The following is a 144,179-nucleotide window of genomic DNA, read 5'->3' on the forward strand; positions in this document are numbered from 1 at the left end:
TTTTTATGTGGATAATTTGTGTTTTTAGATATTTCAGTATAAGTGTCCATGGAATTTAAACACTTTGGTGCACTACTCCTTGTGGATCGGGGGAGGGCTGTCATAAGCCCGACACACACCGGCTGCGTCCCCCGCGCGGCGCACACAGCCGCCTCCATTCTTTTCAATGAACCTAACGCACACCGGCTCCGTCCGCCGCGCGGAGCCCGGCGCGCCGATAGAACACAGTTCTATTTTCCAGGCGGCGCCGCAGACGGTCGCAGCCGGTGTGTGGTGGGCTTTACTGAGACATGTAGTCCAGGAAGTAAGTGAGCCCAGTGTCCACTGTCCATGATATCATGGAGCGCATGGACACTAATGCTATCTAAAAACACACATTACCCACATAACACCAGGAAAGTGTTTCTTGTCTCCAAAACATAATTAAAATAAGATCTGGTTGCAAAAGGGGTGAAGTGGCCCTTTAAGAACTAGGTCTCCAAAAAGATTTGGACTGTTTTAGGTCAAAATGTATATATATTTTGAATTAGATTGAATGCAGCACAGAGTTAAATGACAGCGCAATCAGCAACTTCTAGCTAATGAATACAATTGTTTTGGTCCTGTTGCTGATAATATTGCCATTTCTATTTTTGATTTGAAGCCAGCTAAGTACTCTTTTAATTAAGTAAAAGGCCAAAGCCCTCAATTCATCAATAACCTTTCCGCTGCTAAGCAATGAGATTAATTTGATCTGGTTACTGTCTTGAATATAGCACCAAAGTAAGGTAACAAATTTAGTTTAGTAGATAACTTTGCTGGTAGATCTTACACTTCAATCTTAATTCAAACTAACCTCTTTACTCTTAGATTTATATTGGAATTATATTTAAAATTAGATTTTAGGATAAAATGTCAAATAGTCTGTAAAAAACAACACTGGAATGATGGTGGATGCCCCAAATAAATACTATTCCCATCAATCCCCCAGCGTGAGCGCCAGTGTGGATGTGATTATCCACAATTTCTCCTCAGTGGCTGGAGCAATTGATCTGAATTTGCACACGGGCATATATGCACAAAATAACGACAGCCGTTTATCACTTTCCCAAAATGTAAGCTGTTTTGGAGTTTCCGATTTGGAGTTCGGGCTATGGGTTCTATCGTCGCCATGGGGATGACTGCTGTCCATTGCCACACAGAACGCTAGCCTACAAATCTTATAAAGGACTTTAATTTACACTGCGTTTTATGAGCAGGAGGGCGCTTTTTGGATATCGTCTTCATAACACTAGCATGCCGATACAACTACTTGCAATTTAAGCATAATTCTCAATGGCAGTTGCATTGGTGTGGTTTGGGCCTTGGGAGAACATCAACTTCTCACGTGTGGGTCCGATGGTCACGCACGCACATCATACCCTGTATGACCCAAAGTGTGCATATCCCCGAGTATGGACTTAGACTATAGTTCATTATTGCTTTAGCCTTTTAGTGGAAACCCAGACACATGGCCATGGGACAGAGATTCTGTGAATTAATGGCCACCCCAGTTCAGTGTTTGTGCCAAACTGGATGTTGGCAGACCACTACAGTGAAACGGAGTGGAAGGAAGGCCACAGGTATGGGCTCAGATCCATGCCAATATTATCTGTGTGTTCGTAAAAGAAAATGCGTAAAAAAACAATCCGTAAAAGAAAAATGCGTAAAAAAACAATCCGTAAAAGAAAAATGCGTAAAAAAACAATCTGTAAAAGAAAAATGCGTAAAAAAACAATCTGTAAAAGAAAAATGCGTAAAAGTTACAGATGCTTTTTTTGGTTCCCCAGTGATATCACTGCCAAAATTCACATGACGGCTGAGAGCCAATCACTTACGAACAGAAAAAAAGACAACCTAAATTACGAATGCTTTTTTTGGTTCCCCAGTGATATCACTGCCAAAAATCACATGACGGCTGAGAGCCAATCACGTGAGGCCTTTTCCTCTACCCAATCAAAAAGCTCCATAAGTCTGCCTGGCAACTGAGGTTGCCATGTTTGTCTGGGGCTACGTTATAAGTATAAGTATAAGTTTATGAGTTACAAGTTTAGCTATATTATATCCATATCTTGTCTTAAAACAACCACTCAATGGCATTATTGACAAATTCATTATTTTATAATGATATATATATATATATATATATATATATATATATATATATATATATATATATATATATATATATATATGATAGCAGCCTCATCATACTATCATCATCATCACATCATCATATCATATCATATCATATCATATCATATCATATCATATACTATATATATATATATATACTATAATTAGTGAATCACTGCCTGCACCAATCGCTCCCACTTTTCACACGGGGGGGCAATATCGCACAACGGGCAAGGGCTAGTATAAAATAGTAATACATAACTTAAAAATATATATTTAATCTGGGACTGGGCTTTCCTGTCTATAGGTTTAGCTATATATCCATAATATATTGAATTAAAACAACCAGTCAATTACACAAATTCGTTATTTTAGTAGCCTAAAATAAATAAAATAAATTCAGCTATATATCCAATATCCATATGATATTAAAACAATCGGCAAATAGGCTATATCCTAATTTCTGCACACAGGCATCATTATTTTCGTTCTGACGATTAAGTAAGGCATTGTATAATTTCACCACAGGGAGACGCTGTACGTCTTGCTCACTGTCTCATGCACACACCACCCGCACCCCCCCCCCCTGCCTGAAACAGGATGTGACGTTTATGGGCGTTCCAATCTAGTATGATAAAAATCGCCAAAGAAGAAGAAGAAGTCTTCACCTATCTAGTCAGGAACCATGCTCGCTCGCGGCTAAAGGCCCCCCATAGAGTGGAAAGGCCTCCCATAGAGTGGCTTGGAACAAACAAATTAGGCTACACAAACCGACAGCAGCTGAGGGAGAACGTCACATCCTGTTTCAGGCAGGGGGGGGGGGTGCGGGTGGTGTGTGCATGAGACAGTGAGCAAGACGTACAGCGTCTCCCTGTGGTGAAATTATACAATGCCTTACTTAATCGTCAGAACGAAAATAATGATGCCTGTGTGCAGAAATTAGGATATAGCCTATTTGCCGATTGTTTTAATATCATATGGATATTGGATATATAGCTGAAATTATTTTATTTATTTTAGGCTACTAAAATAACGAATTTGTGTAATTGACTGGTTGTTTTAATTCAAGATATTATGGATATATAGCTAAACCTATAGACAGGAAAGCCCAGTCCCAGATTAAATATATATTTTTAAGTTATGTATTACTATTTTATACTAGCCCTTGCCCGTTGTGCGATATTGCCCCCCCGTGTGAAAAGTGGGAGCGATTGGTGCAGGCAGTGATTCACTAATTATAGTATATATATATATATATATAGTATATGATATGATGATATGCTATGATATGATATGATATGATATGATAGTATGATGAGGCTGCTATCATATATCATATATATATATATATATATATATATCATATATATATCATTATAAAATAATGAATTAGTCAATAATGCCATTGAGTGGTTGTTTTAAGACAAGATATGGATATAATATAGCTAAACTTGTAACTCATAAACTTATACTTATACTTATAACGTAGCCCCAGACAAACATGGCAACCTCAGTTGCCAGGCAGACTTATGGAGCTTTTTGATTGGGTAGAGGAAAAGGCCTCACGTGATTGGCTCTCAGCCGTCATGTGATTTTTGGCAGTGATATCACTGGGGAACCAAAAAAAGCATTCGTAATTTAGGTTGTCTTTTTTTCTGTTCGTAAGTGATTGGCTCTCAGCCGTCATGTGAATTTTGGCAGTGATATCACTGGGGAACCAAAAAAAGCATCTGTAACTTTTACGCATTTTTCTTTTACAGATTGTTTTTTTACGCATTTTTCTTTTACAGATTGTTTTTTTACGCATTTTTCTTTTACGGATTGTTTTTTTACGCATTTTTCTTTTACGGATTTTTTTTTACGCATTTTCTTTTACGAACACACAGATAATATTGGCATGGATCTGAGCCCATACACAGGCAACATAAGACTGACAATTGTTTTGTAATACACTGATAAGCCAGCACTTGTAGTGTAGCTGGGATGAGGCATTTGACTACACTCGTTTTTAAGTTACGTTAAGGGTTGGGAGAGGTTTAGGTGTGCTGTGGGAGGTGAGATAGGTTGTAGGACTAATGACTAGTCTAAACTAAGTGCTGCAGCTATAAACTTAACATTGATTCAAACTTTTTTTTTTTTAGACAGAATCCCGTCTCAGGGTATTTGATACAGAAACCATCCAAACCCTTCCAACACCAATGCCAAGCTTATCTAGTACAAATGAACAAGAATAAGGCTCATGATAAATCCCAGCCTTCGTCTACATGAGTTGTGATGTAAGACTGTACATGGGCTGTCTGTCCATGTGACATAAAAGGACTTGCACCGTAGCCATTGCCACCTCTGTCATCACCCATGAACAATTGCAATTGGAACCTCACACAAGAGCATGATAGTTGCTTTTTGATTATTTACTTTGAATTAGGTCCAATGCATGAACCACTGAATAGTATCAGACAGGCAAAGCCACTGATTTTGCCTGTCTGAAAGCCACTATTTTCATGCACTATACACTATACTGAACCTACTATGAATTCAATTAATGTCTTCCCCCACCCCTTCATGTGTATTCATCATTGTGTACGACTGTACGTGTTCTTGAATTGTTTCCATGGGAAGTTATATAATGTTCTTGTATATTAAGTATTTTTCTATATTTCCATTTCACCGGAAGAAGAATGGACATGTTTTTACAAGCGGTGGGGTGGGTTTGACGGCAATAAACTGGTCCGCATGCTACCCACGTCTGTCTATTTATTTGTCCGTCTGAGTGACGCATAACATAGTTTCTAATGAGGGGAAGCTGGAGGATGCTTTCATGTGCTGAAGATGTTTCTAGGCAATAGATGGCACAACTTTTATTTTCACTTACACTGTAATGATCATGTATCACTTGTCTGGGAGCTCATTCTCCGTGTAGAAGGGAAGGAAGTATCTTAAAAGGAGCTTCTTGTTGAGTTGCTTCCTGCCACTGGAAAATACACCATTAATACACGGGAGGCCTGTGAAATGTCCAATACCATGAGCTGCCTGTACAGCAAGCATTATCACTGTCGGACGTTGCCTCTCGATTACTTTTAATAGATCATTGGTAACACTTGTCCTTCTGTCGGCTGTACAAATTATGAAACACATAAACCATATCTTTCAATATTCTTTATAAAATAGCAAAATTATCCAATTATTCTCACAATATGTGGTTGTGAGCTTGTGGATGATGATCTGCAAAATCTTTGCCTACTCCTTTAAATGTTTAGACTTCTTCTGTCAGCCTATAATACGATGTAACAGTAAGGATGTTTTCACTGTTTGGCACTATAGTCCGGCAGCCAACAGGCTCCCTTTGTTTAAAGTGCAAAATTTGATAGTCTCTTTTTATTGGCCTAAGTTGTCTATATACATACATTCATGAATCTACTTGCTGACCGGCTGTCGGAATTGAGCATTCTTTTGTATAGGGGTTTATATGTGACCCTACCATTACAAACTTTCCTTATGCTTTAAGTAGCATGTGACATGTCAAACTCACCCTGGGCAAGACCTATGCTGTAGAGGGCGGCTATCATTTGTTTGGGTATCAAGTGTTGTGATTGGTCGGGAAAATATTGTATCCGGGGGAAATACATTTGACGAATGTTCCGGAGGATACACCCGCTGATAGCTTCTCTCCCTTAGGTTGTGTCCAGGCTTTTCTTTTCGCAGATAAGTAAGCCTGGGACCGAGCCTAGGGGTTTTTGATGATTCCGAATCCATTCCAAGCATCCGTTTTGCACAAAAAACACTCCTTGGGCTAAAAACGGCCATAGCCGTCATCACAAATGTGATGAGGTCAGCAGCACATGTCATGTCACATGCTACATGAAGCATAATGAAAATTAGAAAATCTTGCCTTATATAGGATGTTAATGGCATGGTAACATATAAACCCCTATTAAAAAATTAAAAGATAGCGACAGCCGGTCAGCAAGTGGATTCATGAATGTATACAGTGTATATAGACAATATTTTAGGTCAATAAGAAAACCAAAAAGGTTGCTCACCCCTGCATCAGGTTCTCAAAGTCAGGTGCTCAGCAAAACGATCGATAGTAAGGAACTGTAACTCTGAGGAATGATAAATAGAACTAAATAGACGAACCAGGGTAATTTGGTTCCATGGGGGTCCATGGCCTAATGCATAGCAAAAAGGGTCTTTGAAAGTAAAAGGTCTGAGAAGAACTGGTTTAGAACATGACTTGGGCTCTGAAGTCTGAAATGGTACTGTTTGGTTTTTTTGTGGTTCATTCCCATCCTCATTTTATTCTTCAATAAATGGATGATGTCAGGTTGAAAGTGGGTAACCAATAAAAGGTATTAGGGCTTGCGGCAAAATCTCATGAGATCCATTGGTACAGGGGGGGGGGGGGGGGGGGGGGGACGGACACAGCAACAACGTTTCTTTGCACATGTCAAGAAGTTCTCACTTAAGATGAATGACTGAACAGTCATGTGAAGGCAGTGTATGCAGTCGTGTGGCTGCATGCGCCTGCTTGCTGGACATGTATCAGAGCTTATTTAATAGGCTTCATGGTGTGCGGCGCTGTGCGTAGTTCCTGTGGCATTAGGCTCCACCTAAGCTGACCACCAGAGGGTAATGCTTGTTTATGCTTTGTTGTACAGCGGTGTCACGCGCCACATATAACAGATCTACAAGCTCACAACGTTTCCTATCGGTGCATGACACTGTCATATGACACTATAAATCAGGCTTAAAGGACCAGATTTACAGAGCAGATGTTTTACATTTTACAACATCAGTATCAACATATTTAATGGAGATTAGAAAGGTGTTGTCAGTGTACAAGAGAAATTATTTTAATTTCTGTCCTGTCAAAAGATGTGCAGAAGTGGATAGTAAAGTATTTATAGATTGTTTTATATGAAATTGTGTGCAGGTACTTAAGTTCTGCTTAGTTATGCGATCTGTTACCCCAATCTGGGACTGTGTGTAACTGTGTACATTTGGTGCACAACAAATTGATGTTAATTTATGTGGTCAGATTTCTTTTGGGAAAACATGTTGAAGGAAGGCCATGTAATTTGGCTAAGTTGGAAATGTCAAGGTAATGTCATGCTATGGGTCATCATGTAGCTGGCCTTCAGACCACAAAGCCTGTGCCGTTGCAAAATTGGGGAATTGACTTTAAGACAAAACAGTTGAGTAGAAGTTCACTTATTGTGGTCCAAGAAAAGCTTTAAATACATCCACAAAATCATTGATTTTAAATTAGACAAATGCGTGGCCTCGCGACAGGCTAGCTACACATTCCAACAGGTGCCTTTGAGATCGAGATCACATATATCACAAATATTAGCAAGCAAACGCAAACGTGGCAAAGGAGAGGTACTTTCATGGGACTGAAGAACCCTATAATGACTGTTTTGATAGAGAAGTAGTGGATGAGTGCTGAGAACAAGCTGCATAATGTATGAAGGTTAGATGAGTAGTCTACTATTCCCCGCTTCTTCCACAGGAGAGACAAGGCAGTTGATTTGACTTTCAGACATGCTGAATTGATTAAATATTTCTGCCAGGATATCAAAATGTTTCAAGTGTTTGTGTCTTTTGCTACTCCAGCCAGCCAGAATAACCTTTAGTGATTGTTTTTAGTTTTTGCATTTTTTTTTATTACAATTCCATGTGTGTTCCAAGTCATAAAGGCAGATTTAGTCTAAAACTATAAATTAGCAAATTAAAGCTTAAGTTTTTAAGGTGACATTTTAAACATCATATCTGTCCTGCAGATGGAATGATGCATTTCCTTCACTGTAGACATAATGTCACACAGTGTCGTTGCTGTCTGGAGGAAACCTCATAACTAAATTTGAGGTTTTTTATTTTATTCCATAAATCAGTGCAATTGAACACCATTTTGAAAATATTTAACTACTAAAGTAGTAAAAAACGCATTGGACAAAACCTCTCAACTCCATTGGACCCTCAAACTGTCTGCTAGAACAGCTAACTCCACCACCTCTCTCCTTCTCATGCAAGTAATTGACAATATCTAAAGTCACAACACCAACTTTGATGAAGCAGTATAAAAAATATAAGGTTTATTATTAATTTCCTTAAAACGTATATTTTTAATTTCCTGAAAAACATTTTGGAGTTATGAGGTTTCCTCCGGACAGCAGAGATATAATACAGTCACCCTGACCCAGTACAGTACAGAACACATACTAGGAAGTTACTGGTACTTTACTTTTACATAATATACCATATTAGTATTAACACTTTTTGATGTGTGCAAATTAAGGTAAAAGTTTGTGGATCGTGTGACAGCGTACGTATGTCACTTTGATACAGGTGTAACAAATGAGCAGGACTTGCAACTTAGGTTCTAATGACCTCTTCGTCTTTTGCACTAGTGTACTTGATCTTCCATCCCTTGTTTTTCCCAGAAGCATCAGACCTGAATTTGACGTGCACCTGGTAACTTCCGGTGTCAATTGTGCCTGGTGGTGATGATCCACAGAAGGGCCCATACTCTTGTCCTGCTGTCGAAATCTATAAAAAGAGAGGAAAATGGAAATCAAGTTGTTATACGCTTGATGTATTTGTGTATTGGCCGACTGAAGTATGCAGCAGACCGCAAGGAAATATATCTCCGAGGAGGACAACACATAGTGACAGGCTGCCCCCGCAAGCATGAGGAGGAATACATTGTTTATTCATCAGCCTCTGTCTGTGTGTCTCAAATTGGTTTGCGGTTCCGAAGCCATATCATGACTGACCTTCAAACTATCGTATGGACAGGGGACTTCAGGGTGACCCTCCACGTCAAATGGTGCCAGGAATTCTAGGAGCATTCTGTATCCCTCCGGCAGACGGATGGTGTGGTCACACTGCGTCATGGGTGGGTAAGGATTTGGGTGGCCTGGACTGGTAAGCACCCCTGACAGCGTGGTCAACACCTGGTTCTGGCATGGAACTATATCAATTACAGCCAAGGCATGGTTCAGTCAGACACGTTATAGGCACTAGATACAAATACATTGTTATGTAAATGATGATTTTCATGCCATTATCCTGTTCCCGCCTTTTTAGTTTTGCAAGGCTTTTGCAATCAGTTGAATGAGATATTCTCATAACATCCGTTGAAGTTAGTAGGTGACATGAAGGAAGTTTTGTGAAAAAGATTAGTTTTATTTGCCAAGTCCAATCACCAAAGTCCAAATATCTCAATTTGAGATCGTCTGGCATCATCAAGGATGTGAATCATTTAGGTAGGCTTATTGCACCGGTAAGTACGCAGATGTTGTTAAAGACAACAATAAATGAATATGGCAAAGAGGCTGAGTTGCTGTAATTCATATAATTATGGAAATATGAAGGCAGATAATCGTTTTTTTTTGCCTATTCTTCATATGATTTGTTGTCTTTTTCCTTTTTGCAAAGAATAACTGTTTAAAGCACAGCCATGCTTGTAATTGTGATTAATTACCATGCATCAGTACACTATTAGTGCTGCCAACAGGTATCAATTTTCACTGGCTTGTTTGGGCGGGGGGGGGGGGGGGGGGTCGCTTTTCCCATAGGAATCATCAGTAATTAACTGAGCCTTATACTGGTCAAATAACTTTATGCAGTATTCCTCTTCAGCCTGAAATTACTTAGCACAACCCGACAATGCTACAGTATAATGAAATCCAATCTCAAACACTGCCACAACTATGTGCCCTATATGCAGAAATGTCAACAAATTGCTTCCAATGGGTATGTTCTGCTGTACAGAAATTGTGTAAAAAAAAAAAAAAGACCCAGTAGGGGTTCATAAATGTTTTAGTAGCAAACAAAGCTCTAATCAGTACAGCCATATCTCCCGCATACTCTCTGCTTCTATACCACTACTTTGTATTTGTACGTGTTTACCTTACTGTAAATCGTTCTGAATAAATCTGCTAAATCCCTATATTGTACCTCCCATGTGTTCATTTTGTTTAATACCACAGTGAGGATGTGCCAAAATGTCCCCACTACATGGAGGAACTGAACTGAAATATCTCACTAGTGCATGCATTGAAACAAGACTTGGTTCGGAGCAGCATTCTATCCAAGTAGAGGAATGATGGAAATCGACTTACAATTAGTATCTGAAGCACATCATTCTGCCACTCACTAAAGTGTTTGGACTGATGCGTATAGGCTGGTGTGCTTGGACGGATAACTGCAGTACTGATAGCTGAATTTCCCTTGGAGAATCAATTTAGAGGTCTATCTATTCCCACTCTTGGACTGATCTTAAGATGAAAATGCCTCTTGAGATTCTTTTTGTATGTGGCCCTTACCGGTGCACGATCTGTTGTTGTCATGGAGAAGATAGCCTAATTTGCACGTACAATAGTATCCACCGATGTAATTGTGGCACATATGGTCACACATACTCTCCCCATCTGCTGTGGTCAGACACTCATTGATGTCTGTGAAAAGGGAGATGAAATGTTAACGTTATACAGAAAATAATGACCCCCCCCCCCAATAGATTAGTATACTGTATAAAATGGTTAAAGTGGAGGATGCCTTATACATTTTTTTTAAAGCTCACAGATAATTAATATATTTTTCTTCTTCTTCCATGAGGCTATCAGAGACCTGAACATTATTAAACATTATTAACATTATTAAAACAACGGTGAGGTCAAACGTCTTCAATATGTAAACATCATCTTTTTGTCTTTCCTTTTTGGGGGAAGAAAACCCCTGCACATTTTGTACTTTTCAAAATTAATTAAGTATATATACTATTTCGACTACTTATTTTTCTATAACAAAGTTGCTAATGTATTCTCACTTAATATTCTGTAAACTCTCACTCTACACCTTTGTTATCCCACCGGGATTGTATTGGGTAGGCCCTAAAATGATGATCGCGGGGAATAAGGTATTATTCTTCCAGTTTGAGGGAAAGGAAGTTCTAGTTTGAAGATTCTGTCCTGATGACTACAAATCAATGACTACATGTTGTAGTCATTGATTTGTAGTAACATATCATCCGTTGCCGAATGGATCATAAACCCTAAAAATAAATGCTGCCCAGGCTATGCAAATATAGAGCAAGCTTACCAGGCTATATTCGCTATAACCAACCAGGGCCCAGTATGACTGCATCCACACAGTCAAGAAATGAAGCTCCACCCACGCGGCAACTTGCAGCGTCGGCCAGAAAACCGGAAATGCTTTGCCGACGCTGCAAGTTGCCGGGTGAGTGTAGCTTAATTTCCATCCACTAGCTGTTTAAAAACCAGGAAGACTCCTGCCACTCGCAGCAACTTGCATCTTCGTGACTCCACTGTGTGGAAGCACCCTACTGTATGTGTGTGACATAGCTGTAGGTCTAACCAATAGATTCCGTTTGAATTTCTTTTGTAACCGGCCCTTGAAAAAAATCTAAACACTGAGGGGAACCAGACTAATATCCATGCAGTGATATTAGTATGGCTATTGGCTACTATACACATAGCATAATCCAGCTGGTACAGTATGTAGGGCAGGCTACATGAGGTTAGACACAACACAAGGCATGGTATATTGCCATTATTAGCACAGCCTGCGAAGCATATACTGTTTGCACTTGTATGAGCAATGAATAAACCCCTTTGAATCTTTTAATATAAACCTCTTATGCTATATTATTTTGATTGAGATTCTATGAAGCTCTGATCAATAGATTTAACACCACCATGGCCTTGAGGCAACAATGACACCATCCTGTGTCACCTTCGGACGTGTAAAACGCTTGAAAGCCGGTGAATCGACCCTCGTTAGAGTAGTCACTCCTAAAGATCACTGACATGAGGTTCCCTGCTGACAGGATGACTGTATTTCTGGGAGCGTTTTCGTGGTCCTTCTCTCCTTCTCCACAGAAGCGCAAGGTCTCGTTGCCCTCTGCTAGCACCTGGTCAAAAATGTCAGAGCTTTTAGCATGATAAGTGGTTAGTGCATATATATTCATATTTATTGTTGCCCTTACATATGCAAACACTATGAAAACATGTTTAAAACAGAAATACCGGTATACTTCACTCTTCTCTACAAGAAGTGACAGACAAGATAAACTGTAAGACAAGAGCAGTGTAGCGCTACCTGAATGTAGTCATATTCACAACGGTGGGAGGACTCCAGGCTGAAATGTGTGAAATAGAGTTTGACCCGATGGCCCTCGGAGACAGTGATGTTCCACACCATGCGCTGGTTGTTGGGGTACTGATTGGGGAAGTTGGGAGAGGTGAAGCTACCGTACAGTCCTGTCATTTCCACACTCCACGAGACATGCAGGAAGGAAAACAGAACCACACAAAGCACACTGGCAAAAATGAGGCTCACAGTAGATGACAACCATAGACTGTAAAAAAAAAATGATGACAACAAACACACTCCCACATTTATATATAACGCAGATATGTTACTATAACGGCAGACACTTACCAGTTCATCTTGGTTTCAAATGGTTCCACAGATTTATGTGGGGCCTGTGTGTTTGACTGAGCACCTTTGACACACAGTGATCTTAAGGTGAATGAACCCGTCTTTGCTGACCAATATTTGAGTAAACAAACAGAAATTGGCGCAGCTTAATCATTCACTTTTCACTCGTTTACTGCCCATTCAATTTAGGGAGGGCAATAAGAGGTACGAAACTAGCTCCTCACCCAAAATTCAAGGGGATTCAAGAACACAAATTATCCACTATCAAGGGAACTACTGTACCACATCTAAACTCTGAAACTCTCTCTGAAATTGCAAAGGGATCCCTTGAATTTCAAAACACTGAATGTAATTTTAACATAATGTTTTGCTGGATAGTCCTAGTCTGATATAACTGATATTAATTTGAGAACCATGTCCCGATTTTGTACAGAGGAATTACTTGCAAATTACTCCCTAAACACCCATCACCAATATCACACGTCAGAACCCTGCGAAAGTTTGTCCTGTTTGTTTAGACAGTGATATTAATCAAAGAAGACTCATGCAGCTAATTATATCTGACCTCGCTTTCATAATTACTGGGCAGTGTTGGCATTTTAATAAAACCTTGAGGAAAAACAAATGCACCGTCCGACAACATTTATCACAACAGTTTTGTCTACACCTAATTACTGCATCCAGAGGGAAAGAATGAATAGTGCTGTTGATCAGTATGATCAAAACTGAATTTCCGGAAGTTAAACCTTATATAAAATTAATTGCCTACACCTGCTGTGTGTTAATTACTTTAAAGGCGGGCTGTATTGTAAGGGCTGTAATGACAGTGCTGCAGTTCATGTTCGGTGCTTTGACAGAATGACGCAATATCTGTTATTCAGAATCAGAACCAATGATGCCTTTCAACCAGAAACAAATGCCCGATAAGTAAGCTCATAATAACCCCACCGCCTTCCTTTCCCTAACACTTGTAATTGGCTGAAATTATAATAATTATCTACATAAAAAGCAATGGTAATTTTCCTTTGCAAATGACCTGTGAATATGCTTTTCTCAAATAGTGCCATAACCTCCACTTAGTGTCATTGTGAATATGTTAACATTCACTGCCTATATGGTGTCTTTGACATCCTATTTCCTAAACTTATGTTGTCAGATTATATAATTTTCTATGGGCCTTGAAAGATTGGTGAAAATCGGCAAATAGCGTGGCAATCAAGGAACTTGACCAAGGCAACCGCAGCAGTGAATTTTAAGAAGGATAGCCAGTGGTAATGAGAATTCCTGAAATGTTCATCCACAATATCCTGTACTGGTGCTACATGCTAGTAATATTTGTTGTGAAAGTGTAATAGAATATCATGACACGGTTAAGCTATGTTTGTTTAAAAACTACCCACATAGTACTGTAGATGTAACCCTCATTTATTTTGAGCATTAACTGAGACTTGACATGTGCATTGTGAAATTATCCACAAGAAGGAGAGAAAAGACTGCTGGGCGAGCGCTGGCGCTTTGGAATGGGGGGTAAGATCTTAATTTTCGGGCCTGTTAAGAACTCGCCGGCTGCCGGGCGCAGCTGCACTAATAACTTTGGGGCAGGCCCGTCTAGAGTTTAAATGGACAGGTATCAAAAGGGAGACATCGAAGAGGAAGGATGGATGGGGAAGGATCAACATATGGAATGTCAGAACAGGTTAGCTCCATATATGGAGCTCTAAGGGTTTGAGGTTTGAGGTCAGCTGTAGAGTTGCTGGCCAATATTGACACATGGATCTCCATCCCTGATGATGTCACGTGATGTCACATGCTCCATCCCGCTAAAAATATCAAATATTGGGTCAGTCACATGGTGCTATCTTAGCTATATTAATGGTAACCGGAACGCTCAACCCCATTTATTTTGCGGATGCTCGCCCCCAGCCGTTCTTGTATTCTTTTTACTGAGGATAAAGTTAGGAATACGTTTAGGGTTCAGCATATACTGAGGTTACGTTTAGGAAAAAGGCTAGGTTTATAGGCATAGTTTTACTAACTAAGTGCGTTTTAACAGCGGGAGAACAACGTTGAGCGACACATGAATTTCATTGGCTATCGCCTAATCACCCACTATCGCCGGACGATGTGGCCCAAAGGATAAATTATTTAAAATCACTTAAGAATGCAGACAAAAATCACTGCATTTCACAATAACTATAGAAAAATAAAAATAAATCCATTGTGAACGACACAGACGTAACTATAAATTAGTCATTAGAACATAAGGATAGGCCATTGTCATTACATCTTCTTTGTGTAATTGACCTTGATGGTTTCCCATGTAAGCTACACCACACAACCACATCCCATGTGACATATTGATGCTGAGTTCCACTTATGGAGATTTATTATTTACAATTCATTTTTAAGAAAATCCAATACAAGTTCTATTTTAATGTATATTATGTATTGGTTAACAATCTATTATGACTCTTGTTCTTGACAGTCATGCAGTGATATAAGACATCCACTGTATCAGTCCCCTTAGTAGACTATTAATAATTAATGATCTGAAGAGCAAAAAGAATGCAAATTAATTAATTAAAACTCAAACTTGTCTTTGAAATTGGAAGATATCATGTTAAACCTATATTATGTCATGAACTGTTAAACTGCTTCCTCATGTGTTAAATTGGATTACTCAGTCCTAACCTATAATTTTTTGTGTCAATGTCAAATGTTTATTAATTTTAGTAGCGTTGTTTTGATTTCTCAGACTGAAAACAGATCAGTTAGTTAGCTGCCGGCCTTTGCCTTGATTGTCGCCCCACACTGACTTTGGCGTGCAGTGATAAGTGATTACATTGATTTCATTATATACCGCCACATGATTGACCCAATTGTCCAGTCGATTTGAACGATGTGGCAAGACGCTGCATTCACACGAGCAGATGTAAAAGATACAAAGATACACAGCCTATTTGTCACTTTGTATCTTTGTTGCTCACACGGTTGTTGGCGTCATCAAGCATGTCGGAGGAAGCCGAGTTCCACAAGGGTCACTGAAGTGCCAATAATCACGATAAAGCACACCCTTGAGTGTAATATTGCGATTACACAACAGTTATACTTAAAGATGGAGTGCCATGATTTTTTTCCACCCTAAAACATGATCATCAGGTATTATTATATAGGGTGTACAGTAAAAAAGTGTACAGCATGTTAAAATGTCGTTTTTATGTGGTCACGCCCAACAGTTCATTAAGTTTGCCTGGAAGCCGCACTCACAGCTGTTGTATGTTAAAGGAGGAGAGGTTAGGGAAGGGATGCTATTGTGGTATCACTGTTTTTTTCATTGGCACGTTTGACTGTCACGGTTTCAGCCTCCAGGAAGAAACCCTAAATACAAAGGGAAGACATCATTGCACATAACAACCACACCACGGGGTTACTGTCACCTCATAAACACAGGAAAAACTGGAGAAAAAAAATACAAAAATCACGGCACTCCACCTCCACCAAAAGAAACACTAAATGTAATTTTATGGCCTATTCGATAGAAATTCATAATTTTGTAATGCCAGATTTAGCCACTATGGCCACAAATGTCCCATGCAAACTGCTAGCCTAGCCTCTCAGATTTTTATGCTTGTTTGAAGCACCGGTTGAAGCACAAAAAAAACAAATCAAATTGTTGGTTCGCGCTTCGCTGCATCATTGCAGCTACAGTTGTAGAGTTGTAGCTTTGCATCTGAACCCAGCTCAACCCTTCAATTTATAGCTTTGTATCTTTTGCAGCAGCTTTGTATAGCTTCACGTTGCTGGCTTCCATTGAAGATGAAAGGTAGACTCTTTGCATAGTCGTTTACAGGAGTGCTCCATTTTGACCAACATGCCTCAAATAATGAACACAGAATGCGATTTCCATGAAATTTTACACACACATTCCCACTAGGCCAAGGAAGAAATGCCACGCTACATTCTTTAAATTGGTGGCGCTATAACATGCCAATTCACATTTGTACCTATAACTGGGCTAATTGGCATGAAACTTTGCACACACACTCCCTAGAGGCCAAGGAAAAACCTCTGCCCTGCATTTTTCAAATCAGCCTTTTTTAGCGCCACCAGGAGGTTGATTTTTGCAAAACACATTGTTTTATATTACTCCTACAGATTTTGTCCAAACATTACGCAAATCTGTACACATGATCTATATAGTCATCTGATCAACATGGATCTGTCCGATTTTTAATAATCCATCCTGATTGGCTAAGATTGGCATGTAAAGTTTGCAGGAGTGGCTTGTTTAATATAAAATTGCTCAAATAAGCAGCAGCATCCGATTGCCGTGAAACATTGCACGCACATTCTCACTAGGCCAAGGAAAACATGCCCTGTTATAGCACCACCAGGAGGCCATGTTTTGATAACCCAAGTTACTAATTACTCCTACAGAATTTATCCAAACATCACACAAATGTGTACACATTATCTCTATATAATGTGTCATGTGATGAAGACAGATCTGTCCAATTTCGAACATTGCTGGCCTACAATAACCTACCTAACCTGGCGGAGACCTGTGCTCCAAGGAGCACTTTTTCTAGTTAACTAGAATTAATTAGGTTTAAACTTTAAAACAGCAAACTCAGGCTTAAAAGCATCATCGTCCATTATAATGGTATGGTCTCTGAAGGAAGATAATACTAATACAATACAAGCACAATATCACTATTTGCCATACTGTATGAGGCCTAAACCCAATGATTTATTTGTGCACACACAATAGGAACCCGGGTACGTGAAACCAGCAACAGATAAACACTCACTTAAACTAAGGAGACACTTGAAACATGATGCATGGACAGGGCCTGAGCCTTTTGTCCATCTACGTGGGCATTTGGGCAAGCTAGATCATTCCTCGTTGTTTGCCGTGCTCACTGTATCATGCACTAATGGGCTTCCCAAGGGGTTCCTTCTAAGAAGTCAGCCAGTCATTAAATACACAATAGGCCACATGAGATCAATGGAAGACAATGTCAATGTTCTCATTCAGGGAGTAGAGCAAATACAAGGAAGGAAAGCGATACAAATCAATACAAATTAATAAGGTAGAGACAGAGGAATATGTTTTGGGAAAATTCACGTTTCTTTCAGAAGCCCTGGAGACTTAACATGAACTTTGAATATTCAGTGGATTATCTGTGGTACCTTTTTTAGCCTACAGAAAATCCACTGAATGTTCAAAGTTCCGATTTTTTTGGGTGCAATTGAGGCCAGAAAACCAAAATAATCTGTACTCTACTGTACTGTACTGTACAATCCCTCCTCCCTGGCCTCTGTGTGTGTTAGGCTGCACAACAGTATTAATACAAATAATAATAATAAGCTTTATGTATCGAGCGCCTTTCATGACAAATAAAGTACAAAGTATATAAAACTAAAAACACCAAACATCACAAAAAATGCTAAAGACCAAACAACATCACAATCAAGGTCACAATCAGAGCAAGGTCAGTGAAAAGCATAGGACAGTGACACTTAGTGGTCAACACTACGGACAGACCCAGCTAGGGACACACATTGCTGTCTTTAGGAGTGGCTAGCACCACTCAAAAACAAACTAAAAACTAAAAAGAATCGGATGTCAACAGACATTTAATATATTATTACATTTTTTGGGGGCTTGTCTGTCAGGCTCGGGAATCGAACCTGCTGTCAGGCTCAAATGGAGCTCTGGCATGGCATCGCCTTGACATCTCTGTGAAAATGTCAGGCTAGAAACAAATCAGAAAGACTAATATCTCAACAGTTGTCAAGGGATAAGGTTTGTCATCGCAGCAGTTACCCTCACTATGACACTCTGTGTCTTTTATTTCACTTCGCCTCCTCTCCGTGGTTCTCATTGGAAGCAATCACGAACGTCTCAACCACCCACATGCTGTAGTGTAAACTGTAATTAAAGACTTGAATAAGTGGGGATGTGTCACTTGATTTGAATGCCCATGAACAATGTGGTGTTAATCCACTGCAATTTGCTCGTCCACCACAGCCATGTAAAATAAATAGAGTCCCAGGAGGCAGTGGCGTGCACAGACATTTAGAGGGGCAGGTGCTCAAGTGAAAAAAGGGCACGTGAAACCGGTTGCCTTAATAGTGTGAGATTTATAGATTTTGGGGCATAAATCAAATATATTAGAAGCTTTTTATCAAGAATTGATCAATGTCACCATGGTCCACCTGTACAGTGTACTTTTTTTCAAAAGGGCACATTGCTGTCCAGAGGACAAAGGGCAGGTGCTCTAGCAACACCTTGTGTCTATCTGTGCACGCCACTGCCAGGAGGACGGGTCTACAAAGCATGTGCCACGCAACTAGCAAAGCTGGTGTCTTCACGGATATCTTCAATCTATCTCTCTGTGAGTGCAAAGTAAGTCCCAGCATGCTTCAAAACAGCAACCATTGTTCTGGTCCCCAAAAAGGGCAAAGTAACCGGATTAAATGACTGGAAGCCTGTCGCACTCACACCCACTTACACCAGTCCCATTGTGAGCTAAAAAGCTTACAGGTACATGAACGAACTGTCAAGAATGAGAAGGGCAAAGGAAAACACTAGCCCCCTTTGAACCTTGAGGAAATAAAGCACAGTTAAAGGCATAAATAGAGAGTTAAATCTTACGATTCAGAACACTGAATGTGGTATTTGTTGAAATAGTCAAACGCTGCACATTGCATAGCAGTTATCGTGCTCACTCTCTTCAAGTAGGCTAATTACTGATTTCCAGCTAACTATAAAATCTCTTAAAGGTATATTCAGTGATTTCACTCAAAAAACCTTAGGTTTCGTTTTTGGCTGGGACCTAAGCCTTTCATCCAATCAGGATAGAGAGCCAAAAACGAAACCTAAGGTTTTTTTTACCCCCAGGGGTTAACTGGGGACAGGGAGGAACTCCTTATATGGTCAGCACACTCTATAGTAGAGAGGATTATCACAACAAAACAAAAAAATAAGTGATATTTGAATTAAGTGAAATCACTGAATATACCTTTAAATCTGAACAGCAATTCAAAAGGTAGCGGCAGGCGACAACCACCTTTAAATCACAGCACACAGACAAAACAGAGTAAACAAGTTCCTGGTGACTTGCCTCTGGGTATAAAAATGGTCTCTTCCTTGTTTTCACACTCAAAGAATTGCCTTGATTTGCACCCTGAGGACAGATGTTCCTGGAGAGGGCAAAGAAACGGAATTGATTGAATGGCGGAAATGAACTGAGGACATTAATGTTTCTTTGTTCCTGCGGGAACCAGCCATGTTTATTTTAATGTTTCCATTAGCGGTGCCAAGGATGGCAGCTTGTGTGGGCGGAAAGAGAGAAAGGTAAATGGAAAACAGTAAATACCTAGAAATGTCTCAAAGTGATTCATTGCTATGCTCTCACTCCAGGTGCCAACAATGAAGAGCAAGAGCATCTGCTGAGATGTATTCTATACATGTGAACAACTCTGCATGGGTTATACCACCCATCTACAGGATAGATTGGTAGATGGATTTTTTTGAGTGGTACAACCACTCCTATACAGAGTTTTATCACACACACACACACACACACACACACACACACACACACACACACACACACACACACACACACAGTAATAACTGTACATTTTTAAAAGGCCCCAGGAATTAATTTGATCATTACCATGTCAAATAGGTTTGTATAAATATAAAACACCAGTGAAAATGGTGGAGGATGCTGTCAGATTGTAAATCTCCAGCTCCATCCCTGCACCCTTCTTTAAGCCCTGCCCTGTTGCTAATGATGAAGAAATGGCTGCTGATGTATCGATGTTGAACCCTGTTACGTTGGAAGTTCATTCCTGACGTCACACATCCATTACGCTTTCAATTTGGCCACATGCGCCTCTTTTTCACAGATAACAAATTCGTCCATTCCCTTGCTGTTTCAGCCAGACCACGGCTTTACCAATTCAGTGGACTGCCATAAGGCAGTAAAGCAGTCAATGACATTGGGGCTAGAAACCAATGATGAGAAATGGCACACAGGTGCTGCTCCCACCATAGCGCCCCTCTCCTTCATTATGGTGCTGCACTCACTGTTGCACTCATTCCTTCATTATCATTCAAACAGCACCCCGTGACAAAACAAATAAATTATTGTATGAAGCCAAGAGGGAGTTTCTTTTTATTTACAAAAAAAAAAGGACTTTATGCAACATCACTTTCATTAAAATAGTGAGTTGTTAAAGGAAGGTTGTCAGAAAAATGCATGCAACTAATGCATTGAAAGAATTAGGGAAATTAGTCATCTGGATAGTCTGAACATTATGTACATTAAAGTTTAAAATCTTAATATTATGAAATATTAGTTCTTGATGTGAGTGTATAGTATTCTATCCTCCCCATCAGTACACGCCCATTAATGATATGAAATTGCATAATAGTGCTGACAGATGATTCAATAGTTATATTAATTGGTTCATTTCTAACATAATTGATGTAACATTTTCAGGTCTGTTACCCTCGAGAGAAATGACAGTCACCCCAAACACTGCACATGGATTTCCAATATGAGTAATGGTTTAGTTCTCGTCCTCACTACCATTATTAAACAAAGGCCATTACTGTCAGCTATAATGCTACACTGACATTTAGTTTTCAGTGTTCACACACAGGGTTCACATTTATTCACAGTTATTTCTCCTCCAAAGACGAGCCATGCCATTCGGAACAAGGGTATTCCACATAGTTAAAGACTGCAATCAAGGTGTACTACCAACCCACAAGGGCCCAATTGTCCCAACATTAACTTTGACTAGTATAGTTTCTGTGAGGGGGAAATAACATGCCAATGCCGTGGCAACAAATCTATTACAGTTCCAAAAGTGCTAAAGCTGCAGGCTAATCACAGAAGAGCTGCCCTTGAGTTCAGAGCCTCATATCAGGCAAGTCATACGAGAGTTGTCGCAGTGTATGAACAAGATATTACTGTCATGTGGGTGGCACTTTCCTCCCTCCGCCTCAAACCTTTTCCTCTCACTATCAACATAAAAGGGCCTTAGGATGCTTTCACAGCAGGGACTGGAACCAGTTCCAAGTACAATTTAAAATTCAGTTTGTTTTATTTGTGTTAACACTGTGTACTGGACAAGGCACGGATCATCAAACTGCCCGTGCCACAAGGTGGTACGGTTCTTGTTCTTGGTTACGGACAGTGTGCATCAGGTATGAAAACTATGCACTTGTACTTAGATATGGAACAACACTGAGGGTTGTTCTACTTGATGTTTTCCGGTGAGCTTGTTTCCCCAATCTCCTGACATAATTATATCACATTATTAATACTACTCCCATGGTTGTGCACTTTACAGTACACACTGTGCAATTCTGTTTCCTCAGCAGAAAAATGTTTGCCGCTCTCCAACCTGCCGAATCTGTTATTTAAATAACAAGGCACCAGGTGCAGATGCACCTGGCTCTTAAACAGAACGAGAGACTAAACTCTGATTGGTCTAATTTATGTTATACCCAAAACACACCACGACTAATTCAGAGACTAGATACAACCCTGCGCCTTGCACATTACTTTGCACCCACATTAGCAAAATTTAAGAACATGGCCCCAAGTAACACATTTGCACGGCATGCATTTTAGACCATGCACCACCTTGGCACCTTCGTACAATGTAGACTCTACATCATGCATGGGCAACTGGCGGCCCGTGGGCCACATGCAGGCCTCACCTTCACTTCACTCATTCTAGGCCAAGTACTTATTTTACTTCTTTAACAAATAGCCATCCAGGCTAAAGACGTTAAAGTTTTTTTAACACTGGGGAAAAAAAGGGAAAAAGAATAATCTTACAACTCTCTTTCTAAAAGAATAGAACAAATCTATGTAAGCCTGTGCTGAACTATTGCTACTGCCATTTAGCTATGTATGAGTTAATATTGAGACAGCAGAGACCCTTATAATGATCTGCTTTTAGACCACTCACTGGGCAGTATTTGACTTCAGTCCACAAACAGCATCAGGCATCATTAGTCCCTACTTGTGGGATCCAATCTCTGCTAACAATCCTATGCTGCTCCTAAAAAGAAGATTCATCATCTCTCTCTCTCTCTCTCTCTCTCTCTCTCTCTCTCTCTCTCTCTCTCTCTCTCTCTCTGTTATTTATTTATTTTTAACACAGGCACATATTGCGTCATGTTTAAATTTGAATTATACGCTTAGGACCGGCACACTGCTCCCCTCTTCCAGATCAAAAGGAAAAGCAATAAAAACAAGCTTTGGTTGCAGGCATCAGCTTTGATGCGTCTCCTCTGCATGCTCTTTGAGTTCAAGGAGCATATCATAAGGAGTAGCCACGCACCATATCCACTGACATCCGCTTTTTTCTTTTTGGGTATTCCTAATTTCAGTAGCAGAGACACTGATTAGTATTGATCACTGCTTTTCTGACCGGAAGAGACTATGTTTATTTTTCCTTAATAAGTTTGATTTGCTGCTTGGTTTCTGTCTGATATGGCAAAAAAGAGGAAATGAGAACTATAATCAAATCAGTGCACAGCTCTCTCCTCAGTACCAGTATCACTAAGGTGAGAGAAAGCACATTTTCCAGCTATTGTATAGAAGGCATAATTACATGGCTCAAAAATACGATTTTTGTTTTTTTAGGTGATTGTCATGGTCTTGCCCATGTTCAATGCAACAATGGGAGGATGGATTTATTTAACCTTTAAGTAACCTACGTATATGTTGTTATCCCCTCCAATCGCTTGGTGTGTGTGCACCATGAAATAATCATGAAGTTTAACGTGCTGCAATCAGACTCAATTCCCACAAACGTACTTCTATTTATATCGCAGCACATGAGAAACAAACACACTCATGAGCAATCATCTGCTATTCATCTTGTACTTGAAACCCCTAATGATGATGTCCCCATCATCCCCTCCATGATGAGCTGGTGAGGATGACGAGCATGTTCAGCTACAGTCTCATCCCTCGTCGGCACACTGCGGACCACATTTCACAACCAAGCTTGACCCCATATGACAACATTAAGACCTGCACTGTTTGGACTGCTATGGACATTTGACTACTGACAATATACACCTGTATATTCTTAGATTATTTATTTGGTGTACTAGATAGATCGATCGATCGAGAGATCTACGATAGATAGATAGATAGATAGATAGATAGATAGATAGATAGATAGATAGATAGATAGATAGATAGATAGATAGAAACGGAACAAGCTGGTTAAGAAGTCTAGCTCTGTAATTGGAGGTGTTTGCAGAGGAGAGAATAAAACGGAGCCTGGACATTAGACTGATGAACCCCTCTCATCCCCTTATGTGCCAAAACAAAGCGACTTGATCAGTCCTCTATGGTAGCCATCAGGCTCCACGATCAAGCTGCACTAAATGTGGTGTTACGCTTTGCTACCTGATGTACTGTATACTGTATATATTGAGGACGTCCATGCTTTTATGTACCTCGGCACGCTCATTTCAGACACACTGAGAGCTGAATAGCTTGATTGGAAAAGCCTCTACCACTCTTGCAAGGCCACTGACCAAAAGGGTATGGAAGAACACCAAATCCACAGAGCACACTGAAGTGCAGGTATACAGGGCCTGTGTGTGGTGAGCACACTCCTGTATACCTGTTTAGACATGGACACTCAAGGCTCATCGGGAAAGGAGACTTCAAGCCTTCCAATATATATTTCCTGAATACTCTGTATCTCTTGGGAAGACAAGGCGCTCAACAGGGATCAGCAACAACTGATTTCAGTAGAAATCTGAAAATAAGTTCAAGGTGAATGTTATTTTTGAATGGGTTTTAAAAGCTTCTAAAAGTTCTGTGTGCTTTAGTGTGGGCTGAAAAAAAAAAGATTATTAATGGCTTAGTCAGCACCACATCATTCCTGTTATGTCAAATCCTGATGTCATCTAGTTTGGCTATAGTTCACTTAAAATGTCTGCAAATCGGAGAAAAGCATTTCTAAGGCACTGCTCCAACAACAAACAGTGTAGAAGAAGTGTATATTTCATGTATGTCATCTATCAGCATTTAAAGGCTCTTATGAAACGCTATATTCTACAACTCAAATAGCCTCTCGTGCCACGTACTGTCTGACACAGCAAATTATGATCAGCCACACAGTAACATGATGAATCAATGACAGCACTATAATTATTATAACATGAAATTTACCACATGAAATCCATCATCCGACTACAGCACTGTGCTCAAGGTTCACAGTCAATATTTGATTGCATCTAGGCTCTATAGTCTATACCTCTCTATGTGGTTATGAAACGGCGTAACAGCCCTTACATGCCCAAAGGACTTCTATGTGTGGCGATTGATAGGCATAGCACCAAGCCTCCACTATAGCAAATAAACAGAGGCCGGTGTGTGCAGTCAGTGATAATTAAGAACAACAGGTTGTGGGGTCATTTGAGGAGTATTCCAGTGCAGATATTACATCAGCATTATGTGTCACTGTGTGTGTGTGTGTGTGTGTGTGTGTGTGTGTGTGTGTGTGCCACCTATAATGCTAACATCCATTACTAGTGCAAACACGTTATAGCATTAAGTGAATACGTGGGAAGTATCGTATTTACTTACTTCTCTGTCTACACTGTCATGTTTTATGGCCTTTGACAATTCACTAAAGTGTCTGTCTCAACCTGTGACCATGAATTAATAAGGATGGCCGTTTGGGAGCTGATCAAACTGTTGGACGACACAACAGAGCCTAAATCTGTTTTACAAATTGAGATAGTCATGGCAAATGTTATCCTTACATATGGCATCTAAAATGGAACTTATTGTTAATAGCATAAAACTGTATTTATGAATGCATTGTGCATTTGTTTTTAAATAACCAAATAACCAAATAATCACTTTTGGTTTTTGGGACATTTCTTTCCCTACATATACCAGTTTTTGTTCAGCAAGTTCAAGCGAACAGCAACAGTAGATCTCTAAATCCATGAATCCTTATTATACAGAACTAACTAGTACAATGTTATCAACTGCAGACAGAAACTATTTAACAAGCAGCATTGGCGTGCAATGGTGTATACCGTAAATTAAGCTAAAAAGGCAAAAATAAAACAATTCCACTTTGAAAAGGATGAGAATATTTGTGATGTTTGTGAATGAGTTATGGCAGCCAGAATTTGCCTGGATTCTATATTTAAAGTGGATAAATACTTCACAAAATTCTGCAAATTATATCAATGAAAAAAGTACACGCAGCATTTTTTTTAGTTCATTTCGGTTTTATTTTCTATCACAATTGTTTTTACAGCGATGGCATATGCAACAAAAAGCAAATATAACACTAATCACAATCTCAAATAAAACCATGCTTTATTGACCCTGAAATAAATAATTACATAAATACATACATTGTATACACAAAATAGATAAATAAATCAGCAATATTCAAACAGACAGACTGCGTCAATAAAGTTCACCGAAAACTGCAACTGCATGTCCGGCAAGTGTGGATGATATACAGTATATACACACCTGAAGTCTACTACAGTTCATGAGGAGCTGGGTGGTGTCTGGTTCAGAATAAGGTGTAGCATGGAAGGATACGGATGGACTGTCCGTTTTGGAACTGCTAACAGGAGGTGAAGGTCTTCCAGAAGAAGTTTTTACAGGGGGCTTTGCGGTCACGTTGGGGGAACGCTAGCCGGTTGTACGCAGCCCTCTCCTCCAGCCGCGACTCCAGGGGCTCCTCTAGATCCACAGGTGATGCCTCCTCCTCCTCGGGCAGCACATTGTTGTCTTCCAGCGCTCCGTCCAACAAGCCATGCACCAGCTTCAGAATCAGCTCCTTGCGCTCTTTGCTCAGTTCCTGAGAAGGACAATGGAAAGAGCTATAATTATGCCGGCATGACAATATAAGGTGTAATACTATGCCCAGTCCATCAAAAAGCTTTTGTTGCATTTAGGAAATTTAAAAAGGGCCATACTCAATTAAATCAGCATTATTTGAATTCTTAAAATAAATGCAGAATTATTACATTTTCAATTTAATAATTCAGCAATTGAAGACAGTTCTTTTTCCCTGATTGAATTAGACATCTTGATTTTAGGTTTAAACATCTTAATTATAAAATTCTGAATATTCGAGCATAAAACATCCAAATCCATAACTAACTTATTTGTCTTTGGTACATTAAGACTGGCTTTGTTATGAAATGTTATTACTACATTGATTTTAGTTAACACATGTTTTATGAGTGACATACCATACATGCTGCAATTATTTTTTTGGATGGCAATGAAAGTCCTCTGACTTTCATTCAATCAAACCCTAAATGATCAACTAAATATTAATAAGAATAATAAGAATATTAATATTAATCATATTATAATTAATAATAGTAACAAACAACATTAGACAAGACTATAGAAGAGAAAATCTTGTTTTTGTACTCACCCTGTTGGCATGAATGGGTGTCCTCTCTTCCGCAGGAAGCACGGAGGCTGCTCTTGCACTGAACAGAACCCCCGTGAGAGCTGCCAAGACCACCAGGAACTGCATGCTGTGACAGGAGTGTCGGGGGTGGACCAGAGCTACGGTGGTAATCAGTGGAACAAGACACTCAGACGCACCGCGGTTGGAGTGGAGTGTGAAATAGACGGAGAAAACCTCAGCCGTCAAGACTTCTCAGACTTCTGGAGCCAGGAGGGCAGTGGTGAAGAAAGTGCAGCGTATAGCGGTCAGTGACGAGCTCGATCAGACCAGAACTGCTTTTCACTGTCACAAGATTTGGAAATGACCACTGTGTCTTCTGCTACAACCCCAAAGTCACCCACTCTTTTATAGCCCTCCGCTCTTGACGGCTGCTTCTGACGTAGAGGATGGTGGGTGTATGTCAGGGGGTGGGGGTCTGTTAAGATGTAGGGGTCAGGGCATAACAAATGGATTCTTTTGAGCAGTTAACCCTTTTGGCAAACAGTGAGGCGTTGCATCGGTCTGGTTTTATGAGAGGGAACATTTGCAACAGGCCAAATAGTACAGATATCAATATCTAACTAATACATTGACAGTAATATGATGGAACATGTCTGGGGAGACTGAACACTGAATGAATAACTTCCAGTCTGTGATGGCCAATGGCAGAGGTGATCAATTGAGGCAGAACTTCCAAGTGACTTCAAGAAAACCAATCTGAAGTTCCGCAACACTCAAAATCAAAAGGGTCACATTTCCCTGCAGTAGCCATCAACGGTAAAAGGAAAGATGAAATGAAGGCTGGTCCTGGGCTGAACAACGACGTCTATTACCTTCACATCCTGGTGTTCTGTTCCATGGTTGTCTCTGGATCTGATTCCTGTCACTTTGGATCTGATTCCTGTCTCTTAATTCCTCCGACACCTGCAGATTACAATCGAGCATTATGACACCTTGCATGGATTTTTTAAGTGAAGCATATCACAGACATACCTTAGTAATCGATTCATCATGGTACATTTTCTTTAAAGGTTTCATGACATTAATTTTCATTAATAAAAAATGTCCATGACCTCAATTACACCAAAATAACCTGAACTTTGGACATTCAGTGGATTTTCTGTGGTCTGGAGTTAGCACCTATGCACCTATATTTATTATCATTTAATTATGTGTAAGCCAACGTATACTGCAGTCGAGTAAACTATAGAAATTGCATCACTGAAAATAATTCACAACTGAAAAATGTAGGCTTGAAATATAAAATGCAAAACAATAAAATAAGTTATCACTGGACCTGAAAACATTTGGTCATATTTGAGAAATAAATTGCTTCTGGGTTGAGTTTGTTATTTAATCACTTAATCCAATTTCCAACCATCAAACTGTCTGCACATCACAACTAGTCAGACTATTATGGAGGTTTACTGTTGTGACGTCTGTAGATGGTGCTAACTGCACGGAACTGACATGTTACTGTATGCTCATGATGATCGATTGGCCTCACTTTCACATCATCTTTTAAGAGCATTTTCCTCCATACACATGCTGCTCACAAGGAGGTCTAACTGGAAACTACAATAGCTAGCTGACAGTGTGGCGTGTTTGAAGAATTGACCTCCACAGGGGTCCATGCAGCAACAGACATCAGCATGACAACAGGTCTTACACTTACCAAATTGAAATTAATGTGCATGTTCACCGCGGCAGGCCTCCAGCACGACTCAGATAGCTCTCCTGAGAGAAAAACAAAAACAAAACATTCACTCCCAAGTTCACACCAACCTCTGTGCCACCCGCCGTGTTTCCAGAAAGGGGAAAACATTGCATGTGGGGTAGGCTATAGACTTTTAATTTCTCTGCATTGTTTAGCTTCAAGTTAGGATATTCCCAGTGACTATACATTACTTATGTTACAGCAGTATTATTCTTCCTGCACATAAAGACCAACTGAAATATATTATACGTACCCATTTACAGGACAGTTTTCATTGCTTTTTATGTCCAATCTTTAAAAGCAGAGGGAGACTGAAGTACACCCAAGAGTACAGCCTCGACAACCATATATGGGTAAAGTAACGTGAGCGTAATGGGCTGCATTTTTTAAGGTTTTCATACAACCTCAGAAATACTGAAATCAATTTAGTTGACAGTAAGACAATTATTTTCCTTTCATGTAAAACCAGGTTACAGTTATACTTTAGTGTGACCAACTATGATATTTCGTTTATGGAAAAGCAATTCTTTGCAATTCCACAATGAATGAGGCCTTTTACATTAGAAAACAAAGTATGCCATCTAGTGCCTAAATAATGTAAACATACTTTTGCATCATGACCTAATACCCATCACCTCAAATAGATATTTACCATTATTTCATCAGAAACACACCACAGTAAAATCATCAGTGTTGATAAATCAATTTGTAACTGAATGTAAAAATTTAACAAAGCGTCCTTTTTTACTCTACCGTATGTGAAATACCAACAGCTACGTATAACTTCTCTTCATGCCAGATACGACTGTTTCCATGTGCCCTACATAATATAAGACCTACATAAATTAAGTGGTTAGCTATACTTTAGAAAACCTGAAGTTATCCACTGTATACTGGTAGGCGGCAGACCTGACAGGCATTTAATGTGGCATGGTCCAAGTATAATTATTCCATGTTTGGGATTTCAATAATTGGGTCTTATCAGTAGACAGTGCTTCCATCTATCATTACAGGAGGCCACTGTGAAGGTGAATAATGTGTATTATATTTAATATTGTTACTAAAGTATTGAGGACAGGACGACAAGAGGTTCTACCAGAAAAACATACATCTTTTTGTTTTTCTACAATGTATAGCTTTGATAGTTGTGGTTCCATTAAGGTGAACAATACTGTAGTCATATGTTAATGCAAAAGTATGCTGAACAATAGGAAGACTTTAGTCACTAATAAAGATAATTATTGCAGTGATTAAAGAAGGGCATGGCATGATTTAAAAGAATGCAGTGTCACAAGTTTTATGCAAATGTGTACTGTCCAACTTTTGATTAGAGGTGGTGAGGTCTGATGGTGAGGTTGTGGATCAAGGGTTTCCATGGATTATGCTTGTTGAGTGTTATTAGAATTTAGTTATTACTATTGGACACTTTAAAACGCTTTCTCTCAACTGACAAAAAATTGCTTTACTTGCCCAGTTCTGCTGTCCTTTGCCTTGGTGCTCCTTCTCAAAAGACATGCCATGTTTTTCTCTTTTCCACTGTGGATATACCGTTGACTTGACTCACATGCCGCAAGACGTCACGTACGTGGTACAGGAATCACATGAATAACACAAATCTCATCAACATATTAATGAGCATGTCATCTCAACTTTTGAGTCTTCAAAATTATTCAAACACATTCAAGATTCATGTGTGTGTGTGTGTACTGTATATTATAGAAAATATTTTTCGTTTTCACAGACATGTACGGACATGTTGATGACCCCTGCTGAATGATTTTAAAACAACCGACTACCTTCAAGTCTTTATAAAAAAACATATTTTGAATTGGTCTACCATACCGCAATTTACATAATTGATTTATTTATTACAGTTAATTCATATAAAAAAACATGATCTCTTTGCTCAGGTATGACAATTTCTTTACATAAATTCAATGTGGATTTACAACCATTGTACTCCATGAAGATCATTTGTGACTTAACTATTCTCTTATCACATAAATCTCAAACAGGACCCATCCTCTACAAACACCAAAACCAGGCATAGTTTTGAAAATGTTTAGCTCAATGTCAATGTCTAGCTCAAGAATGTATCATTATTTAGCCTTCAGTTTAAGGCTTAATATGATACTACAACAGATACTTGAGAAGTTGTAGTAAGAAAAATAAAACTCCCTGGGGCCAAAATATGCCAATGTTCCTGTGGTCAGTAGTGGGTAAATTAATTTATATAGTAAAGTATCACTCTCCATACAAAATTAATATACTATGTAGTATAAGTAATTAATATGTGGTGCTTACGGCATTGATATTTTAGAAGCAAAACATCCTCAACAATGAGACCTTTAGCTTTCTTCTATTTGCCTGGAGGCACACAATAGCAATGTTTACCTTTCAGCAATTGGAACAACCAAATATCAGGCACTATACATTTCAGACAGATTTTTGCTTTTCATATTGGTAGAAGTTCAAAATTAACTGGAGGAAAAACTTCTCTCTCTCTTCACAATAACCAATATGAAATGTAGTCTATGAAGTATTGTCTAATGGCTGATTTAAAGAGCACGTTGCTTTAAATGTCTGGCAATGACAGCCGTTTTGTGTCCACTCAACCCAAACCACTACATTGTTCTTTACAGGAGTGAGGGAAATAAACGATGCAATCTACTGAAACAAATAAATACATACATGTAAGACTGGAAGGAGGGAAGCATTGGAAGGAATTAACACTCTCTGTAAGGCCCAGCATCCCCCCAGGACTGTATCATAAAATAGTCACCAGGTCCTCCCTCCTACTCCCCCCCCAGTACCACTGGACAGTGTTGAGTGTTTGGAGAGGAGGTGCAGCAATTGTAGTACAAGGTGGAGCTTCTGTTGTCAGAGAGCGAGGTTGAGGATCTTTGTTGCCACTCAAGCTTCACTGAGTACCTGTCAAGATACAAGAGAAGATACAAAGAAGATACAAAGTTCAGCATGTGCTGCAGATATGAGTAGCCACGCTACAGTGTTTCCCCTATATGCATTCAAAAGTGGTGCTGCTGTTGAATGCTGAACGCTGTTGAATATTGTTGAAACACTGCTAAATGTTTATGTAATTTTTTTTTAGATTGGAATGTGCAAGGGAACGTTTACGAATTAAACATTTGGAAGATCCATAATCATGTATACAAAAAGAGATCTTTCTTTGTCGTTTTTGTTTCCCCTGGAGAGAGGGCCATTGTGCCTCCGCGATACCCGTCGATCTCAAAGAAACACGTGCGTGAGATAAATATTCACCACCGCTGTTACAACTTCATTCTAGGGAAACACTGAGCTAGCAACCACTGTAAGCATGAAGTTCATTTACAACCTACTACATTGATTCATTTACTTCTAATAGTGCCACCAGCATATACCTTTCTTGCAAACTCTGGGAGTATAAATGATGCTCTGTGGATTCCAGGATTGTAATATTTAAGGTTCATACTTTCCACCTCATCTTTCGATAGCTCTCTCACTGGCTCCCGGAAATTTGTCTCCTAATTAAAAAGTAAAAGAGAGTAAAGTTCAGTTATTCCATTGGTCAACACAAAAAGTGTAGTTAACTGCATTACAAACTGTTTAACTTTAAAGGCCATTCCACACCATGAATAATAACTTTAACATGATGGGTTGAACAAAAAGCCCTTTAAATACTGATGTTTTCATGGGCATATAGCCATCAACTTGAGTTTAGTTTATTAAAATTACATCCATAGTAATCTTTATTTTTCTTGGTATGGACAGTCCTTAAACGTTTGCTGTTTATAGATAAGCCAGTGAAGTGTACAATGGTTGACAAATGGTGAAAAACAAAAAAACACTCACAGCATTTTTACTGCACAGCATGAAGCCAATTTGGCCACTGGGATATGTGGGGATGGTGCAGTACGCGTAGTCCACCACAGGGAAGAGACTCTTGCAGAAGGTCCGCATCTCCTTTATCAGCTCCAAATGGAGCCATTGACACTCTCCTGCAGAAATACACAGAACGTGCCATTTTCTGTCAGTAACTGTCTTCTAGGCCTGGGCCGTGGCTCAGCGGTCCAAGCACCTTGGCCTTTAATCAAGTCTGGCAGTGTGCCGCAGGTTCGACTCCCGATCCCGACGGCCTTTACTGCATGTCACCCCCCCCCCCTCTCCCTCCCCATTTCCTGTCAGCCTACTTTCTGTCCCTCTATAAAAAATATAAAATAAAGTCTAGTAGGTAGGAGAGACCATAGACATAAAAAGGCTCTGGGGCTTGTGTATCTCGAGAGTAGGCATAGCAGAAGCTTGCCAAGCTTCCATGTCGGCCAAGGAACATAATGGTGTGTAGTTTGTTTTTTCATGCCAATAAAGCTCCTTTGGATTGAATTGATAAGTCCCGAAAAAGACGTGCTATGATTGGCCAGTATTCACTTGAGTGGCAGCGACGCAGCGCGTCTTCGGCACTTCCGCTTGACACACGTCTCCAAGGAACTGCAGCGGCCAATGAGGCATCTATTTTTTATATCCATGGGAGAGACAGCCACATTCACCATTGAATAGAAAAAGACAAGTTTAGGCAATAATTTAAGCCATGACTTAGTTAATGCCACTGCTGTTGACAAAAGGGGAAGACTAGGATTATTTGTCAGGAGAGGCAAACCCAGGGAAGCTCTCTTTCTCCATTAGAAGTTGGATTGTAAGTACAGGAATTACTCAATGGGACATGTATTTGGGTTTTCTTCTGCCTAAAGCGCTACTTTGTCTGTTATATAACTGACATGTGCATGCACGCATGTGGGCATCTATCCATTTGTTGCATTAGATACAGAAGGGTGTGTGCCCACGCACAAAGGCCCTAATTTATCAATGCTGCCTTAAATTCAAGCGTGGGTTTTGGCATACGCTCACCTCAGCACAGAATTTATCAAGTGATTGTAAACAACTGATCCTTGCGTAATTTCGGTCTCAGCATTGATAAATGTGACAGCTGAAATCAATCTGGCACGCCCTATAAAATCAAGCCTTGCCCTCGTTTTTGCGACATGAACAACTGGAATACGACAAAACAATGTATGGAAAGCATAGTTATGATGGAAAGCCAATAAAAGTTTCCCCCGCTTGCCCCGCCTCACCCTCCCCACCCCACGCACATACACAACTTGCAAGCCCAACTGTCACTGTGTGTTGTTGTATATTAAAGTATTAAAGTCTTTATTCATTTAATATACAACAAGATATATTAGTGAACGAAAACCTGAACCTGTGAACCATGAATTAAATAATATATAGCCATAGGCTACGCGTTGTCTGCGTCCCGTCGACATACGTTGTTGAATAACCAACCGCACTCTTGACACTCGCATGTCATTGGAATGAGTTTGGACGTGTGCAACCCGTGACGGCCGCAGAGTAGACGCACGCTGCTGTTTTCAAGTCCTAGCTGCATCCCTGTCCCGTCCATCACTGTGGTCCGTGACACCATGAGTACGTTTATGACAGATAGCCTGGCTGCAGTGGCTGGGGCTGTCAATTATATTCATGCGTAGCCTAAACATTAACGTGTGTGGTACTGGTGGTGGTGGGCTGGTTGGGTTAGGGTTCTCCCATCTCCCGAGTCGTGATGGCCGATGCGGTCCCCTTATCTTTAAACGAGGACGTGACAAGGAGATTGCACATAACTTGCAACTTTGTTTTTAATTTGCGCGAATTTAATTGCTTGTACACTTGGAAATATCATTTTTTAGGAGTGATGTTTAGATGCTGGTGACAGCCTGTCAGCTGGTCAGTCAATGCTGCTCCGCTTGTCGACAGAAAAACAGGTGTAGGACAAAGCCTACGACAGCTCCCAAAATTTCAAAGTCACGCTGGAATGATAAATGCCAAAATTTGTGGTGATTTCGTGTTTTGCGTTACTGAGGGTCATAGTATCGATCAATTGTTGTGGGTTAAGTTGTATCAAGGAATTGGAAATATGACGACACTAATAAGTCAAGATAGCCCCAGGCGAAGGTGTCTATTCTTCACTCCAACAACAAAGGTGTTAGGTGTTTTGCCATGCTCAGGTTAGGCATTTTGCCATGCCCATGGGTGTGGAGGCTTCAGCCTAGCAAGCAAGGCTGTTAGGCCCTGCTGTAAGGATATTCTTATAATAAACTGTCTTGTTCCTTCACACTGCATGATTAGCATTATTTCTCAATTACAAAAAAAAAAAAAATCCCTGTGGTATAAATTCACCTTGGCAACAAAGAATTCCACCCTCTCTCAAGGCCGTCTTCATCAGCTGATAGTAAGACTCCTTGAACAAACTCTCAGCAGGGCCTATGACACAAAAAACAGATCAAACCATAGCAGATATACACACCAACTACAACAACATTGCAAAGAAAGCACACACATGGGAAACACTGGTTCTGGTTGATAACTTACCCACAGGGTCTGATGAATCTGTGATAATTACATCAAAGGCATCCTGGTTCTGTTTCATGAACTCAAACCCATCTCCAACATTAAGGGTGAGCTTTGGACTGAAGAACCCCTTGGCCATCCCTGGGAGGTATTTCTTTGATACGTTGATGACGTCCTTTGGCAAATGACATGAAGACAGATACTGACTAAAATAACATTGAAGGCTAAACTCAAGATGAAGCGTAGGGGGAATTATGCAGCTTTACACATTGTCGATGGTAATTTGGTAACACACACCTCGTCAATCTCACATTGAATCACTGTCTCAACCAGTGGATGTTTCACCACTTCCCTCAGCACACCACCATCTCCACCGCCTATGATCAACACCTGCAAAGAGGACAGCAGCCACCAGTGCATCATAACAAATTACTTTAACAGGTTAAGGAGATCAATTGTTAGATCAGATTCACACAATTACCCTGTTGGTAACAAAATAAAATACCTTCTTGGGACAGGGATGGCTGCATATGGGAAGGTTGGCAATCATCTCTTGATAGGAAAACTCGTCCCTCTCTGTGCACTGGATGACGCCATCCAGCACCAGAACGTTTCCATAGGTTTTACTGCAACATGTACAGAGCACAACGTGATCGAGAGTCGAGAGACCACATGCATAGATCATAGGCAGCTTATCTAAGCCAGTATGCTTATGTAATATACATATACTGTTTTTGCTGACTCGCTAGCACATGCTTTCATAGCCACTGCAGGCAGCAGCTGTCACTATACTGACTGACTCATTTAGTGAGTTGCCTGGAGCTTTAAGCTAACATAAATACACTATCGATGTGTATCGGCCACTAGATAGAGTGATTTTGCATACAAACGACTGTCAAAAATAAAGTTAAGTAACTTCATCAAAGGTATAGAAGTACCGGCTGCTAAATTGCTAACTGACGTTAATAGTTAGCGTAGTGGCTAGTTGACTAGCCAAAGTACTGACCTCTTAAAGACCATTACATCTTGGAATTTGGACTTCTTGTGATAAAGGACCTCCTCCACTTGAAGGCTCATTGCTTGTCCCGGCCACAACGTGCACGTCTCCGTAAACCACCCATCTTTTATGTTGTCCATTATTACTAAAAGACGACCGCAGTCTTTTTTTCGAAGGGGGTTTGCTTGTGTGGCAACAATGTGATGCGAGTAAAGCAAGTAACTGTGCTGTGTGACACTTCACTTGGGCGTTTCACTCAACCATACATGCTTCGTATTCTAGCGAATAGGGCGACGCTGACGTCAGATCAAGTTGTATTAGCCAATGGCAATGCAGTAAGCGTGAGCGCATAGTTTGTTTGCCTTCACACAACTATCCTGCTGTTGTCACCACGTGAAAGTGCCACTCTGTGTCAGTGTGTATCAATAGTACAACTGCATCATGATCTGACTATTGTTGACTATGAATAAACATCCTTCTGAAATGTAATAAAAATCTTCTTATATCATGTAATTTACAAAATGATCAGAGTATGCTCAAAGCTCATTTATATAATAAGGTTGCAAAATTGCAATTTTGATCTTTTAGGATTAATTCAAATGAACAACTTCTTACCCGTTTTGTTAAACCCGTAGATGCACGTTAAACGCTGTCCATCACCAAACAAGCTGCAACCACGATGACTGTTAGAAGAGAACAGTGCTCTCTGACTGAGGCACTGAGCCACCTGCAGCGCTCTCAAGAGTGAATTTCGGAACACACCCTGTCATCCATCTGTTATATGAGTTGTCCATGTACATCTAAGTCTGTCAGAACCAGACGAGGGTTCAGTTTAGAAAATGCAACACAATCTATCGATAATAAAAGCACGGAATCTCAATAAGTGTCTGCTTTTGTAGTTTTTACAGTTCGGGAACTTCAGAGGCAGCCCTGTGTGGACTGGGACCAAGGGAAAATCAATGGTGGTAGACTATCATAGACTTGCGCTAAGTGTACTAAGCATAGTCCTTTAATTCATAGTTTTCATACAAATGGTTGTCCTTGTTTGGCCTCCTGCCCCTGAGGCCTCAGTGAACTTGGATACCCAGCCCACACTGCTACTTCCTCCGAGGTGGTGGAAAGCCTGTTGGGCGAGGTTACACTGCTATACAGACTAGTGCAGATGATTGACAGTGTATAATCCTTGGTATTTTGTTGAGATTATGAATTCTAAACATGTAGAATAAAATTGTTAAACTGACATTAACTGCTATTGTATGTGCATTGCAAAAGATTGATGCCAAGAAATAATCAACTTAATGTCAAAATAGAATAAAAAGCCTTTCCAAACTTCTGCAACCAGTATTTTGATTGGAACTTCCACACTGAAGGGAATTCAGGTGTACTATGATTAAAATATAAGGAAAGACTTCATTCTCAGCTCTACAGGTTAGAAATCATGCACCACATTTTAAAAGTGTTAACTTGAACAGCAGACATTCTTGTTGTCTAAAATTGTGTTTAATAAGGAGGATAGCTCCCAAGTTATGAACATTAGTTTAAGCATCAACCTAGGCTTACATGGTTAAGTATTCCATAAAATAGAAAATGCTTGTTGAACTTCAATATGACCAACAATAAAATAATAAATAGACAAAATTGAAGCTGATAAATTGGTTCTCTCTGTCTGGATGAAATTGGTGTCTCAACTGAAAGTGTATTTTCTGTTTAGTAAAGAGCTGGAGAGATGGGTAGACGGTGACCCCTGCAAACACTATATAGCAGGGGTGCCAGGGAAAACAAAGGGTGTGAACTCTGAGGTAAATCACATGACATGCCCTAAAGAATATTCAATTTAAGTATTTTTATTTTTTATTTTTGGCAGATCTGCCACTCGAATTATGGGGACTATTGATTGACATCAAAAAGGGCCTGTCAGCTCAAACGCTAAGCTTGAAGTAGCCCCTTTCGGAACCCTCGGTTACCTTTTCAGAATTTAGTACGGCAGTACCCTAGGGTCTCTGATCGGTTATTCCACTCTCCATAGGACGCAGATTTACATACTCTCTGTTCACAGAGATCCATGCCGCTTGAGTGTTGGTGAGATGTTTCAAGGATGCATAACAGCTGCATATACAGCAGAAAAGAGCGGAAATCGAAGTTGGCGTTTTTTAAAGTTTTGGCTTCTCTGAAATTCTCTCTTCCTCACTTCCCATGTCCCGCCTCCCACGACACAACAGCATTATAAACATCCTGCATGTACGGTACGCGGTCGGCCAATCAGAGGCAGTAACTAGGACGTGCAGCTAGCCAGTCGCCGGGAGGCGGTACAATGGGAAGTCAGTAAGGAAGTCAAGGAAGAGAGAAGTTCAGCGAAGCAAAATTTCAAAAAAAGATAAAAAATACTTACAACTCTGATTACCGCTCTTTCACATACGTTTCTGCCGTCTCTTATAGCTGTTACGCATCTTTGAAACATCTCACCAACACTCAAGCAGCGGCGCGGCTCTCCGTGAACAGAGTATGTAAATCTGCGTCCTACGGAGAGTGGAATAACCGATCAAGGACCCTAGGGTACCGCCGTACAAAATTCAGAAAAGGTAACCGAGGCTACCGAAAGGGGCTAAGCTTGAAGGTGCTGTGCACAAACCTCAGTATATATTACAATTAAAAAAGGGAAAAAAAACTACCTATTCCATTTCTCCCACTCTATTGCATTTGTCTTATATCCGCCAGTGTTGCTATTCCATATTTGAACTATTTTCAGCAATATATTTGGGATGGGTATATCTTGTTGAGCTGGTCATTTTTAAAGTAGCTTTCAACTCAAAAAAGTGTAGGCACCCCGCTATAAAGCAATGATCACAAATCAGACTAGAGCTTTCACATCTTAACAAAATGTTTGTGTTATCAAAATATCACCCCACCCCACCAGACTTTTATGTATCAACCAGTCTATTTACATGGAACATTATTCCATAAAATCAAAAATACATGCCGAACTTCAATAAACACTGACAATCATCTCGAAAGGAAACAAAAAACAATACAAAGCATCAAAAGGGCTTTGAGGTTGGAAAGAAAAATATGTATATTAACTGTATTGAAGAGTTAATCTATCTTTTGGGCCAGCTGTGTCGGAAACCCCTGTGAAAAGAAAACGGCAGTTACATTGGAATCCATCTCCAAGAAAGTATCCTAAAGTAAAATATATAGATTTTCATGTAAAATAACTTTAAACCTGAAGCGTAATTAACAATTGTAAACATAATTGGAATGTAGTCGCACATTTACTAACACTCATTTGACATTTAAATTATTGGCATTACACATAATATTTTACCTGTCAGATTTTCCAGCCATGTAGGACATACTTCGGTTTCCAGCGGATGAATCAGATTTATGTCCTTTAGGGGTTTTCTGAATGGCCAAAAATGCATGATGATCATTTCAAATGATATGGTTGTTAACAAAACAAGTGATCTATCCCTTTCACCTTTTAAAATAGATGCTAAACTATAAATTGAGTTGGAGATATTAAATTAAAAAAAATATGTGTGTGAGAAATGTGTGCAATTACAGTATTGTGATTACCTTTTTCCTGGGCTCATGGCCTTCCCTGTTTGGGTCAAATTGTGACCCATTGTCCTTTGATTTGGCACCTTGAAAACAAAATGGGGAACAATACAATTATTTTACAGCTTAATAATAATAATAATGTCTGAAGAAGGTCAGTAGACCGAAAGCTTGCCGTGTGCGGAGCTTCCCTTTATTTTTTCTCATGTTCCCTTTGTGGCTCCAGCACCTCTCTTAAATTTTTTCAGCGGATGAGCGGTGGTTCTTTTTCTATTTTTACAGCTTATATTATAAAAAGACAGATGTTATATGGCCAGCTTTCAACCACAACTTTGAGTGTGACCCCCTTGTCACAAACAGAGCCCTATCTCCCTATAGTGCCGACGTCAAAACCACACTCTGGTAATTAATATAAGTAATATTTAACCCTTTACTAACTTATAAAGAGAGCCAGGGAGATATTCTGCATAGTTTACATTAATTTATGCAGGTGGATATTTTTATTCCCTTTTGATAAAATAGCATCTGGTGTCAGTTTAGGCTTTGTAATGACTAAAATCATTCATACGACAGAAGGACAAGATGTTCTGTGGCATGTCACTTCACACAATGTCCCCAGAACAGTGTTTCCTCACTTCAATTTCAGACCATTGAAAAAGTGGAATAACACCAAGAGGAGAGTTGCCAAGAAATGTTTGATGTGTGATTATTATACACAGTCCCTATATTCCATTGGAATAAATGAAGACTTGCATATGAGAGCTATGCTCTTCTAGAGATCTCTGACTTTCCACTGTGTTTCCACTTAGCTGATTTGGGTATCTTGTAGCCTAGCCTAGTCTCTTGACGGCCTGACAGCCCAATACCCCTTTAGATATCCATTTTGCTATATGGCAGTTTTCTCCTGGTTTACATGAATATGAATATAATTGTCTTATTTGTACATTTTGTATAGTTATGCGTGTTAGAATAATAATAATAATTCTGACCCCTCAGCAAATTACGAGCCATTGAATTTGCAGTAAATGGTTTATAGAAATGTAAATGTTTCCACCTTGTGGCACTTATAGGTGTTGCACTTGTTCACAGGTATTTTAAGTCCTGAGTGTAGAGTAGAGTGAATATATTTTGAGCCTTCCAAACCGGGACGCTTAAATGAATGCGCACGTTCGTGCACAGCCATTCATATACGCAGTCAGACTTAGTCTTTAGTCTTAATGTTGTGGGCAATGTTAATTTTGCCAGAAAAGATTTAGTCTTAGTCTTTTGAATAACACACCATTTAGTCTTAGTCCAATTTAGTCTTCTGAAAAACCTTAGTCGACTTAGTCTTTAGTCTTAGTCAACAAAATGAACACTGCACCATAGTCATTGCATACAGGCAATGACCGATTGACACACATCACCTAAACCAATCAGAAAGTCAATGTACAACCGATGATGAGCAGATGTTTACATTAACAGAACATGATAAATGTCTATGCAACTGCTGAAAACAATGTTAGTTGCTGAAAAACAGGACAATTTGATAGTGAATGTGGAAAATTGGGACAGAGTTTTAGAAATATTTGATGGGACTCTGGAAACACAGCTTGAAATCGGGACAATCCCGGCCAAACCGTAATGTCTGGTCACCCTAGTGTGAAAAGAAAAACATTTTGACAGCTTTAATATTCTTACCAGCAAAGACTTTGAGGTCTGATTGGCTATAGTTGAAGGGTTTGAAGTCATCTTGGGGAGTCAAGTCAGAACTTCCAGGTATCTTTGCGGCAGATTTCATCAGTTTCTTAGTGGGTTTTGGAGTCGACTCCCCAGGTTCACTGGCGACCCTCTCTCTTTTCTTTCCTCCTGATTTTGCAGACTGAAAAATAATGATGAAGATGAGACGAAAAAAGTTGATTGAATAGTGGTTGGTGAAACAAGAAAAGGACGGACATGCACATCCCAAACGTCAAATCGGGCAGGTGCTCGGATCGGAGATCAGTGCACAATAAGAGAAAATAAACGGTAAACGCTTGTACATTGTAGGGCTCCAGTATGACTGAGGAAGATCGAAATGTCAGTAATTTATTTTTGTACTAGAACCTGCATAAAGAAATGTGACTGTCCAAGCTGCTCCAGGGTCAATCGCTTCTGATGGCTATATTTCACCAACTAGACACGTCATAGCGTCACAGCGTCATATTGAGCTGTACACGTGCAAACGTGTTTTTCTTTCTTATATCTTGGTTGGTGAAACAGCACATGCAGTGCTAGCAAGAGAAAATAGAGCTAGCAAACAATTTGGCAATATTATTTGACACTGGAAAATTCGAATAGTAAAAGTTTGCAAGGGTTCAGTTTCAAGGAGTGACAGTACGGTTTGTTGTCAAGAGACAAGTACCCATGGGTAAGGTAAGTAAAACGTGTGGAACATATGTGAGGAACATGACTCCATTGCTTTAATAATCCCATGCTGTGCACAATACTTCTCCAGGCAATTAATGGACATTAGAAGGGCTTTACCATGCTGGTGTTATGATATGATCTGCGATAGCAACAGAATTTATTAGCCCTCTAACGACTTTGGTATAAGTCAATCGATATCGGGCTAATGCAACTTTCACATGTTGACACTTTCTTATTTTTGTACAGTAAGTTGACAGGAAATGGGGGAGAGATGGGGAGTGATATGCAGCAAAGGTCGTCATGATTGGGAGTCGAACCCGCGACACACTGTCAGGCTTAGCAGGCTAGGGGCCGATTCATACTCCTGTTTCGGCGCTGTAGTGCCGAAATGATTTCGGCTCGTCAGAAAATTTCAGTAGCACCGAAGAGCCGACTTTAGGACGGTACCCGGCCCCCCGAACCTCAAATGACGTCAAATTGTAGGCTCTACAGCGCCGAACCGACTTTTATTCGGCTCTAAAATAGGAGTATGAATCGACCCTAGGTGCCCGAACAGCTAGGCCGGCCCGGGCCACATATTGACACTTTCAACAAAGTGTGGCATATTATGTGAATAACTTCTTGCATTCTTAGCTAAAAGTTGTACATTTGTAAAGATTAGCCCATTTTGGATTTGCCAATACCACATTTATTGGAGGACAAAGAGTATGTCACACAGAAGATGATTTACTTACAGAAGCCTGTTGTCGGACAGTAACAACGTCCTGTAGAGAATCTTGGTAGGTCTCTTTGGTTTTTTTCCTTTCCGCTGTAGAAGAACAGAACAGTATGATGAAGGCTGTTAACATGCATGCTTATGCTTACCAGACTTTGACGCAGCTTAATGCTCCATACCTGCCACCTTCTTTGCAAGCTCCCTTGCTTTTTGTTTTGTCGCCTTCTTGGCTTCCATCTCCCGCTGTTGCTGCTCAATGCTTTGCAGTTTCCACCTTTTACTGATCTATTAATATCAGATGGTAGAGCAATCAACATTCAAGTATATGAAGGGGTCCATAAATAAATGTCCATCATTTTAAAAGAATAAACCCACTCTGATAAAATGCCTGCTTGCAAGCAAATACAAGGTTTTCTATAGGATATAATGGTTAATTGTGTACAAGAGAACACAACTTTCACCCATGATAATTTTGATTTCTTTGATGGTGATTATGTATCCTGAATAGAGTTCTTGGATTACCTCGTATACTTTTGTAGAAGGATCCAACTTGGCAGTTTTGTTCACGTGCACATCACTGGAGGGTAAATACTAAAAATAAGCAGGACAAAAAAATCCAACAGCATTAATCATCTAGTCCAACCAGCAACAACATCTTTTCAAACATCAACAGTAATCTCTGGCAAAGTTATACCATTCTAAAAGGGTTTTGGAAAGACTCAATAATTCGGTTGGTTTTCTGTTGTGCCACAGTGAGGGAAGCTTGGTCATTATTTGACTCCTGCAAGGGATGACAAATACACAAGAATCAACATTTATTTTGTAATAAGTCGCAGAAAAATGGAGCATCGTCACTTTGTAGCCATTTTCTACCTCAAAAAGTGAGATTGTGGCTGTTGCAATGAGACCAGCAGTTATGTTTGTGTCAATCTCCATTTCTTGTTCCTCATAGGCAAACAGCATTCCTTCCTTGGTAGGTAGTTCTGAAAACGGCATGAATTTGTCAGTTATCGAAATGTAGAAATATTAATTCAGAACAAATTGTGTAATCTATAGAGTATACAACAGTTTTCCTGGATTTCTAACACCAACATAAACTGCATATACAGTACAGTCCTGCGTTTCGTACCATGTGGTGAAGAAAAGACGGGGAATTCACTTTCCGTCTCCCTTGATGTATCATGAGGACCAAACAAGGTATTCTCTGGCTGTAAAATTATTATAAAATATTAAATGTGCATGTAATTGCATTACAAATGTTCAGGGAAGAATTGTTTCATCAAAATCAATGATATACATTTCTCAACAAACCTTCTTTATTGGCGTGAGTCCTTTGCTCTTCTGAGCAACAATTTCAGCCTGAAGAAGAAACAAAAGCATGTTTTATTTTATCTAGCTGCCTTTATTGTCAAGTGAATTAAAGTAAACCAGTAAAAGAACATTACGGATGTAAAAACAATGCTTTTCACAGATCATTGCTCACCTTAAGAAGAGGCATATCCCTGCCCTGCATTACCAATAAATGGAGCTCAGTAATCTGCTGCCTCACCATCGGTGGGACAGGGTGACAGCAGGCAATGATTCCCTGGGGCTCTCTGGGTGAAGGAACACAAACAGTAAGTTTATGATCACAAGAGTGATGAACACTCAAAAAAATAAAATAAAAAGATACACCACATACAGTACTATGCTTGGGATCCAGAACCGGATCCAACAGGGAGGAAACACATTTGGAACCGGTTTATCACTTGGATTATTTTAGGACCATCGTAACTGAGAGTCCATTTGGAACCCCCTAGGAACCGTTAAGGAATCGGACAATTAAGAGGGAGTCCCTTAAACCCTACCACATACAAGAAGTAATGAAACAGAGCTGGGTGACCAAACCAAACACAAACTAAAGTAGCTACGTATAGACATTCAGTGGAAAGATTAGACATTGCATGAACTTACTTAGGCAATTCTTCAGATATCTTGGTCATCATATGATTAGGCAGGAGATATCTAAAGAGGAGAGATGCATATAAATGAACATAAGTACCGTAGTAGTGCTCCGGAAAGCTTTGATGCTGAAACATCCTAGCAGCATAGTTTCATGTCAGGTTCTTGTCAGGCAGCATTATTTATCATAGCTGTTGGGCAGAAACCTTGCATCTCCATATTTCATCTTTTTTGTAATTTCCCATAAATTAATGCAAAAGTAGCTGATTTACAAGCTCACATGTTGCTTTGTGAGATCTATTTTTTTTTCTTTTTAAGTTTGAATTTATTTTAAAGATGTTCGCCTACAATGTCATGCCCAAAATAAGGGATGCTAAGTGGTTAAGTCTGTGGGTTTTTATAAATATTTAACCAATGAAATGTGTTTACACAATTATGTTGTTGACACTACAGTATCCATTGGCACACATTTCCTGAAAAGTCAAAGTTATGGACAAACAAGGTTTCTGTATGTTCAGCGACGGTATATACAATTCTGCTAGAAATGAAATTTGAATTAGAAAGTAGCTCTAACAGGGCTGATGTAACAGCTGCTCCGTCAATTTCCGCAGCCTACCCAGTGCTCTCATCTTCCTGCCTGGCTAGCTTGTCCCTCCAGGCAAACAGCAATCTGAAGGCTGTCAACTGCTGTGTGTTGAATGCCTTCTTCTGCCTCTTCTGCAGGTCCAAGTATGACTCCTCTGTAAATATTGGCTTCATATATTTCTGCAGGGTGTTTGGGGGAGAACGTTAGTTAGAATGTTATATGGTTATGAGGATAGATTTAGCAAATATAAAAGTAAATCTGTAAATCACTAAATTAAGCCCTAGTCTCACGTAGCCAGAACATCAGAGATCTCCTCCTACCGATATGCATGGGGAAATCTAAATTCAATGTAAGGACTTCAACGGTATAGAAAACCAGTGCTTACAAACCTATGCCTTCTGCTTTTTTGTTTCCTTTTCTGCCTCGTTTCCACATAGCTTTAGCCCATTCATTGAATTTAACCAGAGTACCAGACTATCTGTATGTAGAGATCTGTGATCATCCTGTTGCACGAGACTACTTAATCTGTAAACCAACTGTAAACCAACCCATAGTTCTCAAACTATGGGTCGCACGAAGGAGCCTTGGGAACCGCATTCGCGTTTTTAGAAACGGGAAAAAATGGGATTGTAGCTTTTTTACGAGACATTCTTTATTTCCACATTGAAATTGCACTATAAAGTGTGGGGTCGCTAAAATGGAGAGTTTGAGAACCACTGCCCAAAATACAAGCTCACAATAGATCATAATGCAACACGTTGTGAGCTTGTAGATCTGCTATGTTGTTTTTTGTGGGTGAGGGTTTTTCTTTCTCCTTACATTTGCATGTTTTCATTTTAAAAAAGTGTCTAAAAATGTCTGTTTATGGGTGCATGGTGAAAGCCTGCTAGAGATATTGGACCTTTAGGGAGAGGTCTCTGCTCTTATTCCAGACACTCTGCAGGAGGCCAGGCTGGCCGTGGTTGAATTCAAACAGATCCACCCTCAGACGGTCGTACACATAAAGGAGGTAGTGAGTGTCAGCCCTAGCATACTGGAACATCACATCTGGCAATGGTCTGCAGGAACAAATGACAACACAATCCTTAATAATTCACAATCATGCCTTCAAATCAGAAATCATGCCGTTTCCTCATAATTTTTGTTGTCGCTTCACTAATACAGGTCTTTATCCAGAACAACATACAATGATTGAGTTCAGTGTGTTCCTCAAGGACACTTTGACTAGACAGACACATGCCACTGAGGGTGGCACGTAGTCGTATGAGATGAGTGAAAACAATTGTGTTTTACATTTCTATCAAAGCATTAAATCTTCAAACCTTGTTTGAAACCTGCAATATAATTTTCTTTTTTTTGTTAATGTGCGAGTCTTTTGAAGACTACACCGTGACTCTGCAGGAGGCTAATCGTCAATAATGTTTTGGTGTGTGTGTGTGTGTGTGTGTGTGTGTGTGTGTGTGTGTGTGTAGCTAAGCTCTCAAACTGCTGGACAGATGACCAGTACCAAATGCCTTGTGCACACTGCCAGTGGATCCACTGGGAGATTTTGTTGTCGTTTGGTATGTTGTATAAGAGTTGGTCACAAATCCTATTTCCATGAAAATGGAGAATTAAGTAAAATCTTAAGCTTAAATCACACAGCCAGACATGAACAAGGACCAATCTACCTACCGAACCCTCCAGTCAGCAAGCTGATACCGCTTATCCGAGTCCACGTTGCAGTAGTGTGTGAGCAGGTGATCGAGAGAGTTCCTGGCCAGGTTAACAGCACGGCTCGCCTGGTGTGTGTCAAACATATTGACTACATACACACCAAAGTCCTTCTGGAGCCAATCAATGTCAGAGTCGGCACCATGAAATACCTGGTCAAAATAAGGCAATCATTAAGACTTGGTACTATGCTGTATATAACCCCACAGGGGGGGGGGGGGGTGGGACTAGTAATTTGGATGTTATGTAAAGGGGCTGACATTTAATGGTGATGCATCATCTTATGTAAAACGTATTTGATTAGGAAAGGCTCAACATTTCCACCATACCAAACTTTAGGTTTACATGCTAGCAGGAAATTGTTATTCTATACAGAAAAACACATGGAGACACAAGTTTCCAGGTGTAGTATTAGGTAGAGTATTAATTGCACTATGGGGAGAAGGGATGGGACGGAAGGGGATGCCGTTACCTTGACAATGTGCGGGTCTGTGAAAGACTCGTTCAAGACGTACATCTCACTGCGGAGCTCCAGGGTGTCTACAATGAAGTCCTCCTCTCTGGTTGAGATCTGCATCAGACAGGTGATGCCCAGGTAACTCCTGTAAGAGTGGTGCTGGGAGGGGACACAATCAATGTGTTGAAACGCAGTGATGTTACGCCTCATGTTGTGAAAGTAAATTCCACAGCTATGCACGCCGGTATGCGACTGGTTTAGTTTGCAACAGTTTACAATGATAGAAAACTGACATATTAACAATATACTGAACATTTAATGCATCGCCAAATGTTATTTAATATAGCCAGCATTACCATCTATAAATAAGTAATACAATACAACTAGCAAATGATCCATCATCACTTTAGCCAAAATCATTAAATTCTTGTATTATCTCACGCAAGTCAATTTGATTGCCAAGCAAATGCAATACATGTCCACGTTCTTGTACCTCCAAGTCCACTGCAAACTCTGACACCTTGCACAACTTCTCATTTAGAGCCACCAGCTCCTCCAGTGTGTCCACGAAGGAGCACTTGGTCTCATCTAATGGTTTGTACATCTGGAAATAATGAATGTATCAGGGGTTCATACTGGGAAATTAAGGATTACTACTGTTGACTGTAATGCCTTTATCACTATTCTATATCTAATTATTTACCTGTGGTTCGGGCTTTGACAGAAGGCTTTCTTGTATTGTCAGATGGTTTATTTCATATTGGTACGGGTGTGCAAACCTACATGGATGGGGATGTTCATTGTTCAGTGGGGCGGGAAATCAAAAGATTAAGCTAGACAGTAAAGTTGACATTATACAGAGAAATAAGTGAAACATGTGTACAGTAATACTGTATATGTGAGACCCACTATTCCGGATTCCATATACGTATGTACATACCGGTAGTATCGTTTGCGAGGTGAATGGAGATCTCCAGCTATGGATATGTCTAGAGACTAATAGCTATTTTCATAGTTGAACTGCCGTTAACTAACATATGCTACAGCTTTAGAAACCAATCTGGCCACTGCAATCTCTGGCTCTGCAATGCAGAACTCTCTAAATCAGTGGTTCTTAACCAGTGGTCCTTGAGGGGGTTCCAGGTGGTCCCCAGAAACTGGGAGAGTTGATAACCAAATGGACCCTTATTAGAGCACTCTTGAGTGTAGTGTACAATGAAACAAAATTAACTAGTTTAATTTCATGCACTCAAGAGTTAAATTATTGTTAAACACCTGCATTACTACATTTACAAGAAGTGTACACAGTTAGAGAATGTAGAATAATTGTTATTTTGATCAACGTTGCCTGGCACCACATCAATACAGCATGGAATTGTGGACAAAATCGTATCCTTAACGGCAACAACATATTCTAATACGTTTTGGTTCTGAGAGGCTAAAAACGTGTTGGTGTTGGTCCGTGGCTCAAATGCCGAATGGACCTGGACATGAAAATGGTTGGAAACCACGGCTCTAAACTCTAATTGTTTCCACAAAAAGCTGATATATTGTCCTCAGTCTATAGTTGCACTAAGCTTTTGGAGACTGCTGGCTAACTAAGTATATATCTCATGACAGTTAGAATCCTGCCACTATATTATATATTATACAATATACATGTGTAGTTGTGTACTATAAGGTGCTATGACTACATAAAATGCCATTATGCACCCCACCCCCATCTAAGAGACAGTATGTCCATGATCCAATAAGTTGAAGGTGAAACACGTGTCTTACATGTCCTCCACATGTTCCTGGGTTCTCTGCTGATGAATCATGTCAGCCAGCGCAGCCGGCACGTCCAAGTCCTCAGGTCTCGCTTTGCGTATTTGTTTGTTGGTGAAATCTACAATTGAAGAGGGAACCACAAAGATATTAATCAGTTGAACGGATTTTGGCGCAATCTCTCAAAACAGAAAGCATATGGGTGTTATTATATCTTTGTTGCAATGAAGGTCGACATCAGGTGCAAAAATAAATAAACAACAGTTTGGCTTACATGAGGGAAGGGGCTTGATTGCATTTGGCTTCACAAAGATCTTGGGAATAAATGGGGTGTTGCTGTTGTCAACTTTTTCTTTGAATTTGAACTGAGGCCTGATAATATTCTTGGCATGGAGCAATCTGTACGTCTCAGAACCACGTCCAGGCTCTGAACTCTGATCAAATAAAAGCAAAAAATTATATATCATTAAGGCATTGGATGGCAGAACATTGCTGACAACTGTTAACTAACCCAAACCTAACTCTAAATGAAATAAAAACTGTGAATAGCAAGCATATTTATTGCCCCAAAATTGCAACTGTTTTAGTTCCAGAGCTGGCTTGCCTAAACAGTTCAGTGCCTGCTCTCTCTGAAATTATGAGATGCATTTAGTTTTTATTTTAATTAGCCAACCTTGCGATTCCAGCTGGACACAACAACCTTCGGAGTCTGAAACCCTGCAGGCATGACAGGCTGCTGGCCCCTGTTCACCCCATCAGCTTCATCAAGCAGGATCCCCTGGAAATCATTCACAGGAAATAAGACTTTATAATCCAAGTAGCTATCACAGACCAAAAGTAACAGGAACCATAGATCACACGTAGGGCATTTGCAAGGAATGATGGGCCCCTTGATAAAATATTGCACCTCTAACAGCCATGTTATCTAAAAAACATATATAGTCTATACTATAGTCTAAAGCAGTGGTTTTCAAAGTAGTAGTTTTCAGTGGTCAATGAAGGCCCGGTCCATGACATGAAAATGTTCAGAAGCACAAAGCTCTATCCGGCAAAGGGTGCCATGACAATTTTTCATAATTCCACCATTTCAAATACATCTGGTCTGGTGTTCCTGCTCATACCGCTCGTTCAAGGATGGCATCGTTGGAGTCCACCACCAGGTCAAGCCGTTCTTCCAACCCGGTCAGTTTGTCCCGGTCTCTCATGCGAGATCTGCAGCCATGGTAGCGCATAATCTGACTCATGCTAAGATACAGAAAGAGTTAAAGAAAATGTCTTGAATCTTCTGTTTAACATCCAATTTAGTCAGCAAACTATGAGTTATTAACCCATAACTATTTTGGTCTTAACATAACAAGTCATGAATCGTACAGGCCTACTCACCAATGCAGGAGTCTATCTCCTTGAGTTTCACAGAACTCCTGGAATGCAGGGAAGCTGCGATAAAAATCAACATCATCTGCTGTTTGAGGAAGACCGGCGGATGCTTTGGTGGCTGATAACACGGTCCCCAATCCATACTGCGGGCGAGTGAAGATGAGATTACAACACATTGGTGGTTCACCATACAATCAACATGTAACCAACTAGCCGCAAGCAACTCAGATACCATCATCATCATCAGATGCCATCTGTCATCTAGGAGTTGCAATACCAAACACGATCGAAACAGAAAAGTCCTAGTGTATAGAGACTTAGAGAGTATGCACATGCATGGTTTTCCCATCAGGACACGCCCCCCTCATCTAGACTGAGTGGCATGGAGTGTTGGAGTTTGGAAGCGCTCGTTGAAAATCACTCAACCGTCCTGCGTACCACCTGTTTCTAAATGTCACAATGCAGGAGGCAGCAAAATGTTGTGTTATTGAAAACAAGCACTTCCAAACTCTGTCACTTAGAAAAAATAATCAAATGCAGGGCATTTCTTGATAGAAAGTAGCTCATAACGTTTCTATGGTGGATTCTCATGAAACAAAAACTTTGCAGATAGAAAGAGGAAAATTCAAGCTTTTCGTACAGCTGCAATGTTGGTGAGTTTAACATTGTTTAATGTAATCAGACAGGACTTTTCTGTTTGGATGTATGGGCTGTCAAGGCCAGAAAGTAGTTTTTTGCCACTCATTGGGCGTTCCCGCATAACTTCCAGGTTCGATGATGTCACACGCATACCCTCTATTAAATTATGTTAAACTCATCAAGGTTGCAGCTGCAAGGAAAGCTTGGGTCAGGGTTATGCTCTTTGTATCTGTCCATTTTTTGTTTCATAAAAATCAGACCTGTCTGAATGGAGTGGTGCTGTTGGGGTGTCGAACTCAGACTATTGGTTGTCTGACTATTGGCTGTGGGACTATTGGCTGTCGGACTATTGGTTGTCGCCTTGTCGGACTATTGGTTGTCCGAGTATTGGCTGACGGACTATGTAACCTGTACTGTGTACTGTACTGTACTGCCTCTCATCATGCACCTTTGCATGTGCTACACCATAGTATCTGTACTGCACTGTGCTGGTGTTACACTAACACTAAAAACTCAGCTTCCCATCATGCACCTGTGCAGTGTGAAACTCTTAGGTGAAACTCAACAGTGCCACTTTGTCATCTGTTGATACTCTAGTCTAAACAGACAGACATTGCTGTTCCTTGGAGTGGTTGCACCATTCAAAAATCCACCTTAGAGTAGAAATGTTATGAGGTACTTAGTTACTTTGCCGATAAAAATTCCATGCAGGTGATTATTTAGCCTCCTGCATTATGTGCAATATATACACAGAGGTGGTGATTTCTAACAAGCGCTTCCGAACTCCAGTCCCAACAGTTACGAAAAAATCATCAACTGCACGGAATTTATCGACAGAAAGTATAGCTAATCCTAGCCCCTCTCGGAACCCTACATAAAGCTTTTATGAAATTTGGACTTTAAGCTTTAGGGTAGGGTCCCTGGTCATGCTAAGATTTTCCAATGCGATTGTTGGAACGCGGATATAAAAAACTCAACCTATCTTCGATCGGCGCGCTATCACCGCGCTTTTTATTGTGTTCGTTTACGAATGTGCGAACTATAAGTACGTTACATACCTCTGATAAAATCTCCTGTGTCGCGGAAGCCGTTAAGTATTTTTAATCCATGTTTGATTAAAAATGTCGCTTTGATTTCTTCTTGTTTATTTACCGTTTATTGTACCGCCTCCCGATGTGCGGTTGGCTTTGCGGGCTATGTCCCTGCCTCTGATCTGCTCCGTCATAGCTGTAGCACCACTAGCTAGCCAGATAGGCGGTACAATGAGGTGTCAATAAACAAGGTAGGAAGAAGCGACATTTTTAATCAATCATGGATTAGAAATACTTAACGGCTTCCGCGACACAGGAGATGTGTCGGTATGGTATGTAAGGTACTTATAGTTCGCACATTCGTATGTCAATACATGAATAAACATGGTAAAAGCGCGCAGAAGTCCGTCTCATGGCGTGTTTACATTGTATTTGTGTGTGTAACTGGCGACAGCCCAGCGTGAAGCAGGACCCAATGGGTAAAGTAAACAAAGTATCAGAAACTTTACTACATTCGGGTTCTGCTTGCGGGGCTAAGCTAATCCCATTCCCAGCCTGCCATGTTGGTGAGTTTAACCTAGTTGAATACAATCAGATAGGACTTTTCTGTTTGGATGAAGGAGCTGTCAAGGTTTATTGCAACTCCGATTGATTGATTGAAATAACAGTTTGCAGAATTACAGCACATTTCAAGCACAAACTCAATACAAAGACTGTTAACTGTGAGTGGACGACCCAATTTAGCACTTGTTTACAAGAGGGTCCACCATGTTCAATTCATCAAAACATTTACGTACAAATAGACACTTCAATATAGTCAAAGAACAGAACAGGAATTCATCATAATGGAGGTAAAAAGGGGAAATAAACATATACAGACAGTGAGGGAAAAGGGGGATTAAGCATGTATTTACAATTAACTCGTGTTGATCAAATAGATCAGCTCTACGTTACATTCATTTTAATAACATTATTACTGTATGTTTCACCAGATGGCTTATTACATGATGGCAATAAAAGGCAAGTCCACTGTGTGACCTTTCAGGACCCTAGTTTACCTTTTCTGTATTTGGGACGTCGGTACCGACGTCCCAAATACAGAAAAGGTAAACTTATGGTCCCGAAAGGGGCTATTGACTGTGTGACCCAGTGCAGCAAAGCCTGTCCCTCTGCTCTCCACGTTGCCTCCAGCACTCAATGCAGAGACCGTTGGTTTTAGTACTTACTTTAACGAACGCATCCACGTCCTTAAAACCAGGGCAGAACTCGTTTACTTCATCGGCCGATTCCGAGTCAATTGTGATCGAATTGTTGTTGTCTTGTTGGCCGTTGTTTGCTGAAACATTGAACCCCGAAGTATTCATGATGTCGAGTTTGGGTTTGTGTACATGTGTCTGAGAGGAAACAACCCCACTTCCGCAGTATTCCTTCTACGTTTGTAAATCAGCGGTGCGGGGAAAACAGCGTCACCAATTGGCCAAGGGCAGCTGGCTGGCCATAATGGACAAAGCGCATGGATTTGTTGGATAATGTCGGTTCTTGAATCTTGCTCAATGGGTTGATAGAATATGATCTTATGTAGCATTATTTGTATTTCATAGGAATATAGCATTTGTTATCTCGCAGGACTCAGGAGGATATATGCTCAGAACTTCAGATCCTCTCGGACCTCTCCACTGACTGACATCCAACACATCAGAAATCTTCTTGCTGCATGCAAAAAACCTTTCTGACTTGCCCTTTATCTGCCTTTAATCACCTCACCATGGCAATAAATGCCGGGAAGGGAATCTCTTCTTGTCCATGTAGCTACCCCTCGGCCCTATCAGCTCCATTCACGTCTTTTTCCCTTGGTCCCTGTTGAGCCATCCTTTCATTGCTCCCCTGGCTCCAAGGATGCAACTCTCATGTACCAATAGATTTTCTTTTTACTTTGGGGATGCTCACTATAGTACCACCACGAGAGGGCAGTGTTCACTATCAAAATGTATGGTGATGTATGCTCTCTTCCAAGTTCAGATCTGCATCAGTCTGCATCAGTTAATGTACAAGAAGTCTACACATGGAAATGTAGGCTAGAAGAATTTTTATAGTGGATATAAAAATCACACCTGTGAGAACTGAGCGGTGCAACTATACTTTACTGTACTGTACTGTACTGTACTGTATTACTGGTACTACATTTTTTAGGGTACAAACAACAAGTACAAACAAGTTGACAGGTGAATTTAGGTATGATAATGATGTAACGGTAACCTGCATGATGAAATGATGACTTTACATTGTTTCTGATTTAATTAAATTGATTTATTTTGTATTTTATTTGGGGGGGGACGGGGACTGCCAAGTTAACGTTGAGGGGGGCACTAGGTTTGACCTGTATCCCAACAGTTTACAATACTAAGCATGGTGTAAAGTTAGCACAGGTCCTGATTCAGAGATCAATACCACGTGAAGAGCCATCGCCCAAGTATTGACACACCAACTCATTATGGATGATCTGTGGTGTGTGGCGAGAAACCTCTCTTTTCCTCACTTCCCCTTCGTATTGATCCCTTCACAGGGTACTCTCCCTCTTATTATCTTAAAAGCATCTCTGCAACACTGCCCCGATCGATATTTCACTGTAGATTCCTATGTTGTTGGTGTATTTTCCAGGGAAAGTATAGCTGAACTTCAGCAAATAGATGTATTAATTTTAAGTTGTAAACGCTCTTCTTAGGGTTCAGTAATGTAAAACAGTAGTCTAGTTCAGTACAAATATGGTGCATGTTCATTTCTTTACAGTAAATGGAGTACTGGTATCTCAATACCATCATATCCAGAAAGCAAGTATTTCAATACAACCAATATACTATGAACCAATTAAATAATTGATGCAAGTGATACTTCCATCAATTTTTGAATCTATACTTAATCCACAGGAGGATGCTTTACTGCAGCAGTTTACTATCCGTTATATCATTTCTTCACTACATCATCTTTACAGCTTTTGATGGTACCCCCCAGACACTGCTTTTATGTTTCCTGCAGTCAAAGACACTAAAAACGGATGATGCTGATAAAATGAAACTGCATTTAAAAAAAGAAGAAACAGACAAAAATAAATCCCCAGTGAATTATTTTTATTAACTCCCTGATTTAGAAAACACAAATGCACCAAACAATATCATACATGCACAGCTCCAGTATACCAAGATCAGCTGACGACTTTTCAATGTGAAAACATTCCCTGACACGATCTCACAGAGATCACCTGGACATCAAAATACAGAGGAATCATCACAGAAAGGCCAAGCGTTGCCGCTCAGAGCTTTTAATGTATTTGTTCTTTGACCAGTACGGAAACAGAGCTGTGGGCAACTCGTGCTGATCTAGTACTTATGTGTGTATCTTTTGATGGGCCTTCAAGTAGCAATAGAATTGTATTGTAAGTCATAACGTTAAAAAACAATAAAAGTATCTAGTATGCATTCACCAACTACCTTGTAACAGGTAGGGTTCGTGTCACTCCACCGGACGTGATAGCAGCTGCTAGAAATGTGTTGCTCATGTGTTTTTCATTGACTGAGAATTGCCTTTACAATTGGGGCATTGTGGTATGGTCCTCCACTCGAGGACGTTGCTCCGACTCATAATACTGTACATAATATGATATATAATAGTGGGAGAGACATTTTATCCAACTCACTTTTGAATGAGTCATGGCTGACTAATTCGGTACTGTTGTTTTAAAAAGTAACACTTGACCTTTGTGCAGAATTGTCAAAAACAATCAAGAACAGATATAAAATAATAATACATTAATAATAATACAAACCAAAACCAAAAACATCTCTGTCTTATCCACTGTACTAATATTACAAAACACGATGGTTGGTAGTGCTTTTGTGCACTCAAAAACAAACAAATAATTAACTGTGTAATGTTTGTTGCTGTATTTTCTTCTGTTTGGTGGAATATTAAATCAGCCAGAAAGATGCATTTTCTTTGTAAACATTTCTTTTCTTAACATTAAAGGACATTCTGTGATGAGAGAATGTATGCAGGTTGACCACACGTACAATAAAGCCACATTAATAAAACAGGATTCAAAGACTGCTTTTCTAAAGTGGATAACACTCATTTGGGGAGGTAAACATTCAAAAGCAATGTATAGCCTACACAGCCATCCGTTTCATAATGCAAAGCCTTGGCTTGGCGTCACTGCAATCTGAGCTTCCAATGTTTGCCTTTCACTGGCATTTATATTTAGATAATATTTCAACAGGTTAAAAATGAGGTTTCTCCACCCCCAGGCTGACCTTGTAGTATTGTTCAATTTGAAAATGAGTACAAAAACTTCCTCAATGCTTAAGCTGTCCAAGGCCCTGAACCATTAAGTACAAGAAATGGGTTTAAAGTTCTTTCCAAATGCTGAATGGCCTTCCTAAGAACAGTCATCCATGACACACACCGGGCAATGGAATATGTTCCCCTTTTTAAAATGAAGACACTCACAGAATAGCATGCACATGCACTCCTTTTCCACACACACACACACACACACACACACACACACGCACGCACGCACGCACGCACACACACGCACGCACACACACACGCACGCGCACGCACACGCACAGAATCTTTGTAGTGCCATCCGGGAAAGATTGTCTTGATTTAGACATCCTTAAATCCTGATATATTAGTCTTGTGTGGATGCCATTAGACCCATTTCTCCTACAGTATATGTCCTTTCCCATAGAGTCCCCTCAGGCCCGCTCTAATTTATTAAGATGTTTTAATGGCTGCTAAATCATGGCACATATCAGACCTTCCATTTGTCAGGTCAATCCATTAAGTAGACCATTGTGTCATGTGCAGATATATTTCTGATACCCCCTTGCAGACTGTTAAAAGTTGGAGATAAACAGGTACGGAATACCTGAGCAGTGAAATTATGCTGAAATAATGTACATAACAAGCAGCAATACAAACAAAGTAAATTCAACCAAACAACGGGTAGACTGACAAACATTCCAAACACAAGTAGCCATAAATGAGTCACATTTTGCCAAATAATGTCTCAGCTGGTGGCTAGATTTCAATAATTAGACTGGCACAATTGGCAGCACTTAAACCTCTCTCCACTGCAATGGCTGATGACGTGTGGCAACTGGCATGCAACCCTGGAACAGAATGTCCACAGAGATGGGCGCAGGCTGCAATGCATAGGCAGTGGGTGAAGGGAAGTTGCACCTTTTCCACTTCAACTGTATGCATGCAGATGTAGAATGAGTGGATGCAGCATAATTATGGTTAAATTAAGTGGCTCATAATAACTTCAAAAAGCCTATTATGTTACATTCTATGAACAAATGAAGTGAAAATGGCAGACAGTACTATTATGGTCTGTTTAGTGTGTTCCGTCTAGGATACAGGAAAAAAGAAATCACACCTGTGTGAAGTGAGGGGCGCTCTTATAATACATCATATTCCGTGCTCAACCAATCAAATCATCACAAATGTCATTCCGGCCAATCACCTTTGGTGTCTTTACTTTTCTGCGCTCACTTTTATCTTCAATATGTACTTTGCTCAGCCAATCAAATCATCGCTATGGGGTGATCAGCCAATTACAAGCCAATGTTTGTGTTCACACAAACCCGGACAGCTGGGCATAGGAGGGGCTAGCCTCTGAAAAATAGAGTCCACAACACTGGTTAATAATAATAATCATTCTGATCATTATTATTCCTGAAGAAGATCCAACCAGATTGAAACGTTGAAGCAAAAAAAACAGTAGAGCTGAGTATTATTAACCAGTATTGTGGACACCATTTCTTTCCTTCCTGTATTAGCGTTTGTCCAGCACCTGGGCTAGAGTGGATGTGCATGCACTATCACCTCTGTCCGTGTAGGATACAACCACGTTTTTTAATTAAACACATACGTACTTCTAAGATGAAGATGGCAGCCATAAGTACTTAAACACTGTTGTCACTAGAGTCTAAATGAAGCCATTACAAGTCTCCAAAGGCACGGGCACAGGCGAATGAGTATGCTCCGCCTTGCCGAGTAATGTGTAAGAGAGGGTAACTTAAAATATTAAAAAATACAACTTTATATTACAGAAATTTGCAGTTAGACACTCAGTTTTAACGATAAAGAATTGATAAATTAGGTTTAAAGGAAAGCATGTAGCTATCTCAGCAACAACAACAAGAAGGCTCCTTCTACTTTGGCACATGAATGGAAGTAAGGCATCTGTATCATTCTGGAGTCAAAAAGAGAGAAACACTCGTTCCTGTTGACAAAACAATGTCAAATAGACCTGTCTAAAAAGTCAAACGTATACTGTACATCGACTCAAACAGCACTCTCCAGTTTTGTGCTGCTTCATACACCCAAACGGAACACTTTCAAAATAGTTTCATATCACCTCCAAAATAGGTAAACCAAACATTAAACCTCACAAATAGAAAAAAATAACAAATACTGATACCGAAAAAGTGTCAAGTTTGTCATTGTGTCATGATGTTGATCTGAGTGTCGACATTGCGATGATGAGGAGCAGAGAGAGAGGAGAGACATCTAGACTCCACGCCTTTGAGCCTCGGGCACTCATACCTGCAAGAGAATGTAATGAAATTAAAAATATCTTTTCAATCATTTAACGCCTTAAATAGTGGTGTGACTATTATCACCCAAAAATATGTATTCTGTCCGAGATAGTCTCTTGTCCCACCGTTCTAGTTTGACAGTGATCCTCCTAGGGGTCACGCTACAAATTACAATTAGTTATTTGTTAGACAGTACGGTGAGTGAAGAGAGCTGAAGTTACTACAAGGAGTGCATCTTACCAAATACAGATAATACATGCATATTGGTGGTGAAAGGGGCAGCAGAATTGTGATGGAAGTTGATTTATTTGCAATTACTGTATGTTCAAGCATGATACAGCCCACAGGCCAATTTCCATGAATAATGTTAGCTAATGTTGTATGTCATTGAAGTTGTTTTTGTGTGTGTGTGTTAACCTGAATTAACCTATAATTCATGTAAAACATGATTCACCTGGTGTAAGTACCGACCTTCCATGAACAATGCACTCTGCTTTGATTATTATATCATCCTTTTGTATGAATTATCAAGCAGAATATCAATAGGCTAATAAAAAAAGTTTTTCATGAATTGGAACATTTCAGAATGTAAACCAAAATGTCAGACAAACATAGCCTTCCTCATCAAAATGAATTTGAAAGAAAAGGCCAATGTGGTATTCAATCTCACTAAATTGCTTTTTTTCATGGGCTCAACGCAGAATATCAACATTGCAAATTAGCATTTAGAGGAGAGGAAGAGTTAGCCCCCCTGGAGTCCCACAGGACAGTAATAGCATCTAGTAAAAGAGGAAGTCAACCTCTCTGACAAAGATGGATTGCACTGCATATTTCAGCAAAATACAAGGCTGCACAGCACAACGGGGGTGGCTGGGGGACAAGAGTTATAGAGTCACAGGAGGACAAAATGTCCCTGTCAGGGATTTAAACTGTTAAGTGACTTAATTTACTAGGGAGCAGGTATGGAAATACGAGTCCTTCAAATCCCAGTTGAATCTGTCTGTAGCACAAGTTGTTCTGTAATCTTACCCTGTGCTCACACCAAATGTGACCCTGTCTGTCTGTCTGTCTGTCTGTCTCAACCAACTTTTGGGGACGTGACTAACGCAGTTTTAAAGAAATAAAGTGCTAAAGACCTTATTTGGAAGCAATCTAGGGTCCTATTTTCTGTGACCAGCGCAAACTAATTTGAGAGCGTCTTCCACCAGGTGCACCTGTGTACCTGTACCACAGTACTGTGCACTGACTTTGCGAGTGAAGGTGTGGTTGATGTGAAAATGAGGCGCTAAAATGAGTTGTAGCACTATCACTAAAGCCATATTCCCCACAGACTTTGCACTTGCACTTAAGATGACCCTTGGAGCTCATCTTACACAAAAGCATGCCTACACAATTAGGGCTTGAACTTGAAACAAATTCAAGGATGCACTCATCTTTCTAGTAGTTTGAACATCCTTGGCAGATAACATGCAAAATATTGATTGGAGCTTAATTTTTTTAAATTCTTCTTCTTGTATGAGTTACTGAATAGGCATGAACCACAAGCAAACCACTTAATGTTTCAAACTGTGAGCGGCCAGCTTACTTAGTTGGTGGATTTGGATGGGGTCCGAAGCTGGACCAAGCCCTCCTTCACTCAGCGACCGGACGTAGATAATATAGTTGTCATCTTCAGGCAGGGTCAGCTCTGCTGTTGAATTGGCTGTTGTAAATGTGTTCACCTCTCTGTGTTTCTGTCTCCTGTATGACAGCTGAAGGGGAGAGAGAAATAAGGTGGTGAGTAAATATGTATTGGAGCGTGACGGATTAAAACAGTTTTATACCTGTAAGACAAGTGTTTTTACTAGTGTTGACAGTTTCGACCCACAGAAATAATGGATTCTCAAACGGAAGAAGTGTTGGTGAATCCTTGAGCCACATGTCACATCAACAATATTAGAAAGGTGCTTTCAGCATACCACAAATCTCCACCAGACATGTACTAATAATATTATTAGCGATGTATGTAGTTACATTTCTACCTACAGTAGAAATTGAACTACATAGTACTGATTATTAGCAGTTGTAAAACATTTCTACTGTATTCCTCCCTCTCTCTCACACACGTTCAGTGTCAATTATATTTTTATCACCAGTTAATCAACTTTTTTTAGTGTAGGTTATCACTGCCACACTGCAAAAGTATGTACTGTAGGTGGTGTAATACAACTACACAAGTTGACAGTCAATGGTACACAAAACTGAAAAGGATGCAGATGTACACTTTAGAATGAGACACAGCTATATTTGAAAGGTGGCAGACCATGCCAGCATAGTCTCTGGAATGAGACCTCAGACCTGACATAGAGTGACAATCTACAGATGAGAAAGAGAAAAGTGAGATAGGTCTCTCAACCTATACAGATACATGATATATTTAACGTTTAAATTAAGTAGGGCGGCGCTATATTAGGTCATATTAGTGTTATGACCCTGGGTCATGTGTAGTTTTCTTGTGTGTGTGTGTGTGTGTGTGTGTGTGTGTGTGTGTGTGTGTGTGTGTGTGCGCGCGCGCGTGCGTGTGTGTGGCCGGGTCGTAACAATTAGTTTTGTATAAATTCGCCACTAAAAAAATGCTGTTGGTTTTGGTGTATGTTGTCATGTTTATAGATGCATATTTTGGTGTTAATCTAATGTATAATGCAAAGTTGCATGCCTGTTGCATTAGCTAGTTCCAGTACATCTCATAAGTCAGAGGGACAGGTGCATTATAATTGGCTAACACATAGTCTGGATCCCATAAGTCAGACAACAGGGGCCAGATTGGCAAGTTACGGTCCATAGCCTCTTGAGACGCATATCCCATATCATGGAGGATTGCTCTGTGATTATCAATACAAACAATGGCATATTTCAGAATGTAGGTCTTTAACTTGCTGTCAGCATGCGTAATAAATATGATGCTGATCGGCCAAGTAGATTAGCTGCGGACAGTCACACAGACAGACTCAGGCACTGACACAGAGGCAAAGCTAAAACATTACACCCATAAACTAAACTGTATGCTCCCCTTCAATAATTAGTGGTAATATGAGTTAAATGTATATTAAACAAAATGCATATCAAATATAATTAAATTGTTGCTTACTTGGTAACCAGTAACTTCTGACTCTGATTCCATAGCCACCACAGGCTCCCAATAAAGGAACAGTTGAGAGCCAGTTAGGGTCCATTCAATATTCAGTGGTGGTAGGGCTGGTGCTGCATGGGACAAAGGCATATCAGGTGTGAACTGTGAAAACAGTCCCTCAGCCCCTGTACTGTTTCAATTTAACAAGACCTTCCATGTTTAGGTCTTGTGATCTCCCTCTCAGTTACAAAAAACGCTTGTCATTCCTATATGACAACTATAAGGACAACTTTAGTTTTTTTTAACCAAGGTTCATGTTTTAGGTTGTTATTAGAGCAAGTAAAAGATGAGGATTAAACTTTTTTCATTTGCTGCTTTCTTTCGTTTTAGAGATTTTAGATATTTTTTACAGTGGGGCGGGGGCATTCGAACATGGGGCTAAATGTGAAAAAAGTTTAATCCTCATCTTTTACTTTCTCTAATAACAACCTAAAACATGAACCTTGAAAAAAAGTTTTCATTTTTTCATTTTTTTTAATATAATTTTTATCCCACGATTTTGTAACCCATTTTTCACCCCTGTGTCAATTATCTAATGTGATCCTGGGCTCTACACACCCTCCGCCAACCTGGGGAGAGCAACGGACTTGAACTCATGCAAAAGTTGTCCTTTAAGCTTTTAGCTCATTAATGTTATTGATCATAGTTACTCATATTCATTCAGATATATAACCCTCTATGTTTTTAACCTTTTAATACTCTTCAATGTGGATACAAAAACAAAGCCTTTCATTTTGATGATCAGACATGAGACATCCAGGGGCACACCAGTATAGTTGCCCAGTTTGTGCCTCGATTCACATAACAGCAACATGGCCTTTAACATTCTGGGTCTTAGTTCCATGTCACCACCTTTCTGTGTGTCCTTGTTCTCATCTCTTAACTTATTTCTAGATATACATACGTGGCTTTTTTGTAGTGGCGTTGATTGCAGGGAGGAAGGGGCCTGTACCAGCTGTGTTGAAAGCGCTGACAGTGAGGAAGTACTGAGTGGTTCCTGCCAGGGCGCTCACAGTGACCGAAGTTTGGTTCCCTGGTACCCTCAGTTTCCCCATGGTCTCCGGTTTAGTGTCATCTTCCCAGTATACCACCTATCGTGAATAGACAGCATGTATTGTTTCATTTTAGCCATGATCTACAGCTTGGGAATGAAGAAGAGGGCTGTACATTGTATATTATCTAATGGGGGTTCAAAGGGAGGTTATCTAGTTAGTTTTGAACTCTGCAGAGGAGAGAGAGAGAGAGAGAGAGAGAGAGAGAGAGAGAGGAAGCTGGATAATGAAGCAGTAGATAATAGGACTATCTTGGGAGAGATTATTGTTATCTTTCTTTCATGGATTTGGGGCAGCCTTTTTGATCTTAAAATTAACATTCATTATTTAGCTGACACTTTTTCCTATCCATGGATCTAACATCACAAAGCCCATAGCAGAGTACTTTTACTTTGATATTACACACAACAACTGATTCAAGCTGAACAATTCCTCAGTACTAATTTAAGTATCAAAGTATAACATCCTTACATTATCTGTGAAGCCACTGACAGAGTCTGATTTACTGTAAGTACATCAGTGTTGAAAGTAACTTATCAATTCAATATGCAAAAATCAATCCCACTACTCCAACTTTATAATCTTGATGACAGCTCACCCAGCTAGTTCGAATCTGACTGCCGTCTTGTCTCGTAAGACGCCTGTCTCTCCTCTCTCTCTGCTCTTAACTTAAGATATTTTGTCTGGTATAGGGTCAAATGAAAGTCTATCACCTATCAATCATCACCTGACAAAAGCAGTACAAGGCATGTGGAGAGGCAATTCTTTTGTACTCTTGTCTGCCCAATGTATCTGTTGAGCCAGTGCTGTGAAGACCTGTTTAATATAAAAAATAACAAATCACCTGCTGAAAGCCATTTCTATGTCTACGCCAAGTTTGGATGCAATGCCTCTGAGGTACACCGCAGGTGACAACAAGCAGCGGCGGAGCTACCGGGGGGGTGAGGGGGGTGGTCACACCCCGGCCCGGACCTCCGGGGGGCCCGGGCTGTCAGATGATCGATTGACGATTTTTTTTACACAGTCACTCACGACTGATAAAACCAGCGGGCCCCCACGAATCCCGCAATTAACCAGCTTATATAGCCTATTGTACTACGCTGGACTGTACAAGCACCGTGGAGTCTGTCTCACACTCTCTCCAACAGACATCCCAGCCACGCTCCAAAAGTGCAAGTCTCTCTCTGACGCCCTGTGGAAGTCCCTTCCGCAGCCCTCTGGTGATATTCTCACTCCCGTGCGCGGGTTTTCAAATCCCAGCAAATAAACAAAACCACGTAACTACTCACCAACACAAAGCCTGCTAGACCTTGTTAAAAGTCTATTTTCGTATCTGGGAAGCGTCTCAGGTCCCCAGCTTCTCTAAAATACACTTTGTGGCATCTTAATAACGCAATGTACCCTGCATTTTTACCGGGCAGTCATTTCTTCTACTATGGCATTTTCGGGTTTTGCCTGCGCCGATCTGGTTGGATTAATTTTATTTAATGATTAAAATAGTGCATTTTATAGAGAAGCTGGGGACCTGAGACGCTTCCCAGCTACGATAATATACTTTTTACCAAGGTAAAAGGCTTTGTTTCGGTCGTCACAGGGCGTCAGAGAGAGACTCGCTGTATAAGCGGTCCAGGGCTACAAAAGTGGCAGCACCTGTCACTCATTAGTAGGCTAATCACGCTGTGAGAATTTAGGAGTGCATATGTAATGTGTGGACTTCCTTTTCTCCACAACGGACTGTTTCGATTCTAAACCCCTTCTTGTTGCTTTTCCCTGTGTGCGATCACTCAGCAATAAGGTGAAACAGAACACAAAGATGAGTAGTAGCCTATTTATTTTTTAACACGCAGCACCTCTCTCGTCTCTCTCTCTACGTCTCTCTCTCTCTCTCTCTCTCTACGTCTCTCTCTCTCTCTCTCTCTCTCTCTCTACGTCTCTCTCTCTCTCTCTCTCTCTCTCTCTCTCTCGTGTGCATTGCTGCGCAATGTCACAGACACAGACGCGATCAACCAAATATAACACTTTCCCTCTATCTGTGACTGTGATCAGCTCAGCAGCAACTGTTAACGTAATTATTTTTTCTTCCGTTCGGGGGGGGGGGTGCAGTTGGGAGTCTGGTTCGGTGAGGCCCGGTCGTGCTGTCTCACCCCCCGGCCCGGCCCAATGTTGTTCCGCCACTGACAACAAGCATGTGAATTGTGTTGCAGAAACTCTTGACTTTCATTTGCATTTAAAATAAGTAATGTACCTCATAACCCAAAACTCTTTCAAGGGTGAAGGAGAGAGCCTGCCAGTTCACTTCGATCTCAAAGGCTGAGACACTTCGGGCCCAGACTCCTGTTGGCATCCCGCTTGGCTCTGGAAACAACAAAAATGCCCGATGTATACTTAGAATTTGGGCATTGTGTTTTGTGTCGTGCACCTTAAACATCTGATCGACAAGCTCAGAATGTGTCACACTGCGACACATTACGACAGTGGTATTCAACTGGCCCTGGAAGAATTCCTTTTTTTTTTAGTCTGGGAATAATAAGCTGGGCTGATGGAAGTTACAGGTATGGTGTTTGCGATATGAATGGTGAGTTTACCATAATGACAGTAATCGTTAATCATATTCCAACATATTCAAGGGCTTTTGGAGAGTCACTGAGCACTGCAGAGGGTGTGTGTGTGTGTGTGTGTGTGTGTGTGTGTGTGTCCAGCTGGTGCTCGTTGACGGCCGTTAATGTCAAATATGTTTATGCACTGTCAAATAGGTCTACATCTATTCTAGGTAGCATATATACCTGCATGTATTGTATAGACATATTATCCTGCTCATTACTGTGCAGAAATATTCATACTGTAAATCTTCTGGTTTGAGCACAAAATGCATTTTGAGAACCCACAAAACTTCACGTCCACGCTGTGCGGCCCCCCACACGCAATCATTCTACAGTTGTGGCCCCCGGCCTAATCTAGTTGAATATCCCATTCCCAAGTGTCCAACTATATAAGTATAAATCACACTTAATACAATCAGCGCCGGGATTTCTTGAGACCAGGAAGTTGTACATGACCAAATTTGTGCATGTACAAATTCCTGGTCTCAACTGCGCATGTTTCTTTCCTTCCATGGAGCACCATGGAGCAACATGGCGTCGCCCGTACGGTCTTCACGTCTCGTCCTCTTTAGACAGTTCTTGGAATACATGTTGTCTCAGTAAGACAACCCTCCCCCTATCCACAAGGAGGATCAGTGCACCAAAGCATTATGGGAATTGTGGTCCAGAAAGGAAGTGAGCCCAGTGTCCATGACATCATGGAGTCCATGGACACTTATAAAATACTGAAATATCTAAAAACACAAATTACCCACAAACCCAAAAAAGTGTCCCTTTAACATCCCAAGATAACCTGAATGAATCCTCCAGTCCTGAAATATGATATATCTTACATCCTTAGATGAATCATTTCTACCAATATCTGCTGAATAATAGATGTTCAATACAGTATGAATTGTTTTTAAAGTGGTTTTAGTTTTTTTCTAGATGCTTTTATATGTGCCTGGATTCAATTATTTATCATGCCACTTCAATGTAAAAAAGAAAAGAAAAACCCAAACAAACAAAACAAAAACAGTATTTGGCCAGTATCTGTAAACATGCTGAGATGTGGCTTTTAGTCTGACCTTTTCTTGGATAAGACTTCAAAGACACTGGCAAAGTTAGGAAGCAATCTTGTGTAAAACCATTGTTCTTTCTATGTTTACACACATTTGTATTTACAGTATGTATATCCTTCTCGTGGCTTCTCATCTTTATTTAAATTCTCACTGGAAGACTTTTTGTTCACCATAATTTATTTATCAAGCTCTTTCTACTCAAAATACTGACAGCAAAGCAACTTAAAGTTCAACAATGTTCTTCTGGTCATGAAGTGCTATTATGTTTGCTGAGAAACAACATACAGTAAATGCGTGTTGTCTTAGTTAAACTACACTCATACCTGTGCTGAAATTAGCACATTTACTGTATGTGTATATTGAATTTAAATAGTACTGAATGTAATACCTTATTGATCCTTTAACCCATTTAGGCCTAGTTTTCTAAATCATGACAATTTTCTGAAAGATTTCAAGCACATTTTAACGATTTTTCAAAAATAGCAGACCTACAAGCTCGGTGGCGTGCTATGAGCTTGTAGATCCTATGTAACCAAACATAGCTTGTAGGCCTATGTAACCAAACCTGAGCGAAAACTCAATGACCGAATTACTGAAATATCTAACTACAGGAGGTCAAATGATTTGTATTTTGACAGTCTTTTGTTTTTTGTTTTTTGTTTTTGGATTTCCTTAATCTCATATGCATTTTTTTTTAAATATTAGTGTAATACATAATCTTGCATCTATGCAAATAATATTGTGAAATGATCTAAATGTACCTTCCTCTGCAGAGTAGATGGTGACCACTGGACTGAAGGGGCCCTGTCCTTTGCTGTTATAAGCTCCGACCTTGACGTGAAATGGGGAGAAAGGCGCGATGCTATCGTTGCGGTACACATAGCGGGACGCCCCCGGGGCGGATGTGGCCACGTGGGTCCAGGTGACCTCTCCGAAAGCACGGAAGGCGATGATGTAACCAAAGCTCTCACCATTCTGCAGTTCTTCGGGGACAGGCTGAGAGTGAAACACAAAACTATAGTGATATTAAAACACATACAAACCACTCACGTTCAGCCCACCATTGGGCTGACACAATCACCGCCACCCAATATTGGAGCACCCAGAGACCCACAAATTGCTTTTTACCCCACCTGACTAAATGAAATGAGGGCTAACTGGCATTTAAAAGAATTGAGCTCATTTGTCCCTGCAGCCTCTGAAATGAAGTTATTTCTGCATTTGTTGAAAATTAGACCACTAAAATAAATAGGCCACAATAGTTTTAACCAGCTAATGGTTTTTTTAACCGGTAACAGAAAGATGGCACCTCTGTATATATATATACCGGTATATATATATATATAATAATAATTATTATTATTATCATTATCATTATCATATATATTTTTTTAAATAAATATTTGGAAATGTCTTAAGTGTACATGATTGGACATTCATCCATTAAGGTCAAATATTTTAACTACAATAGAGGGTATGCACATGCATAAAGTGAGTGGCAAATAGATTTGCAAAGTGAGTGGCAAAGTGAGTTTAACGTCGTTTAACATTGTTTAATGCAATCAGATAGGACTTTTCTGTTTGGATGTATGGGCTGTCAAGGCCAGAATCATGTATTGTATACATTACTTGCCAATTTTACATCGAGGTGCCCACGTTTCCTTAGTGCCCACTCCTCTTGTATGCGTTTAACCATGAACCCAAGTGTCCCTGTTCTGGCCTGGATTGAACATTTGCTGAAAATAACAAGCTCTTAACACGATATGTTGCCTTCTATGCTGTCTATTTTTGCAAAGAGGTGTACAGAGGAAAAAACAAGTGTAGAACCCTGGGAGACACTGGTCTATAAGTAATTGGTTGATTAAAAATGTAAATACCTTTAAAAAAAAAGATAGTTTCTTGTTATGCACATAATTTCACACACCAGCCAGAGTGTTTTAGTCATCTTAAACAAGCTCAGTGAAATGATCAAAAAAATTATAGCAGATCAGCTCACTTACTGTAGGGACATTGCTCAGAACATAATGGGTTTCAAATTAATGTATATATGAGATAAAACTGTGACAAATTATTTTTTGGACTTCAAATCAAAACAAATCATTACAAGTCTCTCTTGGAGTATAATTATATTACAGTGAATGTCTGAGCAAAATTCACTGGCTGAAATGCCCTTCTAACAACCACACAACCACACAGCTGAATGTATATTCCAGATCTGACTGAACAAATTAACAATAGCTGTTTCTTCACACGTCCAAGCCTCATAATGCATCTGTCAGCTTGTGTATGCACTGCCATAACCTCACACACACACAGTCTTTAACTAACAAATTACAACTGCCGGCGTCCACTGAGCCAGATTTCAATTGAACCAGAATTTATGACACCCACATGCCAAACGGAAAACGGAGCAGGGCCTTTGATTTAGAGTCAAATAACAACAAGCACCTCCTCTCTCAGTGGTCTGAAACTAAACCTGACTGCTGCCATTTTAGAGGGTAGGACCAGAACATAAGACAAGATGACTTACCTCCCATGTGATAACCAGCTCTGACCTGCTTCCGCCTCCTCCACCCACGTCACTTGGCGCCGCATCAGGAACTACACAACAGAGGCCATGTTTACGGCTCCATGTAAAAACAACCTTTATACTGTAGGTTGTGTGGGATTTGTACAGTAACAGTTTTAAAGTACACCCAAATTCAACAGCATTGGTATAAATATAAACTCTTTATGCCATTTCTTAGTGTTTTACCCTAATTAGGGTTGAAATTATTTTGTTGTTTTCTCCCCCCCCCCCCCCCCCCATGTAAAGCATCTTTGGGTCCTTAGAAAAGCGCTAGAGCGTTGCAGTCCCGCCCCCTTTCAGAACGACGAGGACACCAGGAAATAATTTGCCATTAATTTGTTCCCATAGATTCCCATAGTATTTATTCAAATACCTTTAAAGCCTCGGACAAAGCCAACAGCCGAGTTGACAAATCATGACAATAAACACTTTGTTTGGGCCGAACAAATAATTAGAAAGAAGAAAACAAAACAACAAAAAAATGTGTTGTATCCTGCCCTATTTTCTTATTTCTAACTCCGAGATTTGTCAACTCGGCTGTTGGCTTTGTCCGAGGCTTACAGGTCTTTAAATAAATACGTTTGTAAACTTCTATGGGAAAATAAATGGTGAATTCTCTTCCGGTGCCCTCGTGGAGGGCGGGACTGCGATGCTCGATAGGCTACAATTGAGATATTATAGTTCAGCTATCGACCGAAATGGAAGGAGTATTAAAATTGGAAGATTTGGATGAGACTTGGTTGTGTGCATACCTGAATCCTCTGTCCTCGTCTTGAGGGAGGCGGGGCTGGGTTCACCGACTCCAACGCTGTTTTTCGCCAGCACTCTAAACTCATACTCCACCCAGGCATTGAGGTCCACCACAGTGGCTGTTAACGTGCTCCCATCGATCACCTCAGGGACTGGAGGGAAAGGGAAACCAATTTTATGCTTCAGTGGCAATTCACTATTCAATAAGGCGAATCGAGGTTGCCTAAAATCGGCCTTTAAATAAAATGAATTAGGCCTGATCATTGTCTTCAATTTACCATTCCAGTGATACATTTAAACGTGGGATCTTTATTCAATTTAGCCCTAATTGAAATGCCTACATGCCAGGTCAACCCAGCAACCGGGAGCAAGCCAACAGACAACAAAGCAAATGCAAATCTATAAGCATACAGGCGCTTCCATCTCTGTGGTTTGCCCAGTATATGTACCTGTGTTCACCTTCTGCCAGCCCACGGTGAAGGGGGTCCTGGTTTGGATGAGGTAGCTGGTAATGGGGCTGCCGTTGTCCCTGCCGGGGCTCCAGATCAACTGCGCTGTGCTGTCTGTTACCTCCTCCACTGCCACCGTGTCCGGGGGCCCAGGAGGGCCTGACTCAATCAGAGAAACGGGTATTGTGAGCTATCCAAAAGAGTTTCACTGACATACAAAAATATAGAAGGAACTTCCTTTTTTTTGGTCTTGTAAACACATTAACCCTGGTGTCGATATTCTGGGCATGTGATGTCATAATAGGCAAACATTGGGTCAAAATAACAGATCTACAGGGTCACAGTGAGCCATAATGCTTGCAGCCTTTTTTGTAGAGTGAAAGTGGAGGGGGTGGTATATGGTATAGACCCCTGGGGGACCCCGGTCAACAATGTACAGAATATAGGCGAAAAGAGAGAACAACCAGGTGCTCAGTGGAGGTACAAGTTGAGTCAAAAATGTACGGTTTGTGCTTCTAGGATCAACGGGACTAAAACTTGAAAGAAGAGGGGCTATCCGAGCACTCGAAAAAGTAAAAGAGGAGAGGGCGGCTGTAAAATCAAGGTACCGGTACTTTATTCATTACAAACGGTCAAAAAGCCTACTTTTCTAGCAGTTAAATCTATGCCGTTTCCAAGCCATAGACCTGGTTGTAAACCTATGTATTTTCTGCTTGTCAAAGACTATCCTTACAAAGTAGTAAGATGAACGATGAACAAATACTTCGAGGTAAAAAACGATGTGATCTTGTATGACTCAAAGTCAACAGTTGTATAATGTGACAGCGTGTGTGCAGTGTTCAGGGCTGGCACATCTGCTGCAGAGGCCTACTGTACATATCCCCACTGACAGCACAGCACATGTGAGCACATGATTGTGTCATTATCCAATCATTTATGCAGTCCCTCAGTGTACAGTTACAGTATCACGGTCATCATATTAAAGCTATAGCTCTGTATGACAGTGCTGAATACCATCGTATCATACTGTACGAGGCGCTCCTCTGAGCACTGTGGTCTCAATATGTACTTGAACCTTTTATCTCCCTGCTGAGTAACAAGATCACAATAGAGTCTACAGTGATCCGGTTACTATGGTCTATCTATGCTATGGCATAGAGTAGACGATACACTACAGTAAATAACATAATGTTACTATGGTCTATGTATGCTATGGCATAGAGTAGACCATACACTACAGTAAATAACATAAAGTGGCAAATCGAGTGGCAATGTGACGTGGCAAAGTGAGTTTAATGTCGTTTAACGTCATTTACTGCAATCAGATAGGACTTTTCTGTTTGGATGTAAAAGTAGTTTTTTGCCACACAGTAGGCGTTCCCGCATTACTTCCGGGTATGATAATGATGTCACGCGCATACCCTCTATTCTCTGTCCTTGGCCCAAAGTCTCAATTATGCTCCCATTACAATTAGCAGGAGCAAACACAATGAAAACAACAACCACTGAAATCAAGTAAACATATGAGCCCATCTGAATTAAAGTTAATTCAAGATTCATCCTCTAATATTCAGCTAAATTGTAATCATTTCTTTTTCATGGTCCTCCTGGCAATTGATCAATGAATTAACAGGGCTGAAAGAGTTGCAGAGGGGCAAATTAAAAGGTAAAAGATGAAAACTGGCCATGGCACCCTGAAGGAGCAGAGTTTTATCATTTATTTTCATTATCCCACCAATTAGGGCCTGTGATGTTTTACTTTAGCCTCATCTGCTGCTTCCTGTTCTAATGAAGGTGTCTGCTCATCAGAAATAATAGACCACCAGAGAGCCATGAGACAAACCATACACTTTAAAATCCTCAGTGTTCATTTATCCAGTTGAAACTCCACAAAGAGTGGACAAGATGTAACCGCATTGTATTACTCTCAGGGTCAAATGAACACTGCAACATTTACTGGGTAGGTTAATATAATGCTGTGGCTCACACAACTCACACAGCAAAATCCTCACTCGAATTTACCTCTAAGGCTACGGTCACACCTGCACACTGGTTCCAGACTGATAAACGCAGGTTGTGCACAGCAGCCAGCAGCACAGCCTAAAAAACGGAATACCTTGCAGGCCTTCTGTCTTGACGCAGCCATGCCGGTCCGCCTTCGAATGATCCGATTGCAGGATCTTGAGCATTTATCTGCTTCAAATGTTTCTCTACTTGAGGCGCCCTGGCACATAGAACGCATAAATGCAAAGTGTGCACAACACGCAGGAAGCTGCATAATGCCAAGAAAACGCTCTGTTCCAATGGAAAACCATTGCAAAAAGACGGCCACATAGGCAGACACGGTTAGGTGTGACCATAATCAAAATACTAAATGATCTTGCTCCTATTTTGCACATATGGGTGTGTTAGTCTTAAGCCAAGTCAAGACCAAAGATTCGCAACAAAACAACTTGCAAGTTGCAACCACTTGCAACGAAATCCTAAAACTGGGGTTCGTAACTTGACAGCCGACACCCAAGCGTCAAGCTGCGACCAATTGCCGTTTCCAAAGAAATAATTGTGATAAACAGACAGAGCTGTCCCAGTGACAGACTGAGATATTTTACCGTTTACTTCATGTTCGCCAGGCCGAAGGCCCTGTCCATCCGTCAGCAGCTAATCTCCGGCACTGTTGGACCGATCGGCATGAAACTTTGCACGCATACTCCTTGGAAGGAGTAAAAACTTTTTTCACATTAGTTTTTCTTAAGTTTGCAAGATTGGCCTGTTTTGAACAAATTGCCCCAAATCATGAACACAGCGTCCGATTACCGTGAAACGTTGCACGCACATTCCCACTAGACGAAGAAAGAAATGCCACCCTACATTTCTACGATTCACGTTTTGTCCTATAACTCTGAGGTCATACATCAAAATCTTTTTTCCCCTGGATTCCTTGGATCATGGCACAATTTACAGGTCCTGTTTGTGCCAGATTACATTTTTTGCCATTTCCTCAAAACTCACTTTTTGCTACTATTACAACAGATTTTGTCCAAAACTCACACAAATCGGTACACATTATCTTTGGGGTCCTGTGATCAACATGTATACGTTTGATTTTTCTGATTGCATTCCAAGTGCCTATGACCAAAGTTTGCGGGCCCTGGGTAGGCAACCTGGCCTGGCATAGATCTGTGCTCATAGTACAGTACAGATTTCTAGTTGTGAACGCAATGAGACATAACTATGGAAGCCAGGCAGAACAGCAGTGTGTGTATATTATATCCTCATCTTCTATAAAAAAATATATATATTAAGTAGCTCTCCTTTCCTTTCTCCCATCTCTATTTTCCTCCCTCTTGTCAGGTACATGTGGTAAAAAAGACTGAAATGAGGTGTGGTCAGGTTGAACTGCTATTTTATGCACAGAGTTTGCACTCTAAGTTTAGAACAGCAAAAACTTGGTCTAAAGGCAGAGCACAAACACACTATTTAGGCAGCACATTATTGGGATTAAGATGCACCTACTGTAGGTACTATAGGTTCACAAATAAGGCCTCATTCACACGTACAGTACACAGTAAATGGCTGCATTGAAGTGTATGATTCAACTTCTCATGGTTTATAATTGTTTTAAAATGTTCTAGTATATAAAAACAAAAGCAAAAGTAACTCACAGAATGGCAATATAATTATGCAATCGTTAAGTGAATCGTCCCACCCCAACTAAATAGGGTAGGTATAAATGGACCTGTGTACGTGTCAGAGTTACATTAACACTCCTTAAAGGTTCTTTTATGGATTTCTATCTATTATACTGAGTACATACATGTAATATAGATGCAGTATGTGGCAGGGAGTTTTCTGTATGGCTAATTAAGATGATTAAATATCACTAGATGCTCATAATCTTTGTTTGTGGAAGCCTTTATGTGTGTATAAAGATGAGCCTTTATTTCAAGATATTGATCTGTGTAAAACCCATTAGTAGCTCTTGATAAAAAAAGAATATACATTGGCCTCATTAATACATATTAATGAAAAACACAATCAAGGATCAATTCCTTGTCCTCTTAATTATATTTCCTTGGCAGTAGCAAGAAGGCTTTGCCAGTGTCTTGGGGTGCTAAAATAATCTGTAATTTAAATGGACAGAGTTTTTATTGTAGTGCATCATTATTAATATAATAATACGAGTAAGACGCGCAAACGCGGGAAGCGAACGCAGCTCGTACATATTTGGGTTTTGGACGTATAGCTCCATATATGGGCACAAAAGGGGCCAGGTCCACAACAAACAAATCACTGGCCCCTTTTGTGCCCATATATGGAGCTGAGTGGACCTGGCCCCTTTTGTGCCCATATATGGAGCTGAGTGATTGCTGATGCAACACACTCCATATTTGGATAGCGGGACAGACACACGGACAGACAGACAGACACACACACAGACATGATCTGCTAGGTCTCATAGTAAGTGCTCACTGCGTTCGCAATTAATCATCCAAAACGTGATTTCATGGTTCGCAATTATGGAATTCAAACATCCTATAAATTCATGCAACCTGTGTAGCTGTCCTTCCTGAATCTCGAGAACCCCCTGACCGACTTTAAACTCTGAACGTGTATTGCTGACGCTGAGGGAGTGCGGTGCCCAGTGTGAAGGCAGTTGACCCAATGTGAAACAATCATCTACGTAAGCATATTGATATCCATATCCATGATATGACCATGGGCAACTATTGTATCAGAGAGACTGACTGACTGTGCACAATGATATGAGATGCATGCTCTGTTCCTGCTCGTTCTGTCTGTTCCTCGTTTTCATATCTGCTAGGCACGTTGTGTAACAAATCCAAATTCATTTCTAGAATCCTGCAATATCATTAGGCTGAATTCGGGTCAAAGATTAATCATAACATACAGTATTGGAGATCCGGGTCAGAACTGGCATATACTGATGACATCTGTGATATCCATATATGGGAATAAAAGTGACAATGGCAGACAGATACAGAGCTCTCCATATATGGGCATAGAGGGACACAGGCAGACAGCCAATGAGATACAGAATTCTCAATATATGGACATAAAGGGACACAGAAAGACAGAGAATAAGCTACAGAATTCTCCATAGGCAGAAAGGGTACAGAGAGACAGATGGGTACAATGGGTGCAGTGACAATGGTTTCAAGTGGTTCAAGAGAGTTGAGCCAGAAGGCAAAGCTCTCTATCTACCAAGTAATCTTCGTTCCTACTCTCACCTATGGTCATGAATTGTGGGTCATGACCGAAAGAATAAGGTTGCGAATACAAGCGGCCAAAATGAGTTTTCTTCGACGGGTGGCTGGCATCTCCCTTAGAGATAGTGTGAGAAGTTCATTAATGCGAGAGAGACTCGGAGTAGAGTCGCTGCTTCTTCGCCTGGAAAGGAGCCAGCTTAGGTGGTTCGGGCTGGTTCTGGTTAGGATAACTCTCGGGTGTCTCCCTAGGGAGGTCCTCGAAGCACGTCCCACTGGGAGGAGACCCCGGGGCAGACCAAGGCGCAGTTGGAGGAAACACATCGACTCACTGGCCTTGGACGTCTCGGGATCCCCGAGGAGGAAGTCACTAATGTTTCTCTGGAGAGGGAAGTCTGGAGCTCTCTGGTGGAGCTGTTGCCTCCGCGACTCGACTACGGATAAGCGGTTGAAGATGGATGGATGGGTTGAACATGCATTCCCAACTTGCATCGTTCCCGACTTCATAGTTCCCGAGTAGGCCGGTTGGTGCCCAATAAACATCTAATTACTTGCTTACTTTCACCTTATCTCTAAAAAGGTCTCGGACACAATTGTATACTGTAGTATAGTATTCTGGAATGCAATGTCTAAACCACTCTCTTACACTGTCAATTTGCTGAAAGTGTTGGGCTTGCAATCAGCCGTTGTTAACCTTCCAGCCTTAAGCTTTGCAACCTGAAATTTCAAGCCACTTTGTCCAAATTAATGGTATTAAGGGCAGCAGTCAGTCACGACTCACGAGCAGGCAGTATTAGTATTACACCATGTGACATCCAATGATAGAAGTTCAGAACATTAGTAAACACTAGGTCAAAACAATCTAGCTACACAGCCTTGATATGTAATTTGATTTTTAAAGGCAGTGCTTATTGGGATTTTCATACAAGGAACATCAACAAACCAAGTTGGGCCACTGATACAGATACAGATATAGATATATATCCAACCTTTTCAAAACATGACACAGAAATCATCCCTCACCTCATATGACACTTAACAGATTTGTGTGATTTGCTAAGCCACTTAGCCTATCGACTCAAGCAAGAATGGTAAATGGTTTTACCATTTATGTAGCGCCTTTATCCAAGGCGCTTTACATAGATTGTGCATTATATTCACCCATTCACACACACATTCATACACTGATTGGCGGCGGAAACCATGCAAGGCACCAACCAGCACTTCAAGAGCAATTAGGGGTTCAGTGTCTTGCTCAAGGACACTTCGACACTAACTCTGGGGGAGCCCGGGTTTGAACTAGCAACCTTGCGGTTACCATCCAGCCACTCTATCTGAGCCACCGCCGCCACCGAGAAACATTGCTAAAAAGTTTTTGGAACCACTGGGTTAGATAAAGGTCAAGGTACAGTAAGCCTACTGGATGGTAATGATTTAAGGTGGTTATCTGCTTTTACGTTGACTGATATAGACATACAGGTTGTCTTACTTGTGCACATTGCATATGTGATTCTGATTGCAGCAAGAAGAGAAAACAGTTATTAAAAACAAATTGAGTTTCTTTGTTCCTTATGCAGGCGCTGTTCTTTTGATCCTTTTTCATTAGCTATGCTGCTAAGTTACTGATTTGAAATTGATTGTGTAACATTAATTGCGGTAGCTTAAATGGAAATTCAGTGGAGGTGGTTAGCTCATGTACTTCAGAACATAATATCTGCTTCTTTTTAACGAGGCCTACTGACTGGCAGAAACATACTGGAGTTCTGCTGTAACTTGATTGCTGTGTTCTATTGTCTGGCGTGTTTATTAATGGCTTAATGTTGGCAGAATGTTTTAGTTCATATTTAATGAATTGCTTGAAATTGACTTTTTGTCAAGTCCCAGACGCGATCCCACCCCTCTTCCGCACCCATTGCTTGCTGTTGCTTAGTTGCACAAAAATCCTCTCTCTCCATCCACACTGCCATTGAAATAATTGTGTTTTTCAGTAGCCTCGGTTTTACAATCTGGGAGGGGGACGGAATCAGGTTTCTATTAACAGCTCATCTTGATCTCGAAGGCCAGCAAGCTCAAAGCAGCTCCAGATCAACTTCTTGTACACTACATTTTTAAACTGAACACAGTACACAGTTCCAACATGCACAATAATGCTGTCTTCCAAAGTCATCATTAGCCTATGTCAGAGTGTGCTGAAGCCTTATTCTCAGTTGTCTTATAGTCAGACAGACAGACAGAATATAATAAATAAAAAAAGTGTGGTGACTGCGTGTGATTGGCTAACGTTTAGGAGGAGCCAGGCTGCTGATTGGCTCCTGTGATGGCCTCAACTATATAAGGGTGTGTGGAAGCAGCATTCTGATGTCTTCCTGGTCTGTCTGTAGCAAGAAGTTACACACCGTCTGGCTGTAGCAAGAAGGTAACTACATGTTAAACTTAAACCTTTAGCTTTGTTTTAAATGATTCAGTTTGGGTAACTTGATCTGTGAATGAATGCCACTGAGATGTGGAGTTATATAGCGGAATATTCGCTTCAGCGATTCACTATGGGAGCGCTCCCTCTGAGCGCGAGACACAGAATAATTATTAATAAACTCACATTCTACTAGTCGAATGGGCCTTTGCGACATGCCGTATTCCGTCACCTCCCCGGGTATAACCGGCGAAATACGCGCATGCGCACTAATTCGATTTTCTTCTGCTCGTGAGACACAAGCTTTCATATCACTGAGATCCTTTTTCCGATATTGGTTAAATAAAACAATTAATCTCAATAAGGACGGGTCTGCAATTCGACCTGTACCGCGAGGTTCCTTTATCGGTGATCTCACCTCGGTGATATAAGCTCACGAATTTAAGACTTCTATCGCTAAGTAAGTACTCGCTGTGTAAGCTAAAACTGCTTAACCTGTTAGCTGCTGTATAAGCCTTTGTTAGCTAGTTAGCCCCGCTGTGAAAGCATAGCTTCTAGCCTGTTAGCTGCTGTACAAGCATAGCCTTTGTTAGCTAGTTAGCCCCGCTGTGAAAGCGATAGCTTCTAGCCTGTTAGCTGCTGTATAAGCCTAGCCTTTGTTAACTAGTTAGCCCCGCTGCATAAGCGATAGCTTCTAGCCTTTTTGTTCGGGTTGCTGTATAAGCCATACACTGTCTCGTGCTGCACAAGCCGTGTCGTTTATCTCCGTTGCTGTACCTATTAGCTGCTAGTGTACTGTAACCACAGCAGCATGTCTGAACGGAGTTGTTCTAGAGCTTCAGCCCGCCGCTATCAAGGCGACAAGTACCCGATGCAACAAAAGACATGTAAGAACCGCTCTTGCGGCAACTCCATGTCCGGATGGGACCAGCACAACTTGTGCGCCTACTGTCTGGGCCTCGACCACGCAGAAGAGGCCCTAGATTTTCCGGATAAATGTCTTAAGTGCGCGAACATGGACAAACGCAACCTTTGGCGCCGTTTGACCCGTGTACGGAAGTTATACGAGTCCCCCGAGCGCGACAACGACGAAAACTATGATGACTTCGAGGACCGTCTGCTCAAAGACGCACAAGATGGATGCCGTGCAGGCCCCGCCACGGTAAATAACACACGGCCTAGCCATAGTCCCTCGTGTGTACCAATGAGCTCAGGGATCCCCTTACCCTCTGCTGATTATAATAATAATGACCAGAAAGATGTTTTCATCAGGCAAGGCGCCAGGCCCCGCTCCACTGCGTCGGCCACGGTAAGTAGGCCTCCACCAGACGAAGTAGCCTCCACGTCTAGGCCCTCCGAGTCCCAGGGGGCCCCAGTAGCGATGGCCAAGACCCCCCCAGTCTTTGACATGGACAAGGACTTCCCGCCCTTGACCCACGCCCCACGTGCCGACCATGAATGGGACGAAGACGGGGACGAAGGCGACGACATGGAGACCGGCCTTCCCTCCTACCAACACTATAGAGTGCTGGACCAGGTCCACGACTCCGACTACGACGACGACGACGACGTCATTGTTGAGGAGGAATATGTTGATGTGGACGGAGAGCAGCGGGCCGAGGACCCTCCGGCCGTCGACGCCCAAGCAGCTGCTATGGCGGCCGAACAGGCAGCCCCTGCTGGACAGGAAGTGGCGCCCGTGCAGGGCGCCATCGCACCACCAGAGGCCAATCCACCTACAGCCGAGCTGCGTAAGCGAGAGACCGAGCTGCTGGATCTATACAGAACAGCAGCGGTCAGGTGCGGGCGAGACTGGCCCAAAGAGGACCCTGGCCTGCCGCCAGAGGACGGCTGGCAATGCCGCAGAGTCGTGCGGACCGAGCCTCAACCTAAAGACTCGCTGCCGCTCGCCGGAGGTTTTAAAAGTGTACTGACCCACACCTGGGCCGAACCTGCCTCTGACGCCAAGAAACAGCGCCGTCGGGGGCTGGCCCTAGACACCGAGCTCGCCAACGAGGTGGGCTTGCTAGGACTCCCAAAAATAGACAGGGCCACCGCAGGGTACCTGGTGAACCCTCACAGCCCTCACTACTTCCCCATGGATAGGGACCCGGTTTTCCCTGACAAGAAAGACAAGGACGCCTCGCTAGCTCTCAACCGCCTCTACGACAACATGGTGACCATTGCCAAGTCAGCCAACGCAGGGGCCCTACTGCAGGGCTCCCTATCGATGCTCTTGGCCGAGGCGGGTACAGCTCCCACTCCGGACCAACTGGCCGAGGCCCAACGCCTCGTCGATGAGATCATAGAGCTCACGCTGACCGTCACGGAGGCTGTTGGACGAGGCATGGCCAACGCAGTCCAACAAGAAAGAGTGAGATGGCTGGACGTGTTTCCAATTCCAAACCCAGGTGACGTCCGCTCTGTAATGCTTAGAGGGTCCATTACCCATGAGGGCCTGTTCCACGACGCTCTAAACAAGCTCATCGCCTCCGGAGAGGAGCAGAAACGGCAAGCCGAAGCAGGGAGCCACCTCCCCCGCCCGGGTAGACCTGCTCAGTCAGCCCCGCCTCCTCCTGCTCGCCAGCCTGCCGAGAGGCACAGCCGTCAGGCCTGGAGAGTCCGCAATGAGCGTCCGTCCTCCCGCCCCCCCCCCTTCACGGGGAGAGGGGAGGGGTCACGTGCATTCAACCAGACCCGTGGAAGACAGCGAACGCCTCGTGGAGACGACCGCCGCCGCCAGAACTCCCCATCACGCAGAGGCGGATTCAGGGGACGTGGACGCGGGCGTGGCCGCAATAAATAGCAGGCCTGGCCCTGCCTCGGGGGGCCGCAGAGGGCCAGCCCCCCAGCACCCCTGGTTCTGGGTTTGAATCCGTCGGGAGTGGTCTCGGACCTCGCCGGCGGACCACCTCCAAAGAGGTTAAAATTGTGCTCACACCGGATCGCAGTAGACGACGTTGGTGTTCAGAGTGTACACAATTTCCACACTGTAAAATATTCTGTAAATGTACAAGAATGTCATATTGCAAAATGTTCTGTGGATGTTTTTTCTGTAATAAAATATTGCAAAATAAAAAACAAACAAAAAACCCAAATACAAACCCGAACCCAGAGGGTCATGAACCCACCTTCAAGAGAGCCACTGCGGCTCTCGGGAAGTGTGGGGGGACGTGTCAACAAAGTGACAGGTCACAGCCTCAGACCTGTCACTTGCTGGCACCGTCACGGCCAAATTTTCCAGGATTGGTCGCCCCCGCCACCAGAGGGCGCCATTGCACCATCAATGAGCGCCAGGCCGGTGGCGGAGAATTCTGTGTCATCTCACAAGGTGAGTCAGGCCGCTGCCAGCCCCTGTCCAACAGGGGGCAGCATAGTACCACAGAAAAATTCTCCAGTAGTTATAGAGAATCCACTAGCTCTACATTTAGAACAGTGGAAACAGATTGGTGCATCTCCGTGGGTGCTGCGCACCATCGCCCGCGGATACAAGCTACAGTTTGCAATGAGACCACCCGTGTTCGAGAAGATTGTTATGTCACACGCGAGTGGTCAGGCGGCGGATGTACTACGATCGGAGATAGTCTCTTTGGTAAACAAGAGAGCCATCAGGGAGATTCCCACGAACGAGAGCAAGATGGGTTTTTATTCAAGATACTTTCTTGTACCAAAAAAGGGGGGGGGGCTAAGGCCTATCCTAGACCTCCGTGCTCTCAATCGACACATGAAAACTTTCCGCTTCAAGATGCTGACAGCGGACTCGCTAGTGCGTTCTCTGCGCCAGGGCGACTGGTACACCAGCGTGGATTTAAAAGACGCCTATTTTCACATCCCTATCTATCCACCGCACAGGAAGTTTCTGCGCTTCGGTTTCGAGGGGAAGCTATACGAGTACATGGTGCTGCCGTTCGGGATGTCCCTCTCTCCCAGGGTTTTCGTGAAATGCACACAAGCCGCCATCGCTCCACTGAGACGGCGGGGGGTCCGCATCGCAACCTACATAGACGATTGGCTGATCTGCGCGAGCTCACCACCGGAGACGCTGTCCCACACTCAACTAGTGGTGAGTCTCCTATCTTCTCTGGGTTTCAGCATAAATCACGTGAAAAGTATTTTAGTGCCTGCACGGATAATAGACTATATAGGCATAACACTGAACTCTCTCTCTTTCACGGCCAGACTGAGTCAAGAGAGAGTCAAGTCATTCCGTGCATGTTTGACTCTTTTCAGAACAGGTCACAAGGTTGCGTTTGGAACTTGTCTGAGGATGGCGGGCCTCATGGCCTCGGCCATCTCCCTGGTACGCCTAGGCAGGTTATATATGAGACCTTTTCAGGCATGGCTGAGATCTCTGCGGATCCCCAGCAGTCAGCGACACAGACGGGTCCTAGTGACAGCGGAATGTGTGCTGGCTCTGAAATGGTGGAATGGTCAAAATGTCCTAACAGAGGGCGTCCCCATGGGGATAGTCCTCTCCAGAAAGGTGGTCACTACGGACGCGAGTCTATCGGGGTGGGGTGCCACCCTCGATGGGAGGACGGCCAGGGGGACATGGGACGCCGGCCTCCGAACCGCCCACATAAACTATTTGGAGTTAATGGCGGTTCTACTAGCTCTACACCGTTTCAAGCGGTTTCTACGTGGTTGCCACGTGCTGATACGCACGGACAACACTACGACGATGTACTACATCAACAAACAGGGCGGACTCAGGTCACGCCAGCTGCACATGCTAGCACGCCAGCTGATTTTGTGGTGCGACGAGCACCTCCTCTCGATCAGGGCATGTCACGTCCCAGGTCTCCTGAATGCAGGGGCCGACCTGCTATCCAGGGGTCCGCTCAGGTATGCAAACTGGTCTCTACATCCCGCGGTAGCGGCACAGGTTTGGGACAGGTTCGGGACTCCCGAGGTGGACTTGTTCGCCTCGACAGAGGACACGAAATGTCCCCTGTTCTTCTCTATCGGGGGGGAGGCACCTCTGGGCTTGGATGCTCTAGCTCACGGGTGGCCTCGGTCTCTGCTATATGCGTTCCCCCCACTGTCCCTGATCCTTCCCACGCTAAACAGGGTGAGGACTCAGGGCCTGACCTTGATCCTGATCGCTCCGTCATGGGGGTCGTGGAGGTCGGAGATAACTCCGCTCCTGTACGACCGCCCTTGGCAGCTCCCGCTGCGGGCGGACCTGCTCACTCAAGTGAGACACGAAATATTCCATCCCCAACCGCACGCGCTGGACCTGTGGGCCTGGCCCGTGAGAGGTTGAATCTGCAGGATGAGGGCCTACCTCCTAACGTCATAGCGACTATTCAGGGAGCTAGGGCCCAGTCGACCAGAAAACAGTACGATGTAGCCTGGCGGGTCTTCGAACGGTGGTGTTTGAAGAGGCCTGGGCAAGTAGTCCCGTACCTGGCCTCGGTGAAGGAAGTTCTGACCTTCCTTCAGGAGTTCTTGGACGACGGAAAATCCTTCTCCACGGTGAAGGTCAATCTGGCAGCCATTTCGTCCTGTCACATAGGTATTGAGGGGAAGACCTTGGGTGAATACCCCCTAGTACGTCGCTTCATGAAGGGCGCGAACAGGGCACGTCCGGTCTCTCGGTCTATGGCTCCGCCATGGGACATATCTCTGGTTCTGGACGCTCTTATGGGGGCGCCGTTTGAACCTCTGGAGTTGGTGGAGCTAAAGTTCCTATCGCTCAAGACCGCTCTGTTGATCGCGCTGACGACCGCTAAGCGGGTTAGTGACATGCATGCCTTATCTGTAAGTGCGGACTGCATGTTCTTCAGTGTAGATGGACTTAGGGTGACGGTGAAACCGAACCCAGCCTTTGTGCCTAAGAATTTTCTCGCTCGGAGTGTTCCTGTTGATCTGGGGTCGTTCCATCCACCTCCTCATGCGGGGGAGGAGGATAGGAAGTTACACTCTTTATGCCCAGTGAGGGCGTTACGGATATACATGCAGAGAACAGCTCCCTTGAGGCAGGGTAGCCAGCTGTTTGTGGCATGGGGCGCTGGGGCAATAGGTAAACCTGTCACGAAGGTGCGGCTTTCCCGGTGGATTGTGGAAGCCATTCAACTGGCCTATGCTAGTACGGGTACACCCCCGCCGGATGGCCTGAGGGCACACTCCACGAGGGGTGTGGCGGCATCCTGGGCGTTGTTCAAGGGTGTCTCGATACAGGACGTCTGTACGGCGGCGAGCTGGTCGTCCCCGTCGACGTTTGCGAGGTTTTATAACCTGGACGTAGCAGAGCCGGCTCTGGCTCATGCTGTCCTTGGTGTCGCGTCTGCACGCGGCGGTTCGCATAGGTAGGCCCTGGTTCAGGTAACTTAGGTTAGCCCAGAGCCTGGGGCATAGGTTTAGGCCCTGGAGCCATGAGGTGGTCCAAGACCATCAGCCCAGTTAGCCCTGAGGTGCTCTAGACGGCCTTTGGGCTGTCTGCGCCTCACTAGGTAGGGACATGGCCAGCGGGTCGGTGACCCGGGTGGCCTTCGTCTGCCCGTCTTCCCGAATCCTGGTTGTGGTCACTGTGTCAGGGACGCAGGTGGCCACGGAGGTATACCTGTCGGATGGGTGTGTCACGTCAGTGATATGGTGAAGGGAGTTTATGAAGTCTCCCATAGTGAATCGCTGAAGCGAATATTCCGCTATATAACTGGAGGTTACGCAGTAACCGTGGTTATATTAGGGATATGAGTGAAGCGATTCACCAAGATACCCTTCTAGCTTGTTACGGCAGAAGGAAAATGTTCACCGAATTAGTGCGCATGCGCGTATTTCGCCGGTTATACCCGGGGAGGTGACGGAATACGGCATGTCGCAAAGGCCCATTCGACTAGTAGAATGTGAGTTTATTAATAATTATTCTGTGTCTCGCGCTCAGAGGGAGCGCTCCCATAGTGAATCGCTTCACTCATATCCCTAATATAACCACGGTTACTGCGTAACCTCCAGTTATGTTTTATAACAAGAGTTAAGGTAACTGTTCCAATATGGCTCATAGTGTCTTTTTGACTGGCATTCAAACTCTTCAGACAGTGGACAGGGTCCATTTGGTTCCATTTGTACACCGAGAGCTGTAAGGGTCCATTTGGTTCCATTTGTACACCGAGAGCTGTAAGGGTCCATTTGGTTCCATTTGTACACTGAGAGCTGTAAGGGTCCATTTGGTTCCATTTGTACACTGAGAGCTTTAAGGGTCCGTTTGGTTAAACATGCTAACACTTCATCTTCAATATAAAATTGGTATTGTCACAAACGCACAATACAATGTTGGGCTTGGGGGAGGGATGTTAAGTTGTAAAATATGGGTTGTGGGGGCTGACAAGGCTATACAGCCACATGTGTTTCTAATGTGATGTAGGCCTACATAACACTAATGACACTTATCTTTTCTCTTCATGTAATTCCAGAATATGAAGAGTCACTGCACCAGTGGTGTAGGCAGCACCAAGCCCTGGACCCTGAGACGAGCCATGTCCATGGGCCCCACAGCCCCACCAATTTAGGCTTCCGAGGACCCCCACCCTGGAGCCCATGTGAAGTGTCCCAGACCGATGCCCCCCTCCCTGCACAAGACATTGAGGTAGGAACTGTACACTATAGCTGCTGCTGTGAAGAGCTGCTTGCTGCGCAGTGAGTACAAATCTTGTTTATTGTCCTTTGCTGTCGCTGGTGTGGTTAAGCAGAGTACTGATGGTGTTGCTCTCGTTTGCGTTTGCGTTCCGGCTTCCTGCGGTTGCGTCGCGTCAGGCTGCCTGCTGTTGCACTCGTTTGCGTTGCGTCTTTTGTGTCGACTGCCACAATTTTGTCCGGTTCCGTCATTTCACCTAACTTGTGGACACTGCCTGTCATCTGCAGAAGAATGTGATGGTTCACGGTAAGTATCTGTTTTTGTATTCTTTGCTGCTGGTAGGGTAGGGCTGGTAGGGTAGGGCTCCTATCCTAGGGTAGGTTTTTGCGTTGCATCGCAAACTAAGCACTTTGGCACAGGCATGGAGCTCCTGGTTTACTGGGATGGGGTTCGATTCCCTGCTGTGCCCTGCTGATTACATTTAATCTGTTAAACAGACATCCTTTTGCAAAGAACGACGAGTGGTCCAGGAAATTATTCTCCATTTTCTCCATAGGCATTTCAAAACTTATTTATTGAAAGACCTTTAAGCATCGTACAAAGCCAACTCTTGTCGTGACAAATCATGACAACACACACAATATTTTGGACCAAATAATTACAAAGAACAAAACGTGTTGTAACCTGCCGTTTTTTCTACTTTCTAATTCTTTGTTTGGCCCGAAAAATTGTGTTTGTCATGATTGGTCTGAATGTTCACTCGAAAATTCCTGCCGAAGTTCGAGTCCTAAAATAAGGGCTAGGGTACAGCCTTAAAACACACACACACACACACACACACACACACACACACACGAGGCAGCCGCTGCCTGGACGATGTGTACTCCCGAGAGCCTTGTGCCCTGGGCTGCAGCCCTGTGAGCCAATACGTTAATCAGGGCCTGACTGTAGGCTATACAAATAATTTATATTCTATTTGATGGGCACCATTCCGTTTTCACTAAACTGCTATTTTCACCAAATGTTCACCCCTGAATAGGGACGCTACTACGCTAGGGTTTAAGTGATTAAAGTCCAAACTCCAAAAACAAATATCATAGAAGGTCAATAAGCCAGCAGTGACTAAAGCCCAAACCACACCAATGGGTCACCATGCAACTCCTTGCAACAAACCGGTTGCGAGTAGAGTAGTAGATGCATGTAGGCGCATGTAATTTCAAGCAACCATTGAACTGAACCAATTGAATTACTTTGGTCGACATGTGCCACCATGTGCCGACGTACAACAGGACATATCACACCGCTGGGACGAACGCTAAAACCATTTTGTTGCGTCTCGAGTCTCGACCCATTGGTTTGGGCTTAAAAAAAATAAAAAATAAACATTGCTGCACAAGTCAAATTACTCCAGTAATGGATCTACAAGATAACAAATGCGTTGATGCGTTGTTAGCTTGTAGAGCCAATCGGTTTGGCAAGCGACACTGTTGTGCGATTGAGTTTACAAGTACAACAACAATAAGCTAATTCATTTGGTAAATTAAAGTGCTGCCTTGAGATTAACTTGGATATTTTTAATACAATCAGGCCATTATTAATCAATCAACGGGTAATAACTGGGCCTCAAATTGGCAAAGTCTGATGAAATTCAGGATTCAGAGATTTTGCATCATTGTTACAGCCGTAAAAATCTGATGGTTTGTCTCCGGAGGCCAGAGGGCCGAAGGCCAAAGACTATATTTTTGCCACTGTCCCCCCCCCCTTGTGTGTCCGTGAACAGCTAATCTCTGGTACCGTTTGACCGATCAGCGTGAGACTTTGCATGGACATTAGTAGGCCAAGGAAGAACCTCTGCCTCAATTTTTAAGCGGTGCCTCCGCTCCATTACGGAGCTATGTGTGACCGTATGTCTGTCCATGTGTCTGTATGTACAGTATGTCCAAGCACGGAAAGCTGTACCACCTAAAGTGGCCAGTAGAGTACACTACAGTAGAGAGTACAGTGCACTACAATACAGTATACAGATCACAGTACAGTAACTATAACAATAAATGTATAAATGCACCGCTCACTTCACACAGGCCTATAACCGTAGGCTATACAGTCAACATATTCTCCTGTGCTTAGAATTTGTAGGATTCGAGAGAAAAAAATCAGCTACCATTTATCATCAGCTAGTGTGCTAGTGAGCAGTTAAGGCAGTAACTTCCGTTCTCCTCTGTCTGATGCCTAATTTACACTGTGTGAATTGGGCTTCAGGAACCGTGGTTACTGACATCACTGGTCCTTTCAATGCTTTTGGGGTCCCGAGTAATTCCCCTTAAGATATGAATTTTAGGCAGCAATTCATGTTTTGAAACCTTCAGACTATTGCTCCAACTGTGTATCGAGAGCGTGCCACAACCAGCGTTACATGCCTTGGGGCTCATTGTAGAGAACTAGGAAAAAGTGCTCCTTGGAGCACAGGTCTCCACCAGGTCAGGAACATTTGTTGTGGGCGTTCATTGTTTGGTACCGAGTGATCATAGAAGTAGCAGTTAATAGCCAACAGAAAGAGACTAGTTGAATATTGCTGAAGATCTGTGCCCACATTATGAGACAAAGTTTACACAAATCAATAAATATTTGCATAATTCCCACAATCCCATGCTGTAGTTAGTCATAAGCTGAACGTATGGGTGCCTGATTGGCTAGTACCAGTCCATAGCCTCATGGGATGCATATTCCATACCCTGGATGGATAATTGCTCTGTGATTATTAATTCACAAAAATGGCATAGGTGTTATTGACTGATCAGATAGATATTCAGGAATTTAACCAGCTTTGGCCAGCTGTCAGCGTGGAGAGAATGCACAACAAATATGATGCTGATTGGCCTAGCGATTCGTAAGATTAATTTGCGGAACGACACACAGACAGACGGGTGAACAGTGGAGATAATAATAGATTAGATGAAAGCCATCTCTTTATAAATTTGTTTTTGGCTAAATATCCCTTTACCACCCATTACATTATTTTTCGGGAGCAATTCCCCCAAATGATGCTGGCCATGTGCCCAGTTGTAATTGTAGAGTGTGGAGCGAAGGAGGTTTTCTTACCTTTAACAATCAATACGGCCACTGCTGACAGGCTTTCTACGTCAGTATCCACTACACAGATGTATTTGCCAGCGTGGTTTAGCTGAATGTTCCTGATCATGAGATCCCCTGCTGTTCTCTGTCAAGAAAGAATTAAGGGATTAAGAAGCATGGCATGGTATAACAGGCCTTCTGACTATAGACTGAAAATGAATGAATGGATTTGTGTGAAGTGGATTCACAAATGTATTTCAGTATTTATACTGAAATACTGACTCTCCAAAAACTTTTTGATGCACATAAATATATTCATTATTGCATACAAATGTCTACTGGATTTCTATTGCACATGACTGTATTATTTTAAATAAATGTGCATATAAATACACATAGGCCTATGTATTCAAAAATGTTTTCATCAAAAACATATTAGGATGTTGTTATATTTATATAAAGACTGTGTGCGCGCGCGCGCGTGTGTGTGTGTGTGTGTGTGTGTGCACGCGAGTGCGTGCGAGCAAATGTGCGAGCGTGCGTGCGTGCGTGTGTCAGAAATAAAATGTTTTAATAAACCTGTTTGTGGAATATGGAATTTCTTTGTTTCTATGCTTCAACAAATATATTTTGTGCATTGAAAATATGTTTGTGGAGAGAGTCATTTATACTACATATACTGTAAATACCGAAATACATTTGTTAATCACGTGCATGAATTCATTTGAGACAGATCTGAACAGCTTATAAAGGATTGCAGGTAGCAAACAATATAATAAGACTAGAACAGAAGCTAAAGGCTTTTGTAGGCATGATGTGCAAATGATAATGGGGGAAGATATTGTTTAATGCAACTTATATGCTTTTGCAGTTGAAACTGTAAAACTGCATATTGTCGTCATATTGTCCAAAACTGTTATTGCAGCAGAACATTCAATCTAACTGAGATGGAAAGAATGACACCTAGAGGTTACATAAGTTCTACAGTACAAATGCAACTAAATGGAATTTGTCTCCGACAATGCTGCAGATATTACTAATTAGTGTGACCTTCAAAACTGTTGTGAGGAGCTATACAAAATCAACCGTTTCTGTTTGCTTCTGCACTCTGTAGGCTGGGTTTTTTTCTGCTAGGAAAAAAAACAAGAGGCCCTCTAAATTCGCATCTGAACAGAAAGAAACCCATCAGCAGAAAACAGTAAATTAATGGTGAAATCCTTGTCTTGGCAGTGCCATGGAAAAGAGTGTGGTGGTGGGGATGACTTGGCTTAATTATGTAAATTAATTCCTTGAAGCAGCAAAGTTAAGTTGATAATCTCTTTGGACTGGGGACATTATAGCATTTCCGAGGAGAGAATCTCATTTCAGATAAGAACACTGACAGTCACACATGCATGCAGAATGGAGTCATCTCTAAGAGCGTGAGGGTGTTTCAAGATCATGCTAAGTGTTTTGTAGCACTTCAGGACTCTCTTTCATGAGCTGTGATCCTGGTAAAGCTGCAATCAAAATAAACAGCCAAGTTAACCAAAAGTTAGTGTGCCTGAGAGAGCTGAGCTTTACTGCAAAGTGGAATCATATGACAACCTGATTTTAGAAGCCAAAATAAAATTACCTGTACTATATAGTACAATCCCGAGTGGCATGTGTATTTAATTTTTTACAACAATAACTCAGGCCAAGTTTTCATCAATAAAACTACAAACTGATCTATTGATCCCATAGCAGTTCCTTGCTACAACATTTTCTCATCCCAGACAGCAGGTAATGATAATGGCCAAAATGATAAAAGTGTTACAACTACAGTAGTCAAGAATATAGACATCGTAAGCCCCTCCAAGAAACACAAAACCAAGTGCCCTTTAAGTCAGAACTGGAATGAGTGAAGCGAGATGGAATGAGGTGCCAACTGCCCATTCACACATTCTGAAGAATTACGCCTGCAGGTCACTCACCCCTCCCACTAGCTCAAAGTGTCTGTCTCCCTTGGTGATGAGCTGTCCATTGAAGGCCCAGGAGAAGGACACGTCGAGAACAGGGTCACTGGCAACCTGACAGGGTAAAACGATGCTCTCGCCCACGATGATCTCCATGTCTGCTGGACCCTGGGTGATTCTGGTTGGATCTGCCCCACATAAACACATGGACAGCAACCCAGTCACTCAGAAAATGACTATCCTATCTATCTCACTATCTCACCAAGCACAAGAAAGACTTCATTGCAGGGTAACGGGTAGTCAATCATGTACGATATATCATGTATGCTGCTTTGCAGGTTCCAATGAATAACTGCTTGTTGGAACAGATGAATTTACCGTGGCAGACAACGTCCTATCCAGGCCAACATTATGTAAAGTGAGTGGGGTATCATGAAGGCTTAAGTCAAGTACCTATGATAACACAGAGCCTGCGTTAAAATGGCCTAATATTCATAACACAGCTAGCTTAATCTTCTGTAATCCTGAGAGCAATTACAATGAACTGAGAATCAGATCAAACTGTTGCTGGCATGACAGGGGCTACTGCACACACGCCCAACGAAAATGAGGGGCACTGTGTGAAGAGAACTGAACTTAAATGAGGGGCACTGTGTGAAGAGAACTAAACCTAAATGAGGAGCACTGTGTGAAGAGAACTAAACCTAAATGAGGAGCACTGTGTGAAGAGAACTAAACCTAAATGAGGAGCACTGTGTGAAGAGAACTAAACCTATTGTTTGGCCGAACCATGCTGCGCTTCAAAAGTCAAGATAATGAATTTGCCTGAATCAAATAGAGAATCCACAACACAAAGACACCTGTCTCACCTGAAATTAAGTGCCAGGGCTTAAATGAATTACATGCAAAGTGTGTCCCTTCGGTTCTTAAAGCATTAATAATCAATGGTCAGGCCACTGTGATACTGACTGTATAATGTCCTTGAAAACCACTTTAGTTAGCACATGTAATCCTCAACACATTAATGAAACAAATAAGAAACCTGCAAACAGAAACACACTTCAAAAAACTATAAAAAACTCTTCGCTAATACTTCCTTCACTTCCACTCCCGGTGCCTTCATTTGTTGCAGTAAATTGGTCGCTTTCAACTGCTTCAAGGAAAACAATGATCTGCGTTGTTTCAGAAAGACCTTTGAAAGACATGATTGCACCCACTGCCAGATGTAGTCAGACAAAACAGAAAAAAGCAAAAAAATAAACCCAGACAGAAGTATAGGAATAACAACTTCTTAGAAGTTTGCAAATTAATACTCCATTGGGGTGACTCACTCTATATAACGAAACTAAAATCAAAAGAGGCAGTTGATTACTATAGACTTTAGCCTCTTGGGCAGAGGCTTTCAGAGGTTTTGACATTCCTCGAAACACTTCTCAAAGAAAAGACTTGTTTGGTTTGTTTTCCACCCACCAGTTATTGACTCACTCCTCCTCTAGAAGTGCTATAGTTGCCCTTTTCCTGACAATCTATAGCTCGCTATAAAGCTTTCTTAGAACGTGTATCGATCTCATGAACATTAGGGAATTTGAGAGTAACAAACTTACCTGTAACGAGGAGTCGCCCTGTTGTACTAGACATCCCAAAGCGATTCCTTGCAAAGCAGTTATAGCTGCCTGCATCAGACTTGGTCACATTAGCCAATCTCAAAGTTCCATCAGATGAAAGCGTTACCCTATAAAAGCCGAGGCACAGAGGTACTGTTTTAGATTTTCCAAGCTTTGACATTTATGTTTAATGTCAAAAATGCATTACATAAGATGATTTCCATCATCATCATTTTGGCTGCTGCATTTGCAGCAGAGCGTTGCATTCTGCCATGATTGTGATATAGACATAATGTATTTTGTAAATGTTGCTATTTAAACCTCTAGTTTACATTGTATATTGCACATCAAATCATATTTTTTATGTTGTGTAAATAATTATGAATGTTTCTAATCTATATTATTGTTATTAAATGTAATGAACCAACCTTTCGAAGACAACCTTTGTGTATGTGCACATAAATGGCAAAAATAATTCTGATTTTGATCAAGAGTCACACCATTTTTTGCCTCCGATTGGAAAAGCATTGTGGTGGCCCAAAAAAACGACCAAAAGTTTGCTTGATTGGTGTTTGATACGTGTGAATGAAGCCTAACACTTTTCAACATACAGATAATGACCTAAATGAATGTGTGCAATCGCCAAAATTGCTCGCTCATTAATAATTAATTATACTAATGAATGATTATGATATTAGAGTTATAGTGATCTACACGGTAGATATACATACAATTCCACCAAATAAGAAATTGAAGCCTACTGCTGGCAAACAAACTATTGCATACAGTACGGTATATAATATGTTCTGCAACCAAATCTACCTCTGATGTCTGATGCCCCTCTCTGCCTCAGCAGTCTGTGCTCATCCTACCATGAGTGTTTCTACATTGCCTATATCTGCTTCTAGAATCTGCTCCTACACACTGTATACAACATAGTATACAGTAGATAGTGTATATTATATGTGTATTATATATTATTATTTGAATTAAACTTTAGATCAGATGATGATGTGACATTTGTATAGTTTTCTTTTATGTTTAAAGGGATAGTTCAGTTTTTTAACTTAAGCTGTCTGAAATACTTGCCATTATTATAGTGGTTGCAACTGTATTAATTGATTGTCCGAGTCCCGTGGTGGGAGTTTTGCTCTGGTTTTGGTCAATATTAAGTAGTTCTGGTCATTTTGTGGGGGGCACTGGTGCCACGCAGTAAATTAATTTACAAAACTAACGTAATTTGTATTGTTGACCTATTTCTAAAATATTAGTGCAACTTTCGTTCAACTTTGACCCCTCTATCACATTTTTGGGGGTAGTGATATGGACACAAAAAACATAGTTCTGTGTGATAGAGGGGTAAAAAATAAACGAAAGTTGCACTAATATTTTAGAAATAGGTCAACAATACAAATTATGTTAGTTTTGTGGATTAATTTACTTTTAATGCGTGGTCCCCTGTGCCCCCCACAAAATGATGGAGCTACTTCATATTTCACCAAAACCAGAGCAGAACTCCCACCATGGGACTCGGGCAATCAATTAATACAGTTGCAACCACTATATTAATGGCAAGTATTTCATACAGCTTAAGTTAAAGAGGGAGTGCCACAACTTTTGTATTTTTCCAGTTTTTCATGTGTCTATGAGGTGACAGTACTTCATTAGACACCCTGGAATCGTTTTTATGTGCAATGGTGTATTAACTTTGTATTTAGGGTTTCTTCCTGGAGGCCGAACCCTTGACAGTCAAACGGGTCAATGAAATAAACAGTATATAGTATAGTATAGTATATAGTGACATCACACTATCAGCCCCTCCCCTAACCCCTCCCCCTTTATCATACAACTACAGCTGTGGGTGCGGCTTCAGTTCAGGTGGATCACCACCCATCACCACCCACCAGGCAAACCAGGCATACTTAATGAAAAAAAATTGAAAAAATTATAACAATAAGACCTGATGATCATGTTTTAGGGTGGAAAAAAATCACGGCACTCCATCTTTAAACAAATCTGAACTATCCCGTTAAGTTAAAACGTTTGGCATAATTTGTTTTATAACCCCCAAAACACAGTCTTATATTATAGGAGACCAAATCAATTTCCATGGGACCCATTTGAATGACCACCCGTGGGTACATTGAAAACGGCTCATCATCACTGCTAGTGTTAACTTCAGTGTATTTAATTAAATACCTGTCATTGGTGTGAACAGGCAAGTTGCCTTTCTTCCACAGAATGCTTGCAAGAGGATAGGCCTGGGGCTTACACTCCAAAGTCACCGTGGTGCCTGCTTTGGATTTGAGCAGAGCTCTCAGGAGGTTCCCTGTGAAGTCTGGAGGCGAGGCTGATGGGAAGAAGCAAACAGACCTAAGAGGGGGACCGTTGCAAATCTCACAGGACACTTGATCTAGGTTACAACCAGGTCGATGAAACTTGTCAACTCTTAATGTTCTGCGGAGAGGGCTTTTTCAAACATCTGTAATGTGATTTACAATGAAACGAAAGTGAAATCACCCTGAAGTCTACTGTTTGCAAGTCATTTTAAATATATAAGCCAGAACGATTTATGACAAAACTCTACATGGATGAAAGTAACGGTAACCTCTTTTTTTTATCAGTTTGCATAAAATATGGGCATACTCATATCTGATATTCACATTTAGTGAGAAGGGCTTCAACTTTGAAGAACATTATGAAAATCAAACATTCATCTATCATCTCATCTTCGCCCTTTTCAGCGGTTACATAAAAGTATATCGGTATATCAGGTCAGGATGAATAAATAAAATGTGTTTGACCCCACAACACCAATCTCACGGAACCCATTATCCATTAATCCAGACAACCTTTAGAATGACAGTAAGGTGACCTTTGCGATGCTTTGGTTACATCAACTTTGGGATTTGCACAGAAGATAAGAAAAGGCTATTTTACCTAAAACCATGAGCTCAGCGCTGAAATATATGACGCCATGTTTATTCTCGGCCACACACTGGTACATTCCGGTGTCGGAGAGCATCAGGACAGACACAGAGAGGACTCCATCGTCAATATGGACTCTTTCCTGATAAGTCAAGGAGGATAGAATGCAACTGAATTTAATTCTAAAACACTACAAAATACATTCATTCTGGCGGAATTAGAATATAATTATTTTATCCAAGTCTATCTTTAATGAATTATTTCTGTATTGTTTCTCTTACATATATATATATATATATATGTGTATATGTATATACATACAACATATATATTCTATGATACCATGCAGTGACTACTATCCAAGTGAGGTGCAATCTAGCACAGAACATACCAACAGGGCAGAATCAGTGTTGTGCTCAAGTTGAGAAACAAAGAGGATACCACGCGACAGAAACTGAGTTATGCTTGCTACTGTGTACATTTCACAGTAGATTAAGCCCATTGTCCCTCAAGCTGGAGAAGCTTGACCATGTAGCATGAATAATGAAAACAACCGCTGGCCCCATTCCGATGAAATATAGTGGCCTCCTGGGCACTGCACTCACTGATCCACTCAAGACTCTGGCTGTAACGCGCCGAGGAGGAGTAGAACAGAGAAAAGCTCAGTCACATCGTTCACGACACGCGTCGACCAAGGCACTTACACGTGTGACTCACACACACCTGCTGGATTTAATGTCACTGTGCCTTGTACTCCAAATGAGAAATCTGTTCCATGCTATAATGATCTGTCTTAAAAATATATAACAGAATGAGCAGACATATAGGCCTATGAAATATAACGTGAGTGTGTGATTATAAAACGAGAACACACCTTTGTGTTTTTTTCTCCTATAGGCCTATACAGCTCTAATATTTGTGTTGAACAAACATAAAAAATGCCATTGACAATGAACGGAGAATTTACATCATATGTGTCTGAGCAAATCAGCAAATGTATGTCGGCGGGAACCCTTGGCCAATAAGTGACCACCATTCTTGATGATGATGTACGATGATGTCCGGTGATTAGAGCGCCCCTCACTTCACACAGGTGTGATTTTTTTACCTCTAAGTCCAGTGATTGGCCGTTCTTCAGCCATGTGTAGGAGGGCTTGGGCTTGCCATTGGCTTTACACTCCCAGTACAGCCTCTCTTCTATGGCCAGTGCTGTGTCCTTCATCGTCTGTATCCACTGAGGTTTGGCTAAAGGGAACACAAATAGATTAGACTCATATGCCTGAGAGAGACGGGTGGATGGACTGACTCCCTCACTGAATGTGTTGGAGCCAATGTGATACTGCCTGAGGAGGGTGTTTGCAGACTGACAGTTTGAATCAATGCAGATCGTAAGAGTCAGGAGGAGCCATTTTCTACTTTAAAGAGTTGCCCACTTGGCAAATAGAGAGGAGTGAATGTAGGGTACCACTTTGTTTTAATTTTTTTATAGAGTTGCATCTCTTAAATGTGTCACCACCCTGTGGCAATTCGAGATTAGCACCAGATGTTACAGTGCGAAGCACCAGGGAGCAGGAAGCTGTGATGATGGATACTAAGCTATCACCCCACCGCCATGGTACTATGCATAATTAGCTTCACCTCTTTCTCAGCCCACTACACAAACAAACCCAAGTTTTTGCCTTTTGCATACGTACAGCAAAAAATTGCAGGGACTTTATGAGAAAATGGTTACAATTGTGTTAACATGAGGATACAGTCACACCGAACTTTGATTCTGCCTATGCGGTGGATTCTGCTAATGCTTTTCAATGGGAATGGAGCATTGTTTTTTTGCCCTTGCACAGCTTTCCGCGTGTTGCGTCGGTACACCTTGGTGTTTATGCGCTCTATGTGCCAATAGGGAAAAAGTCTATTTGAAGCAGATAAATGCTCGAGACAGTTGTTGCTTTCCCCCACTGTCAAATTGGATGAATCTAAGATGGACCGGCCTGGCAACATCAAGACAGAAGGCACTGAAAGGCAAGCTACTCTGTTTTTAGGCTGCTCTGGCTGCACAACCTGCATTTATTAGATAGAGGTCATATTTCCACACTATATGCTTTTGTATTAGAATCTAATTATGGATCCCTATCTGTAGATACTTTATGGAGACATGACATACCCAACTTGGACTAATTAGTGTGCTGGGACCTTAGAGTATATATTAATAGAGACGGCACCGGATTTCTCCTCCCATCCACTTGCAGTAAGTTGCTCAAAAGAGCATGAGGCGATTTCACTCCTCCTTCCGGGTAGGAACAGAGTGCATTCTGGGATTGACACACATGAACGCCCTGGCCGTTGACTATCATTGCATGCGTTCAGCGTTCACGTGCCATCATGAACGTGCGCAATGATAGTCAACGGACCAGCGTGTTCATGTGTTTGGCCCAGCGCTCCAATGCAGCGGCCACTATGTCCATTTCGCCTCAGGGTTTCCTCTGGGTGCCGTCTCTATTCATATATACTCTAAGGCTGGGACAGTTTGGTTCCAACTGCACTTTTTACGTTGAAATAATTTTGGTACCTTCTTTCATAACTTATGGTTTGGGACGGAAGTGTCTGAAGGTTTCCTCATTTTGGAGTATGGTTGCCGAAAAACATTATGGTCGTATGGTCTCACATTGCAGATAAGCTTGATTTAGGCTGCCCTTACACGGTAGTGGTAATTTTGCACAGGTATACAATGGTGTTTGGCAAACCTGCTTTTCGTGACATCGTTGATTGATCCTCCTGGGAGGGGTGGGTTTACTTGTTATTTTATTCCTTGGTCTTTTATTGTTACTTTTACATTGTGTGTGTTGTAAATGTATCTTGTTATTTGCGTTTAGGTTTTTTTTGGCAATGTATCTACAGTACCGGTATGTAGTATATATATGTTAATTTGGCATAATTGCATTGTTTTTGTGATATAATGAATAAAACTTACTGGTGTATTTGATGAATTTATCGTGCCAGCTCTAGTTTTTACCATGCCACACAATCACAAGTGTAACTACCAACATAACAAAATGTTTTAAAACGAGGTACTGTACAAAATCAAATGTGCCCACCCTTTGAAATATCTAGTAGTATCTTAACAATAACACAGGTGCAGTGAGTGTAGTACTGTACAGTAGGTGTTCCACTTCATGGGCATCACAGTACCGTAGAAGGCTATTCGGCCGGTGGCTGTGTTCTTGCCCATCTTGTTTTCAGCCACACACTCATAGCCCCCTGTGTCATCCTGCTGGAAACTGGGAATCTCCAGCACGGCATTTGAGTACTTCATCTTGACTTTGCTGGGGAAAGGAACACCGTTGGCTCTCTTCCAGGTGATCTCTGGGACAGGGCTGGAAGACAGGGGAAGTAAACCTCAGTTGAGTCTTCCTTTAAATTCCCTTTAAAGCTTTACGACCCTGGCTGAAGGAAATAGAGCTCTTCACGGGTCCAAGAAAATGGTCCCGAACCCGAAATGGATCTGTGAAATTTGATCTGATTCCGCCCATTCTGAAAACATTTTCAAATAAGGAAACCAAACCCGGATGGACCCGTGACAATTTTGTCCCTGACGAGTAATCAATGATTATACACTGGCAGTGTTTTCAGTTCAAATCAGCATGGCAGTTAGTGGCAGCTGGTTTCCTAGCAGTATGGTAGCCTACGCTAACCATGCATTGGGTAGCTCTTTTTTGTTCATTTTTTGCACTGCAAGGCTGCAGTAATCTGATCCTAAACCAGCCTAAAACATCGCACAAGTTAAACAGCACTTCCTTGTGTTTCTCTTTCACCAGTGCAGTGCGTCACGGTCACTCCACAGACTACACACACGATCACACAGTAGTACGGTGCTTCTCGGATCCACTCAGGTCTTACACATAATGATAAACAGCCCCTAGTTCCGCGGGATACACGGCTGATTCCGACCCGGTACCGTGTGATTCTGCTAAAACACGGATCCCACCCGTGCGGATCTCGGGTCCTCTGGGGAATTGGTTCCCAACCTTTTTATACTGAAGAACCACCTCAGAAAATATTTGGCTCTCCATGTACCACCATAATAACTGATGTTAAAATACAGGAGCATATACCTGCCCTTTTTGTTTCATTCCTAAGCAAATAATACTGCTGCTCTGACAAAACTGTCTAATCACTAATCAGCACAACTGATGATATTTGTAATGTGATTAATCCGTTCTCAAAATTCAAATGTTCTATTAACGGCTAGGTGTGCTGCTGTCATGCTCATTTCAGCACGGCTGCAGAGCCTATTTCAACCAAGACTTATAGCTTCAAATTGACATATTGGTTGTTCAGTTTGACCCACCAGTTTTGGAAATATGGCTTATAGAGTCATGTCTTGCAGAAAACAGCGAGTTGAGAAAACAAAACAGGCTTGAAAGGTTCACTTCTGTGGTCTCTAACATTACACCTATGTTTAAGCATTTATTTTTACATTTCGATTTCAGCTCTGACACTTATTTCAGACATGCTCTAGTATGTGAAGAGTCTGCCTGTGCTATTAACTCATTTTGGATAAAAAAAGAAAAAAAATGTTTTTCTCCGCTGGTGAAAAGCTGGAGGTTGCGCGATGGCAGGCTCTCAGTCATATCTGGTCACAAATATTTCATAACATTTTTGTCTGTTTTTCCCCTTTTTTGGGCGACTCCTCTGTACCAGTGGTTGGGAACCCCTGCTCTGGGGTATCTTCGGAATCGGGGGTCCGTGAAGAGCTCTATCGGGGTTTGACGCGGCTTTAAACCTATTTGAACTGATTTCAACTATGAATAAAGGGAAAAGTCTTTCTGGAAAGAAGCATGTTTCGGATATGTAAAAGTGACATTACAATACACAATAGAAATCCCAGGATTCATTGACTGGAATGAAAGACAAAGAGAAAGATTGAAAACATGGTTCAAGAAATCCATGCTTACTTCCCGAGGGCGAAACACTCCAGTGTTATGGTTGATCCTTTGGCGGCGGGTACATTGTCTGGGAAATGAACTTCTATTTTCGGCTCATATTCACCCATCACTCCTATCAAGTGCAAGCACAAGTACATGTTCACTCTTCCATTATTCATGACTCACAAGCAGTATGGCTTGCATTATTTACCAAACAATAGCAATAGCATAGTTAAAAAATAACAGAGGCAATAGAAAAGAAGCCACATGAGCCAACATTCTCTCTCGGTGAACTTGAAAGAACTACACCTCTTAAGTGCTTTACAGAGTCGAGAATGATTGCACATAACAGTTCAAAAGACGGAGGCCAGAAACGCAGGGCACTATGTATGGGCAACGTAACGGACGGAGTGCATTATCTCACCACAACGTAAGTGAAAACGGACTATGTCTGGGGCTTTAAATGTGTAGTCACTAGTAGTCACGTATGTGTGAAGTGAACAAATTATTCAAACCACTTCTAGGTAGTATGCTAGATACCGTATCCAATGTATGTAAGTTCAAGTATTATAATATAATTTTTAATAATTTATATCCATATTCTGTGAAACCAGACAGGAATCAGGCTTGGTAGCAGATTCGATATATAAAAAAAATATATTTTTAGAATAGTCGTTATGAGAACATCTTTTCTCAGTGTATCAATTGCTGGTTAATGTTTAATTCATCCAAAAAGGCAATGTGTTATTTTTTAATCATAACAGAAAATAGAGCAATCTATTGGTATGCACAACTGCTGGGTGAATTCACATGAAAGCACAGGGAATGCTTTTGAACAGAGAGAGAATTATGGGCATGCAACGTCAGCATAGAAAACGTACAGGTTGTTTGTTTACTGGCCTAGATCCTGCTGCAAGGATTTATTCACTACCATTAGCAACCTGGGAGTCATGTTAACTTCATCAAATATAGGACGGAAAATACGTTATTATTAAAAAAGAATACCCTCATTAGACGGCTGAATATACTTATTTTAATACATTATGGAAATCCATTTTTAATCTTACCATCTGTCCTGAGGATCAACGATGTAGGTGAACTATGAACTTTGCCCTTTGTGATACTGTTCATCACCACACACGTGTAGTTGCCCACATCAGAGGTCTCCACCTTGGCAATGTACAGGTTTCCCGTCTCCTGGGAGACAAAGCGTCGATTGTCTTGCTGAACAAAGTATGGGTACTCATTGAAGACCCATGCATAAGTAAGGTCTAGAAGGGAGAACGATCAATTAGCAATGACTAGAAATTTTAAATAGAATGTGATTAACCAGTTAAACCCTAGTTGCCCGGAGTCGCCCCGGGGCTCTATACTAGATCCTCTATTATTTCCCTCCACACCAAATCTCTTCAACGAAAATAGTACAAGCTCCAGGTATAACATTGTTTGAATGATTAAATAATATTTTATAAAAATGTATTGTAGATAGTAGAATGCAAAAAGAGTTACTTCACCTCCTGAGTGTGTGGGTGTTCCACAAAGTAACACCACTCCCTGACCTTCTCGCACAGAGACCGCACTTCTGGTGTGGACTCTAAAATGATCCAAGTCTAAAGGAGGGAGGGAGGTGACAAAGGTCATTACATAATCTTATAGAAAATCACACAAGGGAATTGGAATCAAGTAAATGCCTTAGAAGACACTCATACAAGACCATATGATTAGAGGAAATTGTCGTCCACAATTATTTATCATTCTATGAATGATAATTTCATAATGATAATTAAGTGCTGTAATGCTCAAGAGAGATGGAGGGTGTGAGAACATACTGTACATTATTCGAAGTACCCAAGGCTAGGCTACATAAAAGTACAGGGCGTTGTAATATATATAATTATCAACTCAAATACACAGCGTGTTCAATTATCAAATACCTTCATTCAATAAGCTTTTCAATACAGAAAGAAACATTTTCCCTGTCCCTCTGGGACCCATGCCTATGAAAACATATTACTTCCACGAAAACAAGAGCAGTTACAAGCACATTCAAGACCATTTGAAATCACGATGTGTAGTGTATAAACACCTGTACCTGGGGAAATATATCAATATAAAATTGCTTGCTATCGTATATGATGAGACTACTTATCATCTGGGATTTTGGATAAGGATAGAGAAATATTGTGATATGATCGCTTATCGCCTTATTTTATACTTGTCTAATATTAGCGGGAATGTAAAAAAATATAAATTATCGTCCCAATATCGACATTGAGGTATTTGGTCAGAAATAACTGTGATACTTGATTCTGTCCATAACTCCCTGCCCTAACACAACTTACAAGCAAACTGTAGACTTGCTCTCCTGCTGAGAATGGCGCCCACAGTGTTGTAGGCCATACATTGGTACATCCCAGCATCCTGGTACCGGTCCAGGCTCCTTATAATGAGGTTGCCCCCAGACAGACGCCGTCGAAGATCCAGGCCCAGATTTATGAGTGTCCCGTTCAGTGACCATCTGTGAGGGCAAAGACACCATCAGCTGCTGCCAAAACACGCCGTCCATTCCTATCTCACCGACCACCAAGGTTGGCTGACAGGGGGAGGCAAGCTCAAGAACACAACTCTGTTGGAGGAAGGTCTGTGTGGCTTTAGCATTTTATTTGTAACATAATTGTTATTGAAGGAATGTCAGAGGATAAGGTAAACAGCCAATGATAGAAAGAAACCCTTATAGTTTTCAGAAAAAGAAAGAAAAAAGAAAAAACACTCAACCCCGTTCCGTAAAAAGAGTGCAAATAAATAAGAAGCAGGTAAAAACAGGGGGGGGGGGGGGGGGGGGGAGTGATACAGCATGTGATATGCTTGTTGGTAGAATTATACACAGAGTATGCTTAACCCATAGTCATACTGTTCTCAAGGGGCCACCTCGAGCACTCCAGGAGACCGACCACCTATCCAACAGAGGCTGCCACATTTTCAGGAAGACGTGATCTTTTTTTGTCGATTGCATACCGAATTCTCTTCATGTGTAGCACATTGCCCATGAAGGCTCTAATCCACTGCTTGAAACAGACGGCTAGATTCTGATTTCCATTGTTGCAAAATCAAACGTTTGCATTTTAAACGGACAAGTTGCAATTCAGGCTATCTAGGGCTGTCTTTGTACCAACGCTTGTGCACAAAAGATAATTACTACCTGAAGTTAAAAAGGTTCACTTGAAAGAATGCTTCTCTTAGCACCTACTTCTGAAGACGACGGTGAAGTGTCAGCAATGGTTGGGGTGAGTGTGCCAAGGTGGAATAGGAACTGCTTCTGGCAACGACAGCACATCTGCTTTCTCACACAGAGCTCTCTGCTCTGCTTTCTCAAACAGAGCTCTCTGCTCCATCTTTTATCTACACTATAAAGTCCTCCACAGTGTTAATTTAACTCTGAAAGAATACAAACTACAAATGTTACTAAATTCACCTGTTACAGGTCCATTTGGTATTTTGGTTACATTAGTACACTCTCAAAGTTACAAATGCACTTTACTGTTTACTAAAGGGCAACAGGGACAACTTTGTAAAAGCTTTCAGGACTATACTTACTGAATTATTTCTATAACTATACTGAATAATTTCTTAAAGAAAATGTCAAAACCTCTCAACGTTGACAAGTGCTCACTGCCATATTCCACACGTTCTTCCTAAGCTCAAGAGCCCTTGGCAGCGTGGCCTTTTGGGCATGCAAGGTAAATCCTACCATGTACCAACGTCAACTTTGAGAAGCACATGAGGCAGTTAGTGTGTCACTTAAGGAGAGTGAGACTAGGCACATACAGAAGGCTGTAAATATCTCCTGTCGAAACGTATTTCTCTCTTTGATTTATAGGCATTGCATTTAGAACACTCAGAAACCTGTTTCCTGTGTGTGTGTGTGTGTGTGTGTGTGTGCGTGTGTGCGTGCGACGCGCGTGCGTGCGTGCGTGTGTACGTACGTACGTACGTGAGTGAGTGCGTGAGTGAGTGTGTGCATGTGAATGTGTGTTAACTCATAGAATGCTGAAAGCGTTTTTAAACGTTTTATTATAGCCAAGCGCAAGAAGCGCATAACGTTTTTATACGTTTTATGGTCCAAAAAACGTTTTTTTATTGATTACTATAGTTCAACTATATTTGCGCCCGGACAACTCATAATGTAACACCGATCGGCTCTAAAAAGAGTTAAAACCCCCCCCTGCTGAAAAGAGGTGTTGGTCTGAGAAGCGTCTGGCACCGCCTATTGGTTGGTCTATGCGAGGACGTACGACGTATTGGAGACGGCCGTCCGGCATAGACCAACGCAGATGTCAGGGGACCTAAAATGGATGGGACAATGCTCTTGTTTGTGTGAATACACTCGATTCCCCCTCCCCTCCTGTTTCTACATGGTTTCTCCCGAGGGAGAATGGTGGGGGGGGGGGTCTCTTCCTCTTGGATCGCATTGGCAGTTCCCCCCCCACTCCCGAGTCCCCACTGCTTTCAACTGCAAGGCTTGCACTCTGATTCTCGGAACAAGATACAACGCGATTTGCTCTCTGCCCGTATATAAACCTGCAACGATCGGCATTTGATTTCATAACGTAACGTTTGCCAGACACATGTGGAGTTAGTCATGGACAGATTGCACATCATTATCGAGGGCCCGCCATGATACGTTGGTCGCTGATCGCAAGCCGTACTGCTGCTGCGCTGCTCGCATCCAACCATCCAATCCATCCCCCTTTCTCGTTACAACAGGCTATTATAAACTCACCGTCGAGCAGCCTGCCCTGCACCTAATGTGATAAAATGAACGGCAGGACAAAATCGGATCGATTATTATCTGTCTATCAGCAACATACGGGTGTTTGTCTTGCAACGACAGGTGGTGCTTTCTCGTTTTTTTTCTTCCAAATACGTTGACGTGCTGCTTCTGCTGCTGCCGCATCCATCTCGTTGTTTTTCTTGTTTTTTTTCCCAAACATGTCCAGACACAATCCGATCCAGTCTCGCGTCTCACCTTATAGATACGCGAGACTGGATCGATGAGGTTAGTGGTATGTCTGGACATGTTTGGAGCGGCACACGACAATCGACAATAATGTTGATTATGCAAGATCATTTCCTCAAAGCCTAGTTGCCCCCCCCCCCCCCCCCCCGTTACTGCGATTGTTTGTAGCTCGAATCACAGAATGAGTTCAATGAGCGTAGGGAGAGGGCACATATGGGGCTACGATTGAAGAAAGTTTCCAAGTCCGTTTTATGATCAGATAATGTGCATCAAGACTCTCTGCTTTCATAAGAAAAAAACTAATACTGTAATTGCGAATGCAATGAGCACTTACTATGAGACCTAGCAGATCACGTCTGTCTGTCTGTCTGTCTGTCTGTGTGTGTGTGTGTGTGTGTGTGTGTGTGTCTGTCTGTCCCGCTTACTGTATATGTGGACCTGGCCCTTTTGTGCCCATATATGGAGCTGAGTGATTTGTGAGTCATGGTGACATGAGTGTGATGGCGTGGTCCTGCTTTGGGGACTCCTTATATGGTTATGGCTGAGTCATGGTGACATGAGTGTGATGGCGTCTTTTGTGACCATATATGGAGCTGGCGTGGTCCAAGCACTAACTATGACACCCTGCAGATCATGTCTGTAATTTATTCTAATTGTTATTGCAATTTACGATCTGCGTTCGCCTTCCGCGTTCGCGCGTCTTACTCGTAATAATAAAAATCACACCCCTGTGAAGTGAGCAGTGCAATGTTGTGAAGTGAGCAGTGCAACATTGCACTGCTCACTTCACTGGGGTGTGATTTCTATTATTATTACAGTATTAGTATTTTTCTTATGAAAGCAGAGAGTATTCTGTTTCATACGGTATATAGTATGTACATGTCGCTATAGGCCTTATTTTGTGAATATTTAGTTGTTAGGTCCATGCTCTCTAAAATTATCTTTTTCAGAGAACTTTAGAGATGGCATGGGCCTGAATAACTATTATTCACAAAATAAGGCCTATAGCGACATGTACATACTATATACCGTATGAAACAGTCGACTCTCTGCTTTCATAAGAAAAATACTAATACTGTAATAATAATAAAAATCACACCCCTGTGAAGTGAGCAGTGCAATTGCACTGCTCACTTCACAGGGGTGTGATTTTTCTGGGTGGTATTTTTCTTATGAAAGCAGAGAGTCTACTGTTTCATACGGTATATAGTATGTACATGTCGCTATAGGCCTTATTTTGTGAATAATAGTTCTTCGGGTCCATGCCTTCTCTAAAGTTCTCTGGTGGGCGCAAGCTGCATTCAATAGCCAATTAGTGACAAACTGTATATGTGTACAATGTGTACTGTTTTCCTCCTAAAAGTAGACATTCAGGGCTTTCATTCGGTATATGGTTTGTATAGGATATTATTTGTGCTCAATTTTATATCGGTCTTTTGAACTAAAAAAACTGAACTGAAATGTCTGTCAACTTCAGGCCTCCATATCTCTGTTGTTTTTTTTCACAAGCAGCGTGCAGGCAAAAGCAGGTGTTAGAAAAAGGTCAATATCTCCAGAATGGAAGATGGTAGAATCATAATTTTTTTTTTAAATTGAAGTGGACAAGTTGGGCTTTCTTTTTATTTATGCGATTGTGATTCTCGCTATAAGAGGCCCCTCGCTGTGGGCCCCCCAAAAAGTTCAAAAAGCCCATGTTAAGCCTTCAGCACCAGTAAGCCAGGGTCCGCTAGAACCTGTAGCAGTCTATGTGTTAATAGTTTGAGTCAACATTAACACCTCTTTTCGTCCCTCTCTGAAGCATAATTGTTCAACGGTGAACATAGGACATATTGCCAAAATCAAACGTTTGCATTTTAAACGGACAAGTTGCAATTCATGGCAATCTAGGGCTATCTAGGGCTATCTGCAGAACGCCAGTTTTGCTGGAACCTTGCTTACTAACTGTCTGACCACACATAAACCAGATTCTTCTGCAGTAATAGCTTCTTGACCCGGGTAAGGCAAAACCTTGAACAGCAACTAAATTACGTTTCCTGTTGACAAAGAGTGAAAAGAAACTAATACTGCATTGCGCCCAACGTCCAATGTGGAAAAAGCAGGGTAGTGTGTATAACACATGTCTTTTCTACCATTATGCTGCAACACTCACATGGTGATGGGAATTCCATCTACTGAGTGAGTGACAGGGCTGGCAGAGGGAGGGAAACGAGAGGAGAGGACAGAGCAGCTAGTGTAAGCCCATTTACACTTCAAGAGAGGAGCCGGAGAGGTGCCGAGGGCATGCGGAGCCCAGCACAGCCAGCTTGAAAAGATGCCGCGCTAGACATGCTCATCTTGGCTTTAATCAGTGCACGGAAATACCTTGTCTTAGCTGCGATAATGAATGTACGCACACCGCACCGCTATTATTCAGCACGTCTGCGCTGGCCGCGCCGAAGCAATTCCACCACTGAACACAAAAGATGCTTCTAATCAATGGCTGTTAGCGTTAGGCCAGTCTCTAGCAACAGAGGCTGGTTTCATAGTGTTTTATAAGAGCCAACAGTCATTAAGATGCTACACATGTGTCACTTCAGATACTATCTGGCGAGACAAGAGACAGATTGGCAGTATGTGAGTCAATATGAATCACTGAAGCCATAATGAAGCTCAACGCTTAGTATTCCTACTTGCACTTTATCCTAATTTCATGGGAAATTAATAAAGGAGACAGCCTAAGTCCATGCTTATTACACATACAGAACATAATCTGGGAATTCATAAGCCACTAATCAAATGAATGTGATCTGTAAGATGAGGAGAAAGCTGTAAAATCAGCCACCAAAAGTGTCTATTGTGAATGAGGACCATTCACTGTAGATAATTATAACATAAAACATAGCTAGCTCCAGTATATCATTTATAGATTTATATCTTTAACTTAGACAATATTTGAAAGACCAACTGCAGCAATTATTTCTTATTATTATAAATCTGACAAAACCAACGTGTAAAAGGTCATAGCATAATATTCGCTATACATTATCTGTCCCAGGCTCCGAGACTTTCACTCTGTAAGCACTTTAATACCATGGTCCACGACGTGTAGGGAAATGGAGCCAGAATGTAATCCTTACATACCTGTACTGAGGGAGCGGGGTCCCCTTAGCATCACAGGTCAGAGTTGCCTCCTCCTCTATCGCATCAATTGGGATGAACAAGTCCCCCGGTTCCATCCTCCATCTTGGACCATGGTACGATCCACTATCCAGACATTCTGTCAGAAGTACACAGTAAAGTCCAAATGGGCCCAGTGTTCAAATGGGCCCAATATCGTTGCATGACAAAGCATACATTTACCTTAAAGTAATCCCCACCAGTCAATGAGCGTGACATTCTGCTGTTGGTTAGTATAGGGATGTCTCAGCGGCCCTCTGATGAGTTAATTCAACTTGTCTAGTTGGTTCATTATATAGTACTACTCCATACCCGTTCGGGGATATGAGCACCCAAAGTATTGGTAGTACTACTGTACAAAATGTCCTGTCCTCTGAAAGAATGATTTTCTATCCAATCACAGCGCAGAATGGCACACCTTCTCCAATCACAGCAAAGAATGAAACACCAGCTTCCAACCAATCACAGGAAGCAATCTCTAGAATTACGGTATTAGTAAAGACATGGACTTAATAACACGATAAATGGCAAATGCTTCTCCAGGCAAAACTCAGAAATGGATTGAACCCTTATTGTGAGTGGAAGTCAATATGGAGAGTTGTGCCTCTAAAAACTCATGTAGCACCCCATCAATTGCATGGTGACACAATTTTCATCTCTTTAGACATTGCAGGATTGTAAACGTCCTTCCTTGCGCAAAAGAATCATTACACATATAGAAAGACGTTTTACCTGCCAGACAGTCGATGATTGATAACAGTAGAATCTGTTTCCATGGCAACGTCATCTTTGGCAGCCAAGGGCAAATGAGACTCTCATCCAATAAGCTCTGAAATGACACTCTGGTTCTCTGAAACAGGCCAGGGAGCTTGACCTGTTGGAACAAGAATTGCGTTGGAAATACCAAAGTCAGCAAGCTCATGTGTATCATAGTAGGCTGGATGATAAAAAAAGTATAATCCTCTTAGTAATCAATCACATGGAGTAGGGCTGGGTGATATAAAGTATGGACATGACAAAATCAAATATTACAATATTTTTTTATCAAATACCTTGGTATTGATAGTGTGACAAATGACGACACTCTAATATCGTATTGCGACAAATCCACATTTTCTAAAATTGCAAATCTACAACGCATTTTGATACAATGTTGTGGGCTGGCAAATGGCGGGTGGCAACGGCTTCTTGCTTGGAAACCGGCAGGTTCCTGGTTTGAGGCCCAGCTTGATCCCCATCTCCTTCTGGGTTACTGCCGAAGTGTCCTTACAGGCCCGGGTGGACTGCAGTGAAATTGTAAAGTATTGCAATCCAATTCAAGTGAGATTTGTGTTTAGTTATTGTATATTTAGTTGTATTATTATTAAACATTGAGAGCTTCTGCTCTGCTGTCTGCACTGCAGACAGTGCCTGCTGTGTTGTGGGGTAGCTGTGGAAAGCCTGATCCAGTCTGAAGCCTGCCTACTGTCTGTGTCAGGCATTTTCCCACTACACCCGCTTTGAATGTTATCAACCGATAATTACCACGACCAGTAGGTTACTTATCACTCGAAATGAATGTGATCGACTGAGCCAGCAGGCTCGCCTGGAGCCTACTGCATGTACACTGGCTGCAATTAGGAAACACGGAAGTGAAATTACTGCCGCCGAAGCAAAAACATCATGACACTGACTTACATGGCCGGTTAAGACTGATATGAGCTTAGAGGACTTACATGGCCAGTTAAGACTGATATGAGGTTAGAGGACTTGCTTGGATAGTTAAGGCTGAGGTTAGCCACGTCAGACAATTCCGTGTTTCCTAATCGCAGCCAGATGGCTCCAGGCGAGCCTGCTGGCTCGATTGCATTTGAGTGATAAGTAACCTACTGGTGATTATTATTGGTTGATTTTCATATGAATCCGTTGTATTTTACACACGCACGCACACGCACACACACACACACACACACACACACACACACACACACACACACACACACAACCACCTTTTTATTATTTCGATTTTATTATCAGCACACATTGTGAAAAAAGGTATTTTGCTGTATGGCTGCATTCATTCAGCACCATGGACAGCGACTAGTCTCTGCCTGCCTGCCTCTCTCTCTCTCTTTTTGAGGGGGCTGCCGCACGGCACCGAGGAGATCCCTGAAATGTAGTCTAGCCCAGAGGCCCCTAGTACTACTGTAAATCCGGCACTGTGTCCTTGCAAGACACTGAACCCATAACTTTTCCCGATGAGCAGGTTGGTGCCGTGCATGATTTCATCTAACCTGACTCTGCCAGATTGCGGCATGCAGTATTGAGTTCAACCCTCTTCCTGCATGCATCTGGGCTCTCTCAAGCAGAAGCGATGAACCGGAAGCAGCGGGACAAACATTTGATATCTCCATAATAATTTCGTGTTGTGGTCTTGTTAGGTTGTGTTTACTTGCGCTGTGGTACAGCTTCAATATGTCATAAGTCTCGTGCTGATCCCGCCTCTAGCGGCCGCATACAGCCGCATATCGCTCCAACCAGAATTGGTTCGGAGTGCATCGTCTCTGCCCGAGAGACCAGACTCTCCCTTCTGGCAGAATGCAAATGTTGTCCAGCAGGGGGAGTGGTTCCACCAGGCTAGGTTTCATCTGCCATCGGTGTGAATAAATGTAATGCACATTGTAAAGGAGTGGTTCCACGGCACGGACACCCCATCTGAAAATATTTTGTGATAGGGAAGATTTGTGTTTCATAGACATTTCACATTTTTCACATTTTGTTTAGTTTGTAGATCAGCTATTTTTTATGTATGCATAGGCTTATAGTGGTTAATCTGCTTTCAAGTTTCAATGCTGTGCAGGTTGGTGCCTTGCATGATTTCCTCCACCATCAAAGTATGAATGTGTTTAATGAGTGGAATGTAAGGCCCAAACCACACCGCAACTCCTTGCAACAAAACAAACGACACCAATGGAACTCCTTGCAACATGCCATTGGGAATAATTGGGTTGCAAGGAGTTGCATGTTGCAAGGAGTTGCATGGCGACCCTCTGGTGTGGTTAGGGCTTAATGCACAATCTATGTAAAGGAAAGGACAAAATAAAGCCTAAGTTATTAAAACCAGGAAAAGAGAACACTGTCATATCACAATATCCAAAATCCTAGATCTGATCTTGTCTCATATATAACGTTATTAATATAATATTGATATTATACCACAATTTATTTACAGTACCATGCCAGTTCCTCCTACCTTATAGTCTAAGAGAGGGATTCCCAAAGTGGGGTGCATGCATGCAAGAAGATAAATCTAATGGTGGTTTAATGCATGTATAATAATAGTTATTCTTTTTTATTTATTATCATTAAACCACCAAATAGGATTTTTTAAAGTGAAAGCATGCAATTAAAACATGTTCTCTGTAAACTTTGGTAAAAGTTGAAGAAATAACATTTTAACAACTTAATGTACCGAAAATGCACTTCAGCTGCAATTTCAGTCATTTTAATTATTTTCTTTAATTTAATGGGACTCCATCTTATCTCATGATGGCCCTCTGCCAGTGACCCTGTGCATAATTATGTCCCTGTCCTCTCCTCACCCGGGAACAGAGTGGCATCATCGCTATTCAAAAGTGACGTTTTTAAAGCACAATAAAGCACATTTCACTTTGTTGCTGATGTGCTATACAAAAGAATCAGACAGTTTCCTAATCCTTGCCTTGTGTAAAACTTTGCTGTGCACATTTCTGTGCTCTCTTGAATATTTATTTAGATGTGTTGCGATTATTTGTGCATGTGTGATGCCTTCAATGTGGTTATTCTACATACTTATATTTTTTTCGGGATTAATAAAATATCTCTATCTATCTATCTATATATATATATATATATAGGCTACTTTTGTTAAGTGCATCATCCCAGATGGGATGTAGAAGGGGTGGAATGCCTAAAGTCTGGGAACCTGGTCTAAGAAAGTCCAAAGAGGGTCTGTGTGTTAAAGCCACTCAGTAGCCTAGAGAAAAGACACCCAGTCTGAGGGTGATATCTGAGGCATAATGGGACGAGGCCCGTGCCAATCTATTAGGGGAAGTGAACAGCACCCAGGCTCAGCCGATCCTTCACTTGGACGGAGTCACCCTCTGTCCGCCTAGGGAAGGCTTGGACCTGGAGAATTGGGTGCTGTCCAATCAATTAGAGTCACCCATAGCAGCATGTGTCTCCTCACATGCTGGGGCGAGTCAAGGCAGCCTGATGAGAAAGCCATTCCATCCACACAGGTCCAAAATCAAGGGCAAATGCTTGTCTGCTTAGAGCATGTGTTCCAAATTGCGACGCTCCATCCAAGGAGATGGGCTGAGTTACTGAATAATTATATAACTTGTGAAATATTAGTGTGCACACACAACAGGTGCACTCAGAAGGCAGGTGTGCAGTCATCCAGACATAGTTGTACACATACTTTGGTGGCTGGTAATGTGTGCAGAAACAGGCGTGTGGAGAGGACAGACAGACAGACAGACACACACACACACACACACACACACACACACACACACACACACACACACACACACACACACACACACACACACACACACACACACACACACACACACACACACACACACACACACACACACACACACACACTTATTTTAAACCCTGGTGTGTGGCTCATTTGTGGACTAATCCTATAGGCCTAGTCTAGTTCAGAGTATTTCTTATGGATGTGAAAATTGTTTGCCGTGATTGTTGGATGCCAGATGATGAGACACGTGGTGTCTAAGCCAGGATTTGATTCCTTTCCAGCCTTTCATGTTTGCCGGGTCTTTTTTTTCCTCCTCCTTGCTCTCCAAAATTGGATTTGCATGGCTCTCCTCAAGAACACTCCTGCACGCCACACCTCAGTGATAGCCCCCATATAGTCTGAGAACTGCCGGCACACCAGGAGGAGTAGGGATTGGTGCATGTTTGTGGAAGGTACAGTAGGCATTACACTGGTGGTGTCAGTTCTGTGATGTTGTAGTATGCATTTCTAATGGAGATTTGTCAGGGAATGCACCGTTTAGCAAGGTGATGCTGATGCCACAAGAACCTTGTAATGCAGGCCTAATAAATCATTTATCATGTGAGCGAGTCATCACTAACTGGGATGCAGGTACAAATGTGTACATTAAAGCATATACTGTCAATGGCAGACCACAGAGGCATCCAATGTTTGCATCCACGCAACATACCGGTACACAAAAACACATCCCTGCACGGCGCACAGACACACGCACGCACGCACACACACACACACACACACACACACACACACACACACACACACACACACACACACACACACACACACACACACACACACACACACACACACACACACACACACACACACACACACACACACACACACACACCTCTTAGTGGTGAATGGTGATTATTATGAAGAAAGACTGTGAGAAAGCTTTTAGGATGAATCATTCTCGAGCAATAAATGAGTGTATGCATTTCTACTTACAAAGTAATGGAAAGACTGTCATAAAAACAGCACCACACTCATCCAGTATCCAAGTAACATGCTGCCTCAACAGAATGGCCTGCTAAGAGTGGGGGTGGAGTCGGTGGACTTAGTGTTCTGGAGCTGCATTCTTCACAAACATTATTTTAATTAACATGGTGACATGGAGGTAGCCTATACAATAATTAGTCCCTGCATGCTGCAAAGCAGGATGTGTTCGTCCATGCTGCAAAGCAGAACGTGTGTGTGTGTGTGTGTGTGGGGGGGGGGCTTTAGCCTCTCAAGAGATACTATCTGATAAGTGTACACACACACACACACACACACACACACACACACACACACACCCCTCCTCCCTCATACAGGCTTGATCAAAGCTTTGAATAGAAAGACATCCATGGAGTCTTGGACGTCTATGCCGAGTTATTTCTGAACACGCAATTTACACCTGCATGATGATATGCATGCCCATTGCCCACCTCAGGTCGTACTGTCCCCCGGCTGCGGTTAATGGCCAACACATTTCAAAAGGTGAGAAGTGAAGCTGGTTAGACTAGACTGGGGATTCGTGGGAATTATTCTGTAGTACCACATAGGACGATTTAAGAGACAACAGTCGTATGAGGGTTGGTAATGGTATACTGTGTATATTAGGCAGGTAAATAGGATACTGCGTTTTTTATATTGCTTTAAGTCTTAAGAAGAAGAATAGAATAGCATGCATGCACCCATTCTTGAACCACAACACCGCCTCCAATCTACAAAAGCCATGTTTCTTCTGTCAATACACAGCCCTTGAAAATAGGCTACAATGATGCATGCGTGTGGAGGAATTGATTGCAGCTGGGGGGGCATGCTGCGTCTCACGTTGTCCAAGCCTAAAAAAAACAGGAATTCTACTAGCAAAAAAAAGGGACATACTGTATCTATGCAATGTAGAGACCGCATTGTGGTGGCATATAATACCAGATGGTGGTTATCAATTCATAAACATATATTCTAGCACGTAAACACTATTGCATGCATAATTTATCATCATTTTCGTCTGTATCTATTAAAGCACGTCCACTAAGCGCGCTCATAGGGGTAGCTGGTTTTTTTTCTTACCTTCCTCGCCTTATCTTGAAATATCTTGAGACCAGCAGCAGAAAGAAAATGCTGTTCTCATAAAACACTCGAGTGAAATATTCTCCATGGAAACCGCCTTTTTGCGTAATTTGGTCAAAACCACAAATACGTTCATACAGGTGAAATTGAGCCGACGGCCAGTTAGAAATAATAGGCAGCGGAGGACGGATATGTGCACGCGTTTCATATCGCTTCCCTCTCCCGTCCAAAAAAAACAACACCCACGCAGTTTGCTCGTGGATCACATTTGAAATATCCCCGGCATCGCGCTCGACACTGCCCCGTGTTTACGCTCTCAAACCACCTCCACATGTAAATGATTCTTGGGCAGAGACTGGATGATTTTATGCGCATCAAGTCGGGTTCCCTTCCCTCGTGAAGTAGGCTGGCTATACCCGTAACAAGGCGACGGAAGATTCAGCGGAGAAGGTAGCCTATGGCAGGGGAGGGATGGCGCACCTGTCGACGAACTGCGCCACCTTTCGCCAGACATGTGATCTGCTCGGAGACGGTGGGTGAACCGTGGACAACACTAGGCTACTATACTAGTACTCACTGCGTAAAAATTGACAGCTTTTGTTTATTTCCTCCCGGACCCCTGGCAGTCCCCAACCAAAGATTGTAATGATGATAGGAGGTTTTTTATTTGAGGGAGAGATCAAGTCTTAGGATAAGAATTATTGGGGTGGTGTGAGGTGAGGTGAGGTGTGTGTGTGTGTGTGTGTGTGTGTGTGTGTGGGGGGGGGGGGGGGGGGGGGGGGGGGGGGGCAGACAGACAGACAGACACCCCAGGGGGTGGGTGGGTGTCTGTCTGTCTGTCTGTCTGTCTGTCTGTCTGTCTGTCTGTTGTATCTGGGCTCACTCATCTCACTTATAGTACCCGTGTACTGCTGGTCAAGAAGTTCCAAACTTTGTCTTTGCCTCCATATTGATTCCCTAATTTTGCTGACTCATTTTGATTTGTAGGATAGGATAAATAACCATGTCATGTGAAATTGCAAAATAGGATACTGCTTTTCTGTGGAATTTAAAATAAGATTTGATTATTTTACTATGGCCCACAGGAAGTGAGCCCAGTGTCCAGACAAGACATGGTTGAGCACCCTGCCCTAGGCGGTCAGGGTGCTCAAAAGTGTTAAAAGCGGCACTCCAAAATAAAAGACACTGTCTACACTCAGATGTCTTTCTGTCCCCAACAACCCATGCACTCAATGCATAGTCCCTGGGCCGGTTCTAGGGCATGTGCCTCCACCCTCCTTCTCCTATCCTAGCTTGGGGGCTCTGGTGGCTCTGGAAATATCCACTGTGAACATCGAATATTCCATTCTGCTGAGAAGGGGCCAGTATTAAGGTGCAGCTGCTCTTGATGGAGAACCATCTTGCATCCCTGTTCCACCTGCCCCCATGGTGATGGTGGACCACACCACATCAGATAGCTTCCCCAGTACAGTACATGGTCCATTTGCTGAAGCTTCAGCCAGACAAAGTTTCAAAATGATCTTAAAAGGTGCTTATTGTACAGTCAGTAGCACACAGCTAGAAGGTCCTTTGGTTCGATTCCCGCTGGGGACACTGTGCCCCCTAGGGAAGGTACCCTCACAAATAACCTTTCCTTCCACGTCTGAAATTTCTTTATTACTACGTCCAACCGGGGAAACTCCCCCCTGTCAGGTGAAAAGAAGCGGCTTGGAGTACTCTTCATGCATTGAAGGACACATCAAGCATGAGGTTAGTCTGTTGCTCTCCCCAGGTTGGCAGAGGGAGTGTAGCACCCAGAATTACATTCGAAAATGTACACTGTTAAAACAGTCACCTTTTTTTTCCTGTGTCAAGTGTCAATTTTCGAATGTAATTCTGGGTGCTGCACTCCCTAATGCCTACACAGATTGGTTCCCGTTCCTTTAAAGGGAATTAATTCATAGAAAAAGAAACACTGGACATGACTCTAGGTCAGAGGTCTAATGCAGACGGATCACATTTGGGCATGTCCTCTCTTCGAAAGGATGCTTACATTGGAAGCCCCTGCACCCTCACAACTTCCAAGACGTGTGTTTTCTTATATATATAGCCTATATACAATTTATATTGTTATGTTTGTAACTTTGTATGTTTTGGGGACTGCCAGATTTGCGCTAAATCTGGCATAGCATTCATTAATGTGCATTGTCCCGTTCAAATAAACACATAAAGTAAAGTAAACCCTTTTCCATGATGACTGGGTGTGGACTTCTGTAAGCGACAGCAGAGAACACCCCGTCATGATTCACGATGATCAACAGGACACCATGATGCACTGTAGACTGTAGTGTAGAGCGTGACCAGTTTAGAGGCTCAGAAAGCACATAACTGAGGACTTTTTATGGACATTGCACACAACACTGTGGTAGCCTAAGGAAGGCTAGGCAGCCTCTTTACCACCTCAGACACTTGAGAAAATTCAAGGTCTTACAAAACGTCCTGAAATCCTTCTACTCAGCTACCACTCAGCATTCTGACAGGGGCCATCACCGTCTGGTACAGGAATAGCTCCTCACAGGGCCAGCAAGCCCTGCAGAGGGTAGTGTGCTTGGCTGCATGAGCAGACCCCTCTCCCCTCCATGCAGGTCGCATTCACTGTCAGGCGTTTGAGCAGAGCTGAAAGATTTCTGAAGAACAATTACCACACCATCCCAATGGACTGCCTGTGCCAAGATCTGGTCATCCAAAGAACAGTGCTACAAAGTCGAAAAAAGTTTTCCACTGCCACTATGCCGTGAGACAAAGCGCCAGGCAACCAGAAGTGTGCTGTGATCTGAAATAGGCATGTACACAAATCTGACATGGCTGTTTGAGACGTTTTGTACGCAGATATACCAGCCATAGCAGAAAAGCGGTTTGAGGAAAATTGCTACTGCTGCTAGTGGGAATTCGGCATGAGCGTTTCTTCCCTCAGGCAATCAGGGCCATGAACAAGGACCTAGCTGCCAGGGAAAATGTTCAACCTTCATCTCTTGCTCACAATTAAGAGTACAAGGAGCTCCTTTTCCTTCTTTTTCTTTTTTGGGTCAAACTTGCACATGGACTTTGCACATTGTACATTGCACTAGTTTCAATGTACAGAATGCTATTTACATAACATGTTGTTATGTTACACAAACCTGTCACTCTTAGGATGTGTGGGAGTGGTGGAGCAGAAGTAGTAAGTCTTTCTCGGTCACTGTGTTGAACTTGAGCTTCAGAATGATGTATTATTGTACCAATTCAACTTTAAAGAAGAGGAAAAAACATCCGCACACTAGTTTCTAGAGAAGTGCCTTCAATAAAATAAGTCTCATGGAGCTCTAGAAACTAGTGTGTGGATGTTTTTTCCTCTTCTTTGATGTTTGCCGTGATGCCTGACATCCAACACCTGGCCTAAATATAGGCATTGAGATGTGCACACAATCCTCTCTGTGAACCAATTCTACTTTACCATAGGCTACAGCCCCTGGCTGTAAAGTGAAAAAGACGTGCGTGATATAGGCAGGCCAAAGCGGAGGTGACCATAGGTGACCACCCCAATTGGTTTGTTGGCCTCATCATACAGGGAGTGTATATTGATTTTTATTTAGAACTATGGGAGTGACTTCAACAGACATGTTAGTAGTATTATAATGGATAACAAATTGAACTGGAAACCACACATAAATAACATAAGAACAAAAGTATCCAAAACAATTGCTATACTGTATAAAATGAATTTTAGACCAGAATAACTCACTCTACACTTTATTGCTCTCTCGTACTCCCACACATCAGTTATTGTGGTGGATTCGAAAAATATCAAATGTCAATCCAACATTTCTACTCCAGAAGAAAGCCATCAGAATTGTCAACCAACCATGCAGACTACTACGCACCAACAAATTCCCCTGTCATTCAATTCAACACCCTAAAACTACATTATCTTGTTGACCTTAATCTTCTTCTTCTTGTTCGTCCATCAGAGTTGATGACCATGGCATGTCTCAATTTGTTGACTTTTGGTGAGTGCGCGAATGACTGAAAAGACCAATTTGAGCCTGGAATACTCTGTAGCTTCTTATAGCTTCTTCTACGCAACGGTGGAGTCTGTTCTCCTACCATACAGTTGGAGTAGACAAGTTTATAGAATGGTGTGATCTACATCACCTGAAAATAAATGTAAACTAAACAGACAAGGTCATAGTTGACCCAAGGTCCATAGGAGACCACAGTATGATTAGTGTTCACGACCATAACATCAAACAGGTCTCCTCTTCCTATAAATACCTGGGAGTGCAGATCGATGAGGACCCGGGCTGGCACACGCATGTTACAACACTGTTCAAAGATACACCAGCGTCTACACTTTCTTCGAGGACTTAGGCTTTTCGGAGTCAGTGTAAATATTATGTTAACCTTTTACAGGGCTAGTATAGAATCTATCTTGAGATATGGTATATGTCCAGCTGGTTTGGCAATCTAAATGTAAAATACAAATCTCAAATTAATAGGCTAGCGAATGTGGGTGGGAAGATCATGGGCATGTCCAGACCGTCCAGCCCCCCCCCATCACTCCCCATGCCATTTTTGAAAAAGCAGTAATAAGACAAGCTCGGAATATTGTATCTGACCCTTTGCACGTATTGAACCGAGAGTACGAGCTAATGCCATCCGGTAGGAGATATTGAACTCCACGGTGTGTGTATAATAGATTTAAACACTAATTTGTTCCTCTGTCAATCAAAATGCTCAATCAGAGATTGCTAACTGGCAGCAGCAACCATAACTGACTAGATGTACTGTATTGACTAGTTGCACTTTATCAAGGGAATGTGTGCAATATCTATGTTTTTTATGTTGGTGTGTTTCATGGTGTTTTTATTTTTATTTTCCTTCTGTGAATGTTTATTTGTATGCAGCTGTGACTCTGTCTCCAAGATAAATTTCTCCTAAGGGAGACAAATAAATACAACCTTGAACCTATACGGCAGTGAATGCTGGACCCTGAAGCCAACCCTGCAGAAGTATACCTTGACGGGTGCTACATCAGAATGCTGCGTGCAGTACTTTTAACATCAGCAAGAGTGTACATGTTAATAACAAGACTCTGTATGGGGAATACCAAGGGAATACCAAGGGTGAGCCAGAAAATAGCAGCCAGGAGAATGAGACTAGCAGGACACTGCCAAAGACATCAAGAACTGCCAGCCATCATACTGGTCCCCTGGGAACCAACACACGGACCTCGATCATGAGGACGTCCCACACTAACATACATGGATGTACTCAAGAACGATGCAGGAGCGCAAAGTACCAACGAACTGGCCAGATCTTGTGCAGGGCATTCTGGTCACATGGCCAGTCCATCTCAGCTGGGCTGCTGCAAGGTGGGGATGCTGGGCAAATTCAAATTGGCCTTGACTGCATGTCAAGACTCATGTACAGTATATGGTACAACTATCTGCTTCCATGTTGCTCTTATCCATTATCCACCAAAAAAAACCTACATATTATGATTCATTACAGAGTGAGTGTGGTGTGGGATGGGATTTTATAAGCTCCCTCACAGCTCTGGTTCATATAGTAAAAAGACAACTAGGACAGGACATTCCCAAGACAACACTATGCAGCCCATGACTGTAGGCTTTTCTCTCTGTCTCCATGCATAGACTATTATGCTGCAGCAAATCTCCACAGTGACATTGCCCTCGGTATCAACCCCTCTCCCCCTACCCCCCCACATTCTCTCTCTCACTCTCACACACACACACACACACACACAGCCATACACATACTCTGACACACAGGTCAATATCTATGTGTGGTACCTGCAGGTAAAACCCAGGTCTGTTACCAGCAGTGCTGTAGTCCTTCAGTCTACCCAGCACCCCATTAATCCCACATTGATCATCCTCACTTCAGGCCCAGGATCCTTTAACATGGCTGGAGCGTCGTTAATAATGCTCCATACAGAAGCCATTTGACATTTCCTTTAATTATGCCCTTCATTTATTCATGCACTTGATCCCAGGAGCTTGTTGTGAAAAGCTGCCTTCAGGAATATTTTATTCCACCCCTTGGGGCCTACGGATTAACCATCTTAATAGCAAGCCCCGGAAGGTATTACATCCTCTGGTGTGTGTACAGTATGTGGGTATGTGTATGTGTGTGTGCGTGCGTGTGTGTATGTGTGTGTGTGTGTGTGTGTGTGTGCCGTGTGTGTGTGTGTGTGTGTGTGTGTGTGCGCGCACGTGCGTGCATGAGTACGTGTTTGCGCATGCATATGGCATGTGTGCGTGATAGTGACTACATTGGTATTGTGCCTGGTCTATGTATGTGTTAAGCTTTAGAAGCTATCAGGTCTTATTTCTCAAGCATTCGCAGGACTATAGTGTAATATGAATTCTCCTGTATGACTGGCTTGTCTCATTCGAGGGAGGCACAAAGAAAAGTGCAAATGGTTGCAAGATCTGCACTTATCACACAAAGCAGCGAGCGACCCCCATATTTAACCCAGTTTTACAGAGGAAAACATCCCTGTTTAATTTGCTCACTCTGCATGTCGTTTCCAAGCCAGACAGCAAAGCAGCACTTTTTTTACACAAAATATGAGAAATAACATCTGTGCACACCTGAAAAGGGATTTGAGATCTTAATTATGATGATGCTTGATCATGGAATACAACTCAAAATCCTGGCTTCCCATCTCAAATAATTTCTACAGGTTGTGTGAAGAAAAATGCACCAATTCAAAGATTGTGATCAGGAAGCGCGCACACACACACACACACACACACACACACACACACACACACACACACACACACACACACACACACAGGTAATTCATCATAAATGGAAAGTCATTTGTCAATTTGTCAATTTGTCAGAACTGGAGGAAGCAATATGTAGTCTACCATATTATTCTATAAAAAATTTAACAAGAATTGCACATGTAAAGCCACAACATTTTCCTTCATTATAATCACATTCCACAAACACAATAAATCCCTGGCAATTCTTCCATAACCTTTTGCCCTGTTATACAATACACTGAAGCGCGCCAACATGGTTTTTAATCTAAAAAGCTCTTGGTGTTGTTTGCAGTTTGCTCATTTAAGAATAATACAGAGACTATACTCTTGGGGGTATGCAGTCTCACCCTCTGCTATTCCTCTCTCTCTCTCGTACTTTCTTCTGTTGTTTCTTACTCCAATTTATACTTAGTTGTATGTGGGTGTCACGCACTGAAAATAAAAGATCTACAAACTCACAATGCAGCACACTGCAACATGCGGTGAGCTTGTATATCTGCTATTTTAGGTGCACGACACCCATGTGCAACCAAATATAACTCAGCTAGCCTTCAGTAGCTTTAGTTCATTAGCCAGACTGCTTTCAACATCTTGCATAGAAGACTAATGGGCCAGCATACCTTTTATTGCACACTGCAGCTCCATGGCAGTGGAGCTCCATTTGGAGGATGTAGAATTTACTCTCTTGCTGATAGCAAGTCCATGGTAGGGGCTAATGAATGTAGAGATCCAGTTTGAGATAAATCCTCCTGTAGGTCAATAAAAATTCACTTGGTGAAAAAAAAGGGAAGACCTGCAATTAGAAACCTGCTTGTGAGGGCTGGCCTGGGGCGAGTCCAGTAAATTCAGTAGAGAGATGTATTCAATCAAGCCTGGCAGCCCATGTGTCCTGGGACTGTCAGTTGAGAATTGATAACGCCCATTAACGGCGGTCTGTTGCTGCTGATAAATGTGTGATATCTATATACTGTATGTAAGAGAGGAAAATGCATGTGACAATAATGGTCTTTTATTAATCTCGTAAGCCTACAGATTCATTATGGTTGATCATATCTGCCTTCTTAACAATTTCATAATTTACTTCAAATGAGCTCAGTAAGCATGTGTGATATGATATCAGATCATATTGTGCCTTGCACAGGTTAAATTGTTTAAAGCATTATGGTTACTTTCTTTTTTTTGTCTTGTTCCACAATGTAAATGTTTTTTTCTGCATATGCCCCTGGCTTAGATACACACATGCATTTCATTCTGCACAATATTTCTGCAGATGTCAGAGCATCCCTGAAGCAATTTGGTGTTTAGTGCCCTTTTTTCTTTTTTCTTTTACTTCGGCTCAATCTCACAGGTGGAACACACTTTTACTGTATATCATTACCAGTGATTGAACCACATAACGTATAGCTAAGACTCCCTCGAGTAGAGGTATGATAAACTCTAAAATTGATATATCCATTTTCTCCATTTCATCCACTTCCTATCATGTTAGAAAAGGTTCCTTACTCCTAAAACCAAATGAGATTGTCTGCACCTCCTGCTCTTGTGCAGAAACAGAGAACAGGTGGCCGCGAGCACCACTGCCCACGTACTGTACGTCCTCATGCCAATCAGAACTGACATTTTCAGCACCATCCTTTTGGCTGCAATAAATTCTGCTAATGGAGTTGCATAAAGCAATAATCAAATAAGAAATGTGTCTCCATTTCAGCTAGGAGACAGAGGACGTCACTATTAGGATATTGATAAATGTTATGTGCAGAAATAACAACCCAATGTGGGTCATGGCTTTTGAGACAAACATTTTAATATTTAAACAACATTGGGGATACTGGATAGGCAATTGCACTTTCAAATCAAAGTACAAAATCACATTATCAGATAACAACCAATTATGCAGCTCATCCTAGGACTAGTGGAAGTGAAACTGTAATTCATATTGCCTTGGGAGGCGACTATGTTCTGATATCTTATTGTAGTTCACGTTACCCAACCAGACATCCCTTGTGGTTAAGGTGCAATGCTTTTTCCATTTATTTAAGCTGTGATAAATATTTAAACTGCAAAAGTGTTGCAGAAGATGATACAAAAGTACCAACTGAATATGCATTACCTATAAATATTTTAACTCTCATCTCACCAGTAGCCTTCCATTGGCTTGCGTGTGTGTGTGCGTGTGTGTGTGTGTGTGTGTGTGTGTGTGTGTGTGCGCGCGTGTGTGTGTGTGTGTGTGTGTGTGTGTGTGTGTGTGTGTTTTCCCCGATGTTCAATTTTACTGCCCAGTATTAGGTACTCAGACATCTGCGATCAATAAAGCCAGTGAACAGCGAAGGTCAGCCTATACTTTATGTGGGATCGTGCACTTTTGCTCTGGTTCTAAAAAACAGAATGAAAGTATAGTACGATCTTATATTGGCTATATGAAGTTATTTTCACATTTATCATGTCAGACTCAAGCACTTAAAGAAATCTTCAATATCTGCCCATGATAATACCTCTCATGATCACTGATCAGATGGAAACATCTGAGACAATTTATTTGGTGTATGTTAGTTTTCCTCAACAGTGAACAGAAATTAACCTTAAGACCAAATTTCAATAGAAATGCATGAGTGCAATCATATGATGGGAAAATAGACTCCATTAACTAATTTGGTAGAAAAGGCATATTTCAAGTACAACCTCTGGAAGTATTTTATTCACCAGGTTGTTTAACTGAATAAATGCTGTCTTGGTCCTTTAGTAGCAATCTTTAAATTAAATGTTTACCTCCTCCATGAGAACATGATGAAGCCTGGCCTGTGTTTACTTTCATTTTGAGAGCATTAGAGTCTTACTCTTGAGTGCACCATGTTGCATTATGGAACAAATAATGAGAATACCATCCAAGTTGGTGATCTGCCATGGCTTTCTTCTCCAAAGAAACACATTCTGCTAAAACACACCCATATGTTTGATATAGGGTTTTCAAACATTCTTCTAAAATAGCTCAGTGAAAAAAGATCTATCCCTCGATCCCGCTTGATAGTGTGTTGTCTGCAAAGTGCAGACAATTGTATAGATTATCAATAGTCTTGTCCTAATGATTGTTTTCACTTTCCACTTGTCAATTTCTCTTTGCATATATTAAAAGCTGCGGTTAACATATGATCAGCACTGAGTGGTTTGCAAGCAGATGTTGACTTCTTGAATACTGGTTCAAGTTCGCCAACATATAGGCCTATAAGTAGCAACACAACACAATAACACGCTCAGCAGCAGCATAAATACAATCATCCAAGGCTCCCAAAAATAGCTTGAACCAAATGGATACTCTGCATTTATCTAAATATGATTTCTTGAGTATGAGTTTCTTTGTGAACAAAATGATGCAGGAATAATGTGGAAAAAGCAGGCTTTTCTCATTAAGGTCACCAAGGTCTGTGGCAGACCTCCGATTCCATGAATGATGATTAGCTAGTTAAGCGCTAGCACATCTGTTTCCCAACGCCTCTGTGACTAGCATAGCAGTTGTGGTGTGGAAATCATGAATTATTCACTGTTTTTAATTAACATAAAGTGTGCCGTATGTATTGGTCGACTCAACATGCTGACTTTTGATTGCACATGAAACAGAAAATACATACAGAAGATACAACTTTGCTGGTACACTGCAGAGAAGCTTTAATGGACATTGGGATGTAAGTTTCTCGCAATTCTCTGCAAGTAAAGTAGTAGTGATTGAAAAACTAATTTTCATTTTAAGAGAATACTTTGACATTTACAGCATTAACCATGAATGCACATTTAGTACTCCAGTTTAGCCTTCACTTTGAACAATATAGAGTTCATAGGCTATTAGGCAAAGAAAGCTGGATGATGAGATTTCAAACCACCAATTCCAGCTGTCTGGTATGGGAATATCTTGTAATTAAAAGTGAATGAAAGCTTTTAATTTAAATAACTCTGAAATTTAAAGAGCACATGAAAGCAATTCCAGCTGATGCAGACACACCTTCACTGGCTGAGTGTCACACTGGTCAACTATCACTTTTTATTTGCTTCTCCAGCACAAAGATTTACTGAATTTGCTTTTACGTGGTTGTTTTCTGTATCACTGTGGAGCAAAAGATGTCAAGACTCACACAAACGCATGCATATGCAGCAAGAAAGTATATATGGACTCAGATTCTGTGTGCATGCAGATTTGCACGAGCACACACACACACACACACACACACACACACACACACACACACACACACACACACACACACACACACACACACACACACACACATACAGAAGTCAGACAGAACACATAAAGAACACACATGTATTCAGAAACCAGTTGTGTATTAAGAACATTTAACATTTTGAACTTTGTAATTTCTCCCTTGGGCACTGCAAGTCTTGTGAGACGCTTGTAATACGTTAAGTGGTGATGATGTAACCATCTGTACTACGCTGCAACAGTGAAATTACACACACAATGTGCACTCACACATTCACACCCCATAGGTCTTGAGAGACGAAATCAAGACCACTAGCTTTGATTGCTCTCATCGGTCAAGGTTTACTCCCAATCCATCTCCATTTACTGCCAATTGTAATGTTGACATCTCTCCTGGGCAGCAGATATGAAATAATCAATAGTTCCTGGATGCTTTGCGTGGGGGGTTTCATAGTCAAAGAGTAAAGTATTTATGCGATGCGCTTTCATCATTGAAAAAATAACCCACAGTAGATCCACCTGTCCTCCTTGCATAGGAGGCAGCCAGTGATACTGCATTCTCATTCTCAAAGGATTTTATCTGCAGGAAGGGGAATACTTTGGACAGGATTGACTCCTTTCGAATATTGCAAGGTAAAGGTAACACCTGGGTACTTCAATTAGTCTGCCTGGAAGGGAGATATTGGAGATTTGACAAAGAGAATGGATGCAGGGAAAGAGCTCCGACAGGATCAGGTCAATGTGTCAACACCCTCGGCTTCAATACAAAGAAACTAATAATTGGAAGAACCATTACAAGCAAGCAATGGCTCATTGTAGAGCTGGGGTTAATATTAACAGTCCCCAAAATAGCCACTGAACTGACAAAAAGTACAATGTGTCACTGCTGTCAAAACTCTCAGACAAAAACAAGGCATTGATAATATTGCCGCTTGTTTGGCTTTATTAAAGATCCAGCCGATAACTTTATAATCTATAGCCTATGTTGTAATATTCAGATTTCACATGGAAACCACTGAAATGATCACATTTTGCATTTCAGAGATAACATCTAGTGTCATTACCCCCTTTCAAATCCCTGTAATGATTACTGAAGAAGGTTGAAACTAAAATATTTTAATAATCTGGATGTAGTATACAGTGTTCCTTGCATGCAGGTTGAAAATAATAATGTCAGCTGAAAGACACAAACAACAAAAGATCAAATGGTATGGTAGGTCTAGATCTATTATAGTGAAATGAAATAATGCAATTCTTCAGGATACCACATTTTGCTCTCTGTTCTTTTAGAGAAAATGACAGCAAGAAAGGCCTTTTCTTTGCACATTCAAACCGATTCCGGCCAATCACTTTTGGCGTCTTTACATTTCTGCCCTAACATTTTTCGTTAATATGTACTTTGCTCAGCCAATCAAATCATCGCTATGGTATGGGGTGATCAGCTAATCGCAAGCCAATGTTTGTGTTCACACAGATCCACAAAGCTGGGCATAGGAGGGGCTAGCGCCCCTGAAAACATTAATCAATATAGAGGCCAAAGAAGGTGGATGTAATTTGCTTCAAAGTGTAATATGAAACTGCTTTTATTTCAACCGTAGAAATAGTAAATCATGATATATTTAGTAACTCTTTCTCAAACCTTGAGTAGCCTATATGCAGGAGCAGGCAATCAAGTGATGTCACTAGGGGGCACAATACCACAGGAGAAGAGGCTCTTGTGGAAAACAATGATTATATGCTTCCATTACCATGGCAACCCTGTATTGTATATACTCTCTCCTTGTGCCAATAGGAAATCCTCCATTGTAGCTATAGGACTGGGCAGAGGTCAAAATAAAAACCTATATGACTTGCACTGCTCATGTGACAGAATAAATTGCAAGAAAGTATTTGTCTCCACGCTTCAATTGAGTTTTCCATTTGGATTAAACAGACATTTTCCATACCACCATCTTCTTCTATCAACAAGGTATTTGTCACCTGACCCCATCTATTGCTTGCAAGTGCAAACCTGAAGTGTTTCATTCCACACAAAAAAACCTAACCCAAGGTCAAGTTTACAGGTCACTGCAGAGCAGAGCTATGGTGTAAGGGTGACAATGAGCTTTCTCCTAGAGTAGAGTTCCAACCTGTCTCAGAGTGAGTTTTTTGGTCCATTGTTCACTGCTGGTTCTTGAGATGCTGCTGCTATAGTGTTTACCATGTGTATCCAGCCTACTATTAAAATAATTGCCAATTATTTTTCTTAGAATCTAATATGAGTCCTGTGAACAAGCAAGGCAGTACAATTTGAGTGTGAAATTGTGTTTATAATACTAACTGTTACAGTACTGTTGACTGAGTAGCATTACTTCTGTATAGAATTTACTTATTAGCCATTGTGTCGGATCCTTGGTATGTTAACACTATAGTGGCAACTGGAAAGTGCTATATAAAATCACACATCTGGGGGTTTTCAGACAGAAATGGTGCAATGAAGTTCTTGAAAGACCATGAATGTTTGAATATACAGCACAGCAGTGAGAGAACAGTGTCATATACTGTACACATACAGTAGTACAGTAGGAGGGACTTCAGTATAACTCGTCTGAAATTAATACATGTATAAGCACTTGAATCTAGAGTCTAGACATTGCACAGTTACTCTTCATAACAGACATTATGCAGTACATCCCCACTGTGCAGTATGTTAATGTATGGTTTTTAAAATGTCATTTAATTTCACTATAGAAAACTACAGATTACAACTGGAAGGCTTTCAGGCATTAGCTCCTTGAACTTCTACTTCTGCACTGAATTATAGTATACCACCACACCTTCTCTGACTTCATCAGTGGATCAGGGTGGTCTGCTGCTTTCCAACAAGTACAACGTCTGGTGGGTGGGGATTGGGGTCAAAGACCCTGATTGAAATGATCACAGACTTGTTAAATGCCTTGCAGAGTCGAACGTAATCGACCGCAGTAGAAGCAGTAGTTTGTACAATGATTCAAAATCTGTCATAGCTGCCATCTAGTGGACGAGCCTACACTAGCGACGGAAGGACTATAAGATTATAAGGATTAAAATAAACTTTTGTGTGCTTTTGACTCCCCCACGCAAGGCACAAAATATACTCTGTCCAGGCCTTTACTCTTCTGAGGCATCCATACTCATCAATGATGGATGCAGTCATGCAGACCTTTGCAGGGACAGGTGTAACAGCCCCAAAAAAAACCACGGCTAGCCTGCTTTATACCCCGAGCCGGGGTATATTCCCAGTTTCCAGTTTTCCATTTACCTTATTCATGAAAAACACAAGGGGGGATTCAGTACTAGAGTAAAAATCCAGTACACTATTCATTATGGTTTTCTTATTAAAAATCACACCCGTGAAATGAGGGGCGCTCTTGTCATACATAAGGTACGGAGTAGAGTCGCTGCTTCTTCGCCTGGAAAGGAGCCAGCTTAGGTGGTTCGGGCATCAGGTTAGGATGCCTCTCGGGCATCTCCCTAGGGAGGTCCTTGAGGCACATCCCACTGGGAGGAGACCCCGGGGCAGACCAAGGCGCGGTTGGAGGAAACACATCGACTCACTGGCATTGGAAAGTCTCTGGATTCCCCAGGAGGAAGTCACTAATGTTGCTCTGGAGAGGGGAGGCTGGAACACTCTGGTGGAGCTGTTGCCCCTGCGACCTGACTACGGATAAGCGGTTGAAGATGGATGGATGGACATAAGGTACATAAGGTGGTCTCACACACACACACTCTCACTCACACACACACACACACACACACACACACACACACACACACACACACACACACACACACACACACACACACACACACACACACACACACACACACACACACACACACACACACACACACACACACACACACACACACACACACACACACACACACACACACACACATTGAGGTGCCCAGGTGTCCCTAGCTTCCAAAATTGGCTAATTTGTCCAAAATGGGGAAAAAAATAAAGTAAAGTAATGTAGCGGCTGTATCTGATTAACATGCTTAAACATATTCGACAATTAAGGTTGTTTCTACAATTGAAGTCTAGGAAGGAAACAATATTGAAGATTTTACGCACATGCAGAAGAGTAGGCTAGGACCGAAATCAATCAATCCTACATTGCTACAATCAATGTAGACTAATTTATATAAATGAAATGATGAATCTGTGATAGATGAATGAACACGGTCCAACTGACTGAACTATTTAGAATCGTCTTCGAGTTCAAAGTCGTTGCACTTGGATTGACCTCTGTTGACAGCTTATAAATACAGGGACGAACCCTCTCTCGAGACTTGACTTGCCATAGTTGTTAACGTGCAGTATTTGCTGTCAGTCAAAATAGTTTCAGGCATTTCTGCAGAGGCGCCGGGAGAACCGAGACACATGCCAGCATACTTAGTCACTGTGACTAGTCTGTAGTAGGCTAGTAGGCTAGCCTACAACTACGTTATCGCAATGTGCCATAGGGCCTTATATGCTCAATTTATGACGCATATCACAAATCAATAGTTTGGTCTGTGCAATAATAGGCCAACTTCAATTCAAGTTCCACACGGCGAACATCGAGAGAAAAGATAGCCTAACTTTTGATGATGCCAACGGCTCTGTACGGTAAGAGAGACATTAAAACAAAATAATTGAATTGTTGTTGTATTTTTAAAAGCAGACAATAGGCCAGAAAAGCAAAAAAACAATAGTCTACCATATTCCAATCCAGGGCCAGGCTATGCGAGATGTTGGGAGCTTTAGCTAGAAACTTAAATCCAGCAGCGCAGTCGGAAGGTGCAGTTCATCACTGGAGGTTTGGGGCAATTATGCAACAAACAAAAACGTCAGTATAGGCCTCCTAGGCCTGACTGATCTGAAGCGTTAACTTTTTACAAGCAACTTCCAGTTTGTCTAATTTATAGATTTGGCTTTAATGGTGAGTATTAGGCTACTAAATTTGTAGAGGTCTCACTCTTGATCATGACTCCTGTTGTTGATGATTTCCTGTTTTTGGCTGTGTAGGCCTATAGGCTATATTTGTACTTCTAGGCATGGGGAGTGTCATTCCTACATTACCCTAATAGTTAAGTAGTTAAGTAGCCTACCATCACAGTAGATGAATGAAAGGGTTACTGTACTTAATGCTCATGCGAGAGGTGTCTATAAGCATTTGGAAATGATAAAATATGTATTTGGAACAAACGGATTGACTATCCATATGCAGGCTTGACAGACCGGCTAATTGAACTCTGCTCCGACACTTGTCAGTCACACTCATGAGGCGGGAAGACAGGTAATTTGGCATGGTATATTAAAGGAGATTTGAGATTGATGGTACAAAAAAGACCTGCATTTTAGATCGGCATCTATTTCCACAGGATGCCAAAATGAAAAATACTAGTAAATGAAGTGTGAAGAGATTTCAGTCAGGCAGTCAAGTCTGTCAGTCAAGAATCAAGGAGGTTTTATTTTTCACTAATGTATGCAAGTACGAGCAGAAAAATGTTGTTGGGCCAGTCAAGAACATGCTCTTCTATAGGGCCGGCCTGCTGGCCGGTCCGCAGCCAAAAAGTATTAAGTGTGATTTATCGTGAATGCCCTCTCTCTCTCTCTCTCTCTCTCTGCCACTCAGAGTGTGAGGGACTGGGCTGTTGCTGGTTGAGTAGCCCAGAGCAATTGGCTATGGTTGGTTCTTTATTCTATAGCCTCTTCAGTGTTAATACAGGGAAAGGGGTCGAACCTCTTTCATTGTACAGCTTGACTGAGATGTAGTAACTGGTGAATCCAGGGATATTCACTCCCCGTTGTGATGTTTCAGCCAAATACTCATTAAGCATTCATCGAAAGCACCACAACTTCCTGCATGGAATAGAACAGGATTTCTTTTCTCCCAAATTTTGTGTACATTTTGGTGTGCTTCCTGAAACCAGATCAGATTCCCGATCAGTCTGGAAATAATATACAGCAAAGATATAGAGATTCAAGTGTGAATGTGAGCATGCAACATTGCAACAATCATGTCGTGATTACAATTTAGGCATTTAGCAGACGCTCTTAATCCAGAGCGATTTACAGTAAGCAAGAACAAAACATTGTAATACATCATAAAAAGTCATCATGAATCATACGTAAGCTTAGAACAGTGGAATATCTAGATAATGAAACTATGCATAGGTACTATAGTACTATGTCTACATACCAGGCTATCTAAGTTACATAAATTGAGCCTGCCTTTGCATTATGCCTGTAGGGACGTCGGGGCTATAGGGCAAGTTCTACGGCAAGTGCTACAAGGTGGGGTTTCAGACTACGCCGGAAAATTGGGAGTGAGTCTGCAGTTCTGATTGCAATGGGAAGTGCATAAGTGCATTCCATAGTTTTGGAGCCAGAAGGGAGAAGAGTTTGGGACATGTCACGTGGAGCAAAATTGTCCCTGTGTTTTTAGTGAAGGTACTTCAGCTTCCCTGTGTTGGCTCAGGCTGATCTGAGCGAGCGTTTGTAGGGTTCGATCAGACTTGCAAGATATGGGGGTGCCATACCTTTGGTTGCTTTGAATGCCAGCATCAGAGTTTTTGGCAGCGACCGGGAGCCAGTGGAGGGAGCGGAGAAGGGGGGAGACATGTGAGAATCTTAGCTGGCTGAAGACCAAGCGAGCTGCAGCATTTTGGATCAATTGGAGAGGCTTAAGTGTGCATGCTGGTAGGCCAGTAAGGAGGGTGTTACAATAGTCAAGTTTTGACATGACTGACTGTCTGGATAAGGAGCTGGGCTGACTCCTGGGTGAGGAAGGGTTGAATTCGTCAAATGTTATAGAAGAGTGTAAACCTACAGGATTGTGTTATTGGCCTAAAATATTGTCTATATACATACATTCGTGAATCCACTTTTTTAATAGGGGTTTCTTGTGACCCTACCATTAACATCCAATATAAGGCAAACATTTCAAACTTTCCTTAAATGTAAGTAGTTGATGACAAACTAGGGGGTTTTCATGATTCTAAATCCATTCCAAACATTAGTTCTGCACAAAAAACACTCCTTGGGCTAAAAATGGCCTTAGCCGTCATGATAAATGTGATGAGATCAGCACAAATGTGATGAGGTCAGCACATTTTGGGCATATTTGTGCAAGGCTATGGCTGTTTTTATCCCAAGGAGTGTTTTTTGTGCAAAATTAATGCTTGGAATGGATTCAGAATCCAGAATAAAGAATAAAGCATAAGGAAAGTTTGACATTTTGGCCTTACATAGGATGTTAATGGTAGGGTCACAAGAAACCCCTATAAAAAATGACTCAATACCGACAGCCAGTGCATGTTTTCGACCAATAAAAAAGACTATATACCAAATTTCCCACTTTAAACAAAAGAAGCCTGTCAGCTGCCGGACTATGACGGCTGTAATGTGTGCTTTGAACGAGAGCTGACAACACCAAGGGGCTGTATTTTGCGTGTCTTAAGTACCAGGTCTTATTACTTAACTTATGACCAGGAGGCGTGGTCAATGCTCTTTGGACACTCAGAATAGCCAAATGGCATTGATCACGCCTCCAGGTCTTAAGTTAAGTAATAAAACCTGGTACTTAAGACACGCAAAATGCAGCCCCTAGGGTCTTGGCTGTTGGGACCAAGGTTACCAAGGCGTTGTCTATGGAAATAGTTAGCTCCCGCATGGGGCAGGACTTAGCTGGGAAGAAGAGAAGCTCAGTCTTGTCTGGGTGATAAGTTGGCCAGGACCAGTTCATGATTTAGTCTTGAAAATGTTGGACCAGCAGACTGACCGACAGACCGACTGAGTGGCTAGTGTAGCAGAGTGGCTCAGAGCCTCAGCCTGATGGCCTCAAAAGTCAATGGTGCCGTGACCCGGATCGGGTTTCCCTGTGGGAGGAGGTCAAAATGGGGGTGAGTGTAGCAGAGTGGCTCAGACGTAGATATTAAAACAAGAATTGATGAACATCAATTAATTACCAGCTGCTTGATTATATCTGCAGATATATCAGATGTGCTATGAAATGGAAATATCTGTGTTTATCTGTATTTGGGTGTGTGTGGAAATAACAACAGGATCTGTCCAGGTGACTGCTGTACGACGTGTTGCGTGCTGAAAGTAGCTGATCTGCAAGCTCAGTCAGAACGTGTCGCTTCCGCAATACGTTGTGAGCTTGTAGATCGGCTATTTTCAGCACGTGGAAATATGCAGGCACACACACACACACACACACACACACACACACGTGTCTGCTTCACATCACTTTACATGGGTTAGCTTGCGTGTTGTACTTGAAAGTTGACATAAGAATCGCTTGGTGAAATAACATTGGCGTGCAACGTATTAAAAACTAGTGAGTTGTTGTTGCAACTTTCTGCCTGCAATGCAATACTATCCCATTGCAATACTATCCCGATAGGTAACTACGGCAGCAACTAAGTTACCAACCTATAGAAAGTTTCCCAGCCTGCTTCGCAGCTGGGAAAAATATACATGTAGATTAGATGCCTCATTGGCCACTGCAGTTCGTTGGAGAGACCTGTCTCCAACTGGAGGAGGAAGTCAAGTGGAATCTTGAAGGCAAGTGCTGCTGGGAAAGAGGGAGTCGCACCTCTGATTGGTGTACCGAACATCCCAACGTCCCCTTCCATTCTTTCGCTATGCTTCGCAAGGAAAAGCTTGCCAATGCAATCACGCATCGGCATTGCCTCCCGTTGAGATACAGACGTCCCAGAGCCAGAACAGGCGTCAACCTTTATATGTCCATTGGCTCAGAGCCTGAGCCTGATGGCCTCAAAAGTCTAATATCATCCCCTGGTCATTATGGATATCCCTTTGGTCTAGTGTTTAAGATAATGGATTCGAATTCCAGGCATTACACTTATACTAGCTCTGTGGTCACAGCTAAAAATGGACTGTCACTTATAGCTGAATTAGCACTTTTAATGTGTATGAATGAATGCATTAACTTACACTTACACCATTGCATTCATTTAATCTCACCGATGATTGGTGCAACTGAGCCAGCATGAGCAGTGAGAACACACAACTCCACCCCCAAATACTAACACAACACATCCACATGCGCACACACATTAACTGTAACACACAACATTTTTCTCTTGTTTTCCCTCCCTTGCTGCTCATTTAGATGAGAGCACTCTCTTCACATGTGAATTTAACTTTTCACACCCACTGTTCAATGGCATTTTTGTTTTTCACAGGTTTATTCCAGATAAACTGAAGGCCAGATGGTGAGTGGTTTGTCTGCGTACAGCTCTTATGAAAATAGCCTGAAACCCATTAGCGGGAATCACCGTTGAAATGCCATAATGCCATTGCTTTGACACCGGTGGCGTGGGATGCACTTTTCAAGGAAAACGATTCCCTATTCAGATGAGAGACTAAATACATATCCTTTCTGTCCGGAGGAAACCTCATAACTCCAAAGTGTTAATTTGTCAGGAAATGAAAAATATACATTTTTAAGGAAATTAAGAAAACCATATCTTTTTTTAACAATGCAACACTGCCGCCTGTCACAACACCGGTTGAGTTTCCCAAAGGAAATATGCATAGTGAGTGGGCGTGTGGTTCTTCTCAGCAACACCCCCTTTCACTGTGAACATAGATATTCCATGCATAGATGTGCCACGCAATGGTAGACCTGAGGCCTGGTATAGAAGGCCTCAGGCCTACCATACCGGCCTGACCGGTCAATACAAGAATGCTGAATTAACTAGCTTGTATTGGTAACTTTGACTGCACAATAGCCTCCCAATTAGAGCTTGGTGTAATTAAGGCTTTTGCTGCACTCACCATGAAATACTTGGCAAAGCCATAATCAGGTGTATGTGCATTTCAGCAAGTTACATGTAAAGCCCACCACACACCGTCTGCGACCGTCTGCGGCGCAGCGCGTTGCTGCGCGGCGCGGCGCCGCCTGGAAAATAGAACTGTGTTCTATCGGCGCGCCGTGCGGCGCGGCGCGGCTCCGCGCGGCGGACGGAGCCGGTGTGCGTTAGGTTCATTGAAAATAATGGAGGCGGCTGTGCGCGCCGCGCGGGGGACGCAGCCGGTGTGTGTCGGGCTTGAGACCCCTTTTCAATGCTTATTGGAATTATAATCCACACCACTTGCAAAGTCATTAGAATGCGGATACAGGCCTGAAAAAATCTGACATGTACTTCAATGGGTATGTTTCAACACAATTTAAATTATGGTGGAGCCATGCTCCATTCTCCATGCTGAATCCCCCAGAGTTGAGAAATGTGCTATATAAAAATAAAAGTGAATGAAAAAATACCATTAAAAAAAAGAAAATAGAAGAGAAAAGAGAATAAAAGAGAAAATCTCCTCTAGTAATCATTGGACTCGCCAACCGGTCCTTCTCCCATGACAGTGAGGTGTTTCACCAGGAGAGTGAGAGTGTGTGGAGGTTCATGCGATATTCCCCAGTTCCCCTCCCTGCTGAACAGGCGCTCTGACCCAGCGGATACAAGGATACAATCCCCTGCTGGTTTCTCACACGCAAACATTGCTAATTGTGTTTGTTTGCCTCTCTACCACCTGGATGTCCTGTACATTTCTATGATTTTGACATACTGGCTGTAGTGTGGTTTAATATCTTTTTCTTTCACTGTTGAGGAATGCTCAAAGTGCAAGCCTTTAATTACCAGCAATGATTTCTACTCTCTGTATTGTTGTGCGTTTGATAGACACTTGAATTTGAATGCTGGATGATGCAAGGCTAGATGCAACCATTGGCACATACTGTACACTAGGATTAGCACTGCACAAAAGGCCCTCTCTTTATCTGTCAGACAGAAACTACCTTGGCATACTCTAGAGCAGTAGTTTTCAATCTTTTTCATATCAAGGCCCATTATTTATTTCAATTATTTGGCATTTGAGCCATGGACCACCATTTGATGAGATTTTGCCTCTCAGACTCTGAATATGTTGTTGGATCATTTTGTCCACAATTACATGCTGTATTGATGTGGTACAATTAGGAGAGATAATAGGCAAACATTGATCAAAATAATTATTTTACTTTCTCTAACTGTGTACACTTCTTGTAAATTAAGTAATGCAGATGTTTAACAATAATGTAACTCTTGAGAGTGTAAAATGAAACCAAATGGACCCGGGCCGTAAGGGTCCCCACACCACTGCTCTAGTCTAGACATACTAGCCCAGTGGTTCCCAAAGTGGGGTCCGGGGACCCCCAGGGGTACTTGAGGGAGTTCCAGGGGGTCCCCAGATAAATTATAGTTTGGAACCAAATTAACCCTTATCGGTCTGTAACTCATTTGTACACTCTCAGAGTTTAATTGTACAAATTGGGGGTCCCAGAGATAGAAATGCCATTAAATGTGAGTTCGGACTGATGCATGTCAAACTGGGGGTCCTTGAAATTAAATGGGTTGAGAATCACTGCTTAGAGCCGTACAAATCTTCTCATATGGGGGTCCCTGGCATGTATTTTCTAATGGGGGTCCGCAGGCTAATGAGTGTCAATTTGGGGGTCTTTGACATGAAAAGGTTTAGGGACCACTGTACTAGCCCACATTTCACTGATCTGGACCTTTGTAGGCCTGACATTTAGACAAGTACACACTGGATACACACACACACACACACACACACACACACACACACACACACACACACACACACACACACACACACACACACACACACACACACACACACACACATCTTTTAACTAAATGATAAACTGATTAAATTTATTCCACAACTTGAAATTCAAGGCCATAAATAATGTCCAGGCAATACATGACTAATCACGCATTGAGAGTATTTGAAATTGTGCCAAGCGTGTAGCGACACAGAAGTTAGAGAATGCATTTTGCTGCTGTCAGCACTTCAACCGTTCCACTCTTACCCATCAGGAACAGCCAGTACTGTACCTTGTAAATATTACTGTTGTTTAGGAGGGTGGGGTTGACAATGAATCAACCTGGGGACAATTGTTGTTTAATGGGTGACAATACGCACTAAGTTATTAAAAAAAATGCTGCAAAGATTCTGTCTATTCTGGGCTAGTGGTGGACAGGCTGCAGGCACAGAGTCTCATGTCATATTCTGGGCCCTGTATTCGTCAGGTATGCATGCCAGTGTGGAAAAAACACTTTCACAGACGCACTTGCAAAATGTACATACTTCATTGCTTTTACTGTAAGCTCTGGGAACTCATCCAGTACTTCACAAGGGAATGTCTTTCATACATGCAGAGTCTGTGGATCTTAATGAGCGGTTCCTTTTCTGTGGTAGTTGAGCTTGAAATACTTTTGGAATTGAAGCACTGAAGCATGAGGTACTACCAAGTAAACACCAAGTAAATTACTTGGGGACCACTTGCTTATACGCTCATACAGTACAGTTATACACTAAATATTTGCTTTGCTGTACCCCTTGTTATACCCAGGCCAGTGCAGTACCCATTGTACTAATATAGTTAATATAGTTAGATTATGATAATACTGTAGATGATAATACTGTACTGCATATTTAGGTCAAGTGCATTTGAGAAATGTATTGCTTTCCCAGAGCAGTCCAACAATCACATATTTTTACATATCAATACATTTAATAGTCCTAGAGAAAGCATTGAACCATATCAGCTATTCAGAAGTACTGTTTAAGCAGATAATCCAGATAATGCATAAATGCATAAATTAGGCAATCTCCATGGTGAGCATTGATGAATTTGCTCATGAAGGCCCATGCTAGACAAAATGAGAAATAATGTTCAATGGCAGTCTAGAGTTGTCAGTATTTAAACTTCAATGTGTTCTCAAGTTCTAAACTTACATTGGCTTAAGAGCTCCACTTTCCAAATTGACATCACTCCAGTGCGGCACAATACGTTCCATTCCTTGCACTCTTGCCCAGCACAAACAAACATCAAGGAGACCCATTTTACAGTTAATTAAGCTGATTGATCAGCTAAGCTGTTTCAACAAACTTTGCTGCTGTGTGTGTGTGTGTGTGTGTGTGTGTGTGTGTGTGTGTGTGTGTGTGTGTGTGTGTGTGTGTGTGTGTGTGTGTGTGTGTGTGTGTGTGTGCGTGCGTGTGTGTGGTGTGTCAGTTTGCAGTCACGTACTGCCTGCTTCTATACAACAAGTGGCTGGACTTCTATTCACTGTAGTTCAAGTTCAAGCCATGCTTTGGGGTTTTTCCTGTTTCGAAAATGCATGGAAGAGAGAAACTGGTTGTGTGTGTGTGTGTGTGTGTGTGTGTCTGTGTGTGTGTGTGTGTGTGTGTGTGTGTGTGTGTGTGTGCGGCTGTGCGGCTGTGCGCACACGCATGTGTGCGAGTGGGGGGGGGGGGGTAACTCGTTTTCTTGGAAGGCTTTTCCTCTTGTGAAATGCTTACTATCTCCGTCATAATCCGAAATAGAAGGCTCATTGTTAGAATTTCACTATCTTCTCTGGCTGTGTGGCATGTTTGCTGATACTGTAGCATCATAAATAATAAAACGGCACGTAGAGTACAACATTGTGCAGTTTCCACCAAACTCTCACCTGCCATTACATCAGCAAGGCTTCACTATTGCTAAAAAAGTATGCGTCTCCGTAAACATCCTTGGTCTACTCTAACCTCTTGCTCAGACACCAGTTACCATGGTTTCGCGCTCTCTGCCTCTGAACCCTGCCAGCTCCTCGCAAACAAAGAGCAAAGGTCGTGACTGCTCCAGCCGTCAACTGTTTGGTGAAATCACCCCTTTACATATAACAGATAACTTTTCAACCCGTCTGAATTGGGGCAACCATTATTCTCTCCCACGACCACCTAGTGAAACAGGAACTATGGTAATCTAGAAGTAAGGAAGGACACACACACTCACATACTGTCCTTAACGTCCTTACTGACCCTTTCCTTGAAAGCCCCATCATGCTGCACGTTCAGGGGTGTTAGCACAAGCTCGATGGACAAAAGGCTGCATTCCTATTTGCGCACGAGGAGCATGGTTTGCTGGCACTTGAAATCCTCTTCACTCCTTTCAGACTGAACTCTTTGCTTTTGAACAGTGCCCTCTCTGTTAGGAGCCACTCTTTTGGAGACAACTCCCATTTTGAGACAGAAATACAGAAATACTGTGTGGCACACAACCCAAAGGGACAATGTGTCATAGTCGTCATACTGAGAAGTAAACATCTCTTGTGGTCCCACTCCAGCAGATTTATTAATGAGTCATCATCGGAAACTCTCTCATAGTTTGGTCCCAGAGAGCCTGAAACCCAGAATGACTGGTTAGAAATAAGGCTGGGCGATATGGACAAAATCAAATACCACAATATTTTTGACAATATACCTCAATATCAATATTGTGATGATTGTGTGGGGATGACTATTGGGGCTTTCACAATGATATTTTCTTTGATTAAAAGAGTGTATATAACAAAGTGTTATTAAACATTGTAAGTCTAGTAAGTAATGCAGCTTACAAAAAACTACAACAAGACAACGTGTATGCCACATGCATATATATATTTATCAGCTCTAGTTAGAAATAACAGCATACTACACAATCCAGCACAATTTAACAACACCACATCAGACAAATATCAGACTGAGGTGATGACACACTTTCTTTTGTGGTTGCGTGGTCTTTGAAGAATTATAACCGGTCCTCACCACCACTCAGAAATGTCACACCTGGCATGTAATTCAATAGTAATTTATAGTTTTGTTTTTGTTTTTTCTTTCTTGCGTCATTTACATATAGTCATTGCTTCGTAACAGTCGTCAGACAACGTGAGCCCATTGTACCGGTTATTTTGAATTGATGCATTCTGCTATTGTTTGATCCATATTTCCCTCCATGGGCCTGTGTGAAATCCTTGGCTCCACTTTTGGAACACACCATGGGAGGATTAACTTTGACCCCTGCACACAGCTCAATGATTCTGCTCATCTACCAGTGGCATTCGTAACAACAGGCCCTGCAGTGAATGTCTGTCTTTTTCCTGCACTGCTGGAATCTGATTCAAATGTTAATGAGCTCCATTCCCATGGTTGGCTCTCCTGTGCTGTAGTGTAGATATCACCACCACCCCCCAAATAACTCAGATCCCCCCTAACGTCTCGGCCTCACATAAACTAATGGTTGCATATGCATGCACATACACGAGCGTGCAAACACTTTCACACACATGCATGCAGCAGAGCACACATGCATGCATACATACACAATTAAGTATAGCTATACACTGTGTAAAACAAACGCATGTATGTATGTACGTACGTACGTGTACTGTATGCATGCTACATAGTTATGTAAGAAATAAACTAATTTACACACACACACACACACACACACACACACACACACACACACACACAGCTCAGGGGAATTTTTCACAGGATTCACAGCCGTCTTTGAGGCCGTGGTACCTTTTGCGCAGATTAAATCTGTCAAAGTACCATTTGGGAGCACTTTTTCTTTAAAGGTGTACTTGGAAATAAAACCAATGAGGGTGCAAGTACAATAGCATATAATCTACATTACCAGGAACACCTCATTCTAATGAAAGAGATTGATTTCAGGCAGATAGAAAATGCCCTCAGCTAAATGTTCCACAGACCTTGTGTGTTGCCAGGGGTTTAACCGTCATGTTACTTCACCTCAATACTGCAAAAAAACAAACTCTGGGCCCGTTCAGACTTGTCAGTACAATCTGCACCGAAAAGACTCTAGATCTACAAGACAACTTTGCAACTCCAAAAAGTTATTTCACCCACAACGCTTGTCACCGTTCCAAATCTGGTGCTGACCATACATATGTACATCAGAATCATCTTTAATATCACATCACAGGTTTACAGGTGTACAACAGTGGGTGTCATTAATTTGTTGTGCTTGTTTCCAGAAAGAAAAATGCAATAAAAGAAGAGGGGGGAGGAGGGACAGCTAGGGGGAAAGAAAGAGTAAAAAACAAGCAAGGTATACGTGCGCATGTACGTGCACTGCCGATTATTTAATTGTTCAATAGTGCACATGAATGCGATGATTCCACACACATCTATAATGACTTAATTCCGAACATTGCTGGTCCACAATAACCTACCTGGCCTACAGTATATCTTGTTTAGTTTTCACTATATATTGTCAACAGAGGGGTCTATCAAGCATGGCACACCAGCATTTCACTGCACATACTTGTATGAGGGAGGTACAAATAAACCTTCTTGAATGTCACAACGGTTGAAACCGCAAACCCGCAATTTAGCACAGTAGCAACTTGAATGTAGGCGTGTCTGTTGATTTACTGAATTTAATTATCATTGAGAATGCCTTGCAGCCTTCGTTTTGTTGCACAAACATTGCGGGAAGTCTGTATACACAATAAAATGCTTAGGGTTAATATAACCAAAAAATTGGCAAAAATGGACGTGCCAGACTTAACGACAACGATTACGTTCTTTGTAAGACCAGTTCTTAGTAATGACAGCAATTATATATTCTATTCAACATGCTGTCACTTGAACAGATACGCTTGAAACAATTCCTATGTATCCCATAATTACAAGTACCCACCCATATCCTTTAGGGCAGTGGTTCTCAACATGTGGGTCAGGACCCCCAGGGGGTCCCTAGATGCTTTGCTTAATGTGCAACATTGTTTTCTAAACAAAACAACACACATTTCAAAGTTACGATTTCAGGACCTTTAAGACCTTTTCATACCAAAAAAGACCATAACTGGCAACTGCATCAAAAGGAAACTATACTATAAAAACTGGTCAAACATTGGACAACAAATTATCAAATATTACTACCTGAGAAAGAGGCAAAAAATAAATAAAATAGCCGATCTACATGCTCATAAGTAACAAGCGTGTAGATCAGCTATTTTCACAATTTGCATCTGTGGAATCAAGTGAAACAAAATGTTTTGCACCAACTCCTACAATTCCAAGTTCTTGTGTCAGAGTAAGGGATCCCCAATTAAAATATGATTCATTTGGGGGACACAACTGGTGGACGACTAAACAAGGTGTTTGAGTGATAATTGGCAGTCAGCAAAGTCAGTTGCCATAGGGCAGGGGCATAGGGGATGTAGTAATCTCACTGAGGGTAAACAGGCTGGGAGTTAATACTTGGCTCTGAATACGGAACCAGCCTATGGCAGTTTAAATGCAACCTGCCACAGTGTTTCATGTCTCTGTTAACCCCTGTTTCATCTTGTCACATTAATTCGATGCACCTGCTCACAGGTTGAAAAACGCAGAGTAGGGTGACAGCTGTATATCAGCGTTATGATACGGGATGGAGGCGTTCTTTACAACCACTTTCTTTGCGGTGTCACTGCCTCAGCCATCAACTCGCCCCAAACTTCCGACTGCACACTATAGAACCCGTAAAACACTCCGTAATGGACTCTTTGAACTGGGCGCGCAGAACAAACACATTCATTCATGGTGTTCCAAAATGCTAATGCAGCAAGTCTCTGACACTTTTTAAAGGGGAACTCCTGTCATGGGTGTAAGACAGCAGGGATCGAGGCCATCATTTGTAAAGGAGACACAAATAATTTGAAGATTTGAAGATCTTCCAGGCCCTTAGGTGCAGTACGTGAACTCAATCGTTAGTGGCACCGACCTCGACCTGTTCCATTTATGTTAATACAGTAGGCTATGTGATAAGGGCACACCGGGTTAAAGTGACCTGATGGTGAATGGAAAAAATAGTGAATTGATAAGGCTGCAGGAAAATACTGACCTGATAAAAGTGCCAAGCTGCCTTTAGCAATGCCACATCATATTTTATCCACCATCAGTCACCTTACAGGAGGATGGTGATGCCATTTTGGAAGGAGTATCAATTGGTGACTTTTTTATGGTAGGCTATCGTGATGAATTGCAGTTACATTATTACCTCCAACGCCTTGTGTGTCAATAGTTGCTTGATTGTGTTGCATATCACAGTCACGAAGGCCAGTGGAGACCTTATTTGTTTTAGTGCGGTTTTTCGGGCAGCCCTTGTCACAGCTTGCATAA

The 144,179-nt window shown here is 41.8% G+C and overlaps 5 protein-coding genes across 5 annotated transcripts in view; 1 reads left to right on the forward strand and 4 right to left on the reverse strand.

The window, feature by feature from the left end:
- The window catches only part of dffa (DNA fragmentation factor, alpha polypeptide), a 5,622-nt gene extending 5,523 nt beyond the window's left edge, over window positions 1-99 (forward strand). The window contains exon 6 of the mRNA XM_080763571.1: window positions 1-99. This exon is cut by the window's left edge and continues 709 nt beyond it. The gene's annotated coding sequence lies outside the window, so the exon portion shown is untranslated.
- An 8,430-nt stretch (window positions 100-8,529) lies between these two features.
- On the reverse strand, window positions 8,530-12,447 carry masp2 (MBL associated serine protease 2; the record flags this gene model as incomplete). The annotated part of the gene is made up of 5 exons (XM_080762779.1): window positions 8,530-8,703; window positions 8,931-9,127; window positions 10,485-10,616; window positions 11,914-12,091; window positions 12,280-12,447. The coding sequence occupies 5 exons, from the start codon at window positions 12,445-12,447 to the stop codon at window positions 8,530-8,532; spliced, it is 849 nt and encodes a 282-aa protein (XP_080618905.1).
- Window positions 12,448-26,028: 13,581 nt separating this feature from the next.
- sst6.1 (somatostatin family member 6.1) lies at window positions 26,029-27,465 on the reverse strand. The gene is made up of 2 exons (XM_080763794.1): window positions 27,109-27,465; window positions 26,029-26,520 (listed from the first exon to the last, which is right to left on the reverse strand). Exons 1-2 carry the CDS (start codon window positions 27,211-27,213, stop codon window positions 26,284-26,286), a joined length of 342 nt encoding a protein of 113 aa, XP_080619920.1. The 5' UTR covers window positions 27,214-27,465; the 3' UTR covers window positions 26,029-26,283.
- A 3,225-nt stretch (window positions 27,466-30,690) lies between these two features.
- Window positions 30,691-53,789, reverse strand: srm (spermidine synthase). Its single transcript, XM_080762780.1, has 32 exons — window positions 53,632-53,789; window positions 50,742-50,878; window positions 50,480-50,603; window positions 50,032-50,136; window positions 49,633-49,792; window positions 49,371-49,479; window positions 48,295-48,370; window positions 48,085-48,195; window positions 47,607-47,750; window positions 47,096-47,286; window positions 46,323-46,479; window positions 45,452-45,600; window positions 44,848-44,898; window positions 44,378-44,489; window positions 44,206-44,253; window positions 44,024-44,102; window positions 43,768-43,877; window positions 43,589-43,675; window positions 43,417-43,485; window positions 43,074-43,179; window positions 42,914-42,987; window positions 41,472-41,652; window positions 39,810-39,877; window positions 39,559-39,635; window positions 36,246-36,458; window positions 35,745-35,865; window positions 35,537-35,629; window positions 35,261-35,414; window positions 35,069-35,152; window positions 32,693-32,838; window positions 32,242-32,364; window positions 30,691-31,774 (listed from the first exon to the last, which is right to left on the reverse strand). Exons 1-32 carry the CDS (start codon window positions 53,767-53,769, stop codon window positions 31,757-31,759), a joined length of 3,615 nt encoding a protein of 1,204 aa, XP_080618906.1. The 5' UTR covers window positions 53,770-53,789; the 3' UTR covers window positions 30,691-31,756.
- Window positions 53,790-58,883: 5,094 nt separating this feature from the next.
- Window positions 58,884-115,238, reverse strand: LOC308315196 (contactin-3-like). Its single transcript, XM_080763052.1, has 23 exons — window positions 115,118-115,238; window positions 109,240-109,381; window positions 108,472-108,607; window positions 102,677-102,852; window positions 101,849-101,944; window positions 101,402-101,605; window positions 100,365-100,467; window positions 98,599-98,783; window positions 96,521-96,657; window positions 95,425-95,554; window positions 94,684-94,834; window positions 92,485-92,612; window positions 90,899-91,068; window positions 88,971-89,088; window positions 70,661-70,819; window positions 70,214-70,363; window positions 69,423-69,493; window positions 67,654-67,888; window positions 65,477-65,586; window positions 63,084-63,270; window positions 62,138-62,250; window positions 60,596-60,761; window positions 58,884-59,017 (listed from the first exon to the last, which is right to left on the reverse strand). Exons 2-23 carry the CDS (start codon window positions 109,292-109,294, stop codon window positions 58,920-58,922), a joined length of 3,078 nt encoding a protein of 1,025 aa, XP_080619178.1. The 5' UTR covers window positions 109,295-109,381; window positions 115,118-115,238; the 3' UTR covers window positions 58,884-58,919.
- Between the last annotated feature and the right edge of the window lie 28,941 nt (window positions 115,239-144,179).

Source organism: Protomyctophum bolini (genome assembly GCF_963924005.1).
Source record: "Protomyctophum bolini genome assembly, chromosome: 5".
Lineage (NCBI taxonomy): Eukaryota > Metazoa > Chordata > Actinopteri > Myctophiformes > Myctophidae > Protomyctophum > Protomyctophum bolini.

What these genes read in the sequence shown, in the direction of transcription:
- sst6.1 (XM_080763794.1), bottom strand. Translation starts at nt 27,213, where the DNA reads ATGCAGTTCCTGGTGGTCTTGGCAGCTCTCACGGGGGTTCTGTTCAGT. An exon ending in CACCCATTCATGCCAACAGG is followed by an intron (nt 26,521 to 27,108) that starts GTGAGTACAAAA and finishes TGTCCTTCTCAG; the next exon opens with GAACTGAGCAAAGAGCGCAA.
- srm (XM_080762780.1), bottom strand. Translation starts at nt 53,769, where the DNA reads ATGAATACTTCGGGGTTCAATGTTTCAGCAAACAACGGCCAACAAGAC. An exon ending in ACGTGGATGCGTTCGTTAAA is followed by an intron (nt 50,879 to 53,631) that starts GTAAGTACTAAA and finishes ACTCGCCCGCAG; the next exon opens with TATGGATTGGGGACCGTGTT. An exon ending in GCCATCCCTGTCCCAAGAAG is followed by an intron (nt 35,630 to 35,744) that starts GTATTTTATTTT and finishes TCCTCTTTGCAG; the next exon opens with GTGTTGATCATAGGCGGTGG.
- LOC308315196 (XM_080763052.1), bottom strand. Translation starts at nt 109,294, where the DNA reads ATGACGTTGCCATGGAAACAGATTCTACTGTTATCAATCATCGACTGT. An exon ending in CGCTGAGCTCATGGTTTTAG is followed by an intron (nt 94,835 to 95,424) that starts GTAAAATAGCCT and finishes TCTTCCCATCAG; the next exon opens with CCTCGCCTCCAGACTTCACA. An exon ending in ACTTTGAGCTAGTGGGAGGG is followed by an intron (nt 89,089 to 90,898) that starts GTGAGTGACCTG and finishes CTTTCTTGACAG; the next exon opens with AGAACAGCAGGGGATCTCAT.